Raw genomic sequence first — 121,896 nt, 5'->3', positions numbered from 1 at the left:
ACACTGGACGCAGGCCCAGGCCCCTGGAGCAAGACTGGTCATCCTTGTTCTGACCCAGGCCCAGGGGAGAAACTCGCCCAGGCCAAAGCACCAGCCTGCCCAAGCAGAGTCCTTCAGGACGGAGCAGGGCAGGAGCCCAGGGAGGGACGAGTGGTTAAGACAAGGCTCCCACGAGGGCAGGATGCGGCCGAGGCATATTCCTGGGTGGCCACAGGACCCCCAGTGCCCCAGTCCAGCACTGAGCAGTCCAGCAGGGAGCCTGCCCTGCTGCCCGCCTGCCTTGGGAGGCTCCAGTGTGGCTCCACAGCAGCGCGGTGGGCACAGATATGCAGGGGACAGTCAGTGCCCCTCAGGGCCAGCAGCTCCTGTGTGGGCCTTGGCTGGGGACACAGGAGCCTGGGCACAGGGGCCCCAGAGCGGGTGATCAGCTCAGCTCATAGCTGTACATGGTCATCAGCGAGGCCCGTGAGAAGCTGAGGCAGCCACAGGTGGGTCCCTGTGTCCTCGGCGGCATCGGCAGATGTCTGCCAGGATGTGTGTGTGCCTTTGTGACGTGAATGTGGGTGTGTGTGGTGAACATGCACACGCACACATTTACGTTCCACAGGGTGGACGCTCGTGTGTGGCCACGTGTGGTCATAGAGCTCCGCGATTTTTAAAGGCCTGGAGCTCGGTCTTCTGACATGCCTGGCTGAAGCCTGGGTCCACATGTGCCCTGCAGCCCAGCAACGCTGGTCAGGTGCTGATGGCCGGCGGCAGAGTCGGGCTGGGGCACGAGGAGGCCTGAGGTGCACGTCGCGCAGGGCAGAGCAGCTTGGAGCACGCGCTCCACGTCCTCTGGAACTGGGGGGTGTTAGCGTGCACGTTCTCAGTGCACAGCCATTAACACCCCGCGGTTCTAGAAAGGAGATCAGAAATGGAAAACAGGAGGACCAGGCATCAGGACAGCAGAGGGACAAGGACTGGAACCAGCTGACAAGGAACAGAAGATGGAGAAAGGTTGGCACGGGGCTGGAGGTGCTGGTCAGGATGGCAGTGCTGGTGCCGGTCGAGCGGAGAGCACAGGCCCAGCACTGGGCAGCAGCAGGCCAGACTACTGTGGCTGGGGCTGCCAGAGCCAGCTGCATCTCAGGCTGCATTGTGGGTGTGTCCAGATGGCCCTGCTGGAGCAGAGCAGGAGGCCCTGTCAAGGGATGCTTGTCTCCCTGGGGCCCAAGGAATGCACACAGGAAGCCCCTGCCCGCAGCGGGACCTGGGGTGCGGTCAGGCCTGGTCCTGTGGGGGAGCATGGCAAAGCCTGGCGGGTCCCTGGGTGATGTCGCTCAGGGAGTGAGGACTGGCGAGGGCCCTAGAGGCTCTGCTCCCTGTCCTTCCAGCTTCATGAGTCCTGTGCAGGTGGGGGTGTGGAAGAAGAGGGCCCAGAAGGTGGGGCTCAGGCGAGGACCACATGCAGCCGAGCCAGGTCCTGCCCCGAGGGTGCTCCACAGGCCGCTCTCCGCCCCCCCGTCGTTTCTGAGAGGGAGGAGGCAGGCGGGACCCCGCAGGAGTTCTCCTGAGGGTCAGAGGTCCTGGGGGCCTGGTGGGTTCACACAGGCCGGCTGGCTGCAGCAGCCCCACCCAGAGCCCTGGTTTCAGTGCGAGGTTCGGCCTTGGCCCTCGCGACTGCCAGTCGTTCATGGATCGTCACACGCGGACAGCACCTAGCAGCCGAGGGGACCACATGACCACGCTGCCGTCAGCAGGTGCTGTCTGTGCCAGTCTCCTTCAGACCCAGTGCCCCAGAGGAGGAGAGAGGGACCGCGTCAGGCCTGGTCCCGCTGGGCTCAGCAGGGCCACAGCAGGGCCCTTCCTGCCCAAACTGCCAGACTTTCCCCAGAACAGGGCGGGCTGGGAATTGCACCCTTCCCCTCAGGCCCTGCGTGGAGTCCTGCCCCCCACACGGAGGGTGGGGAGCCTCAGGGTCCTGACCAAGGCTCCTGTCCAGCCCTGCAGAGGGCAGCGCAGGGAGCCGGGCCTCTGTCTCCTGGAGCGGAGGAGGCTGAGGAGGAGCAGGCAGCAGGCTCTGCCACCCAGGTCCAAGGTGGCTCGGTCAGGGATGCTCACACATGGGCAGCCTGAGGCCCAGAGTCCCGCTGACCATTCAGCTCCCAGCCACGGGTTCTTCTGAGCAGCCCCCAGATCCCATCCCAAAGCTGAGCGGAGGCACCTGAGAGGGGCCTGGCCATGGTCCCCTGCCCTCTGGGGCGTCTGAGCCCTGCAGAGGCCTCCTTGCCTGTCCTGAGGAGCCCCTGGGAAGTCACAGAGATACCCGTGGGTCTCAGATGTGGGGAGCCTCACACAACACGGCAACTGAAGGCTTCAATCTGCTCTGAGCTCTAATAATTCCACAAATTCAGCATGGAAAAGTTCCATATTTAAAAACCTGAAGAGGTTCTTCTTTTAGGCTGAAATACTTTTTTGTGTGTCCTAGAGATGGAACACAACAGTGCTCTACTTCTGAGCTACCTCCAGCCATGTCCACTTTTCATTTTGAGACAGGGTCTCACTGGAACTTGGGATCCTCCTGCCTCAGTGCGGGGTCGTGGGTGCAGCCACAGTGCCCTACTACATCTGCCTGACCAGCTCCTGCCTGGGAACCCCTCCCTGGGGCAGGTTCTGTGCTCAGCAGCCCCCGGGGGCAGTCTGTCCCAGCCACTGTCCCATTCCAGCCTGCCCTGGCAGAGGGTCGAGAGCTTCCTCTGCCCTTGGAGCACTCCTGGTGGAATTTGCCTGGGCAGGTCCCTGGGCCTCTGCTCAGCAATGACAGGTGGGACCAACGGGGACAGGATGCCAAGGGAGCCCAACCTGCCCTGCAGCCGGGAAGTCACCAACCCTGGAGAAGGAGGGAGGCCCCAGGTCAGCCCCCGACACAGGAGGCCTGCAGAGGTGGTGCCCCTGGGCCAGTGGGTCCTGTGTCCAGAGAGGAGCCGAGACCTTCGACCACTCTGCTGGAAGCATGTGGTCACCGCCTTGGAAACTGTGCTTCCTGTCTCGGAGACAGCTCTGTGGGTCTGGCCTGCACTCCTGCCTCGAGCCTGCGCTCGGACTGCAAACGAAGACAGGCCCGGGGCGGCAGCAGCTAACACACAGACTCTCAGAGCAGGCTGCCTCCAGGCAGGACAGAGCAGCTGGACACACCCTCCCCCAGGAAGCCATCTATTGGACAGGAAGGGACAGTGACTGAGAGAGGGGAAGCATGTGGGGTGGGCCCTGGCCCCTGCCTCTCTCCCTGGCAATTTCCAAGCCCCAGTTCAGAGCCTGGAAGTCCCCAGAGCTGAGGGGCCAGGGAGCAGCGAGGACAGGACTCACACAGCAGCACCGAGAGCCTGTTGGAGCTCCCTCCAGCACCCAGCTGAACACAGGCTGCTCAGGCACAGGAGCTGGGAGAGGCCCATGGGACCTGTCAGAGCATCGGGCCCCAGGCACGGGTCAGCAGACGCTCCTCCAAGGGTGTCACTGCCGCGGGGACCCCCTCGGGGCAGCTCTGCTCCAGTCTGGCCCAGAACTCTCAGCCTAAGGCACAGAAAGACCAAGCCAGGTTTTTTAAAATACTGTTTTAGTTGTAGTTGGACACGATGCCTTTATTTTATTTATTTTTATGTGGTGTTGAGGGTCGAACCCAGGGCCTCACGTGTGCCGGACGAGTGCTCTACCACTGAGCCCCAGCCCAGCCCCAAGACCAAGCTGTTTTTAAACAACTGCATCACAGAGTGTTTCAGGAATATGGGGGTACAGAAAAATCCAACAATCAAAAAGGCATAAACGTCACAATTCATGATATCTGATCAGAAATATTAGGTGCGCAAAGACCCAGGAAAATCAGTCCCTTGAAACTGACCCAGGCCCGTCCCAGGGTGTGAATCCCGAGTGGCATCCCAGTCCTGCTCCCGGAACCTAACGGGGAGGAAGGTGCACCGGGATCACATCCAACCGCAGCACCCGGGGTGGCAAGCTCCCTGAACAGGTGACACTCAGTGTGTGCCCCGGCTGTCATGGTGAGACCGACAGACGGTGGGACAACTCAAGCTGCCACATATGTTTAAGTGGAGACCCTGAAGGAAAGAAGAAAGTAGGCAGGAAAAAAGTGGCCAAATGTGCCCGAGTGGGATGTGAACTGCCACCACACACATTTGAGAAGCTAAATCACCTCAAGCACAAAGCCATGGAGAATGACTTCACCGCACATCATGATCCAGTCACTCAGTGCTGGTGACAAGTGGAATTGTTGACACAGCCAGGGAGACAGGCAGAGAATGGACGGGAAAGGGACAAAGACTGGCTGATGGAGCCACCCAGAGGCAGTGACCCGAGGCCTCGGCAGACGGTAAGTGCTGTTATTTTCTGATAAGTGAGTTCAGGGTTCTGCAGAGGTCCCGTAAGGTAAGTTTGTCATGGTGCTGTTGAGATCTATCTTTGTGTCTTCGGTAGAGTACACCTGACCCACAGTGAGAACCTGTTCGTTCCCTCAGGCTCACACCACACAGCTCCCTTCAGCAGGCAGGTCTGTGTGGACCCCACTGCAGTGAGGTGATTGTTGGGGACTCAGATGTTACTTATCTAGGGTTGTGATCATCATGGTTTCCCTTAAGATAATGTTGCTGGCCCAAGACTCTGGGAGAAGGCGTGAGACCTCCCGTCCCTGTTACAACCAAGACGTCTGTGCTGTCCGCGACTCTCTGCGGATGCCTTGTTTCTTCTGGTTGTGTTAAGGTCTGGTCATCTTTGGTTCTGCTGTTCTTTTCTTTTATTTACGCAGCTTTTTGTGAATTGTGCATCCTATCGTTGTGTCTTTGGGTCTTTCGTTATTTCTGGGGTACCTCAATACAGGTGCCTCCAATTAGACAGGTCTTAGACTTCAGTCTGTCCTCACCTGTGACTTTTCCCCATCCATTCCATCCCTCAGCCCCTCTGCAGCCTTCTGATGTCTTCAGGTTACTTTCCAGTCTGATGATTCTCTCTTCAGCTCAATCTAACCTAATGCTTAATCTGTTAAGCTTAGTTTAACAAGTATTTTATTTACTTCTAAAAAGTCTATTTGGATCTTTTACTTATCCTCCTGATTATTGAAAACATTCTCCAGTTGCTTATTTTTTTGGGGGGAATTTTACTACTGAATATTCTTGTGTTTATAATTCCAAATCTGAGATTTCTGGGGATCTAAATCCATGTTTTGTTCTTTCTGATTTTCATTCGTGACAGCTATTTTCTTGAGGATCTATGAGAGCAAATTTAGCTGATCTTAAACTCTTAAGAATCTAGGTTCTTGATTCGGGTCACTTAATTTCACCTTATTTAAGTGGGGGCCCCGAGTTCCACTGTTCTGAGACCACGAGACTCTCTAGGATATAGGGGCCAGTCTGAGTCTTTCTTGCAGCTCTACCCCTGGCTTGTAGCTCTTGGCCCAGAAATTCCCCCATTGTACTGAACATGCATCCCTAAGCTCTTTTCTTTCTCCAAACTCTCAAGAGTCTCCTCACTTTCTAGGAACCCAAGGTACAATAAAAATACATCAGCAAGAGCTGATGGTTTTGTAGTCAGAGGGTCACCATATAGCTGTGTCCCTCAGCTCTTCATCTCAGTGAATAAATACTGATAAGAACAACTAACAAGAGGAAAAGTTTGTTTCAGGCTCATGGTTCCAGACATTCAGTCTGTGGTCAGCCGACTTCACTGGGCCCAAGGTGAGGTAGACGTGGCAGCAGAAGGGCATGGTGGAGGAAAGGTCTTGAGTTTGTGACAGCTACAGAGAAAGAGAGGGAGAAGGAGAGATCAGGAACAAGATAGAATCCTGAAGGTCACATCCCAGTGACCTTCCAACCATACCCCACCTGCCGATGGTTGCCATGCAGTGATTCATCAACATCATTAACCCGTCAAATGAATCAACCATTGATCAGGTTACAGTTCTCTTCATCTCATCATTCGCCTCTGAACACTCCTATATTAACTAGCACATGAGCTCTTGGGGGGACATTTCATAGCCAAACCAAAGCACCCCTTCTTTTGAATTTCAAATATATTATTCCATGTTTCAGACTCAGACGCCCCAGTAGGTCCCGGTCCTCAGCTGGGTGCTGGGCATGGAACCTGCCATTATTTCTGACGTTAGGTGGGGGCCCCGAGTTCCACTGTCTTCGTTTTCAGCCACCCAACTCTAAGTCTTCTCTGTGTGGGAAAACATCCTCATGAGCTAGGGTGCTGTAGAGGCCATCCCTTTTGGAAGCCAGAGGCTGGCCTTCTCCTGAGGGCTGCCTCAGAGGGTGGGTGGTCCCAGTCAGTGCCTTTGTGTGGGTTCTCATGGTCTCCTGCCACGAGGCTGGGCAGCAGCTGGCACCAGAGGCCAGAGGCACAGAGCTTGGGACTGGGAGGGAGCCGGTGGCCAAGGGAGTCTCCCCAGGAGGATGGCAAGGACGAGTGGGAGGGTGACGGGGAGCAGCAGCTGCAGTGGCCAGGCTCCAACCTGTGCTGGTCCTTTGGCCTCCAGAGGGTGAACAGGACCCTGATGCCCAGTGAACTGGCTGCTGGGGTGCAGGCCTCTAGGTGGCTGCCTGGGAGGACACTTTCCCAGCAGCCAGTGAATTGAAAACTGGCTGGAGGACTGAGTAAGAGAAGAGGAGGTGGGTGGGAGGGCCCACCGTGCAGACTGGGGGCGCCCGCCGGGTGGTGACGCCTGCCGCCACAGACACAGTGGCGGGCACAGAGAGGCTCCGGGGAAGCAGGGGCTGTCTGCAAGGGGCCGAGGTGCAGGCAGCAGGCAGCAGGCAGCAGGCAGCACGCAGCTCATGTGTGCAGAGCTGGCGCCTCCTGGGTGGTGGGCCTTCTGTGGGCGGAAACTGGGCACTGAGCAGTGAACACCCAGTGCAGGCTTCGGGCCCACCCTCTGCATGGCTGTGTGCCCAGGTGCCTGTGAGCCAAGCCAGGCTGGAAGGGGTTGGACCCAGTGGGCAAGGGGGCGCTGTGCTCCTAGCCTTGGAGTTTGGATATCCCCGGCCTCTCCACCCAGGGGATTAGCACCTTCCAAGACTGACTTCAGGTGTATTGCCATTGAAACTGTAATGATGTCTATAAAAACATCAGGAAGCACTTTCTAAGAGATGGAAGTTCTGGTCAGCATCACTGATGAAAGGTGTCAATGTCCAGTGCCTCCAGCCAGAGAGAGCAGTGGGCCAGTGGCCCAGAACTCTGCACCGACCAGGCACCAGGACCATGGGTCCCCTGGAGGAGGGAGGGGCTGGTCCTGCCTAAGTGAGCAGTGCCCAGGGCCAGCCACCACCTGCTCCTTAGCCCCTCTGTGTGTGGGGGAGAAGCCGCATTCCAGGCCGCGGGCTGAGCCAGGAGAAGAGAGGGGATCCTGTTATCCAGAAACCTGGGCTGTGTCCTCGGATGTCTGTGGTGCCTGAGGGAGCAGCGCAGACACCTGCCGGGCAGCCACAGCTCCCCCAGAGCAGCCACTGGAGGATTTAAAGCGAAGACCTTCCTCCTCTCTCGGTAGCTAGACTTTTAAAAAGTCTCGTCAGGTCGTTGACTGAACATAGACAGCAGAAGGGAAGCTTCAGTTTTAAATAATACACATTTCACAAAAATAGTTTGGAAAAGCCACAAATGGATGACTTTACCCTCAACGAGGAAAAATCCATAACCCCTGTGGAGTAGGAAAGTCTAATTTCAGGGGATGAATACTTGGAGCATCTAGTTATTGATTCAGTCAGCTTCTGCTGCTGTGACTAAAAGACCTGACAAGAACAATTTTAGAAGAGGAAAAATGTATCTGGTTCACAGTTTCAGAGGTCTCAGTCCACAGACAGCCAGCTCCATTCCTCAGGGCTCACGGTGCGGCAGAAGAGTGTGGTGGAGGGAGGGAGCTCACATGAGGATCAAGAAGCGGAGAGAGCCTCAGCCCAGCTCCCCAAATACATACCCCAGAGCCACACCCCCAATGACCCACCTGCTCCAGCCACACACACCCGCCTTCAGCGCCCCCCCATCAGGGAGGTGCTCATGGACTGGGTTCAGGCTCTCACAGCCCAGTCCTGTCACCTCTGAAGTTCTTGTATTGTCTCTCACATGAACACTGGGGTCACCACCTCCAAACCATAACGGTCACAACAAAAACCTACAAAGAAATGAGAAAATGTGGCCCATTCACAGAAGAAGAAGTCTTTGGCAAAAACCATCCGAGGGAGCTTGGGCACGTCACTTATTAGGCAGAGACATTAAATCATCTGTCTTCAATGTACTGGACAAACTAGAGGGGACCTCAGCACAGAAAATGCAGACAGTGGGCCTCAACAAGGGAGATCACCAACACGGGAGGAACCGCAGAGGTGCACCAACACGGGCTCCAGAACTAGGCCAGGAGGGGTGACATGGCACTCCCACCACAGGAGCCCCACGGCTCCGAGCAGGAGGCCAGCTGCCACCATCCTGTCTGCAGGGTGAGGGGGAAAGAATGAAGAGGACAGATCCTGAGGGACAGGGGACAGGGCGAGCACCAACCCACGCATCCCAGGAGTCACAGGCAGAAAAGAGGGAGAGAGGCAGAAAACGAACTCAAAGACATCCCCAGACCTGACCCCAGGTGGGAGTACACATGGCTCAGCGGCCCACAGGTTGGAGGGGGACGCACTCTGAGAGGTCCAGACCCAGGCCCCGTGGAGCTGTCCCGACCTCGGCCACGAGAGGATTTCTTTTTCTTTTTTCTTTTTTTTGTTCAAAGACTCTGATTTTATTTTGTGATCTGTGACAAACAGCCTCATTCTCAGTGCAGGTGGCCCCTCCTCCCCAGGGGACAACTTGGGGTGGGGCCCCCCATGAAGTCATGGCCTCCACAGGCCCTAGGGAGACCCACGCAGTTGGCCAAGACCCGGTGGGTGGGAGGCCGTGACTAGATGGGGTGGTGGTCAGGTCAGGTAGCTGAGAGCTGGAAAACCCTGTCCTTGGCCCTGCTCAGTTTTGGACGGCTGCGCCTGTGACGGAGAGGGGTGTGAGGTTCCCCCCACCGCACAGGACCCCTGGGCCAGGCCTGGCTTTGATTCCAGCAAGGGCTGGGCTGAGAGGGGAGCAGGAAACACGTGGGCGTTGCTACTGGTGCCCGCAGTCCCACACCGCGGGCAAACTGTTCCAGCAGGCCCCCGTGGCCCCAGAGGGACTGGGGCTGCTGCCCGAAGCCCCACTGGGCGGCTGTAGGCGGCCAAGAAGGCTGAAGGCACCTCCTGCAGCCACGTCTCCCGGGCACTCAGAGCGGCAAGCCTGGGTTTGGGGACTTGCAGTGGACTGCTACCCATCCTGAAGACGTTGTCAGGATGGTTTGAAGATGAGGAGTTGGAAGACTTGGCTTCAGCCAGCCCCGGGGGGGAAGGCAGGTGGTCCTCGGAGGGCTGTGGCCGGTTCCAGAGCACACTCTGCCGAGAGGACGAGTGAGTCTTCCTCCAAGCTGCCTGAGTCTGTGCTCCTGCCAGAATCAGCTCCGTGGCCTCAGGGGTGAAGCTCCCTGCGGCTCCTGGGGAGCTCTCGTGACTAGGGAGAAGTCCCTTCGTCTCCGCAGATGTCTTCCACAGTGGAGCCGCGTCCCGGGCAGGCAGACTCCTCCTCCTCTGGGTCTTCAGAGCAGAGAACCCCTCGGAGGTGATATGCTTCAAAAACTGAAGCAGCAGGAGAAAATCTCCTCTCCTCTGCTGAGCCGACCTACCAACATGTGCCCAAAGAGGAACCAGTCATAGGCCACAGTTAGGTAGAGGGTCTCAGCAGGCTTCAGAGACGTGTGGATGAGTCCATCAACCACGAGGAAAGGCTCAGGAGAGAGATGAAGAAGGGGGTCCCATCCCAGCCTGAGATACAGGGCACCAGCCGCCCGCTGTCGCCATCGCTGTTGACTATGGAGAGCAGCAATTTCAGGTAGTTTTGTGTCTGTTGCACCAGGTCCCCACTCTGATACAGGCTCCAGTCAATATTCAGAGGGTGAGTCAGGAATTCGGGGATGCTCAAGGGGGCATCGACGTAGTCCTGCTTCCAGTTAAATATGAGCCCTTCGTCCATGTGATCCCGATCCTGATATTCCTTGAAAAATTCACAGCCTGGATACGGGATGGAGAGGAGAGTGAAGTCGGCATAGCGCTGGGCTTTGTCCACCTTCTCAGAGGAGGCTACATTCATGCCAAATTCCACCTTCTTGTTCTCCACCATGAGATCACAGATGTACTTGACTGACAAGTACCCAAGTAACCTGATGTCATAGCCTCTGACCTTATGAAAAAGATGCATGTCCCCACTTCGAAGAGCACAATCCTCTTCTGTGACGTCCTCCACATCTGCCCAGGAATCATCTGCACCCCCTGAGAAAAAATAGTTGTAGCCAGAGCGTCCATAGAGCTCCCCGCATCCAGCCAGCGTGGCTGACCTGCAAATGTGCTTGCCTTTGAACTGGGCAGACGCACCGTCCTCTGCACCTGGCCATCTTGCTGTGGTTGATGAGGTCTTGCAGCTTGCTCATGGCACGGTGCTCTGAAACGTGTCTTTCTCCTTCTCAGAACTCTCATATTCCAGGAACACCATGTGCCGGGGATAGTGACCACAGATATCCCCATTCACATTTGGAATCACGCTGAAGCAGAAGTCTCGGCCAAACAGCTCCAGACATCTCTTCTCAATGCGCTCAGCCTTAGAGCTGCTCGTCCCTCTGCCGTCCTGGGCCCGGTACTGAGTCGGGGAGAACTCTTCTAGGGGCTCCTGAGGCGGCGGGTTGCCTGAAGAGGCTGAGGACCCTGCCGAGGCAGCAGCAGCGGCGGCGGCCCGAGCGCCTGCCATGGTCCAGCCCCACGTCCCCTCAATGTGCCTCAGCCCGGCCCATGGCATCTGGCGGCACCGACTGCTACTCTGGAACCTCGCGAACCGCCTCAGCCGCCGGCTTCTTCTTCCACTGGCAACGAGAGGATTTCTACAGCAGCAGGAGAGAGACAACTGGTCACAACCAAGAAACTGAACTGACTTCCCACAAAACCCAGCGCCTCAGCCCAAGGGGGGTCGTGAAGCCCGAAGGAAGGCAGAACGGGGGACAGCAGAACCAAAGCTCTGTCAGACAAGTGGACCCTCAGAATGGAGGGGAATCAAGACACTTTCCGATTCACAGAAGCTGAGGAAGTTCCTTCCCAGTGGACCTGCCCTAAAACAAGTCCAAGGAAGCCCTTCAGGCTCAAGGGGAGCTGGATGGGACTTGAATCCGAGAGGCAAAGACAGGGCAAGGGCCCAAGCCCAGGGCGCCCGCCCTGAGTGGCCTTCTCCGGGTGTGTGACTCTCCTACCTACGCGACTCAAAAGGGGACCGTGGGAAGCCCTGATCTCAGTGAGAAGCGTGATGGTGACAACCAGAGGAAGAAGGAAGATGAGAAGGTCCAGGGGGCACCCTCAGCTGGAGTTCCTGGGACTGGCTGTGACAGACGGAAGGTGCCAACCGTGTTCCCAAGGTGACCACTAACAGAACGATGAGAAGATACACAGAAAAGACAAGAGACGTCAAAATGGCATACTATAGACATTTAATATAAACAAAATAATTGAAAATATAATATATTAGGTACAAAAAGGCAGCAGTGGAGGAATTGAGGGGTAAAGTTACATAAGATAATCAGAAAAATGCTAAAATGCAGAATTAAGTCTTTTCTGGTTAGTAATTGCTTTAAATGTATATGGATTAATTAGTACTATTAAAATGAGATTGGTTTAAAAATACGGTCATTTAAAAAAAAACATATTTATTGTTTTGGTGTAGATAGAAACAACACAGTGCCTTTATTTTTATGTGGTGCTGAGGATCGAAACTGGGTCCCGCCCGTGCTAAGCGAGCGCTCTACCGCTGAGCCACAATCCCAGCCCCCAAAAATATGGTCCATTATATACTCTCTATAAGAAACTCTGTAGGGTTTGAAACTTGGAGTTTGAAAGAACAGAAAAAGGTTGCATACCAATCATAATCAAAAGAGAGCCAAAGTAGCTGTTTCACTGTCAAAAAATAGACTTTGTTGAAAAAAAAATTTAAGACACAAAGAAGGATATTGGTATTAATAAGAGTTTCAATCCAGCAAGAAGATATAAATATTCTACACTTCTAAAGACAGAGTCCCAAAGTAAATAGAGCAAATCCAGACAAAATTAAAGTGGGATATAGGCAGAGCTACAATAACCGTGGGAGACTTCAACATGCCCCTGTTAGGAAATGATGGGAAAATCAGACACGAATCAAAAAGAAAGAGAGGACTTGAACCCAGAAAACTAATCAGGACTCACAGACCCACACAGAACACCCACCCAACAATGGAGTACACCTTCTTCCTCTCCAGGACACACCCCATGTGAGCCCACAGTACTACAAAAATGTCTTCAGGAATTTCAAAAACTGACATGCAGAGTATTGTTTTCAATCACAGTGGGATAAAACTAAATATCACTAATAAAAGAAAACCAGGCGCTGGGCTGGGGCTCAGTAGCAGAGCACTGGCCTAGCACAGGTGAGGCACTGGGTTTGATCCTCAGCACCACATAAAAATAAATAAATAAAAATAAAGGTACTGAGTCCATCTATAACCAAAAATATCCAAAAAGAAAAAAACATATGATTCATATATATGGAAATTAGGCACAGTGAGTCAAACAGAAGTCACAAGAGCAGTAACGAGATCACACACCAGAATTTCTGGGAATCGGTGACAGTCGTGTGGAGAGGGAACTGGTGGCTGGCAGCACCTGAGCTGAGGAAGACCTGGAGTCAGTGCCCAACCGCACACTTTAAAAGGTAGAAAAGGAGAGCAAACCAAACTCAAGCCTAAAGGGACAGAACAACAAAGAGTACAGCAAGAAACGGAAAATGATAGGTGAGTCCAGCAAAGTCCAGCAAAGCCAAGAGCTGGGTGTCTGCAGATCCCACAGACCACAACAGGTCTGCCGGCTCGGAGCTGAGAGGAGACTCAACTCACCAGAGCCACAAGAAACCGAAGGGACTTCACTCCCAATTCTACAGGGAAAGGACCACAAGAGGGTAACCCGGCACAGCCACAAATTGTACCGTGTAGATTATTAGGGTTTCGGGTTGAGATGACAGGTGGCCCCAGAGAATGCACGAATGTTCAAGGGGAAATGATCAGATCACGAGACCCATAACCTGATGAGCAGACCTGGAACCTGGAACCGATACCCTGAAATGCTTAGATGACGAGAGCCATGGCCTGAGTGGTGCCTGGAGCCTTTAGAATGCACTAACTGGGTGGTCACTGTGGCAGGTGACCAGTGGCTGGGGGAGGTGGGTCACTGGGTGCCACTGGGTTTACATTTTGTTCCCAGGGAGTGTGCTCTCTCTGCTTCCTGACCCCCCAGTTCTGAACTGAGTTCTCCTGCCACATTTCTCTGCCATTATGATCTGCATCAGCTTCGCCCAGAGCTACGACTCAGCTGACATGGACTGAAGCCCTGAATCTGGGACCCAAAATAAGCTTTTCCTCCTCTAAGTTGTTGTTGTCAGATATTTGGCCACAGCAGAGAAAAGGCAACTAAACATAGACAAGATGAGAAAAACGCCGAAAAATACACAAATTACTAACATGACTCAAGAGGAAAATGTTAAAGATGCCATAACTTTCAGTTAAAAAGAGCAGGTGGACGACACTCATACACAAGCCCAGATACCCTGAATTATGGGAAGAAGAAGGTGACTACCAAGCCGGGTCTGCGGGTCAGCGATGAGTGCCTGAGCACACCTTTAGGACAAGAAAGCAGGGAGGAGGGGAGCAGGAAGCTGACCATCACCTAGAGTCTACAGGGAGGACGGTGAGTGCCTGAGCACACCTTTAGAACAGGGAAGCAGGGAGGAGGTAGAGCAGGAGGATTCCCATCTCACAGAGTCTACAGGGAGGACAGTGAGTGCCTGAGCACACCTTTAGAACAGGGAAGCAGGGAGGAGGTGGAGCAGGAGGATTCCCATCTCACAGAGTCTACAGGGAGGACGGTGAGTGCCTGAGCACACCTTTAGAACAGGGAAGCAGGGAGGAGGTGGAGCAGGAGGATTCCCATCTCACAGAGTCTACAGGGAGGACGGTGAGTGCCTGAGCACACCTTTAGAACAGGGAAGCAGGGAGGAGGTGGAGCAGGAGGATTCCCATCTCACAGAGTCTACAGGGAGGACGGTGAGTGCCTGAGCACACCTTTAGAACAGGGAAGCAGGGAGGAGGTGGAGCAGGAGGATTCCCATCTCACAGTGTCTACAGGGAGGACAGTGAGTACCTGAGCACACCTTTAGAACAGGGAAGCAGGGAGGCGGGGGAGCAGGAGGCTGACCATCACCCGAGTCTACAGGGAGGACGGTGAGTGCCTGAGCACACCTTTAGGACAGGGAATCAGGGAGGAGGGGAGCAGGAGGCTGACCATCACCCAGAGTCTACAGGGAGGACGGTGAGTGCCTGAGCACACCTTTAGAACAGGGAAGCAGGGAGGAGGTGGAGCAGGAAGCTGACCATCACCCAGAGTCTACAGGGAGGACGGTGAGTGCCTGAGCACACCTTTAGAACAGGGAAGCAGGGAGGAGGTAGAGCAGGAGGATTCCCATCTCACAGAGTCTACAGGGAGGACGGTGAGTGCCTGAGCACACCTTTAGGACAGGGAATCAGGGAGGAGGGGAGCAGGAGGCTGACCATCTTACAGAGTCTACAGGGAGGACGGTGAGTGCCTGAGCACACCTTTAGAACAGGGAAGCAGGGAGGAGGTGGAGCAGGAGGCTGACCATCACCCAGAGTCTACAGGGAGGACAGTGAGTGCCTGAGCACACCTTTAGGACAGGGAAGCAGGGAGGAGGGGAGCAGGAGGCTGACCATCTTACAGAGTCTACAGGGAGGACGGTGAGTGCCTGAGCACACCTTTAGGACAGGGAAGCCGGGAGGCGGGGGAGCAGGAGGATTCCCATCTCACAGAGTCTACAGGGAGGACGGTGAGTGCCTGAGCACACCTTTAGGACAGGGAAGCAGGGAGGAGGGGAGCAGGAGGCTGACCATTTTACAGAGTCTACAGGGAGGACGGTGAGTGCCTGAGCACACCTTTAGGACAGGGAAGCAGGGAGGAGGGGAGCGGGAGGCTGACCATCACCCAGAGTCTACAGGGAGGACGGTGAGTGCCTGAGCACACCTTTAGGACAGGGAAGCAGGGAGGAGGGGAGACGGGAGCAGAGATGCTTTGCTTGTGTACCTGGAGAGCAGGTCCCCATTTCAAGTCTGTAGTCTGTCTCAGTTAAGGCTGCCAAAGCTCCTGCCCAGGTCAAGGTGGAGTCAGGGCCAGGCGGATGGCAAAGGTGGGGATTAGCCTCCAGTGGAGCACATGTGTGCTGCTGGCTGGTTCCCCACACCTGCGCACCTGTGAAGGTAGAGGCTCTGCTCCCAGGACAGCAGGCACATGGGGGAGTGGACGTACTGGGAAGGCCCCAGCCAGGACCTAGGACAGGAAGAGGACCTGCTTATCAGACCTTAGGCCGAGGGGCGCAGGGTGAGCGATAGAGCAGGGACGGGTGGTGCAGAAAGGGCATCGACTGGAGAGAGCAGAAGCAGGCCCAGGTCTGTCGGGTGGGTTAAAGGAGGACTGCTGGGTTATCAGAGTGAAAGCAACAGGATTCACAGGACAGAGGCAGTCATATCCTACCTCACAGCCTGCACCCCAAAGAACCTTAGTTTAGCACTCAACTCTCACAATCAAAAATAGAAAACTTTTATAAAAGAGATTGGTGCTATATTTTGGATATTTGCACAGAAAGACTTACTGAGACCAAAAGGTGTTATCAATAAAATATGGAGAAACCTGACATCGAAACTCACAGCTCTGATTCATCAAATGGCACCTGAAATGAAAGAGTCGCGGTGTGTTCATCCCACTGACAGAGGATTTGTGTCAAGAACGTGTAATGAGCTCGCATGAGGGTTGCGGAGGAAGCTAGTGAGGGAGCGCTTGCCTAGCCTGCACAGGCCCTGGTTGATTTCCAGTCCTGCCATTAAAAAGGAGGAAGAACTCACAGGAATTAATAAGAAGAGCACAAGGAACCCAGAGGGAAATGGGCTAAGGACAGGAGCAACTGCCTCATGCAAGAGAAATCTCAGGTGGCAGATATGTGTGCAGCCTCACTATGGTGAGGGAAGTGCTGGAAGGGACCCCAGGGGGTACAAGTGTGGTGAGGGGAGAGACCCGGGGGTACAAGCTGACTAGACGTCCTACACATTGCCCCTGCCTCAGCCAACAGCTGGGTCGTCTCTTGGAGAAGACATTCCCATGCCCAGCCATTCAGCTGCCAGGAAGGGACCAAGGTACACACTGGCACATGCAGGAAAGGAGACAGAGGAGGTGCCGTCCACAGCAGGGGGAGGAATAAGTATGGCCTGGGACAAAACAGTCTCAGAAGAGAGTCAACGGACAGCAGGGACAGAGTGTGGGCAGATTCCGAACACTTCACCCACGAGGCATTTTCCATAATCTGCCAATGTACCCTGTGTGTCCGTCTCAAGAACACATGCAGAAGCCGAAGAAGCTAGAGCAAAGGGAGAGCCGGAGAAGGTGACCACAGTGGGCTGCCAGGTCTCAGACGGGACCTCAGAAGCCGGTGCAGACTGCACGTAGCCTGCCTCTGATCCAAGTGACCATGCTTCTTCAGAGGAAAGCATCCAAGATACTGGGTGCATTTGAGAAGCAGGCCATTCAGAGCTGAGCAAGGGGTCATCTCCAACTGAGCACCATAGTTAATGGGCATCTGTGCACCTGTAAGGCCAGATTCATGGGACCCCAATAGACCTCCAGGAGCCGAATCCGATGCAATCACACAAGAGTTTTTATTGCAGGCTCGAGCCTGGACTCACAACCGTTTCTGATGCAGCGGTCCCAGGGAGTGAGTCCCGGCCCTTAGTTCAGTGAGGATTTGTAGGTTTTGGGGGGATACTCTATGCTTCACAACATCACACAGCAAATCATGTCACACTGAGGGAAAATCAAACCACAACTCTTAACATTGATCAGCACATTCACTGGAGGGAACAAGTTGGGTAGGGGTGATTGGCGACTTCAAGAGGTGGATACATTTGAACTGATTGGTTTAAGCCACGAGGGGTGTACATGCTAAACTACACGGTTTCCTAACGTGTCATCAATCACCAAAACTATTGGGAGGATCACCTGGCATTTCAGATGTTCCCTGTCTCACTCTGATTGGTTGTTGCTATGGTCCGAAATTTGGTCTCAAGCATTCTTTGGTCTTGCATTGCTGAGTCAAGGCTATCTGGTCACTACAGGACAGGCCCTGCTCTGAGGTAGAGGCTGTTTTTTTAAAAAATGGAGTCACACCAGTTTCTCACCCCCACGGTCCACAGTCGCAGCAGGAGGAGCCGACACTCACTGGGCTTCATGGGGAGCCGGCAGAAGGTTCACAGTCCCCTCTGGTCCTCACACAGCCTACTTTGTGAAGCAGATAGTAACATCCCCTTATTTCCTGGAGGAGAGATGGGCTCATAGACGTGATGGAAACTTTATCAGGTCACAGATCAGCAATATCTCCAAACTAGTCTGGACCCGACGTCTGTGTGAGGCTGAAACCAGGAGCACTCTGCAGAGATCACTGGTCTCTAGCCCAAGAGCCGCAGCGCTGGAACCCCCGCCTCTGGAACCCGAGGGTCTGACCGGCCACATGACATGCAGTGTGAGGAGCAAGGCTCAGCAGTTTTCAACAGTACCCACTTGGTCAACAGGGTCCCAACTACTAGGTTACCCTAGAGACATTTCCTATGTCAAAAAAGGCTAATGTTGGCTTATTACCGGTTCCATCTAGATGATTCATGAGCTCCTATTGGTGTATCACTTTTCTTACAACCCTTTCATTAAACAAGTGAGCCAATTATCTCTGCTAAAGAAGACTGAATTGAGCGGGACAAGGTGGAGCCCACCTGTAATCCCAGCAACTCAGGAGGCTGAGGCAAGAGGATCACAAGTTCAAGACAAGCCTCACCAATTTATAAAGCAGGACCCTAAGCAACTTAGGGTGTCTCTGCCTCAAAAATTTAAAAACAGGATGCAGTGCAGTGGTAAAGTGCTTCTGGATTCAATTCCAAATACAAAAATGATTGGATTGAAAACTAAAAAGATTTCCAACAAAGAGAAATGTGAGACCTTTCCAAGACAGAATAGTTGACACCCATCAATATCATGTCACAGTTTTTTTATACCTTTGTTTTATTATTTATTTTTGTGTGGTGCTGAGGATCAAACCCAGTGCCTCACATGTGCAAGGCAAGTGCTCTGCCACTGAGCCACGTGTGGGAGAAATTGTTGGAGACTGAAACTGAGACCAGGAAAGGTGGGCCTGCAGGTGAGGTAGGGGACTAAGAATTTTTTCCCCCACCCCACGAGTGGAGCTCAGGAGAGATCCCTCAGTACCGTCCCCAGACGGGACAAGCCAGCACTGGGCACTGGAGATGCACTGACTGAAATCTCCAGACCAACAAGCATTGAGTGAAGAGCCTGGAGCCCACCTGAGCCCGACCCAGCCTCCGCCTGTGGACCACCTCTCACCCTAGCAGGCCGAGGGAACATCCCACTCCAGAAGACTCACCCAACACTGCTGAGAGAGAAGCGGGGAATATTTTGAACGCCAATGGAAAGAATTCAACTTTTCATTGAGATTTTTTTTCTTTTTTAAGTTCTTTTTCTCTGTTTAATTGTGACCATGATGATTCATAGACAGTTATACATTTTCATATTTTTTTTCATTTCCAGAATTTTTGAAGACAATTATTTTTCATGGATTGGTTTTTTGTTAACTATGATATTTGAGTAGTATATTTGAGTTTTGCATTCTTTTATTTTTAAAATTTTTACTTTATATAAATATTTTCCCCAACCTATTTTCCTTGCTAACAGCCGATCTCTATTGTGCTCTTTAATGTTCCGTTAATTTTTTATTTCTTTTTCTCTCCTTCTCCCTCATAATCATCACATCCTATATCACTTCTGTTCTCTCTGTGTCCACCATTTGAAATTGTAAACCCTTTTGAAAACTTGCTGTTTTTATTGTAGGCAGTAACTGATCATATCATTTCTGTTTATTTTGATGTTAGTATTGTAGACATCATAGTGAGAGCTATTTGTTTTAATGCTGTATATTGTTTGCATTGGTGGCTTAGTTGTTGTTGTTGTTGGTACTGGAGATTGAACTCAGGGACACTCAACCAATGAGCCACATCCCCAGACTTATTTTGTAATTTATTTAGAGAAAGGGTCTCATTGAGTTGCTTAGTGCCTCACATTTTGCTGAGGGTACCTTTGAACTTGTGATCCTCCTGCCTCAGCATCCTGAGCCACTGGGATTACAGGTGTGTGCCATGGCACCCAGTTTAGTTGTTGTTGTTTTGTCTCCCCCTAAACAGAGAGGTACTGGAAACCTTCAGGGACACTGCAAGTCCACAAGGTAGAAACTCTACTGCCTCAGATTCATACTGTTAGGTGGGTAGACACATAAAAAACATGAAAAATCAAGGGCACAACCAAGATACTCCAATAACAGGATCCATTGTCACCACAGTGGAAGAAATGTCAGAGAAGGAGTTTAGAATGTACATAGTTAAACTTATCTGCAAAGTAAAAGATGGTATAAAGAATAAAATTAGATTAAAAAATACAGGAAGTGAAAGATCACTTCAATAAGGAGACAGAGGGGCTGGGGTTGCGGCTCAATGGTAGAACAGGGTTCTAGTCTCAGCACCACATTTAAATAAATAAAATAGAGGTCCATTGACAACGAAAAAGATATTTTTTAAAAAGGCTGGGGATGTGGCTTGGTGGTTAAATGCCCTTGGGTTCAGTCCCTGATGCAAAAATAAATAAATAAATAAGGCAGAGATTCTGGGGAAAAAAGGCATAAATATTCAAAATGAAGGAAACAATTAAAAATTCAATAGAAAGCATCACCAGCAGACTAGACCACTTAGAAGAAAGAACCTCAGGCAATGAAGATAAAATACATGATCTTGAAATAGAGTTGCCCACAGGGAGAAGATGTTAAGAAACCATGAACAGAATTTCCAAGAATTATGGGATAACATGAAAAGACCAAATGTAAGATTTATCAGGATGGATGAAGGTGTGGAGATACAAACCAAAGGAATATATAATATTTTCAATAAAATAATATCAGAAAGTTTTCCAAATCTAAAATATGAAATGGAAAATCAAATACAAGAGGCTACAGGACCCCAAATGTACAAAATTACAACAGACCTACATCAAGACACATTGTAATGAAAATGCCTAGCGTACAGAATAAATACAGAGTTTTGAAGACTGAGAGAGAAAAATATCAAATTACATATAGGGGGAAAACAATCTGTATATCAACCGATTTCTCAACCAAGACCCTCAAAGCTAGGAGGACCTGGAATTACATATACCAAGCTGTGAAAGAAAACAGATGCTAGCCAAGAATCTTGTATCCAACAAAATTAAGCTTCATATTTGAAAATGAAATAAAAACTTTCCATGATTAAGCAAAAGTTAAAAGAATTTGCAACTAGAAAGCCTGCACTACAGAAGATCCTCAGCAAAATATTCCATGAGGAGGAAATTTTTTTTAAAAAGGGAAAATAAGGAAAGGGAAGAACTACACTAAAGGAAGAGTCAATCAAAGGAGAAACTAATTCAAATTATAAGCTAGAAATAAACCAAAATGACAGGGAACTCAAATCATATCTCAATAATAATCTTGAATGTTAACAGCCTAAACTCATCAATCAAAAGACATAGACTAGCAGACTGAACTAAAAAACAAGACTCAACAATCGGCTGTCTCCAAGAAACTCCTCTCATAGGCAAAGACATGAAGGTGAAAGAATGGGAAAAAACATATCACTCCCATGGATCTTGTCAACAAGCAGGGGTTTCTATCCTAATATCAGATAAAGCAGACTTCAAGCCAAAGTTAATCGGAAGGGAAAAAGAAGGACATTTCATACTGCTTAAGGGAAACATACATCAACAAGTCATAACCATCATAAATATGTAAGCTCTAGACAATGGAGCTTCTGCATACGTTAAGAAAACAACCTCTCAATTTCAAGAATCAAATGGACCACAAGACACTAATACTGGGTGACTTTAACACACCTCTCTCACCACTGGATATATCTTCTAAACAAAAATGGAACAAAGAAACTATAGAACTCAATAATATAATCAATAATTTAGACTTAACTGAAATATGTAGAATAGTTCATCCATGAATGATTGAATACACTTTCTTCTCAGCAACACACAGATCCTGCTCTAAAATATACCATATCTTATGTCTCGATGCAATCTTAGCAAATACAAAAAAATAGAGATAATACCCTGTATTTCATCGGATCATAATGGAATGAAATTAGAAATCAATAACAGAATAAGAAATAGAACCTACTCTAACACCTGGAGACTAAATAATACACTATTTAATGATGAATGGATACCAGAAAAAATCAGGGTTGAAATTTAAGAAAATACTTAGAGGTATGAGAATAGCAATACAACATACTGAAATATCTGGGACAGTATGAAGGCAGTGCTAAGAGGAAAGTTCATTCAATTGAGCTCATTCATTAAAATAATAAAAAGTCAACAAATAAATGTCCTAACATTACATCTCAAAGCCCTAGAAAAATAAGAACAAATCAACCCCCAAAGCATTAGAAGACAGGAAATAATTAAAACCAGAGCTGAAAGCAATGAAACTAACAAATGAAATAATCCAAAAAAATGACAAAACAAAAAGTTGATTGTTTGAAAAAAATAAATAAAATTTATAAACCCTTAGCCACACTAATGAAGAAAAAGAGAAAACTCCAATTACAAAATTCATGATGTAAAGGGAAATATACCATTAGACACTACTAAAATACAAAAGATAATCAGACATAGTTGTGAAAATGTATACTCCAATAAAACAGAAAATCTTGAGGACATCAGCAAATTTCTAGATACATGACCTACCTAAACTGAATGAGGAGGACACACATGATTTAAACAGATCAATTTCAAGCAATGAATTAGGACAAGCCTTAAAAAGCTTACCAACCAAGAAAAGCCCAGGATCCGACAGATTTTCAGCTGAGTCCTACAAGATTTCAAAGACGAATTAACACCAATACTTCTCAAATAGTTCCATGAAATAGAAAAGGAGGGAACCCTTCCAAACTCATTCTATGGAGCTAGTATCACCATGATAATAAAATCAATCAGAAACATCAAGTAAAGAAAACTTCAGACCAATATCCCTGATGAACATAGATGCAAAAATTCTCAATGAAATTCTGGCAAATCACATACAAAAATATTAAGAAGAAACTGCACCACCATCAAGTGAGGTTCATCCCAGGCATGCAAGGTTGGATCAACATATGGAAATCAACAGACGTCACATAGAATCCTATATCATACCAAAAAATGCTGAAAAAACATTTGACAAAATATAGCCCTGTCACATTCCCAGCGACAAGAACACTCAGTCCAGGGAACTGGGCCACGTGAAATAACCACACAAGGGACAGAGATACCTTTTTCTTTGGGGATCCTGTGACAGCTCTTCCGACCTTAAGCATCCTCAGAAAAGGGGAGAGAGAGAGAGAGAGAGAGAGAGAGAGAGAGAGAGAGAGAGAGAGAGAGAGAGAGAGAGCGCTGACCCCTTTTATTGAGGAGAAGCCATTCAACCTAGGCAAGGGGTCAGGTTTCAGGGGGCTGAGTCTAGCTTCCTGATGTCCACTGTCAGCAGGTTGACTGACATCTAGGAAGGCCACACCCAAGGGCAGAGCAAGAGAAGGGGACACACAAAGGGCGTTTCCATGGAACATTCTATCCCAAACAGGGCAAGGGGGTAATATCACAAAGGAACAGGTGAGCGTAGGTTGACCCATGGGGCTACAGGAAGACACGCCTATGCATGAAGACATATTCTGTGACATTTTGCCACATTCAAGATCGGGGCAGCCATCTAGGGCCACTTTGATGTGGCCAGATCACTTGGAAGTGACCGACAGAGCCTCAACCAATCAGAGAAGGAAAATGCTGGTCACATAGTGTGATGGCCTCCCACACAGCACCCTTCATGTTCAAAATACTGGAAAAACTAGGGATAATAAGAACATATCTCACACCGTCAAAGCTAGATATGCCAAGCCCGGCCAGCATCATTCTAAATGGAGAAAAATTGAAAGCCTTCCCTCTAAACCCTTGAGGAAGACAGGGATGCCCTCTTTCACCACTTCTATTCAACAGAGTCCTTTCTCTAGACAGAGCAATCAGACAGATGAAAGAAATTAAAGGGATATGAACAGGAAAAGATGAACTCAAACTATCACTATTTGCCCGTGACATGATGCTATATATACAAGATTCAAAAAAGTACACCAGAAAACTTCAGCAAAATATCAGGATATGAAATTAATACCCATAAATAAATCTCATTCCTATACATCAGTGATAAACCCACTGAAAGAGAAATTAGAAAAATTACCCCATTCACAACAGCCTCAAAAAAAAAAAATACTTGGGAATCAATCTAACAAAGGAGGGAAAAGACCTCTACGATGAAAACTACAGAACACTAAAGAAAGAATTGAAGAAGACCTAGAAGATGGACAGATCTCCATGCTCCTGGACAGGCAGAATTAACATTGTCCAAACGGCCACACTACCAAAAGCGTTATACAGATTAAATGCAATTCCTATTCAGATCCCACTGACATTCTTCATAGAAACAGAAAAGGCAATCATGAAATTCATTGGAAAAATAAGAGACCCACAATAACTAAAGCGATCCTTAGCAAGAAAAGTGAAGCAAGAGGCATCACAATTGCAGAGTTTAAATTATTCTACAGAGCTACAGTAACACAAATGGCCTGGTGGGGCTGGGGTTGTGGCCAGCGGTAGGTAGAGCACTCGCCTAGCACATGCAAGGCCCTGGTTTCGATCCTCAGCACCACCTAAAAATAAATAAATAAAATAAAGGTCCTGTGTCTAACTACAACTGAAAAAAAAATAAATATATTTTTTTAAATGGCATAGTACTGGCACCAAAACAGACAATGGTACAGACTCCAACCACGGCTCCTGATTACCTCATGGCTGTGCAGCACTGGGGACTTCCTGTGCAAAGGTACAGTCAAGATGGCCCAGTTGCTATGGTCACCCCGGCCCGAGGATGCTGCGTGCAAAGCGCAGAGCTGTATCAGGACCTTCAGCTCAGGCACCAGCTCTCCAGGACTGGCAATTCTGAGCATCACAAGATGACCCTAATGTCTCGACAGTCCTGCGCCCTTCAGATGGCCTGCTTTGCAGAAACTTTCCCACAAATAACCTTTTTATAAAAACACTTTTTTCATTGCAAATGGACACAATACCTTTATGTATTTTTATGTGAAGCTGAGGATGAAACCCAGTGCCTCTCATGTACCAGGCAAGCGCTCTGCCACTGAGCCACAACCCCAGCCCTGGCCCCAGCTTTCAGTCTCAATGTGTGTCTGCCTGCCTTTTCTTCATCCCCCATCGCCCCTCGCCGGTTTCTGAATTTGGCATGACTGTATGTGTTCCACACAGGAGGACACCTGTGGCTGCATCCACCCTCGGTGCTGAGTGGCATCAGGAAGGAAGGTGAGGGGTTGCACCTTACATACCACTGCTGTGCTTGATGTTCACGAGTGTGTGTTATGGATACAATTAAGAATCAGGCACTGGCCCCCCCCACCAAGTAAATGTCCGTCTGTGATCCAGGGCGACTGGGTGGGAAGAAGGGACCCAGCTGGGTGCTCTGACTCATGGTGGGGAGACCTGAAATGCTGGCACATATTTTAATCACTCTGGGCCTTGGGGCCTCCAGAAGGTGCTGGAGCAGTTCACAGAAACTCGTGTGTGGGTCTTCCCTCTGCCAGGCAAGAGAGTACCCTCCCTCACCTGTCCTCCCTCTCTGTCCCTGTCTCTGGGCTGCTGCCCCTTGGTCCCCCTCCCTGGCAAGGCCATGGCTCCACCCTCAGTAGAAGAACCTTCTCTGGTGGTGGCAGAGTCCCCCCATGAGCTGTGGCCGGCATGGCTCTGGATGGAGGGGTGCAGAGCAGGGCCGGGCTGCTGTGTGCAGGGCGCGTCCCTGAGGGACCAGAGCCAGTGCTCCCAGCCTGCTCAGCAGTGAGCTGGGGGGGGGGGGCCTGCGGGAGGGTGGAGGGGACTCTAGCTGAGATCAGGGGTGTGTGGGTGGGGGGGGTGCACTTGGCTGGGAGGTTCAAGTAAATGACTTTTCCTTTTTAATTTTAAATTGTATAAATGGCTCTAGATTACACTTTTGAGATTAGGGAGCAGGGATGCAATAAACATACTTAAAATATATGAAAATGACTCATGAAAACACCTTGTGAAGATATAAAGATGATGTGTTCCTTATATGCTGAGGGCAACACAGAGGCTAGCAGAGGGTGGACGAGGTGCCAGCCCTCGACGGTGGACGTGCCTCGTGGTACCCATCATGCTGTGGGACAAATGTGTCTCTGGCACAGCATACACGGTGCCATGTTCGATAAGGACAGAGTAGGCTGTTTAAAATGTGTGCTGGCTCTGGGTCGTGACTTTCCAATGGCCCACTGCCCGCCTTTGTGACTTGGAGAGCCAGAGTCACAAGCCCCCACTGGACCCCTGCTGCCTCCTTCTGTGGAGGGCCTGCTCTGCATTCCCTTGACTGACTCTGAACCCAGCACGAAGGGCGTCCCAAGGGCCTGAGGCTAGCCACAGACTGCCTGTGTCCACAGAGGGCAAGATGTCAGGTGGGAGAAGACAAAACACCACCGTCAGCTGCATGACTGGTCCAACATCAAATGAAACCACTTTACTTCCCATGATGTCCCCACGGAATTCGCCCTGATATGGACAAGACAAGGTAGTCTGCTGGTCACATAACAGAGCAGCCCCCAAAGCCAGGAGGATGGCCAGTGCCCTGTACGGGAATCAGCGTATCCAACTGCACCAGTGCCTGGGGTCAGCTGCACAGCCAGGTGGCCACTCCACAGGACGGTGGCTAAGGCCTGAGCTGCTCCCACAGAGCTGCAGGGTGCTCTGCTCCCAGTCCTGCGGGAAGGGCTTCCTGCTCACCCACAGGACCTCTCCAGCCCTGGTCCACCAACACCCTGGCACAGGTGTGCGCCATGCTGAAGGACAATGGGAAGCCGTCTGTACACCACGCAGGAGGCCCTTCAAAGGAAGGCCTTTGGGCCAAGCCCACGGCTCCAGACTCTACCAGCTACAGGCCCTGCCTGGAGCGCAGCTGCTGGTCCTCCAGGAGTGGACGGGTCAGGTCCTCACGACAGGTGGCCCCACAGCAGCAGGCGGCTGGGGCTGGCCGTGGGCATGGGCCGCAACCTGTCAGTCATTCACGTCACCACCACAGACCAGCATCAGCGTACCCAGCGCTGAGCTCTCATCTGGCCCCAGCTAGAGTGGCTCTGGGGTGAATCCACGGGGCCAGGCTTGTCCCACCTGGATGGACTTGGTCCTGCCTGATGACAGGGGAGACTCACAGGGGCCATTCCACGGAGGCAGTGAAAGGCTCCTCGGGCCATGAAGGACCCACGGGTCTGGGGCCAGAGTCCTGGCTGGAAGGTGCTGGGTGCCTCACCCCCAGCACCTCTCTGTGCAGGAGCCGCCTTCTCAGCAGCCATCCTGCGGGAGCTGCGGTCCATCCTCTGGGCTGAGGAACAGTGTGCCCAGGAGCCGAGGGAGGGCTGGCCGTGGAGGGAGCCTGGACCCTGGACCCGCGGAGCCTGCACTCTGCAGGTGCTGGTTGGTGTGTGACTCAGGGCTGGCAGGGCTCGTCGCTGGCTCTAGATACCTCCTCCTCCCATAAAAATGTCCTGTGGTGCCTCGGAAAGCCCCCGATGCCCTGGGCAAAGCCGTGAGTGCCACGCTGTGCGGGGCGGGCTGTGCTCCGTGCTCTCTGTGAGGGAGGCGGCCTGCCTGCAGCCACACTGTGCTCCTGCGGACCTGCTCCTGGAGGTGCGGCTGGCCCGCAGGAGTCCCCCTGGCATCTGCAGTCATGAGTTCTTGGATGGAGGTGCCCAGTCCGTGAGCTGCCGCTTCCCACCTCAGACCAGAGTCTCGGTGGGCGGAAGCCAGGGGACAGAGGCTTGTCACTGATGCAGGGAGTCGTTTCACCAGCACAGCTGGCGTCAACGGGGACTTCCCAGGCACCTGGGAACCTGGGCCCCGGATGCGCAGGCAGAAAGGTAGACCCCAGGCTCTTGCTGCCATGCAGGGTGGCCCAGGGTCACTTTTGATGGCCAAGTCCAGCATGGGGCAGCAGGACACCCCCACAGGCCACATGCTGCACACCACAGGCCACACTGCACCCCACAGGCCACATGCTGCACCCTACAGGCCACATGCTGCATTCCACAGATCAAGCTACACACCACAGACCACGCTGCACACCACAGACCACGCTGCACACCACAGACCACGCTGCACACCACAACCACGCTGTACACCACAGGCCACACACTGCACCCCACAGACCACGCTGCACACCACAGGCCACCTGCTGCACACCACAGGCCATACTGCACCCCACAGGCCACACACTGCACCCTACAGGCCACACACTGCACCCTATAGGCCACACGCTGCATTCCACAGATCAAGCTACACACCACAGACCACGCTGCACACCACAGATCACGCTGCACACCACAGGCCACACACTGCACCCCACAGACCACGCTGCACACCACAGGCCACCTGCTGCACACCACAGGCCATGCTGCATTCCACAGGCCACACTGCACTCCACAGACCACGCTGCATGCCACAGGCCACCTGCTGGACACCACAGGCCACACGCTGCACACCACAGGCCACACTGCACTCCACAAGCCACACTGTACCCCAAAGACCACGCTGCATCCACACACCACCTACTGTACCCCACAGGTCACATTGCATACCACATGCCACATGCTGCACCCCACAGACCACGCTGCATCCCACAGGCCACACGCTGCACCCTATAGGCCACACACTGCATTCCACAGATCACGCTACACACCACAGATCACGTTGCACCCCACAGGCCACGCTGCACACCACAGGCCACGCTGTATGCCACAGGCTACCTGTTGCACGCCACAGGCCACATGCTGTACTCCACAGGCCACGCTGTACCCCACAGACCACGCTGCACCCCACAGACCATGCCATACCCCACAGGCCATGCTGCACACCACACTACATATTATACTCCACAGGCCACACTGTACACCACACACTACCGGGTGCACCCCATAGGCCACACTTCACACCACAAGCCATATTACACACCACATACATTCTGCACACCACACACCATGATGCATGTGCACCAAGTGTCATGTTATACACCACCCGCCATGTTACTGAACACACTCCATAACACCCTGTATGCATGCTGCACACCGCATGCCGTAATATGTGTACACCATACACCATGTTCCACACCACACACGCCAGTTGGACACCACATTCCACACTCCATGTTACATTTGACATACCGTGTTACACACACCACATGCAATATTATACACACCCAGCACACGGACACACATACACACATTATATACCATGCACACGGCACATACACACCGTACACACCACACGCACCACAGACACACCACAGACTTCACAGTGATGCAGTCTCACACATGGAGACACACACCATTGTTTAACACCAGAGAGCATTGCACCAGAACCCTGCCCTGGCCTCGCTCCAGGGGAGCCGAGCCCCTGTCTGGGGGCTGACCCTTCCTTCAAAGCTCTGTGCCAGCTAGCCAGCTCACCTTGGTGAGGAGCTCTCTGCAGATGGACAGCAGCTCTGCAGATCAGAGTTGGCAGGAACATCTGTGCTCTGTGAGGAGGGGCAGGAAGGACAGACACACATCACACTGGGGAGGGAGCCCAGGACTGGCCCCTGAAGGCTGCAGTGTCCTGAAGCTCTGGCATGGACTGGTCTCAGCACCTGGAGGCCTCCTGGAGGTTATCAGGTGTCTCTGAGCTCACTGCTCATGGCACCAGCAGGAGGTGGCCAGGAGCACTGTGGCAAGATGGCCTCAGGAGGGCGGTGAGGTCAGCCTCAGGGGTTCACAGAGTGAGTTTTGACCTGGAAACAGGAGAGAGAGACAGTCAGTTGGAAGGTGCAGTGTGGGCAGGACTGTCTTCACGCAAAGAGCCTTGCATGCTTTAAAGGGTCGTGTCAAGGCCACAGTCACCATCTCTCTGCACAGCCAGTCCTCCTGGGTGCCGCCCTGCATCTTCCTGTGCTCTACTGGCCGACCACTGGCCACTCAGTACCAGAGCATGAACCCAGTAGTGTCCCTTCCTGCTGAAAATCTTTCAACGACATCAGAACTCCTCACTGGGCCCTCCAAATTCAACTTTAGCCTTCCTGATTCAGACCCTGGATCTCAACACTCACCTCTGCGCTGAGTGTTTCTGGATGGACGCTGGGAAGCCTCGCTGAGCCCGGTGCACTGGCTGCTCCGAGCCTCACCGTGGACGCCACTTTACTCCACAGGGGCCTCTACTCTACGACACTTGCTAAGACCACCTCCCAACACCTTTCTTTATTACTTCTTTGCCTTCAAAACACATTTCACAAACCTTTGTAATTATTGGGTATTTATTTCTTGATGGGACTTATCTATATAATTCCCATTTCCATTTCTAAGAACAGTGCCTCCTACATAGGCCACTCAAAAAGTGTGATTAAAAATTGCAATTGTATGTACTGCATGTCGGTGAGTGGTCATAAACTATGTGGCAGCAGAATGTAGCTCCCCTTCCCTAATCCTGGCCCATGATGTCACACCTGTGAATGGGTCACATTGGGCCTAACAGATGGAATTAAGGTTATTATTGATCAATGACCTTAATATAGGCAGTAGGATGGCATGAAATGTATTCTTCCAAATTTATGACCACTCAGGCTCTCGCAAAGTTTCCTGATTTGGAAACAGAGTGCTTAGGGAAGTAACCTGCTAAGGATGATCTTGAGATGAAATTAAACTCAGATCGAGGGGGACCTTACACCCCATGACTGACGTTCAGCACTGGGGAGGGAATTGGAGAGGACACGGAGATAACAATGAAGGTCAGACAACAGATTAGAGTGGACTTCCAAAAGTGATGGCATCCCAAGAGCCACCCAGCACTCAAGGAGGTGAGTGCAGACACTCTTCCACAGCTTCCCGAGGGCAGCAAGGATCTACTGATACCTTGTTAGACTTCTGGTCTCCAGGACCGAAACTCCTGCAGTTTTAAGCCACCAAGGTAGTAGAAACTGCTGTAGCATCCCTAGGAAAGTAATTGAGCAGGATTATATGAATTAGCTATGTAATAATTTGAATATTTACAGAGAAATGAGGAAGAGACTTGAGAGATTCAGAAGATGAGAAGAGATTCAGAAGACAGCCTGTCACTGCTGACTTCAGAATCAAGGAGGCAGCAGGGCTGGGGCTAGGGCTCAGTGGTAGTGCACTTGCCTGGCGTGTGTGAGGCACAGGGTGGGTTCTCAGCACGAAATATAAATAAATAAAAATAAAGGCCTGGGCTGGGGATGTGGCTCAAGTGGTAGCGTGCTCGCCTGGCATGTGCAAGGCACTGGGTTCGATCTTCAGCACCACATAAAAATAAAAATAAAGATATTGTGTCCACCTAAAACTAAAAAATAAATTTAAAAATAAAAAATAAAGGTCTATCAAGAACTAAAAAAGAACTATTTTTTAAAAATCAAGGAGGCAAGGAGAATAGCGTGAGAAAAAAGGAATTGTCTGCATCCTATAAGGGGTTAACAAGTGGAGCTCTGGCTGGGGTGTTCAGGACTCTGTTGAATAGAAGTGATGAAGGAGGGGCATCCTGTCTTTTCCAATTCTGAGAGAGAATGGTTTCATTTTTTCACCATGTATAATAATGTTGGGCTTCAGCTTGGCATAGATAGCTTTTACAATGTTGAGGTATGTTCCTACTGTCCCGAGTTTTTCTAGTGTTTTGAACATGATGTATTTTGTCAATTACTTTTTATTTTTCTGTTTATCTATTGGATGATCATATGATTCTTGTCTTTAAGTCTATTGATGTGATGAGTCACATTTATTGATTTCCATATGTTGAACCAACCTTGCATCCCTGAGATGAACCCCACTTGATCGTGGTGCACTATCTTTTTAATATGTTTTTGTATGCAAATTACCAGAATTTTATTCAGAATTTTTGCATCTATGTTCATCATGGATATTGGTCTGAAGTTTTCTGTCCTTGATACATCCTTGTTTGGTTTTGGTATCAGGGTGATACGAAAGAAATTAAAGGGATATGAACAGGAAAAGATGAACTCAAACTATCACTATTTGCCCGTGACATGATGCTATATATACAAGATTCAAAAAAGTACACCAGAAAACTTCAGCAAAATATCAGGATATGAAATTAATACCCATAAATAAATCTCATTCCTATACATCAGTGATAAACCCACTGAAAGAGAAATTAGAAAAACTATCCCATTCACAACAGCCTCAAAAAAAAAAATACTTGGGAATCAATCTAACAAAGGAGGGAAAAGACCTCTACGATGAAAACTACAGAACACTAAAGAAAGAATTGAAGAAGACCTAGAAGATGGACAGATCTCCATGCTCCTGGACAGGCAGAATTAACATTGTCCAAACGGCCACACTACCAAAAGCGTTATACAGATTAAATGCAATTCCTATTCAGATCCCACTGACATTCTTCATAGAAACAGAAAAGGCAATCATGAAATTCATTGGAAAAATAAGAGACCCACAATAACTAAAGCGATCCTTAGCAAGAAAAGTGAAGCAAGAGGCATCACAATTGCAGAGTTTAAATTATTCTACAGAGCTACAGTAACACAAATGGCCTGGTGGGGCTGGGGTTGTGGCCAGCGGTAGGTAGAGCACTCGCCTAGCACATGCAAGGCCCTGGTTTCGATCCTCAGCACCACCTAAAAATAAATAAATAAAATAAAGGTCCTGTGTCTAACTACAACTGAAAACAAAATAAATATATTTTTTTAAATGGCATAGTATTGGCACCAAAACAGACAATGATACAGAATAGAAGACACAGAAACAAACCCACATAAATACAGTTATCTCATACTTTAAAAAGGCACCAAAAACATTCACTGGAGAACACAGCATCTTCAACAAATGGTGCTGGAAAAACTGGAAATCCATATGTAGCAAAATGAAATCGAACCCCTATCTTTCACCTTGCACAAAACTCAACTCAAAGTGGATCAAAGACTTAGGCACTAGAACAGACAGCCTGCACCTAACAGAAGGAAAAGTAGGCCCAGATCCTCACCATGTTGGCTTAGGACCTGACTTCCTTAACAAGACTCCTAAAGTGCAAGAAATAAAAGTCAAGAATCAATAAATGGGATGGAATCAAACTAAAAAGCTTCTCCTCAGCAAAGGAAACAATCAATAATGTGGCGAGAAAGCCTAGAGAATAGGAGAAAACCTTTACACACACACCTCAGATAGAGCATTAATCTCCAGGATACATAGAGAATTTAAAACTTCACACAGACACAAACCAAAGAACCCAATCAGTAAATGGACAAAGGAACTGAACAGATACTTCACAGAAGAAGAAATACAATCAATCAACAAATACATAAAAATATGTTCAGTATCTCTAGCAGTCAGAGACATGCAAATCAAAACCACTCTGAGATCTCATCTCATTCCAGTTAGCATCACAATCATCAGGAATACAGGCAACAATAAATGTTGGCAAGGATGTGGGGGAAAGGTGCACTCATACGTTGCTGGTGGGACTGCAAATTGTTGCAACCACTCTGGAAAGGAGTATGGAGATTCCTCAGAAAATCTGGAATGGAACTACCACTTGACCCAGCTGTCCCAGTCCTCAGTTTATACCCAACGGACTTAAAATCAGCATATTACAGTGACACAGCTACATCCATGTTTATAGTAGTTAAATTCATGATATCCAAACCACGGAACCAACCTAGGTGCCCTTCAACAGATGAATGGACAAAGAAATTGTGGTGTATATATACACAATGGAATATTACCCAGCCTTTAAGAAGAATGAAATTACGGCATTGGCCAGTAATTGGATGGAACTGGAAAATACCATGCTATGGGAAATAAGCCAATCCCAGAAAAACAAAGCCTGAGTGTTTGCTCTAATATGTGGGTGCTAATTCAAAATGGGGTCACAGCTATAGAAGTATAGAGGTACTTTGGATTAGACAGAGGAGAGTGAAGGGAGGGGTGGGGGTATGAGGGTAGGAAGACAGTAGAATGAATTGGACATTATTACCCTATTTACCTATATGATGACGCGACTGGTGTGCTTCTACATCACGCACAACTGGAAGATTGAGAAGTTTTGTATGATATCATTTTTTGTAGGATATGTCAAAATGCATTCTACTGTCATGTATAACTAATTGGAACAACAACAACAAAATAAGTAAAGCTGCCCTACAACCTCCAATATGGAATGAAATTCTGGCAATATACCAATGTCTTGTGAGTTGTAGAATAAGTGATCCAGCTTCACTCCCTGGGATTTCTGACCCATGGGCACTGTGAGATGCCTAATGTCACCTATGCCATTGTGTTCGTGGTTGGTTGTTTTGTAATGGAAAACCAACTCAAGTCACGTAATGGACAGCAGCTGACTGGGAAGTATTCAAAATTAGACAAGAAGCATCTGCATACATATCATCAACTCCTTGTTTACACTGCCCTCAGATCTGGTCCAATTCTAGACGTCCAGTCCAGGTTATATTTCATAGATAAAGAGGCCAGAAGTAATACTCCCACTGAGCATTCCAACTACCACTGGAAAGACACAGTTAAATGAGCAGCACTTGTGGCTGACATACTTGTATTTCACAGGCACTCACTCTTGTCACTGCATAATGTCACGTGATTTAGACTTACACAGTGATCTTAGGACTTGAGGTGTGACGCGCTACGGCAGGGGTGGGCCAAGGACAGGTTGTGAGTGGCCAACTATGCTTTACCTGTCTGCATCCAAATCAGAGGTTGCCCAGAGCATTTCCCAAATTGAAAGAGGGCTGCTGGTATTTTGCTGCCCACCACAACATATCACAGTTTACACATCACTAGTGTTTTCAATCAACTTTAGACGATTTCCTGTTGGAGACACAGAGACTCTATGGAAAATGGAAAAAAAATCAACAAAAATAGAATATTTTAAAACCATTCATGTCTTTGGATTAGACAGGAAAAACTACAGAATAGAGGTATCAACAGTAGGCTAGTAAAGCACTGTGCAACATGATTTTATGAGAGAAAAAAATTCATTCATTGCACAGAAAAAGCCTGAGAATGGAAGACTTGTCAGCCACAGCCCTGTGGCAGTGGGCTGCAGGTGACTTTTCATTGGGGAATTTTGATTTTCAAGTTTCCCTTTGATTCGGTCATCATGAGAACGAAGCTGCAAGTCTGCAAGGTCATGACGAGTCTCCTCTCATCTCTGCCGAAGGCGGCAGACAAACGGCTCCTCGCGGGCACGCCACGCCGCACCCAGGGCGCCGCGAGCCCAGCTTCCAGGACCCCGCTGCCGCCGCCGGGAGACCGAGCACGACCTGCTGGTCCGCGGAAGACACCGCTCCTCTCCCACAGCGCACCCTCCCTGACTCAGCACCCCACCCGAGGCGGCGCGCGTCCCGGGCCCCGCGCACCAGGGCCCCGCGGGAGCACCTCCGCGCCGGCCCCCGACTGCGGGACGGGACACGCCCGCCCCCGACTGCGGGACACGCCCGCGGAGTTCCGGGGGAGGGGCGGGACTTCCGGCTAAGGCGTGGGGAGGGGCCGCTTGACTTCCGGCGGCGTCCTGCGGAGGGATACTAACTTCCGGGCAGGCCCGTTCTGCGTTCCGAGCCCCGTCGCCGGGAGCCCCGGGGCGGCTGGGGGAACCCCCGCGAGGCGGGCAGTGGCGGGAGCTCGGGCCCCCGCCCCAGGTCTCGAGGTCGGGGGGAGATGACGGAGACTGGTCGGGGAAAGTCGGCGCCTTGACAGACGTCTCGGAAAGTAGGAGAACCTGGGAGTGCGATCCGTGCGGAGGCCGGGAAGGAGCTCAGGGGGCCGGGGCGCTGCCGGCCTGGGTCCACGGGCAGGTCCGAGACGGCTTTGAGGTGGAAACGGGCGAGAGCAGAGTTACCGAGCAGGAGGACGCGGCCTGGGGCCTCGTCAGAAGGGACTTTAACAGACTTAGCCCGGAACCGTTCATGACCCCTTCGCTGCCAAGGCACCGCGCGCCCGTTCTTGAGATGAAAGAGTGGCCAGGCGTGGTGGCCTTGCCTCTCCTTCCGGCACTTGGGAAGGCCTAGGCAGGAGGTGCCCACAGGGAGAGTAAATACTAAAGTCTGGGAGAAACAGGTTTGAAAGTTCAGAATTAGAATTTATATCCCTCACATGCATCTGAGATCTAACAGCTGATGAGAAATACACAAAAGTGCCTCACTAAAAGTGGACAGAATATTTGAAAACCTAATTCACATTTAAAAAAATATTGTGCAATGATCAAAACAGGTAAAAAGGTGTACCTTACATATTAAGAGAAACACACACAGTGCAGTTCTTTGTTTTGTGTGGATAAAACTCAATATGCTTTTGGTGTTTGTGCTGAAAGGTGTGACGCGGTGGGTGAAACTACCAAATACTCTGACCTTTTTAGAAAGTAATCAGAAAGACTCTATGAAGATTGAAAATGCACAGGCCTGGGCTGGGTGGATCCTTGGCAGAGGGTGTGGATGTGCAAGGCCCTGGGTTTTGTCCCCTGCACTACAAAAATTAAGATGCACAGACCCTTTGACTTTTAGACAGCCTTCAGAAACCAAGCCACCAGAACTGACAATGTAGGTACGAAGACTTGTCTACAAACTCTTCTCCAAAGCCAAGCATAGCCATCATCTCAGTGTCCATCAAGAGAGAATGGGTGATTGAATCAAAATGTATTCATACCATGGAAGTGTAGATGTTCCTAATGAGAAAAAAAAAAATTTGTCCATAAGTAACTAGAAAGTTATCCATGTTATATTTTGGAGAAAACAAAAAAGGAAGGTACAGATGAATGCCTGTGTGTAATTTAATCTCTCAGTGTGAGTGACTATGTGTTCCACACAGGAGGACACCTGTGGCTGCATCCACCCTCGGTGCTGAGTGGCATCAGGAAGGAAGGTGAGGGGTTGCACCTTACATACCACTGCTGTGCTTGATGTTCACGTGTGTTATGGATACAATTAAGAATCAGGCACTGGGCCCCCCCCAAGTAAATGTCCGTCTGTGATCCAGGGCGACTGGGTGGGAAGAAGGGACCCAGCTGGGTGCTCTGACTCATGGTGGGGAGACCTGAAATGCTGGCACATGTTTTAATCACTCTGGGCCTTGGGGCCTCCAGAAGGTGCTGGAGCAGTTCACAGAAACTCGTGTGTGGGTCTTCCCTCTGCCAGGCAAGAGAGTACCCTCCCTCACCTGTCCTCCCTCTCTGTCCCTGTCTCTGGGCTGCTGCCCCTTGGTCCCCCTCCCTGGCAAGGCCATGGCTCCACCCTCAGTAGAAGAACCTTCTCTGGTGGTGGCAGAGTCCCCCCATGAGCTGTGGCCGGCATGGCTCTGGATGGAGGGGCGCAGAGCAGGGCCGGGCTGCTGTGTGCAGGGCGCGTCCCTGAGGGACCAGAGCCAGTGCTCCCAGCCTGCTCAGCAGTGGGGTTCCCCAGTGAGCTGGGGGGGGGCCTGCGGGAGGGTGGAGGGGACTCTAGCTGAGAGGTGGGGGCTGTGAGCAGGGGTGTGTGTGTGTGCATGCATGTGTGTTGTGTGTGTGTGTACTCGTCTGTGAGGATTTGAATGAGTTTATTTTATTTAAAATTATATTAATTCTAGATGAAATTTGTTTTTACAGGTTAGGAATGCCATATCCAAATACTTAAGTGTTTAAAACAGATGAAAACTGTTTTTAACATAGCTTTTTAAAATTATAAGCATAATACATACATACTTGTGCCCTGAGGGAAAGACATCAGGAAGCATGGAGCATATGACATACTCACTATTACAGACTGAGTCCTGCCTTGTGTGAAATGGTGTGTTGGAGTCTAACCCTCAGTATCCCAAATGTGCCCTTATTTGGAGACAGGGTGAACAGAGGTATCAGGATGGAATTAGGTCATTAGGGTTGGCCCTAATCCAGCATGACTGGTGGTCTATGAAAGACAGATTTGACACAGAGACATCACATACAGAGAGAAGATGGTGTGAAGAGACACAGGGAGAACAGGGCCCTGAGGAGCCTTGAGGTGCAGGGTCAGGGAAGCGTAGATGTTCTCTGGTGCAGCCTTCCCTCAGACCCTCAGAAGGAACCGCCCCGTGAAGGCTCGACTTTGAGCTTCCGGTCTCAGAGGTTGAGCCCTACCTACCCACTGCTTTAAGCCACACTGTGGGTGGTACTTTGTGACTGCAGCCTTAGCAACGTGATACATATTTTGATACAAGGAAATGGGTGGGGTGGGGACTGCTCTAACAACCACCTATAAACGTGGAAATGGCTTTGGAATTGGGTAATGGATAGAAGCTGGAAGAGCTGAGAACCATGGCAGATAAAGCCCAGGTTATCAAAAGACACTGTTGGTAAAACATGAAGGGAGGTCCCCGTGAGCCCTGACCCAGAAAGATCAGGCCTGCAGGGGAGGACACCTCAGCTGAGAGAGTGCCCAGCCTCAGGGACACAGTGGTGCTAGACCAGAGGGCAGATGGCTCTTTCTGGAAGGTCTGAAATGGGAGGAGATGAGGAGGCCACCAGAACCCCAGGACCCACCCAGAAAACGGGCCCACAGAGTCACCAGCTTGAACATGTTATCCATGAAGGAGCAAGAGGCGTGGCAGTGGGGGTAGACCGCGGGGACCTGTGGTGCCGTGTGAGTGAGCAGGTGTCTCTGTGGCAGCACAGAGCCCACAGGGAGGCTGCGGAGGACCTTCTGTGGTGAAGTGTTAGTGAGTAGCCGTTCCGGTCAGCTTCCCCGCACTGGACACATCTCATCGTGGGTGCGTGTCTCCATCTACCCTGACGTGTAGAGACCCCTTGCGTCTTGGGCTGTGGACTGACTCCAGTCAGCTCTGACTCACCCGTGTGTAGACGTAGAGGTGCTCGGGCCACTCTCCTTTTCCTATGAGGGGACATGAACATTCATAGGTGAGTTTTCGGCACTGAGACTCTGTCCCCACAGCCAGCTCCTCTCTTACTCGTTTGGGGAGGGCAGCAGAGCTGCCTGGGGAGGACTGCTCTTGGGGTGAGCACCCTCCCTCAACCCCGTTAGGAGAGCATGTATTTTCCTTCCCCTGGGTGGGAGCGGGCACTGGCGCTGGTTGAGTGATGGGTGTTTATGAAACCTGTCTTTATTCCATATCTTGCTCTGTGGCCCAGGCTGTCCTTGAACTCGTAAACTTCGTGCCCCAGCCTGACTGTGTGCCACCGTGTACCGCCATCTTGATGTATCTCGTGAAGAGAGCCGGCTGATTTTTGGGGGGTGTGCGCACTCCCCGGCCTCCCACTGGCCACGCTGACCTCAGGCTTCCCTCTGGTGCAGCCTTCCGTGGCGTGGGGCTCTGTCTCCAGCCTGCCGAGGCCATCCTGCAGCTTTCTGTGCTCATGTGCCATCCGTACCCCCTGGGTGAAGAACTTGTGATGATCATTAGCCCAACTGTCACCTGCGTCTTTTTTCTTAGACTCCAGCTCTGTAGTTCTTAGTGAGTCCTGGGTACGACATGTGATGTGGAAATACTTTGTGCATGTCTTCCGGGAATCAGATATTTTAATAAAGCCCGTTTGTCAGTTTTTCTCAGTAGACTTTGATTTTGGTGTTACATTGATGGAATTTTGCTGAACTCAAGGTCAGAAAGAATTTCATCTGTTTTCCTCTAGGAGTGTCACAGTTTAGCTGTGGAGTATAGCATGACTGTAGTGAGGGTGTGTGGGCGTGACGAGCGCGGTGACTTTTAACCGCAGGTATGCTCAGCTCTTCCAGGACCACTTGGCAAACTCATCCCTCTCCCACTTCCATTCCCTTGGTTTAGAGTGAGTTGAGTGGAACTGAGAGGTTGGGGTGGTCTTCCATCCTTTCCATGTGTCTGTCTTCCTGTCAGTGCCACATGGTTCCCATCTGCAATTCCCAGAGCACCATCCTGGTTGCCAGAGGCCGGGTCCTCAACTTCCACACATACGGTGGGACCGGCCGCCATTCTGCCAGACCTGGTTGCATGGTTCCAGGGAGGAGGTGACACAGGTTGCTGAGGGGATGGTGCCCATCTTGAGTTTAAAAGGCTGTCTTCTCTGCGCTCAGCTCGACAGCTCTGGCCGTCTTCCACCACGCAGCAGGCCCTTCAAAGGAAGGCTTTTGGGGGGCTCATGGCTACACCTGGAGTACAGCTGCTGGTCCTCCAGGAGTGGACGGGTCAGGTCCTCACGACAGGTGGCCCCACAGCAGCAGGCGGCTGGGGCTGGCCGTGGGCATGGGCCGCAACCTGTCAGTCATTCACGTCACCACCACAGACCAGCATCAGCGTACCCAGCGCTGAGCTCTCATCTGGCCCCAGCTAGAGTGGCTCTGGGGTGAATCCACGGGGCCAGGCTTGTCCCACCTGGATGGACTTGGTCCTGCCTGATGACAGGGGAGACTCACAGGGGCCATTCCACGGAGGCAGTGAAAGGCTCCTCGGGCCATGAAGGACCCACGGGTCTGGGGCCAGAGTCCTGGCTGGAAGGTGCTGGGTGCCTCACCCCCAGCACCTCTCTGTGCAGGAGCCGCCTTCTCAGCAGCCATCCTGCGGGAGCTGCGGTCCATCCTCTGGGCTGAGGAACAGTGTGCCCAGGAGCCGAGGGAGGGCTGGCCGTGGAGGGAGCCTGGACCCTGGACCCGCGGAGCCTGCACTCTGCAGGTGCTGGTTGGTGTGTGACTCAGGGCTGGCAGGGCTCGTCGCTGGCTCTAGATACCTCCTCCTCCCATAAAAATGTCCTGTGGTGCCTCGGAAAGCCCCCGATGCCCTGGGCAAAGCCGTGAGTGCCACGCTGTGCGGGGCGGGCTGTGCTCCGTGCTCTCTGTGAGGGAGGCGGCCTGCCTGCAGCCACACTGTGCTCCTGCGGACCTGCTCCTGGAGGTGCGGCTGGCCCGCAGGAGTCCCCCTGGCATCTGCAGTCATGAGTTCTTGGATGGAGGTGCCCAGTCCGTGAGCTGCCGCTTCCCACCTCAGACCAGAGTCTCGGTGGGCGGAAGCCAGGGGACAGAGGCTTGTCACTGATGCAGGGAGTCGTTTCACCAGCACAGCTGGCGTCAACGGGGACTTCCCAGGCACCTGGGAACCTGGGCCCCGGATACGCAGGCAGAAAGGTAGACCCCAGGCCCTTGCTGCCATGCAGGGTGGCCCGGAGTCACTTTTGATGGCCAAGTCCAGCATGGGGCAGCAGGACATGATGGAGCTCCCACTATCTGTGTCAGTAAATGGCAGGAAGGGCAACCAGAGGACACTTCTCAAGCCCACGGACACTGTGCTGAGGTCCCTTCCACAGAGTCAGCGAAGCCACTGGACCCTTCAGAAATCCCGGCTCCACCTGCTCAGCCACCACCAGGGACCCCTGGCAGCTGAGCTCCATGAAGAGCAAGGACATGTGGAAAGCAGTCGGCCTGCTGGCTTGTCACGTGAAGGGAGGCCCCACACGTGTGCTGCAGACCAGAAGCCACACGCTGCACCCCACAGGCCACTTGCTGCACCCCACAGGCCACACTGCACCCCATAGGCTACCTTCTGCACCCCACAGGCCATGCTGTACCCCACAGGCCACACTGGACCCCATAGGCCACCTACTGTACCCCACAGGCCACGCTGCACATCACAGGCCATAGTGCACCCTACACACCACTTGTTGTACCCCACAGGCCACGCTGCACACCACATGCCATATTACACCCCACATGCCACCTGCTGCACCCCACAAGTCACACTGCACCCCACATGCCACGCTGCACACCACATGCTATGTTACACCCCACAGGCCATGATACCTGTGCATCTCATGCCATATTACACACCACATGCATTCTGCACACCACACGCCATGATGCATACCACACTGCACTCCACACACACGCTGCACACCATTCACCATAATATGTACATACCCATGCCATGTACACCATAGCCATGTTACACAGAACACGTTACACACATGCCATGTTACATATTACACACTACACACATGCCACTCCATAGTAACACACCACAGAGCATATACCCTGCCACACTACTACTATACACTCACCAACCTAGAGGTGGGCAGAGGGGCACGGCCACTAGGTCCTGCCACACAGCAAACCTGGGTTTGCTCAGCCCTGGGTGGGGTGCCGCGGGCAGGCCTACCTTTGGACGCCCCTTCTCTTTGAGCAGAGTCAGCCCTTCCCGCCTCGTGGGCACTTGGTTCTGCTGGAAGCGGGCCTGCATCATGTACTCGAAGGTGCTCAAGTGCTTGGCCACTGCAAGGGGAGGGCAGAGTCACCTGCAGCAGTGCCCGGCACCCATCTGCACCTACAGTAGCCTCCAGGGTAGAGGACACCCCACCCTGCCCAGGGAGCAGCCCCCAAGGCCAGGACAGGGTACGGCTGGCTGTGCCGGCAGTGGGAGCCTTGCACCTCTCATGGGAGGGATGGACTTTCAGGGGCCTACTGCCCAAGTCTGGGCCCCAGCCTATCCAGCATGTTGTGGGATGTCAGCGAGGTCCTCTCCCTGCAGCTCGAGGGGCTGCTCCGGAACCCCCTGTGAGCCTGGTGGAGGCCAGAGGGCAGCTCAAGTAGGGCAGTGCCATGCCCACCTGGCGGGAGTGCCCGAGGGGTACACTGCTCACAGCAGATGCGGTCACATGGCCCCCACCTGCGCTTCATCCTGAGACCTGGGCTGTTGTGCCTGGGTGCTGAGGGAAGGCTGGGGCGGTGCCACCGGTCAAGGAGCGATGGGGCCACAACTCTGGGCCGCCTCAGCCTGCGCTTCCAGAGAGGGCCTGCCCATTCCTCTCCTGAAGCTCAACAGGCACAAGTGCAGGGGGCTTGCAGCTGCCCCGGGACATCGCCAGGCCACACGGAGCCCTGCCGCAGCCCAGGAGACAGAGGCCCTCCGGGAGGCCTCCTGTGCCCATGCTGTGCTGCCGGGGAAGTGCCTCCTGGCTCCGCCTGCTCTCCACACCTCCCTGGCCATGGAACCTGTGTCACAGGAGGAGCATCGAAACCTTGCTGGCTTCTCCTCCTGGGCTGCCCTGATGCCCTCCAAGGCTGACCGAGCGCCTGTGCAGCTCCGGGGTCGCACCTGGCCTGGTGAGCTCCACATGAGCATTGCCATCTGATGGCCGGAGTGGCAGGGTGTGTCACCCCCCCCCCCCGAGAACCCAAGGCAGAACCCTGTAGAGCAGATGAGCATTCTGCATGTCCTTCAGCACGTTCAAGTGCCAGCGGTCAGCTTGGGCAGTCTTGGACCTGTCCTTGGTCTCCTCCGGGTGTTCTTCCCCTTGTTTGCCTCCGTGGAGCCTCTGCATGGGCACTTGAGTGTCCACACACTCTGGGCACTGAGCTTCACCTGTCTGCTTCATGGCGGAGCCTGAGGGCCCCTGCCTCATGAGCTCCCACCTTGCGCTGGCCCTTGATGGGGGGCTGGGCCTGGAGGCCTGTGCCACAGCGAGGCTATTGCCAGGCCACCTGCCCTCTCTCCTGCCTTCCTGATGACCTGCTCTGATGAAGCCACACCCGTGTGTGACGTGCAGGCACACCGCAGCTACATTGTGCGCAGGGAAACCAGCCTGTCAGCCACGGGAACAGGAGGCTTGAGTGTGGCCATCCACACACATTGCCAGCTGGTCTGCAGGCCTCCGGGCCCAGAGCAGCTGACCAGCAGGGTCGTCCTGGCCAAGACACATCTCTGTGGCACAGCTGAATACCAGGGTCAGATTTCTTGGATGGACAGCATGAAGGTAAGTCCTGGTCAGTCCTGGAGGAGGGGACTGCCCCTTGCTGCTCTTTGCCCACAGTCCTCCATACCAGCAGGGGCGGAGAGGCCCTCGGTGCTCTTCCTGCCTCTGCCCACCTCCATGTGCTGGGATGCCCTGGGCACTCCTCTCAGGGGTGTTCCCAAGCCCTCGCCTGGCCTGGTGACCTGAGCACTGTCATCAAGGAGGGTCCAGGATTGAGGCAGTCAGAACAGGAACCTGGGGCCCCTGCCGACTCCCGCGGGAGTCCTGGAGCCCTCCAGGTGCAGGTGCTGCCCGTGCACGGGGCCTTCCTTGCAGACTGGGCCCATGTGGGTAGGCAGGCACTGCTCCTGAGGCTTGGGGACCAGGTCTGGGTCCTCCGCTGGCCTTGCTCCTCCTGTGGAAGCTGCTGATGCAGAGTGCCTTTGAGTGTCTGCAGCTGGTGGGGGCTGTGTGAAAGACCACTCCCTGCAGAGAAGAGAAGCAGCCAGCACGGAGGCCTCTGCTGGACTCCGGCCCCATGGAGTATCCTCACCTCGTCCAGCCGACATCTGTGGCCTCTGAGTCTGGGAGGGCAGGCACCTCGCGGAATTCAGGAGGGGCAGGGCCAGTGCCCGGAGCTGCAGAGGTTAGGTCTGTTGGGACGAGCAGATACTTGGGGGCACACACGGCCTGCGGCGGGCAGGAGATCCTAGGAATTCATGGGACCTGCTTCCCTGGCATGGAGGCACCCAGGGCTCCACATCCAGGCCCTGGAGAATCTTTGGCGGGTCCTTGAGTGCAGGAGGAAATTCAAGCTGCAGGGCCAGAGCCCCTGGGCTCCTCCTCAGCCTGACACCCACACCAGGCCATGTGACTGGGGAGTTCTCGCCCTAGGAGCCGGGTTGGCCTCTTGGACGTCTGGGATGCAGAAGCGAGAGGGTGTTGTACCAGGCTCTCAGGCTCCAGCCCAGGCCCCTTGCTGTGGGCTGGTGCTCTGGGCCTGGGTGTCTAATCTCGGCGTTCCCCTGGGAGGGGGCACAATGCTCTGCAGGTCCCTTTGGGCCCCTGGCTGTGTCCATACACAGCACCACTGGCTTTCAGTGGGCCACAGAAGTCCACCATGTTCCCGGGGTTCTGCTCCCCTACAGAGACCTCCTTCCTGCCACAAGCAGAATCCAGTGTCCCACAGTGCCCATCAGGCTGGGCCCACCACTCCAGAGGCATCCCCGGCTCTCACTGCCTGCCACAGGCGGCCTGATGCCTACTGGACGTGCCCAGCCCACCTCCCACCTTGGCTGGCACCATCCACACACTGTCTGCATCTCCAGGTCTTTATCCTCTCACCATGGCACAGGTGACCCCACACTTCCTCCACAGCAGTGCCCACTGTGCTGGCACACAGTGGCCTGATTCATGCTCACCATCACACAGCCACTGGGCACTTGGGGCTGTTATCCTGCAGGTGTAGAAAGGACTCCAGGCCTGTGAGGACCTCGGCATGCAGCCCCAGCCTCTGGCCCTACCTGGGGGTCTGGAGTGAGCGGTGTTGGTCAAGAGGGGAATAAATCCTGGGTGGGCAGACTCCAGGAAAGACTGCAGTCAACGAACCTGAAAGCACTCACACATAAGATGTTTCTGGATGGTCTAGAAAGGAGTGTGTCTTAGAAACCCTTCCCAAGGTGGCCCGGGGGACTGCCTTCCTCCAGAGATCTAGTTGCAGAGAACATGAGGTCCTCTGGAGGGCTCCATGTTGATAAGACAGCACATGTCCCTGGTGGACCTGCCCAGTCCAGAGGGGTCAAGGGTCACTCTCTTCCAGCAACACATACCTTCTGTGTACCCCACTGACCTGGCCATTCCCAGCCAAGGTTCTGAAAACAACACATTATGGCCCCCACAAGACGCAGTCAGAGGGTGACGTCGAGGGCAGGACCACAGTGCTCCATGCTTGGGGCGAGATGTGTTACCAGCCTTCTCCTGGGTTGGGACACTATGGGGCCACCTGTGGGGCCTCCCCTCTGCCAGGCACAGGAAGGGTGGCAGACACAACATGGTCAAGGTGAGGCCCAGAGCCTGGCCTGGCTCCACCTCAAAGCAGGCCTCTGTCAGAATGACACCCCCAAGCCCACTGCCCCGTCTGTCACTGCCCAGAGAACAGGAGGCTCCTGGTGGTAGCCTGGCAGACTGCGGGCGGTGCACGGCGGCCTGGCTCTGCACACCCAGGGTCCTCCGGCTGTGTTGCGGAGGGGCTGTCGGGCCAGCTCGGCCTCTCCTGGGTAGGGTGTCTGCCTGGGGCTTTTCCAGTCTCCTGCTCTTTTCCTGTCCTGCACTGGCGACAGTGCTGCTCCCCGACTCTGCACACGTCTGACTTGTCTTGACGCCTCGGCAGAATCCAGCCCTTCACAGGCCTGCTGAGCCTCCCTGGCCTCCTTCCTTCCTGTGACCCACCCTGTGCCCTGGCTCCTTTCTGGCAAGGCTGCCCAACGCACCACCTGCCTCAGGTCAGGGAAGGCGAGCGCCAGGGCCCTGTCAGGTACGTACTCAGGTACAGGTGGAAGACGAGCAGGTGCCCGAGCAGCACGAAGCTGGTGGAGCCCAGCAGCAGCACCACTGTGAGGATGAAGAAGACCACGGGGGTCTTCACCTGCACGGGGCACAGGGGCAGGAACAGCAGCCACTGGTTGGAAGACCTGACGTCTGTGGAGACAAGGGAGGCACCTGCAGCCGGCACCTGCTGACCGCCGCCCACCCAGTCCAGACAGGCCCCCAGGCTGCGCCCCATCCCTGCAGAGGGCCTGGGGATCTGCAGGTGAGGCTTAGGGAGGAGACAGCCACCTGTCCCCTAGTACTTCCCTTCCCACAGGCCCCGGAGCCCCTCTGTCCCTGGTCAACCTGGCAGGCCACAGCCCTGCCTGGGGGCATTTCCCAGGCAGGGCCTTCTGTGAAGGGCTGCCAATGCTCAGAACCACGCTGTTTCCAAACTCAGGTGTCAGAGAGTCCTCAAGGGCTGTGGGTACAGCTGGGCAGATTTGGATGCCCAAGGTGACCTTTACCCCATGATGTGTTCTAGGTCAGGACTGGACTCTTTCTAGACAGGTTCCAGCGTGTGCCATCTGACAGGGAAAGCCCCTTGCTGCCTCATGGACAGGTGGGGACACTTGATGCCAGCCCACTTGTGTCCAGCACTGGCATGATGAAGTCCAGTGTATGGGAGGCCATACCCCACGGAGACTTCTGGAACAACGAGCCAGGAGTTTGCCTCAGCCACGCACAAGGAGCCGCCTGGAGTGGCCCAAGGGCTCCCTGAGACACACCACACCCAGTGACCGGGCAGACCCACGGCCACGGCCCCTGCTCTTCCCCTCGCAGCTGCCTTGTGCCCCACAGGAGCAAGGCTGATCTGTGGTCTGGAGGACCTCTTTCCCCGGAGGAGAGAGCATCGTGGTGGTTCTGGTCTGTGGGTCAGCCACCAGGGGAGGCAGCTTTTGGAAGTCCTGGGCGGGGAATGGGGACACAGAGGCCGAAGGTCTTCCCTGGACCTCAAGGTTATTCCTGGAGGGTGTTCCCACACGGTGGCTCAGGAATGTTTCAGAACAAGCCACAAGCAGGTTCTGCCCCTCCTGCCATAGAGCTGGTGTTCCTGTGGTGCCTGGGGCTGAGATGGCCAGCCACGCTCTGGCCCCACCACAATGCTCCTGGTCAGTGTCCTGGGCTATTGTGACAATGACCACAAGCTGGTGCCCCCTCTATCGGGCCCACTTTGGAAGCAAGTCTGGAATCAGAGTGTGCCGAGCCACACTCCCCCAGGCTCCTGGGAGGTCCTGCTCTGCCCACTCTGGGGGCTCTGGCAGCCCTGGGTTGGTGGCCACTTGCTTCAGCCCCCACCTCCATCTCCTTCTCCACAGGGCCTGTGTGTGTCTCCTCTTCTGTCCCTCCAGGGCCTGATCCTGGGTTGGGGCGAGCTCCTCATGGGCAGACCTTGACCACGTCTGCCAACGCCTTCCTCTACATATGAGGTCAGGACGTGGGCATGTGTCAGAGGCCAGGCATGGCCTGCTCATCTCATTTGCTCCAGAGCAGACTTCTGCACCCAGCCTGGGCTGCCAGACCCACCCAGTCAAGTGTTGCCCCGGAGCCTGCAGCTCTGCCTCCCTGGCTGCTTCTGCTCCTGGCAAGACAGGCCCCTGCTGCTCTGCCCCTCGTGGCTCAGAGTCTGGCTGGCCTGGGCTCAGTGCTGATGGAGAGGTGCCGGAGGGCCGGGGCACATACCCACCCTGCCTGGACGCAAGGCCTCAGAGCAGCACGCCTGCCACCTGGGCCTGGGGACCTCACTGGCCAGAGTGTGGGTGCTGGGCTGCTGCTCAGCTAGGGAGAGCCTGGGGGAACGGGGGCACCCTCAGACTGAAGACTCCCCCAGGAAGAAGGCTGGGGCAGGGCTTGGCCCAGAGCCCAAAAGCCCGGGAGGCCTACCCTTGTACAGGGGGTCCATGCGGAGCTTGGTGGGGTTGACGAAGTTCTGGATGACAACGTACAGCAGGAGGACCATCAGGCAGAACAGCCCACACAGGGCTGAGGCCACAGAGGTGAAGAAGAACCTGAGGGAGGAGCAGGGACAGTGAGGCACCACCCCCAGGACCTAGCCAGAGCCGCAGGCCTCCCGCAGCCACGTCCGTCTGGAGCAGGCGCACCCAGATCCAGGCCGCCTGCCACTGGGCATTCCTCCATCCATCATGCCCTTGTTCTTTGGACCATCCTTTCAAGTCTGCAGGCTGACGTCACTGGCCGTTGTGACACTGGTCATGCCCCTTGCCCCCCACCTGAGCCTCTCTGTGTCCATCCTGTTGCCACGGACAGCAGAGCCCAAGGCCTTGTGGAACCTCACAGAGCTGCTGCCTTCCAGAGTGTGTCCTCCTCACTGCCCGTCCTGCAGGTGCTGTCCCTCTGTCCCTTCCTGCCTTGTGCCTTGGCTCATCCTCTGCAGGCAGTATGCAAGGCCACGTGCTGTTCCCTGGGCCAGGCGTATCCCCTCCCTCACTGCTGAGGCACAAGAGCATTTCCCAGAGCCCTGCACGTGTTCTGTCCACTTCAGGGGCCAGATGACATTCCAAGTGCCACTGTTCTCTTGCTTTCCTGGCCTCCAGGGGATGAAGGGACAAAGAAGTTTGTGCCAGCATGGGGCTGGTGCTGGCCCAGGCCCTTGCCTGCGTGACCTTGAGCTGGTGCTCACCACGGTGTCTTCTGAAGAGCAGACCCTCCCTAGGCCCATGTATCGGCCTTGCCCGAGGCCTCTGCTGTGCCAGGCTGCTCAGGCACCAAGGGGTGCAGCCCGCCTCTGCCCTTGCCGGGCAGCCCCCCTCAAGGGGTGCAGGTCAGGGCCTCTCAGGCCCATCCCACCACCTGGCTCCACCACTGCTGTAGTGCGGGCCACTCAGGGCCCACGTCTGGGCCTGGCATCACTGCACCCTGGTGCCTTGCAGGACAGCGGGACCTGAGCGCACAGCTCCTACTGTGGCCGGTGTGCTGCCACGCCGCAGGACTGACTAGAGCCTCGTCTCCTGCGTTAGTCCAGGGTGGCGGGCACCTGTTTCTTCCCAGTGACGGTCATAGACGGCTGAGCTGATATCCACCCTGGGCCCAGGCACAGCGGACTAAGCACGCCACGGACCCTCTGTCCAGTGACCCAGGGGCACCTCCATCCTGCACCTGGATGCTCATTTACCTGCTCCAGGTCTGGCCACTGCTCCTGGGGTTGAGGCCTGGGTGTGAAGAGGTGGGCAGGCCTAGGGAAGCAGGCAGGTCTAGGGGGCTCTCTGGTGACTAGCCTGTGGGCATGAGCTGACCCAGCAGGTCCAGGACGGCTCCACCAAACATGTTCCAGAACAGTGAGACTCAGGCCCTGTGCTCTACCCCGCCGGGGTCAGGGCTGTGGCCCTACAATGGCCCTTCTCCCCATGGTGCCCTAGGCCCACCCCCAGCCCCCGCCCACGTGCTGGCCTCCACCTGGTGATCCTCTGCCAGCCTCACCAGTAGTTCCTGCTCCCCACACAGTTGTTGAGCCATTTGCAGTGGTGGTCGAATCCAGAGACGCACTTGTTGCAGGAGCTGCAGTGCTTGGCTTTCTCGCTCCTGGAAGGGAAGCAGGAACCTGCTAGCCCAAGGGTGCAGACCCACAGGGTCAGGGCCCACCTCCTCAGGCCAGGCAGGGCTGGCCCAGGAGAGCTGGCCCCATGTGGTCTGGGAACTGGGTGTCCAGCAGGGAAGGGAGGCTGAGGCCTCCACCTGGAGTCAGGAAGGGCACTGGAGGCCTGTTGGGGATGGATCATTGCTGGACTCTGTGGCTGCAGAGTCGGAGGAGCCTACCCCAGGGGAAGATGGCTGCCCCTAGCAGCCCACGTACGCTGATCCCTGATTCCCAGCCGTGCTCAGCTGCCTGGCGAGTGCCTGGCAGAGGCCACACCTGCCACACGGTCCCAACCATGCCTTCTGAGCTGCCCCGCACCCCACACAGCCGTGCCATCTCCCGACACCGGTGCCCAGGGCCCTGAGACCTGGGACACTGACAGGCACAGCTGTGATGGCCACCCTCTTCCCCGGGGGCAGGGCTCATCTGGAAACCTGGGGAGGATGGGGAGGACAGCACTGAGTGAGGGGTGAGCCAGGCTTGAGCCCCCTCCAGGAGCCCCCGCCCTGCCTCTGGATGCAGGGACAACGGAACCTCAGCCCCACGGTGAGCTGTGAGGAATTAAATGCAGCCATCCAGGGACGGCACCCCAGGCCAGCCCAGCCCCAGCCCCAGCAGGATCAGCTACTGTCTCTGAGACCAACCCCAGGAGGCTGGGGCCTGGCAGGGCACTCACACAGTGACCTCACACAGGTGGCAGTACTGGTTCTGGATCACGTGTGCATGTTTGGACCGGTCGAAGGTCGGCACAGGCTGGGCATAGCTTTTAAGTCGCACATTGACTTCGGCCGGGTCAATGGTAACAGCAATCAGGTGGACCAACATGTGGAACAGGAACACGGCTCCCATCACCTGGGCTGTCAAGGAACACTCGGGCTGGCCTGGTCAGTGTGATGCAAGGTGTCCCTGCAGCATGGCTGGTGGCAGGGACAAAGGAGGGCCCTTTGGACTCCTTGGTCCAGCACTGCCTGCAGCCTGCACCTCTGGCAGGTCCGCAGAGCACACCCAGACCTCCAGGGGCTCGGCTGGGCTGCCACTGAGCCTGGGGCACACATGTCCCGAGGCCCGCGTGGGAGCCGGAGCCTCGCAGGGCTGGAGAAAAAAGCAGCCCCAGCTGCAGGCCCCCGGGGCCTCTCAGCAGTGCAAAGTGGGGCATGGCCCAGGGGACGTCTGCTTGCCAGAGGCCCTCCAGCCAGGCAGCCAGGACGAGGCGTCCAAAACCAGCCTCAGCTTAAGAGGAGGGGGCTGGGCCCCTGAGGACCCCTGGGACCCTCAGTTGGGCCCTCAGATCCTACCTCTTCTGGCCCAGGAAAGCAGACAGAGGGCTGTGGAGCACAGGGCTCCCATCTCCCTGCTCTGGCTCTGGTCCCTTCCCAGACGGAGGCATGGAGCCCCCAGGCACCTCCGGAGGGAGCAGGTGGGACCCTGTCACCCTTTGAGCCAGGCTTTGAGCCCAGGCCTGACTTTGCTGCAGGGACCTTCATAGCAGAAGCCTCTCCAGCTCCTCTTGGGGCTCAGGGTCTACGGCCTGGCCCATGGCCCTCAGCTCTATCACAGAGCCCCATGGGCTCCGGGGTAGGCTTTGTGCTGGGGACGCTTCCCACAGGGTTCTGAGAGCAGTGCCCCGTGGTGAGGACTAGGCGCAGAAGAAGCTGGTTCTGACCAACCCGCGGCAGGCCCAGTGCCGCTCTGTCCTGGAGCTGGGAAAGACTCTCACAGATGCCCCTGAGGAGGGCGGAGCAGAGCCAGCAAGACACCAAGAGGGTCAGGCAGCATGCCCACGAGGAGCTGGACAGCAGGGTGGGGAGATGATGAGTGCTGGCCAGGCCCAGGGAACATCCGGAGGAAAGAAAAGAGGTCCTGTCAGGCACACGGGTCCTGTCAGACTGTGTGACAGGCACAGAGGTCTTTCCCACACTACTCTGACCCCCCAGTGCTGGGGTGAGGCCAGCACCACCCTGCCCTGGGCAGAAGAGGCTGAGGCTGTGGCTCCCACAGGGTGAGGGGCAGCGGGGCAGCATGGTCAGTGGACCAGGGGCGGGGCTGGCTCTCCTTGAAGCTCTGACAGAGCACAGCCCAGCCTATCCCTGCAGGCCAAGCTGAGGGCAAGAGGTGCTACTGCAAGACCCTGGTGGGTGAGGGTCAGACAGGAAGTTGCACTACCTGGAGCTACAACAGTCCTCACCTATCTGGAAGCTGGTGAGCAGTTGGGGCCGGGCAGGGAAGGCAAGCAGGACAGGTCCCTGTCCCACACCCACTGCACGCTCCACCTCTCCAGACCCACAGCCTCATCTCTGTGAACACATGGGCCACTGCAGGAAACAGGAGGCTGGTCCCCTGAGCCTCCAGGTGGAGACACTCACACCCAGCCTGCAGGTGCTGTGGCCAGGGCCACCCTGACAGAGTCATCTGGGAGAGAAGGGGTCCCATTTCCACAGGGACCCGGGGCTGCCAGGACAGAAGCTGCCCCTGGACATGCCCTCTGGGCACGAAGCCTTTCATGGGAGGAGAGAGCTTGGGCTCAGTTCCCCGTCCTTGCAGGCCCTGCCTGCTCATCAACAGGCTTGAGCAGGTCCAGAAAAGCACATGGTCTGGGGTTGTCCTCTTGTGACATGAATGTCACCCACAGGACGGTGTTGGCGACCTTAATGAATTACACAGTGATTACGACGGCCTGGCTGGCTACTCTCAGCCACAAGCTGGGGAGGGGGGGGGGGGGCGGGGGGGGCGGGGGGGTGGAGCTGGGACAGGAAGCACCTCCAGGGCGCGGGGCCTGCCTCTGCTCCTGCCCTCCAGCCACCCCCCAGCAGCCTCAGGCTGAGTGGGGAGTAGAAGGGAAAGAGTGGGGACCCTCCCTCTCCTGCGCAGGGCCTCCCCTGCAGTTTCGGCCTGGAGCTGTGTGGGCGGCGCTGGAACATTCCCTAGCAACAATCTGTGTTTGGTAAACAAACAGCGGAAGGGAGCCAGCCCAGCACACACGCCCTTCGCCCTGGCCCCCTGGCCGCTGACCTCTCCTGTCCTGCTCTGCGCAGGAAGAGCAGCGTTCCCAGCGCTGGGTCACGTACTGTCCCCCTCCAGCAACCACAGTGGAGCTCTCAGGCTGGGGACAGGAAGCCCGAGCCCGCTGCCACCTTCACACTGCCCGCCACAACATGGGCTTTGCAGAGGTTTCTCCAGATTAAATACATCCCAACCCCTCCACATGGTGCCCCGAGCCAGCTGTGCAGCCCTGGGCCCTTCAGGTCAGCTGCCTGGAGCTCCTTCCAGAGCGGGCTGCCCCCTGCCGCTTGCCCTCTCAGAGTCCACCCACTGCTGCCCAGAGTCAACAACGCTGGCGCCCCCCTGTGGCCGCAGCACCACACCAAGCCCTGTGGCCGGAAAACTGGTTCTGAAGGCAACCAGGCCTGGACAGAAGGACAGGGACGCTGCAGGACAGAGACCTGAGCCGCCCAAGGTGGGGCCCAGGCTCCTTGAAGAAACAGAGAGGTGGGCTGCAGAGGCCCCTCCAGAGAGCTCAAGCCCCAGGGCCACAGCGGGACCGTGGGCCACCAAGGTGCACAGAGGAACCACAGGTTGAGGGTCGAGCCACATCCCACGTATGCTGAGCCCCGATTCCCAGCTCGTGAATGGGGCCTTGCACAGAAACAGGGTCTCAAGATGGTCAGAACAAGGGTTTTAGAGAAGCCCCGCAGGTCTTATAAGAAGGGGGGCAGGCCAGAGACAGACCCACAGGTGGCCAGGTGACCTGAGGACACAGGGAAAGGCCAGTGGAAACAGGGAGAGGCCAGGGCCTTGGGATGGGAGAGAGCTCAGCCCTCCTTCACTCTCCCGTCAGCCATCTGTAGCCAGAACGGAGGGACACGTCTGCTGCTGGTGTGCCTTGCAGAGCCATGGCTCTCGTGTGACTCTTGCAGAGCGGTGGCTCTCATGTGCATGGAGCTGGTAACACTGGAGGCAGAGGCCCAAGAGGCAGCACAGCTGTGAGGATTGGAGGCCCTCTTGCCAGGGTGTGAGCTGGCCGAGGTGGGCAGCCCCCAGGACTGCAACCAGAGGGGGCGGTGGGTACAGAGCGGCATACCCACCGTCCTAGGGCTGATTCTGTCTACTCTCCCTAAGAGCAGTGGTGTCCCCACTGAAAGTGCTGGCCCTGTGTGCATGGCTCACCACTACCCTGCTGCCTTCTGCAGAAGCCACTTGGCCTCCACCAGGCAGGCCACAGGTTGTGCAGCCAGCCTGGATGTCCAAAGACCCAGGGTCAGGGCAAGGCCAGCAGTGGCCAGCAGAAGGCAGGTGTACTGGACTCCAAAGACCAAGAGGCTCTGTGATCACACTCAAGCCCGAGCCCTGGCCAGATTCTGGGCTAAAAGCCCGGCAAAGGACACGGGGGGCTTGCAGAGATCTGAGATGGGCTTGGAGGGCCACGGGGCCACTGGCTGCTTCTCATCGCAGCGAGACACGGTTCTGTGGGGTGCTCATACCTGGGGTGTCCTGTGCAGAAGCAGGAAGGTGAGCTGGGGTGGTGACCATGGCATGGGAAGCATCCCCATGCTCAGCACGCACAGGAGACCCAGGAGGCCACACTGAGGGACATGGAGATCAACGGTGTGGTCTTGGGGTCCGTGGACCTCTGGGTGTGGGAGGCTCTAGGTTGAGGAGGCTGCCCAAGACAGGCTTTCAGGGTCTGGGGACTGGGGCAGAGGACCGGGGCGTCAGGCCACAGAGGACCTTCTCCAGGCCAAGACCAGAGTCTGGGGGATGCCACAGGAGGCAGGAGGGCACCAGGTTCTGCGGAGGGCACAGGGTTGTGGGGAGGGCCACCACCGAGAACTGAGATCAGTCGGCCCAAGGCTACGGTGCACTCTACGTCTGCAGAGCAGGACGCAGGCAGCCACACTTTCAGACCCTTCCTCAATGATGCCTGAGCCCCACACGCATGTCCAGGCGTGGTCAGGGTGCAGCTTCCTGGGGCCCCGTGCTGGTGACTTGGCAGGACCCAGGCCTCCATAAAGGGCTTCCCTGGGAAGTAGGTGCTGCTGCCCACCTCTCTGGGGTTCTGGGAGTGGGGATATGCAGCTGCTCACTCTGACCAGTCAGGACCACCCAGGCTGGCTCTGGGCAGCCTCTATTTCAAATAGAAGTTGAAATCACAAGAAGGACCAGAGGGACGTGCACTGTGACTTTCCTAGCACCTCTGGCTGGAATGCAGCCTCGGACCCTGGTAGGACTGACAGCCCCCTCACCTGCCCACTCCAGAAGTGCAGGTGGCGGGGCCTGGTGCTCAGGGAAACCGTGGCTGCAGAGGGCGTCCCAGACCCAAGGCAGAGTGCCAGGTCTGGGGCGGGCAGCATCTGAACTCGAAGGGGCGCGAAGGAGAGCCGAAGGCACTTGCCTGCCCACGCTTGTGTGCACTGCCTGTGTGAGCGCGTGTGCACTGTGTGTGCCAGCTCTGTGTGCTTATGGGGAAGCCGCAGCTTTAACAGGACACGTCCACCTGGGTGGCCCGAGGTCCCACCTTAAGATGTGGAAGGAGGGGCACAGCAGACCCGTGGCCCGCTGAAGAAAGGGCAGGCCTGGGACAGAAAGGAACGTCCCCACTCTGGTTCTACATGAGAGCCACAGAGGTGACAAGCCCTAGGACAGCGGACAAAGACAGGAAGGAGCGGCTCGTCACCACACGAGCAGGGGCCACCACGGGCCCAGGCTCTGAGCCTGTTCACCTGACAACTGAATGAGCTGCTGGAATTTCCTGAAGAATCCAGTGTGCCACCGCGGACAGAGGTGGAGCAGAAAGTCTGAAGAGCACGCCATCTATGACAGAAACCGCCAGGGAACACCCCAGGCCACCGAGCACCACTTAGCAACCACAGTCCCCAAGAGTGAATTCTCAGAACCCCCGGCGACATGGAGCAGGTGCACCAGAGGCGCTGTGTGGGCTTCCGCAGGACGAGCCACTCGCTGTGGAAAGAGAGCCCCGTTCAGCTGGATGGCAGCAGCCCTGGGCAAGACTGCCCCCCGCACAGGGAGGAGCCAGGCGCAGACCCAGGGCGGCCTCAGTGCGGGGAAGAGGCCCACTGCACACACTCTGTCTTGGAAGCAGGGCCCCCACAGTGGAAGCTTCTGGAAAGGACACCCAGAGGCAGAGCAGACCCGGTGAAGGGGAGCTGGGTCCTGGCCTGGCTGCATGCCCAGGTCCTGCCGCGCCTCCTCCCTGCCCACATTCCACACCCTGCGTCTCTCCCTTGCCAGACCTGCGTGGGCAGCCAAAGCAGGGGGCCGCCTGAGTCGATGGTGGCTCAGTGAGGGCTCTAGCACCCGGCCATCAGGTGTGTCCCCCAAGCAAGCCCATTCCGCCCCTAAGGTCTCAGTGAGGGGGGGCGCCTGGGGCTTCCTGCCAAATGCCATGGTCAGCGGCCTGACAGACCATTCCCATTCCGACACAGTGGCGAGGTCAGCCCAGAGATGGACACTCTCCACCTGGGCACAGCTAACAGGCCATCTGTGACTTAGCAGTGGCGGAGTCGCAGGTGTCTGACTCCACACACCAGAGCTAGCTATGAGGCAGAGCACTCGGCAGGACCGTAGAGACACCTGCCCGAGGTGCATGGTGGAGCTTCGGGGTCCTGAAGTCCCTTCCTGCTGGCCTTGCTGTCCTTGGGGGACGACCAGAGTGGGCCCCTCAGTGTCCTGGGGGAGCTGGCTGAGGCAGGCCCCACCCTCTCCTGTGCTCACCACTCAGTGTCCCCTGCCACCGCAGGCCAGTGGTCGCCTGCCAAGCCTGAGCGGGGGCTGCACAGGGAGCCCCTGCCCATGGTGGCACAGCGGTAGGGCAGCTGGCCTGGCCTGGGCAGGGGCAGAGCCACAGGCGGGCCTGCTGGGGGATGGGCTGCTCATCCCCCTGACAGCAGGCGGCCTGGGGAGCCCCACCAGGAGCAAGGATACAGCGTAGGCAGCGAGCTTCCAGTCCAGGGGCAGGAAGGGGATGAAGATCCCGAAGCTGGTGACACACATGACCAGGAAGATGGCCCAGCATACCGCCTGGAAGGAGTGCAGAGGGGGCGACCAGCCGTTCACCCTGGACAGGTGGTGCGGTGGGGTCTTCACAGAGCTGCCCAGGTTTTCAGGCACGACCTGCCTCTGGCTCTTACAACAGATGCCCATCTGCAAGACAGAGGGGGGCACCGGGGACTTAGGGTCCTAGCAAGGGCAGGTGAGCTGCAGCACCTCCCGCCATTCTCAGGGAGACCACTCGGACCAGGACTGCAAGTGGACACCCCGCATGGCCCAGGGTGACTTCAGCAGACTCTGGGGCCTGCGGGTGGGGAGGGGTCCAGCCCACAGGGGAAGCCGCCCCAGGTCACAGCCAGCATGCTCTGGGCACAGCCAAGGGTGCTCTATGAGCTGCCCCACTGGCCGGACCCTGGTCACCAGACACGATGGCAAGCTCTGGGGAAGCCCTAGTCCACGCTGCTCAGCCATGAACCCTGGGGCTCCTGGATGGACAGACAGGTCCATCAGAGGCCAGGAGAAGCCTGCCTCCTTGGTGAGCAGGGAGGGGCAGTCAGGAGCAAACAAGGTGGTGCTCCCTCAGACGTCCACTTGGGGGCTCTGCCAGACTCTAGGTCCCCCTCCTCAGGGACACTGAGCTCTGGGACACCACTCTGGAGCAGCCCTGGCAGCCATCAGGGAGGAGGGTGCCTGAGTGGCAGAAGGGACAGCAGGGTGGTCCACAGCTGCAAGGTGGCCTCGGGTCGCCTGGGTGCCGCCTCTGAGGGGCTCTGGGAAGCTGGCCACAACACAGCTGGGCAAAGCCCTTTGTGGCCTTGGGGAAGCCAAGTCTGCAGAGTGTGGCTGATGCTGAGTGTCACCTGGAGGTGACACTCTGCACTACATTCTGAGTGTGACCAGTGGACAGGGCCACAGGGCCAGCTTCATGGGAGACAGAGACAGGCAGGCAGGAGGCAAGAGCAGGCTGTGGGAGCCCAGAAGCAGCCCTGTGGCTGGAGACCCAGCCCCACCCACACGACAGGAAGAGGTAGGCAAGAGGGAATGATGGAAGAAGACAGCAGGCGGGTGTGGAGGACCACCACCCAGCGCACTGGGGTCTGCTGGCGTGCGACTTGCCTGGTGACCACTCAGGGCTGGGTGTGAGCCCTGGATCCACCCCAGCACTGGGAAAGGACTCACCACCCACAGCAGTTTCAGGACCGGAGCGTGGTCCCCACCCACACAGCCTGGCCACGTGGTAGAGCCAGTGGAGGGCAGGGCCTCTGAGCCGCTGCAGCCCTCCAGGCTACCAGAGTACGGGAGGGTTCTCCAGAACAAGGGTGCAGGGCCACAGGGTGCCCAGAGCCAGTCCCCACGTCCCTGCTCACAAGGTTCGATGCCCTTCCGCTAGTTTGGAATGTTTACAGGGGAATGTGGTTTTCTACTTCAAATTCATATTTCTTAGGAGGTCAGAAAGTTTAGAAAAGCCAGGACCAGCCCCAGGCTGGCCAGCAAGCAGAGCCTTCCTCTTCCCCCTCCAGAGAGGATGCATGCCCCCAGACAGAACCAGCTCAAAGGAAGCAGGACCCAGTGGAGAGTGCAGGCCAGTCAGGGCCAGCTGGCAGTCACCCCAGGTGCCTGGGCACGAGGCTGGGGACAGTTCCCATGAGCACATGTGGGCATTGAGGGACCACTCTACAGGGTGACCAGGGCAGTGCCCAGCATGTCCTTCTACCTCCACGGACCAGCCATCCAGGCCAGGGACTACCTCTGGGCCCAGATGCCAGGCATCGACCTCCTTAAGCCCAAAATGGGTCCTGCCACTCCAGGTCCCAGGTGACCCTCACCTGAAAGGTGGGGAGGAGAACCAGCAGGCCTTCCTGTCCCAGGGGTGAGAGCAGGTGCCCCTGCTGGCCCAGCACCCTGGAATGCGGGAGGCTGACAGGGCGCCAGGCAGCAGGGGAGCAGAGGAGGCCTCAGGGGCAGCAGCTGGCCCACCAGCCCCAGGGCTCCATGCTGATGCTGCTGGGCAGAACAGGCACACACTGACACTCTAACACACACAGCACACACCCCCTGCAACAGGACACACAATAACATACAGCACACACCCCCTGCAACAGGACACACAATAACACACAGCACACACCCCCTGCAACAGGACACACAATAACACACAGCACACACCCCCTGCAACACGACACACAAAAACACACAGCACACACCCCCTGCAACACGACACACAAAAACACACAGCACACACCCCCTGCAACACAACACACAATAACACACAGCACACACACCCCGCAACACGACACACAATAACACACAGCACACACCCCCTGCAACAGGACACACAATAACACACAGCACACACCCCCTGCAACAGGACACACAATAACACACAGCACACACCCCCTGCAACAGGACACACAAAAACACACAGCACACACCCCCTGCAACACGACACACAATAACACAAAGCACACACCCCCTGCAACAGGACACACAATAACACACAGCACACACCCCCTGCAACAGGACACACAATAACACACAGCACACACCCCCTGCAACAGGACACACAATAACACACAGCACACACCCCCTGTAACAGGACCCACAAAAACACACAGCACACACCCCCTGCAACAGGACACACAATAACACACAGCACACACCCCCTGCAACACGACACACAATAACACAAAGCACACACCCCCTGCAACACGACACACAAAAACACACAGCACACACCCCCTGCAACAGGACCCACAATAACACACAGCACACACCCCCTGCAACAGGACACACAATAACACACAGCACACACCCCCTGCAACAGGACACACAATAACACACAGCACACACCCCCTGCAACAGGACACACAATAACACACAGCACACACCCCCTGCAACACGACACACAAAAACACACAGCACACACCCCCTGCAACAGGACACACAATAACACACAGCACACACCCCCTGTAACAGGGTACACAAAAACACACAGCACACACCCCCTGCAACAGGACACACAATAACACACAGCACACACCCCCTGTAACAGGGTACACAAAAACACACAGCACACACCCCCTGCAACAGGACACACAATAACACACAGCACACACCCCCTGTAACAGGGTACACAAAAACACACAGCACACACCCCCTGCAACAGGACACACAATAACACACAGCACACACCCCCTGTAACAGGACCCACAAAAACACACAGCACACACCCCCTGCAACAGGACACACAATAACACACAGCACACACCCCCTGTAACAGGACACACAATAACACACAGCACACACCCCCTGCAACAGGACACACAATAACACACAGCACACACCCCCTGTAACAGGACACACAATAACACACAGCACACACCCCCTGCAACACGACACACAATAACACACAGCACACACCCCCTGTAACAGGACACACAATAACACACAGCACACACCCCCTGCAACATGACACACAAAAACACACAGCACACACCCCCTGCAACACGACACACAAAAACACACAGCACACACCCCCTGTAACAGGACACACAATAACACACAGCACACACCCCCTGTAACAGGGTACACAAAAACACACAGCACACACCTCCTGCAACACGACACACAAAAACACACAGCACACACCCCCTGCAACAGGACACACAATAGCACACAGCACACACCCCCTGCAACACGACACACAAAAACACACAGCACACACCCCCTGCAACAGGACACACAATAACACACAGCACACACCCCCTGTAACAGGACCCACAAAAACACACAGCACACACCCCCTGCAACACGACACACAATAACACACAGCACACACCCCCTGTAACAGGACACACAATAACACACAGCACACACCCCCTGCAACAGGACACACTATAACACACAGCACACACCCCCTGTAACAGGACACACAATAACACACAGCACACACCCCCTGCAACACGACACACAATAACACACAGCACACACCCCCTGTAACACGACACACAATAACACACAGCACACACCCCCTGTAACAGGACACACAATAACACAAAGCACACACCCCCTGCAACATGACACACAAAAACACACAGCACACACCCCCTGCAACACGACACACAAAAACACACAGCACACACCCCCTGTAACAGGACACACAATAACACACAGCACACACCCCCTGTAACAGGACCCACAAAAACACACAGCACACACCCCCTGCAACACGACACACAATAACACACAGCACACACCCCCTGTAACAGGACACACAATAACACACAGCACACACCCCCTGCAACAGGACACACTATAACACACAGCACACACCCCCTATAACAGGACACACAATAACACACAGCACACACCCCCTGCAACACGACACACAATAACACACAGCACACACCCCCTGTAACAGGACACACAATAACACAAAGCACACACCCCCTGCAACATGACACACAAAAACACACAGCACACACCCCCTGCAACACGACACACAAAAACACACAGCACACACCCCCTGTAACAGGACACACAATAACACACAGCACACACCCCCTGCAACAGGACACACAATAACACACAGCACACACCCCCTGTAACAGGACACACAATAACACACAGCACACACCCCCTGTAACAGGGTACACAAAAACACACAGCACACACCCCCTGCAACACGACACACAAAAACACACAGCACACACCCCCTGTAACAGGACACACAATAACACACAGCACACACCCCCTGCAACAGGACACACAATAACACACAGCACACACCCCCTGCAACAGGACACACAATAACACACAGCACACACCCCCTGCAACACGACACACAAAAACACACAGCACACACCCCCTGAAACAGGACACACAATAACACACAGCACACACCCCCTGTAACAGGACACACAATAACACACAGCACACACCCCCTGCAACACGACACACAAAAACACACAGCACACACCCCCTGAAACACGACACACAATAACACACAGCACACACCCCCTGTAACAGGACACACAATAACACACAGCACACACCCCCTGCAACAGGACACACAATAACACACAGCACACACCCCCTGTAACAGGACACACAATAACACACAGCACACACCCCCTGCAACAGGACACACAAAAACACACAGCACACACCCCCTGCAACACGACACACAAAAACACACAGCACACACCCCCTGTAACAGGACACACAATAACACACAGCACACACCCCCTGCAACACGACACACAAAAACACACAGCACACACCCCCTGCAACACGACACACAAAAACACACAGCACACACCCCCTGTAACAGGACACACAATAACACACAGCACACACCCCCTGTAACAGCACACACAATAACACACAGCACACACCCCCTGCAACAGGACACACAATAACACACAGCACACACCCCCTGCAACACGACACACAAAAACAAACAGCACACACCCCCTGTAACAGGACACACAATAACACACAGCACACACCCCCTGCAACACGACACACAAAAACACACAGCACACACCCCCTGCAACACGACACACAAAAACACACAGCACACACCCCCTGTAACAGGACACACAATAACACACAGCACACACCCCCTGTAACAGGACACACAATAACACACAGCACACACCCCCTGCAACAGGACCCACAAAAACACACAGCACACACCCCCTGCAACAGGACACACAATAACACAGAGCACACACCCCCTGCAACACGACACACAATAACACACAGCACACACCGCCTGTAACAGGACACACAATAACACAAAGCACACACCCCCTGCAACACGACACACAAAAACACACAGCACACACCCCCTGCAACACGACACACAAAAACACACAGCACACACCCCCTGTAACAGGACACACAATAACACACAGCACACACCCCCTGCAACAGGACACACAATAACACACAGCACACACCCCCTGTAACAGGACACACAATAACACACAGCACACACCCCCTGTAACAGGACACACAATAACACACAGCACACACCCCCTGCAACAGGACACACAATAACACACAGCACACACCCCCTGTAACAGGACACACAATAACACACAGCACACACCCCCTGCAACACGACACACAAAAACACACAGCACACACCCCCTGCAACACGACACACAAAAACACACAGCACACACCCCCTGTAACAGGACACACAATAACACACAGCACACACCCCCTGTAACAGGACACACAATAACACACAGCACACACCCCCTGCAACAGGACACACAATAACACACAGCACACACCCCCTGCAACACGACACACAAAAACACACAGCACACACCCCCTGTAACAGGACACACAATAACACACAGCACACACCCCCTGCAACACGACACACAAAAACACACAGCACACACCCCCTGCAACACGACACACAAAAACACACAGCACACACCCCCTGCAACAGGACACACAATAACACACAGCACATACCCCCTGTAACACAACACACAATAACACAAAGCACACACCCCCTGCAACACAACACACAATAACACACAGCACATACCCCCTGCAACACGCCACACAATAACACAAAGCACACACCCCCTGCAACACAACACACAATAACACAGTGTACACCCCCTGCAACACAACACACAATAACACACAGCACACACCCCCTGCAACACGACCCACAAAAACACGCAGCACACACCCCCTGCAACACAACACACAATAACACACAGCACACACACCCCGCAACACAACACACAATAACACACAACACACACCCCTGCAACACGACACACAATAACACACAGCGTACACCCCCTGCAACACGACCCACAATAACACACAGCACACACCCCCTGCAACACGCCACACAATAACACAAAGCACACACCCCCTGCAACAGGACACACAATAACACACAGCACACACCCCCTGCAACACGACCCACAAAAACACACAGCACACACCCCCTGCAACACGCCACACAATAACACAAAGCACACACCCCCTGCAACAGGACACACAATAACACACAGCACACACCCCCTGCAACACGCCACACAATAACACAAAGCACACACCCCCTGCAAAAGGACACACAATAACACACAGCACACACCCCCTGCAACACGACCCACAAAAACACACAGCACACACCCCCTGCAACACGCCACACAATAACACACAGCACATACCCCCTGCAACACACCACACAATAACATAAAGCACACACCCCCCTGCAACACAACACACAATAACACACAGCATACACCACCTGCAACACGCCACACAATAACACACAGCACACACCCCCTGCAACAGGACACACAATAACACACAGCACACACCCCCTGCAACACGACACACAATAACACACAGCACACACCCCCTGTAACACGACACACAATAACACACAGCACACACCCCTGCAACACGACACACAATAACACACAGCACACACCCCCTGCAACAGGACCCACAAAAACACACAGCACACACCCCCTGCAACATGACACACAATAACACACAGCACACACCCCCTGCAACAGGACACACAAAAACACAAAGCACACACCCTGAAACACGACACACAATACACAGCACCTGCAACACAACACACAATAACATACAGCACACACCCCCCACAATATGACACACAACACACACCACCTGCAACACAACACATAACACACAGCACACACCCCCTGCAACATGACACACAACGCACACCACCTGCAACACAACACACAAAAACACACAGCACACACACCCCGCAACACAACACACAATAACACACAGCACACACCCCCCGCAACAGAACACACAATAACACACAGCACACACCCCCTGCAACAGGACACACAATAACACACAGCACACACCCTGAAACACGACACACAATACAGAGCACCTGCAACACAACACACAATAACATACAGCACACACCACCTGCAACACTATACACAATAACACACAGCACACACCCCCCACAATATGACACACAACACACACCACCTGCAACACAACACATAACATACAACACACACCCCCTGTAACACGACACACAATAACACACAGCACACACTCCCTGCAACATGACACACAACACACACCACCTGCAACACGACACACAATAACACACAGAACACATCATCTGCAACATGACACACAGTACACACCACCTGCAACACGACATACAATAACACACAGCACCTGCAACACGACACACAATAACATACAGCACACACCACCTGCAACACGACACACAATAACACACAGCACATACCCTCTGCAACAGGACCCACAATAACACACAGCACACACCCCCCGCAACACGACACACAATAACACACAGCACACACACCCCGCAACACAACACACAATAACACACAGCACACACCCCTGCAACACGACACACAATAACACACAGCACACACCCCCCGCAACACGCCACACAATAACACACAGCACACACCCCCCGCAACACGACACACAATAACACACAACACACACCCCCCGCAACAGGACCCACAGTAACACACAGCACACACACCCCGCAACACGACACACAATAACACACAGCACCTGCAACACGACACACAATAACATACAGCACACACCACCTGCAACACGACACACAATAACACACAGAACACATCATCTGCAACACAACACACAATAACACACAGCGTACACCACCTGCAACACAGCACACACAGCACACACCCCCTGCAACACAACACGCAGCACAATCACATACACGGCACACAGAAGCACATCTGTCCCAGCTGCCTCATCTGCTTCCTGACGTGGCCGAAGCCACCCCGTCCCAGCCTCCTCTGCCCTCTGCCTCCTCTCCACAGCCCCTCCCAGGCAGGCCCTTCGGGGGGAGCTGGGCCCTCATTCCTTCATTCCACCAGGCTTGGAGGGGCTCCAGGAGGGGCGCCCAGCAGTGCCTCCTGACACTGGGGACCTCGACCTTGGGGGCAGGAGCCAGCACTGCTGGGGCTGGGGCGTGGGGCCCCTCTGTGGCCACTGTGGTTCAGGCCTCCTGGTCTTCCCTGGAGGCGGGATTCTGCTCCAGGGCTGGTGTCAGGTGCCCATGGTCCCACACTGCCATCACAACAGTGCAGCAGGGCCACGCCTGCTTCCCATTCCGTCACCCCTGTGAGCTGCCCTGGCGCTCCTGGTCCCTTCTGCACGGCCCCTGGCTTCCACCCACTGCCTGCCCTCCTGAGTGGCCCGTCCCCACCTGTGAGCCCTCCTTTCTTCCAGCAGCCCTGTGCCCACTCGCCCTCAGGAAGCTTGCAGGCCACGTCCTGCCCCAGAGACCCCTCTCCTGAGCCTCACCAGACAGAAAGCCCGCCAGCTCCGGGGGAACCACCACCTGCGATCGGCGCACGCTGCCTGCAGAACACAGATGAGTTCAGAGGGTGGCTGCCAGGCCCGGGGCTGAGAAGCCCAACTGCAGCAGAGTCCCCTCCAACTGCCGCCTCTGTCACACCAGGCTGAGCACCAAAGGCACACCTTGAACTCGGTGCTGGGAAGTGGAGGGCCTCCTGGTCCTCGTGGCAGCCACGGAACCCAGGTGCCTCACAAAGCCTCATCCCAGCAACAGCGGAAGCTACAGGCTGCAGACCCGGCTCAGTCCTGTCGGGGCTCCTCACAGGGGACGTGAGGCAGAGCTTGCCTGCCACTCACACTGACTGGGAAACTCTTGTCCCACTCCCTAATGACAAGCCACCAGCTTGCGGGCCTCTGACTCCAGGGTCAACAGCTCATGCTGGCCGAGGTTGGATCTTGTTGGCTGTTTGCTCCAGAAGCTGAGATACCCGCGCTGCCTGCAGAGTATTCCAGGCAGATGTGCCACCCTGACCGCCTGGCAGGCTGCCCCTCTGTGGTGGCCGTGCGTCTGGATGGCTGAGGCCGATTAAGCATGTGGACACTGCCTGGTTTGCTGGAGAAGGCCTGTGTTCTCCCAAGGGCCAGACACAGTGTCCTCTCCTCCTCCCTTGAGCCCATCTCTCAGACTCAGGCCTTAAACTCAGGAAATTCTCAGTTCCTATTTGTGGGTCCAACAACTATCTGAAGGCCCCTGTGTGGACCAGCTGCTGTGTCCCTGTGGAGCTGGACAGGAGGGCTGATGACTTCCCTTCATTCCCTTCCCAGTGACCCCTCAGGTGCCATCCAAGGAAGCCATCTGCAGCCAGGCCCACCTTGCCAGTCCAAGGCTCTGATTGTTGCCCAGAGCCCACACTGGGCAGAGTCCACCATCCGATAGGCAGCCGACCATGTCAGGGTATACGGGAGGCCGGTGACCAAGACCAGCAACTCGAAGTCACTGGCAGACAGGTGGAGGTGTGCTTGAAAGGAAGACAGAGGGGAGGCAGGCGTGGTAAGAAGTGGGTGGTCAGGGACCCCAGGCTCCCCAGAACTGGGGCCTCTGCTCTGGACGGCCCAGGAACATGGATAGCTCCCAGCTCCCACGGGTGCTGCTGGACCAGGGGGCAACAGCAGGTCTTTGCAGCCCAGAATGGCTCTGAGGGTGTCTTCTTCGCTGTGTTCACAGCCTGGCTGCAGGGTGGACGCGCCACAGGGCCAACCAACTCCTTCACCCATAATGAAAGCAAGCGCTTCCAGCTGTGGCCACCAGGTCACCCAGTGTCACTGACAACAGACTGCTCTCCCTGTTCTGAGTACGATGAGGTAGACCTGACACACCTGCACATACCCATACACCTGCTCACACATGCACACTCCTACACCTGGCACACCCACATGCACCCACACACACTCTGCATACACTCACATGCTCCCAACAGCACAACCCACAAACCTGCACAGATACACTTATGCCCACAGGTACCTGCACACACCCACACATGCCCACATGCACCCACGTGTACCTGCACGCAGTGCCCCACACTCCCTGTGGCACACACTTCCACACGTGCATACCCACCTGCATACCTGCTGCAGGCACTCCACACACACAATGGCACACCCTGCCCCGTAGCCAAGGGCAACTCTGCCTTTCCCAGGCTCCTGGGCTCCCGGGCTCCGGTAGGAGGCCTTCAGTAAATGCACAGCCAGGAGAGGGGGCTGCCTCCCCTCCCTGGATGGGGGCGCTGGCGCCCAGAGGGATGCAACAGCCAACCACAGATAGGCTCAGCCACACACCAGGAGATGGGGCACTGCCTCAGTTTACCCATCTGCAACAAATCCTCAGGGTCCCTTGGGGACCACGGATCCCAGAGTGGCTGGTGGCCCAGAGGCGCTGCACTGAGGCAGGGGTGAGGGCTGGTCCTGCACAGCAGGCCCTGCCCCATGGACCAGCAGTGTGGCCTTGGCCAGGGGTACAGCTGTGGGCTCTTGTGACTGGCAGCCAGTGGTCACTGCAGAGCCCCCATGGAGAACCAAGAGCAGGACTGGTGGCCACACCCAGGCTATGTGGGGAGAGGGGGCAGCACCTCCAGGCCTAGCCGGCTGGTCCGCAGTTTCTTTCAGAGATACACGGGTGTGGTGGCCGCTGCAACTCCTGCCCCTTGTCCTAGCCCTGATGAGCAGTGGCCACCTCAACAGCAGCCATGGAAGGCCCAGGGCCACAGCAAGGGGCTGGGCAGCACCAGCAGCCATGTAGCACCCTCCACAGCAGCTCCTCTGGGGCCCAGGAGCTGGCCATGGGCCCGTGTAAGCAGGAGGCAGAGGCAGGCAGGAACCCCATTCTGCGATCTGGGCTGCCCAGTCTGCCCTCTGACTGCAGCAGGGTCCCACCAGCCAGTTGGAGCTGGGCAGTGCCCGGGGTGCAGGCAAGGCCATGGCAAGGCATCCCTGACACCCCCAGACAGCTCACCATTCCTGGACACAGATGGGCCCAAGGGAGGAAGGGGCCACACAGGCCGTGAGCACATCTAGTGCCACAGATATGGCCTTTGACATGGTCAGCAGCAGGTCTACGCTGGGTTTCTGCTGCAGAAAGGGTGAGGGCTGCGTGCAGAAGGGTTGAGAGTGGACGGGGCACGGGGCTGTCTGGGGGCCACGCGCCCCACTCCATTGTGGCTCAGGTTGGGGCGCGAGGAGCTAGAGCACCAGTTCGGCCCAGGGGCCTCCAGACGCCAGCTGGGGCGCCCACCAGGGCCATGTCTGCCAAGCTGGAGGACTCCGGGCTGCACAGCAGGGATGCCCAGGGAGGGACCCTGCCCTGTGAGGTCACATCGTGCACCCCACAGGACACTGCTGTACAGTACAAGGTCTGGCCCGAGGGCTGAGGGGAGCGAGCAGGACTCCCACGGAGCCTGTGGATGCCATCCTGCCTTTGCTATGCCAACCCAGGGATGGGCTGGGGGCACAGGACAGGGACAGCCTGGGGGAAAGTGGCACTACTGAGGCCAGGACCACAGGCTGTGCTGCACTGCGTGGCTGTGGGCTGGGGTCTGCCCACAGGGAGGACATGCTGGCCCCTCCCACCCTCAGTCCAGTGGCACAGACCCTGCTTTCAGGGGGCCGTGGGGCCATGCATGTTCTGAACTCTGTGTGCTGCCCACAGGCCTCTCCAGCCGTAGCCCTACTCCCCAGGGCCTGGTGTCTTCTGTGCCCAGTCCCTGGAGCCGACGGAAGTCCCCAAGGGGGCAGGCCAGCAGAAGCGCCCACAGCCTAGCAGGGCAGAAACCGTCTCGCCCGGCATCTAAGAAGTCCTTTATTAGGCTGTGTACAGTACTCTGCAGACGCGACAGGCTCAGCAGAAGCTCAACTCCAGACGTCTCCCGGCTGACCTTCCTGCCCAGAGGACAGCTCGCCCTCTTCCAGGGACTGCGAGGCTCAGGTCTGGCGATCACATGGGAGGACCCGCTGCCTTGCCCAGCCAGCCCTGAGCAGCCCTCAGGGGCACAGGGAGTGGGCTTTGGTGGGCACAAACTGGCACCTGACACACGGCGGGGCAGGCCCCTCAACTCAGCGCTCTACCCCACACCTCAGCTCCTGTGGCGCTCAGGACTCGGGGCTGTGCCAGTGCTGCTGGGCCTCTGTGCCGCTGACGTGACAGCCCAGACGAGCATCCCCACCCCAGGCCACTGCCTGCACACAAGGGGACAAGGTCAAAGTCTCTGTCTCATGGCAGAAACCACAGACACAGGCAAAACTGGAGCAAAGGGCCTGGGACCACCGAGAGCTAGTTCTTCACGGACGCGGTGGGCTCTGGGGACTGCAGAAACTCGTAAGGGTCGTGGGTCACGTCCGGCTGCTCCCCAACGCTGAGGTGAGAAGGGCTCCCTGCAAGTGTGAGGGAGCACTGTGTCCACATGACACGGAAACCCACGCTGCCCACTGGCTCCCGGGCGCAGCCCAGCCGCAGCCTGATCACAAGGAGGACTTTCTCCAACGGCCCTGGCAAGCCGGCGTGCATCCTGCTCCCAGAATGCCCCGGCACTCCCTGGCAGCCAGGAGAGCAGTGCTGGGTGGGCGGCCGTCCACGGGGGACGTTGGCTCAGCACAGTGGGCCTGGGCTCTGCCCCCATCCCAGGAGGAGTGAGTCACAAGGGACAGCAGGATGTGCCTGAGCCAACCCCACGTGCCACTGCAGGGGTGCCCCGCCCAGATGCCACTGCACTCTGCCCAGCAGAAATGCCCCCTGGGTCCACCAGAACAGCCTAGCGCCTGACGGCAGAGGAACCCGCAGGGACAGCTGGACTAGGGCGCACAGCCAGGGGCCCCCATAGCACTGTGGCACCCGCTCAGCTGCACCCACTGAGGCCCTTGGGCACAGAGGCAGAGGCAGCCTGGGCCCCAGCCTGTGGCCTGGCCACCTACCCGGGGGGTGCGGCTCCCTCTCGGAGGCATTGGACAGGGAGCTGAGGTTGGAGGACGGCCGGGAGCCCCCTCGCTCGGCCTGCGCCTCATGCAGGTCCTGCAGCAGCTTCGTGGTCTCATCCAGGTGCAAGTGGCCATCATCGGGGTCCAGCTCCTTCTTCACCTTCCCTGTGGGGGAGAGAGCGGCATGCCCCGGGCTCAGCTGGGCCCACAGCCGGCCCACAGGAGAGGGCCCGGTCAGCTATGGGGGATGGGGAGCTCACAGTGGAGGGCGCCTAGCTGCAGGACGGGGATGGACAGAAGCTCCAGGACCCCTCAGGCCAAGCCCTGTTGGCCAGCCTACTGGGTGCTCAAACCCTGTGAAGAGCCTGGGCCACAACAAGGACATCTGGGTTGGGCTCCCACGTGAACCACAGAAAGCCAGCGGCCACACAGGGGCTGAAGAGGGCACCACCCAGCCAGGGAAGAAGTCCCCAGACCCGTCGCTGGGCGCACCAGCACCCCAAGCACATGTGTGATGACCTGCATCCCATGGCCGGGCCAGTCAAACCCTCGGAAGGGTGTGGCCAGTCAGGGGCCTCCACTGCCCTACACAAGCGAGGCTGGGGCCTCCCTCTGCCTGGAAAGGCTCCAAGGCCTCCAAACCACCTATGGCCACAGAACAAAGGCCACCCATCCGAGCTGTGTGCCCTGGCACTCAGTGGAGTAAACCCTGACACCCAAGAAACACCCAGACCCTGCCACGTATGCCCGGGGGACTCTGAGGGAAAGCAGGACGCTCCAGCAGGAGAGAGGGAAGGGACAGTGTCCCAGGAGGCAGGCATGGCCTCAGCGCACCCACAGCTCCTGCTGCAGGGGGAGAGGTGGCATCTGAAGTGGTGCCCAGGATAGCAGAGCCCACGTTCCACAGCCACTGGTCCAGCGACACGGAGGCACCCTCCTGTGAGCAGACGATCTGTCCCCCACGTGACCTGCACTGGCAACAGGGTGGGGCTCCGGCCAAGCAGCGCTGCCGCGGACACCAGCAGGGTCCTCCGGTCCGCTCCGCTGACTCGACCCCTGGAGCTGCAGCAGACTCCACGGTGGGGGCCCATCCTCTGCACTGACCACATCCCAGGCCCATCAGTAAGCCTGGGCTGTGCTGCTGGCTGGCTGGGCCCCCTCCTCGGGAGGCTCCAGAATTTGGGGCCAAGCACTCATGTCCCATCATGCCACATTGGGCAGGCACGCAAGAGGCCAAAGGGACGTGCCCAGCATGACTCACCCAGAGAGCTGAGCATGGACATGTCCAGAGAAGCCTCGGAATACGACTTCACTGACATGAAGTCCAGGACAGAGCCGCCGTCGCCCAACGGGTCCCCAGCCTGTGGAGAGGAGCAGCCTGAGGTACCCAGCACAGCCACACCCTTCCCAGGGCGCCAAGGGACAGCCCTGGCTCTGAAGCTGCCGTCGGGCGACACTGGGCTGCAGCACATAGGTGGACACACAAGTCCATGTCCAGGGACAAACTCAGACTGCCCAGTGCCTGCTGTCATTCAAAGCCAGTGACTTGTCACCTTCCAAGGACTCAGGCATGCTGGGGACGTGGGACCACATCCAAGGTCCCATGGCCATCCCACAGCCAAGCTCCCATCTCCCCCAGCAAGGGCCTCCTGGGGAGTCTGCACCAGCCCAGGGTGCTGTCAGCCCCTGCTGCCCAGCTGCTGCCCAGCTGCTGCCCTCACACCCAGGCCTATGGCCTCTTCAAGCTCCAGGGGACCCCAGGCCCAACCCACAGCAGATGGCCCGAGATCAAGTCTGCAGGAGCTGTCCTGCCAGCCAGTGGCAGGCTCTGCAGCAAGGGCCCATGGCCCCATTCCACAGGACAGGCCACTCAGGTGCCATGGCCCCTGCCCACCCTGAGGACAGCACCACAGGCCGGGAAGGAGAGAAGCCCCACAACTCACACTCCCTCAGAAAGAACCTGTTCCCAGAGACGCAGCAGGCGCTGTCCTGCAGCCCCCAGGGCCAGACCCAGCGCTGCCATGCAAAAGCTCGTCCAGCTCCATGTGCACTCGAGAAACCCACCTTTACTTCATCTGCAGGCCTCGGAGGCGCGCTTCTTCTCTGCAAAGGAACACAGGTGGACACCCGGTCTTCCAAGGCCATTCTCATGCAGGGCAACCTCTTTACATCACCACAAGCAAGAGCTGCACAGCCCTGGGAGCTCCCAGCCAACTTCATGACATCCCAGGGGAGACCAGGTCCCACAGGGCTCCTCAGCTGGCAGCAAAGGCAGCCACCACAGGCCCACACGCCTCTGCCAGCCGAACTCTGTAGCAGTGCTGGGTGGGGGGTGCCTGAAAGGTGGGGGACGCAGGGGCAGAGGGTCCCAAGGCCGTGCCTGCAGCCAAGGATGTTTAATATAAGCCAGGGGCAGCAGCACAAGCAGGCCAGATGGTTTACCCCAGATGCTGGGTGCCGAGGGGGGCATGTGCACAGGGCAGGCAGGGCCATGGGCCACGCATCTCCCACCACCTGCAGTCCTGTGCTCCGACAGGAGTGTTCCCTTGAAAGCATCCTAGCTTTGCACACGTTCCCCAAAACAGTCATTCAGAGTCTGTCCCCACGTCTGTTTCCAGGACGTCTCTGAGCCGACCCTGTCCCTCCCACCAGCCTCTCACCAAGCCGGCCCTGTCCTACCCACCTGCCTCTCACCGAGCCGGCCCTGTCCCTTCCACTGGCCCCTCAATGAGCCGACCCTGTTCTTCCCACCTGCCCCTCACTAGCGACCGTCCCAGGCCTTCCCCACACCCTGCAGTGCCTGCCAGGCATCCCATCACTCCGTTCTCACACCAATCACCCAGAAGAGCCACTGCTCTGCAGTCCAGTGCCACCCCAGGCCTCAGGAGTCATGTCCCCTCCGGCTGTGGCTTCCACCTGTAGCAGCACCACCTGCAGAGGGGCTGGCCTCCTGCCAGAGGGACCCTCAGCTGGAGGGCTGTGGCGCAGGGCTAGTGGAGTCCGAGGGACCTGCATGGCAGGTAAAGCTCCAGCACCCAGATGCCCTCTGTGCCCAGGGCACAGGTACATCCCAATGTCACCCAGGCCGCCAGAGTAGACCAGCAGTGCCACTCCACACCCAGACTAAGCTCCCAGCCAGCCACAAGCGCTGGCCTTCTGTCAAGATGAAAGCCAGCACTCCCCAGGAACATGACAGAAGCCACCAATGTGGTTGACAGGCACAGATGCCACACCATCTACTGCAGGACTTCTCGCAGCCACGGTACTCTCAGTGTGTTGGAGACATTTTTATTGGGGCTGGGTATATGTAGCTCAGTTGGTACAGTGCTTGCTTTGCATGCATAAGGCCCTGGATTCAATCCCCAGTACCACCAAAAAAAAAAAAAAAAACAAAAAACCTTTTAACGTGAGGTCCACACAAAATGACCCACAAGGACTGAGGTGGCTAGTGGTAGAGTGCTTGCCTAACCTGTTCCTGGGTATCCCCAGCCCTCAGGAGATAAGGTTCATAAGTGGAAGGCCTCTATGCCCCTGTCTGTTGTCAGAATTCTGGGTACGGCTGACCCAGGCCGACCTACACCCCGACTAGCCAGAGGTAACTTCCAGCAGCCACATGTGGCTGCAGACGGTCGCCCAGACTGTGGACACCTTGCATCCAGCCAACACGGCTGGACCCACAGGCCTGCACAGTGGCCGATGGGCCTCTTCCAGGAGCAGCCCCACGGCAGTGTGGTGGGCATTACCGGGGCGGCAGGAGACAGATGGGAAGGAGAATAGCTGGATTCGCGAGACCACGCGACCTCAGGAAACCTCGCGGCCTGCAGCAACCAGGGGTTTGCACAAGGCCCAAGAGCAGTTTGGTGAAGCTCCCTTCCCCCCAGCAAGGGCCTCCTGGGGAGTCTGCGCCAGCCCCCTGCTGCCCAGCTGCTGCCCTCACACCCAGGCCCATGGCAACTGGAAGCCATAGCAACAGAAACTAGTCAGAGCCCAACCAACCACACACTCACACAAGACCACAACATGCGGCGGTGGGGGGGGGGGCACTAGCAGCAGCTGAGCTGACACCAGGGCATCCAAGTCGTGCCGGGACCCAGGAAAGGCAAGAGGCACCAGCAGGAGGTGAGAGAGCAGGCGGTGTCACCTCACAGGCCGTGCGTGGCACACCCCCAGCAGGAGCCTGATGCAGGTGTAGCCCTGCAGCCAGAGGGCAGCAGTCCCGGAGCCCCGCCTCCTTTTTAAAAGGCATGTGCACCCTTGGCCTGGGGTAGCAGGAAGCTGGGGACGCTGCAGGGGCTGCAGCCTGAGACCCAGAGCCTGAAGAAAACACATCGGAACAAAACACAAAGCGGACCCCAGAGCTGGGATCCCGTCCCTCAGGAGGGACAGCGGTTCAAACACAAGGCAAAGGCCAGCCCTCCAGGCCAACCCAGAGGCCTCGCCTCGACAGGTGAGGACCACCAGACCCCAGGCTGCAGGAGCCCCACAGGCTGCTGCAAGAGGAGCTCAGGGCCCTGTCCAGGGCAGGACAGGAGCTCCAAAAGGGGGCCCACACAGCCAGTGTCCTCAGGAGACAACTCCTGGTCCACAGCACCCTGTCACCCAAGGACACAGCAGGGTGGACAAGTTTCTTCCCTGGGCCACGCCACACGCACAACCCACCTGCTTCAGCTGGAAGAGCACCCTCGAGTGGTCTCCTCCCGTGATCTGGTCCAGGAGGTCATCTACCATTCTCTTGCTATAGCTGCCAGCATCCTTCACAAACTCCTGCAGGCTAAAGGGGACCGTGTGAGACAGTGTGCTAAAGGCCCTGTCTACCCTCAAGGACTGCTGCCCACCAGAGTCCTCCAGATCAACCCAAGGGGCCTTGAAGGTGAAGATCACCAGGAGCAAACCAAGTCAGGGAATGGTAAACACATGACCGTCCCACACAGACTGGCCACCTCCACCCGCCTGGAGGAGGCCGTGCCTGCAGGGTGGGGCTAAAAGCACAGCAAGCCAGATGGCCACAGGGGAGGTGGTGAAGCATGTGGCAGTGCCCCAGCAGACTGGTCGCCCTGGAGAGGCTTCCCATACAGCGGTGAAGCAAGGCCCTGAGCACACAGCTCCTCAGTAGCCGCCCAGGTCACCTGCACACGGTTGTGACAGGTCCTCTCTGGTGATGACCTGCGGCAGGCTGGGGCACTGCTGAGAGCCAGAGGAGACTGCTGCCCCGCTCCCGTGGCCACTCCAAGGGCCAGCCTGGGCAGCCACGCCTACCTCAGCGCACACTGCACGCCCGTCTCGTCTCCGTAGGCCGAGTACAGCAGCTCTGCCTCATCCGACTTTAAGTCACCAAACACAGAGTTGTTCTGCATGGACAGCGCAGTGCTGGCGCTGGACAGGAACGTGACTAGAACGGGGACAGTGGGACATCAGAGCCAAGCCGCAGGCACCTCTGTTCCTGGTGGTAGCTGTCCCTGCTGGGCCAGCTCAACGCCACCAGGACGTCACCCACAGACACCAGTGCCCTCCTGCCATGTGGCCAAGAGAACGCCTCTGGACACGGAAGTCCCTGCAAGTGACAAGTGTACTGGAGGCAGGCGCCAGTGTCCCCCACACAGGCGTGAAGGGCAGGGACGGGGCACCGGGGCTGAGAAGGCGGTGCTCCCAGCCCAGGCTGTGCCGCCAGCAGAGGGACACGCGTGAGGCTGGGGGGCCCAGATGGGAATGGAGAGTTCTCCCGGGGTAGACTGGAGTTGAACCCATGGGCCCTGCTGATAGCACACTGACCACAGGAAGGGAAGGAGGACAGGGACGCATTCCGACCCCAGAAAGGGACAGAAAACAGAAGAAACCCTACAACCAGGGGGTACAGATCAGTGCTCAACGCACGCTCTGAAACAGGGCTGCACCTCAAGCCCGTAAGGAGAGGCCGAAGTGTGGCAGGGAGGACGGGGCGTGGCGGGGCTGCGGCCAGCCGGCACACCTTTGCTTCTTCTCTCGTCTTTGAAGCCCAGCGTCGTGAAGCCTGGGAGCAGCTTGCTGGAGAGCGAGCTCAGGTCCACAGGGTGCGTCTCCTCTTCTGCAGGAAGACGGGAGGTGTGGGTAGGCAGCCGGCAGCCGGCAGGCCCAGGCAGGAGGGCTGGCGGGCTGACCTGGGCTCTCGAGGCTGCTTCCCCGCTCCGCTTCTCGCCACCCCAAGGGCAACGGCATCAAGAGGTCTTGGCCTGGCCACCCAGGCTCCCCACAGCGTTCACGCAGGGCCAGAGCCCAGAGAAAGCCTCGCCCACCCTGCCCACAGCCAAGCAGCGGCAGCCGCCACAGCTTGCTGCCAGCTGCACGTCTGCTAGCCACCTCTCTCCCGCCACGCCAGGCTCGGAGCAGATCCCTGCACTCCCGACAGCCACCTATCCTGGCACTGTCTGACCTAGGTACCAATGGCCTCACCTGTTCTCTTAGAGAACACTGCGGTCACCCCAGCTAAGCATTAGAGGTTGGGGTGACATCCTGTACACATTGGAGAACACCAGTCAACCTGCTAACGTGGCTGGGCGAGGCAGTGCCACAAGGTGTGTGGGCACCTGGGCAGGCTGTGGGGAAGCCAAGCCAGCGTGGCCACATACCACCCTCCCCACGTGCTGCAGGTGCGTCCGGATCCCAGTGAATCAGGCCTGGGGCAGTCTCCCCTCCTGCCTGGGGATGCTTCCTGGGGCCAGAGCACCCGCCAGGCAGGGGCCCAGCCCTCTCACCTGCTGTGACCATCCCTGCTACTCTGTTGGAGCTCAGCAGGCCGGTGCCCAAGTCCCCACCATGAGGCTGACTGGCCTCCCTGCACACATGCGGCACCTAGGTACGTGCAGAGTAGGAAGCCTGGCAGCTGTGATGCTGACCCTTCACCAGCAGCATGGACATATGGCCCAGTGACATGGGCTTTGCATCACTGAGCCTGCACAGGGGGCAAAGGGCAAAGGTCAGGCAATTGAAAATCAGACCCTGGGTGGGACACCCACCATCAGCATCTGGCTCGGCTGCATTCACCACGCTGTAAAGCAGGCTTCCGTCTCCAAGCTTCTTCAGGTAGCCCATCTGCAAGGAAGCAGCACCTGAGCATGCCCTGGGACAGCACCCCACAATGGAGGGCAGCAGGAGCCAGGCTTTGCCACATGGTTAGAGAGTGAAGCGGCCTCTGGTGTGGGGTGGACGCAGAGCTTTTGGTGGAGAGCATGTCCGAGTTGAGGCCAACCCAGGTCCATGCAGATCCATCAGGAGCCCTGTGCCCACGCGTTTCCAGCTCTGCCAGAGGCCTCGCCCAGCACCTGGTGCCCAATCTGTGTGCAAACCCGCCTGCCCAGCAGAACTGAGCCTGGCCGCACAGCAATCCTGGCTCGGACGGAGCAGCCTGAGGTCCCTGGACCACCACCCAACACCATCACTTAGCTTCCTACTTCTGTCTGTCTGGTACTGGGACTGAACCCCGGGGCATCTATGTGAGATACACCCCAGCCCTTCTGTTTTTTGTTTGAGACAGGGTCTTGCCAAGTGGCTGGGGTTTCTCCAAGTTGCCCAGCTGGCCTTGAACTTGCCATCCTCCTGCCTCAGCTTCTCTGTCACTGGGGTTCCAGGCATGGGCCACACCCGGTGTGTTTAAGCTTCCTCGCGTGCCATCAGCGTGCACTCTCGAGAGTCCTCCCAGACCAGGCGATGGCAAGACTGGGAGCCAGGGGCGCAGGGCTCGGGGGCTGGGCAGCACGTGCTCAACCATGCGGACGCACTGGGCCACACACAGGCAGAACAGGGGCAGGAGCAGTGGAGCAAACAGCGCCGGAGCTACTGCCGCTGCACAGGCAGACCAGGGCAAGCGAGGAGCACCCTGTCGGGGACATTCGAACACTCCTTGCAAAGAGGCCTGGCCGGCGGGGAGGCTAGTAGGTAGGGCCCACACCAAGCAATGAGAAGACGGGCCGGGCACTACATGGTGAGGGGTACATCCTGGCTACTGGTGGCCCTGCCAATGGGCCACACTGGGGCCTTTCTGAGGAAATAAGGCCAGGAGGACCAAGGAGCTGGTGTGCCCTCTGACCTGGACTCTCCCAAGATAAAGGGCAGTGCTGCGCCTGAGTGGTCCCCTCGCAAGGCACTGTAGGGCTGTGGTGGTGTCCTCCTGACTCTGAGGGCCGTGCTGGTGACACACATGAATGCCTGGGCCAGGGGCCGGGGCACTACCTTGCCACCAGGGAGGAACCGGCTGATTCTGTCCCGGGCTTCATCGGCCGCGTGCTCCACCAGAGCCAGCACATGCTCCTCCGCCGTGCTGTCCGTCAGGCTGCAGGCATTCCCCTCAGGCTCGAACATGCAGCTGGAGGGCAGGGACACCGGGCGTCAGACTCTCCGCCTAGCATGCCCCACGCACAGGCTGGCAGCTTGTGGCGTGGGCCCCTTTAAGCCCCAGGCACCTCTCATGCTTCTACCCAAAGACAAGGCTCCTGTGGGAATTGGGGTGGGGGGGTGTCGTGTGCAGAGCACCTGCTCCCAGTCCAACTAAAGGAGCACTCCCCTTAAGCACAAGGAGAGAGGGACAGCATTCTCATCCAAGGCACCATGGGAGCCACAGACCATGAGCACCACGCATGGGCAGAGCTAGGTGTGGCTGTCAGCAGGTCTGGACCCAGAGCAGCGTAGCCAGGGTCCGGGGGCAGAGGACATCTGGCCGAATGGCTGAGAGGCCTGCCTCCTGCAGAGTTGAAGCAGATGCAGGGCCTCCCCCTGTGTAGGGCAGGGGTCTGAATGGCTAAGAGCTGCTTGCAGCAAGGGCAGGTCCTATGTGAGGGTGTCCCTCTCAGTCACTGCCACGACAGCACCCTGGAAACCCATCACGGGAAGGATGTCATCGAGAGCCACAGTGCAGGGCTCCACAGCACTGGGCTGACACTCAGGCAAGGCCTATGACACAACCTGACAAGGCCCCGCCTGAGATCTGGACGTTCGGAGACTTTCTGCAGGTCTGAGCCCTGAGCAGGAGGCCAGGCACCCACAAGGCAGCTGGTGTCCTGCAGGGAGACGACAGAAGGCACTGGAGCACACGGGTCTGCATTGGGAATCGCGCCCTCCGTCCTCTCAACCTCGTGACCCAGGCCACTAGAGGAGGTACGCAGGTACGCAGCACAGACACGCAGCCCTGGCCAGCTGGGTGTCCCCACTCTGTGCAACTTGGGTGTGTTCTGCATCTGTGGCTCAAAGCAGAGCCACGAGGTCACGGGCCAGATGTGCTGGTGAGGAAACAGCTCACAAGGGTTCCTGCGAGGCCTCAGCAGGTGCTGCCGCAGGGGACTGCACCGTGCCAGCCTCCATGCTCAGCCTCCTAAGACCAATTGCACTGTGAAACTCCAGGCCTGGGCACAAAGAGGAGGGCCCCCTGGAGGACCTCTAGTCAGCTGCAGCCTGCAGTGCCCACCTGCTTCCTGACCACCAGGCTGCCCTTTCCTCCAGTCCAGCATCTATTTAGCCACAGAGGCAGCACAGAGAGCCTGTCTTGTGGCAAGACAAAACTCTCCATGAGTGCTGGCTACCCAGAGCGGGCCACTGAGCCTCCCGTACGCAGGGACAGGCACAGCAGAGGCCGTCAGCAGGTGCTTGTCCAGGGGCTGCCCCAGGAGTGGCCAAGAAATATCACACCAACAGAACGGAAGGCACTTCAATGACCAGTCGGTGCATGTGTTGCAGGCCTGGCCAGAGGGCCCCATGCCACGCCTGGTCCAGCACAAGGCACCAGCCTCAACATGGCCTCCTGCCTCCCGTGCCCACCAGAGGCGGGCATTGCTGTGAGAGCAGGATGGTGAATAACAGCGTGTGCTAGGCAACCACAGCACACTACGGAAGTGACCCGAGGACCCTGGCCCACAGGCCGCTCTGAGACGAGGCCAAGGCCACCCATGCAAGGGCCCTCATCCTCCTCACGCTGCAGGCCAGCAGGGAAGGCCGTGCTGAGTCCGCCCAGTGCCTGGCAGGACCCGCAGGCTTGGAGCAGCTGCCTCCTTGCAGAAGCTCCTGCCAGTTTCCACCTGGCCACCTGCAGCCTCTCCTCTCTGGGGCCCGCCCCGGAGCCTCACCTGATGGCTTCTCTACTCGGCTTTTTGGACTTCTTGGCAGTTTCTACTTGTACAGGCACAGCCTCAGGAACGGGCTCCTCAACGGCCGCGTCCTCACTGCCCAAGAGAGCTGCCTGCTGAGAGAAATCCATGTCCTGCATAAACGACATGCTGCGCTTCAAAGCTAACAGCCGCTCCTAGAATCAGAAAGGACAGAGCAGCGGACTTTACCTCTCCCTCACAGCCACAGGGCCATGACGATGGGATGGGATGGTGGCCACCGCCTCACCTGGCCCACAGCTAGCTCCCAGCACAGCAGTGCCAGTGGGCACGGGCTCAGCACCAAGGGATGCAGCCCAGAGCCCATGGGGGAACAACCAGAGCCAACAAGCAGCCCCCACGGGCAGGGGACACTGCAGGCAGACCTGGGAGGCCCCTCGTCCTGTGGGACAGTGCCCTGCCAGGCACACCCACGGCAGCACTGCAGTCGGCCCAGCGCAGGACCTCCACCCCCAGCCCTCACAGCTACTCTGCGCAGGAGAGGGAGCCCAGCAGAGGCCGCCAGGCAGGGCGGCGGGCGAGGCGGATGAATGGGTGTCACTCGCCGTGCTTCTGTCACACGGAAGCCACAGTGTGGTCTGGCCCTCGGGCCGCCGTCGGAGGCCCCTTACTTTGCTCATCATCTTAAAGCCGGCATGGAGGATCTTCTTGGCCAACTTGTAGTACACGGTGTCAGGCCGGTTATAGGTCATCGCGTTGTCACACATCAGCTTAAAGTCTGCCTGGAGAGAGCAGCAGGTCAGAAGGCTCCTCAGGCTGGAGGTGCCATGTGAACAGGAGCCCGGGGAGGGCTGGGAACGAGTGGGGTCTAGTCCTCTCCACCCTGTGATCTGAACGGCAGTTTTCAAGAACTCAGAGCCATGCGCAGTTTTTCATGGGTCTGTGTTTTTTGAAGATTCCCCGTGAAAAGTAGGCACTGTTTCTGACTCCCTGGCGTGTTTGTGAGGGACACGGGCCACTGTCTCTGACCTCCCTGGGCACGACACGCGTGTCTGAGAGGGACACAGGCAGGTCCCCTGCTTCCCCCTCCAGCCCACCTCTCTCCAGCAGGGATATGGACCAAGACAGGACTTGGCAGCAATGTTAAGTTCTTTTGGGTAGAACTAAGGGACAAGGTGACAGTGGGCACCACGATTCCCCTGCCTCCAAGGTCTCTCCAAGCAGGGAACTTGGAATGCCATCTACAAGTTTCCTGAAACTATTAGGAAGATGTCCCCTGGTGAGGAGAGCCTCGCTGAGCAGCTCTCACCCAGAGATGCTGGCATGCCTGCCACCCCAGATCCCTGGGCACCTGCCTCCCACAGTGAGGGGCACTAGAGCCGTCCGCTAGCTGGCAACACGCCACCTGTGTCCTTGACAGCGCTCTGCCAGTGTCCCCAGGGAAGTGAGGCAGCGCAGCCACACACCTCCAGGCCAACGGCTCTGGAGGACACCTGGCGGAGTGCTGCCCCTCTGCCCTCAGCCAGCAACTCGCAGACCCCAGGCTGGGACCTGGGGAGGACCTGGGGAGCAGTGCTTCACGCCTGGCCCTGGCCTCGCTGGTCTCTCACAGGAAGCCCCTCCAACCACCTTTCCTGCACTGCTGTGGTAAGCGCCAAGCCAGCCCACTCTGCAGCTCTCCAGAGCCACCCCAGATGTAGCCCAGAGCAGTATGGCCTGTGTTCCTCCTGCCTCACCAGGGGCAAGCGCAAACTCACGCGGAGCCAAGAGCAGAGCGTCCAGGAGAAACAAGCATTCCCAGAATAACAAAACCAAACACACAGGACAGAAGTGGAGTCAAGGGGATCATGCTGCTCCCAATACCCACTGTGAGCCAGGCCACCCAGACACACTCCTCATACCTGTGGACAAGCCCTGTGTGACCAGCGCGATGACCTAAGGTCTCCGACTGCCCACAGCACACAGCTCAGCCTCCCCACTGCAGGGAAGGCCCACAGCCAACCCACTTCCTTCCTGCTGTCTGTGGACCCCCAGGACCCTGCCCACGGACACGTCCAGCTACGCTGAACCGAGGTGAGCGAGAGGTGTGCCAGACATTCACGGAGCTACAAGGTGTGCCAGAAAGCACGGACTTACCTTGAATTCTGTGACCGACTTGTACTCGTTGGCCACGATCTTGTCCTTCATCGTGCCGAAGTCCATTGGGTGTTTTATTATCATCGAATATCCAGGAGCGATTGCATCCGTGACAGGAAAAGCAAAAAACCCATGAGGGTCTTTTCTGAAAGCAAAGACGCCTTTAAAGAGGACAAACTTTAAACCTAGATTTCTAAGCCACACAAAGATCCTCGCGATCAGAAAACTTAAAACTGACCAGGTTGAACTTTGCTTCCCAAAGGTAGAGCCCACCCTGCGCCTTCAGGCTGTGACAGCCGCTGAAGCAGGACACACTCCTGCCTCAGTTCCCACCTCCAGGCGGCCAGCACCAGCCGTGCCTCTGGCCCAAGCCCCAGCCACCTCCGGGCTGCACTCTGGCCCCAGCCCTGCCCTCATCTCGCAGATCTTCCCACCCTGGCTGGACTGTGAGCCCCCTGGGAAGGCACACGACAGGGCAGGGGACACTGTGGACGGAAGACAGGGCTCACCTCTGCAGCTGGCGGAGGAAGTGCTCCAGGAGCTGCTGGATGGGCGTGCTCTCGGTCTCCGCTGCCCATCAGAAAGAAAGCAGAGACGAGCCACGTGAGGCTGGGCCCTCATCTCCCAGCACGTCAAGTCCAAGCAAGAACGTGCACACAGACCACTCAGACTCCGCGGCTCCTGTCGGCTTGCTGGGCGGGACGGGTGCCCACAGCACCCGTCTCAGACCCCTACCTCAGCAGCACAGACCTGCCACTCAGGCTGTTCCCAGCTCAGACTCAACTGGGCCTGGCGCATCCTGGGCAAGGGCCTGAAGCATGGGCCTGGACATGCCATACAAAGTTCTCCTGAGGACAACAGCGGTACCTACGGCTCTGGCTGTGATGCTCTTGAGCGAGCAGGGTGCACCACGTAGCACCCATTACTAACCCCGGCGGCACCCTGGGGCTGCGCTGGCTGCAGGCCCTCCCACAGGCAGTGACATCTCTCAGGCCCGCTGCTTCATGCCTACAGTCCCCCAACCTGGAGGAGGCCAAGGAAAAAGACCCCAAGACAGCCGTACAGGGGAGTCACAAGCTCTGCAGAACTGGCCTCTGGGCAGCCATACCACATGGCTCCTATTGGTCTGAAAAACCCAGCAGTAGCCTCCTTGTCATGTCCCTAATGTCCCACCCAGCTGCCGCAGTTTCCCAGCTGTCTGGGAAGCACAGGATGCCAACTTCTGTAGGACATCTGGGGATGCAGGTCCAAAGGAAAGACCATGAGCTGGGAACTCCAGCCAGACACCAGCCCTGGCACACAGCCCAGGGCAGGAGCTAACTGAAGACCACCCCAACCTCCTTCACTTCAGTTGCAGCCATCTGAAGGGAGTCTAGACCCACCTAGGTACTTTCTCCCAGGGGACCACCCACTTCCACTGACCTGCCCATGTCTAGAGTGAGATCAACTTGGGGTCGCTCACCTGGCACTGCTCCATTTGGAGCAACAAGGCAGATAAAAGCAAACTTTTAGACTCAAAATTGGCCAGATATTTCTGTGAAGGCCAGATAAAACAATCTAGGAGTGAGGTCATACACCTCAGGTCTCTGAGGCACCTGCCTTTTTCTTTTCGTGAGTGTTTAAAAGTGAATAACTCTTGCTTAGCTTGTGGGTTAAAGGGTTTTTAAAGGCCACAAGCAGATGAGGGTGGGAACCCTGGGTCCAGAGCACGCTCGCATTGGCCCAGGAGAGCACCAGCCTCTCCCAAGAGGCTCCCTGAACAGAGCCACCCATCTCTTGCCTGGCTGTGTCCGGCAAGCTCGCACCGGCCGATCTGGGGGTGGCTCCACCTCCACCTTCTTCCCAGGGTCGAAGTCATCTGCCTCTCCCTCTGTGTCACAGTGCTCCTTCTCCCTCTTGCGCTTCTTCTCCTCCTGTGAGGCAGGCAGAGTGACAGCTGCCTAAGCAGGAGACGCATGCCTCTGCCTCAGTCCAGGGGACACCCCTCCGAGACCCTGCTACAGAGCAGCCAGGGACCAGCCCCAGGTGCCCACAGCAAGCCACTGGCCTGTGGTCTGCAGCTCCTGCAGCCCCGCAGCAGTCCCAGCCATGACCCCACCTTCCGCTTTCTCCTCTCCTCGTCATCTGGATGCTTCTCCTTCTCTGACTTCTTCTTCTTTTTCTTCTTCTTCTCTCTGTGTCTCTCCCGCTCGTGATCTGACCGGTCCTCGTAGTAGCTGGAGTCATGGCCTGAGCCCGAGAGCTCGGTCACCTCGCTCCCGCCCACCTTGAGCACCAGCTTCAGAGGCTTCTCCAGTGGAGCATCTGCATAATCTGCACACAGGCCAGGGCCGCTGAGTACTGGCACGTGCAGAACCCACAGCCCCAGGGTAAGGCCGAGGAGCTGCCAGAACCCTGGGCAAAGGCAGCTTGGCAGAACTCCTCCCTCCACTGGAAGCCCATTACCATGCAGGGAAGGAACAAGGCCAGTTCCCTTACCAGCAGCCCCTCCCCTTGCTGCAGCTGTAGGTCACACCCTCACCAGTCAGAGGAGCTGCTGCTGGCAAAGGGAGGGGAAGGCAGGCAGGGAAAGGGCAGGAGAGGAGGTCCGCAGGCAAGGCAGCAAGGGTGCTCTAGGGCAGGTGACCCGGGACCAGCCAATTTCGGGGGACACCAACCTGGATCCCCCATCCTCAGCCTAAGTTCTTCTCCCATGCCCTCTCCCCAGAACCTGGGAACCCACTTAGGCCTCTCTGCCTGCCACCTAGCCCAGGACCTTAGGACCCTTCTCCACCCACTCCGGAACCCCCCCCACCTGCCCTGCCCAATCCTGTGACCCCTGCCCAGGTCCCCATTACACCCTCCCGGCCCAAGACCCCGAACCCTCTCTGCCCAGGCCTCCAGAGCCCAGCACCCTCCCCACCCAGGACCTCAGGCCCCTCCCCACCCCGGACCCCAGCATCTCCCTGTCCAGGCCCCCAGAGCCGCGGCACCCTCCCTACCCAGGCCCCTCCCCGCAGGACCCCAGGCCCCTCCCTGCCCAGGACCCCAGGCCCCTCCCTGCCCAGGACCCCAGGACCCCAGCACCCCAGGACCCCGCCGTCCAGACCCCCAGAGCCCCGGCACCCTCTCTACCCAGGCCCCTCCCTGCCCAGGACCCCAGGACCCCAGCACCCCGCCGTCCAGACCCCCAGAGCCCCGGCACCCTCTCTACCCAGGCCCCTCCCTGCCCAGGACCCCAGGACCCCAGCACCCCGCCGTCCAGACCCCCAGAGCCCCGGCACCCTCTCTACCCAGGCCCCTCCCTGCCCAGGACCCCAGCACCCCAGCACCCCGCCGTCCAGACCCCCAGAGCCCCGGCACCCTCTCTACCCAGGCCCCTCCCTGCCCAGGACCCCAGGACCCCAGCACCCCGCCGTCCAGACCCCAGAGCCCCGGCACCCTCTCTACCCAGGCCCCTCCCTGCCCAGGATCCCAGGACCCCAGCACCCCGCCGTCCAGACCCCCAGAGCCCCGGCACCCTCTCTACCCAGGCCCCTCCCTGCCCAGGACCCCAGGACCCCAGCACCCCAGGACCCCGCCGTCCAGACCCCCAGAGCCCCGGCACCCTCTCTACCCAGGCCCCTCCCTGCCCAGGACCCCAGGACCCCAGCACCCCGCCGTCCAGACCCCCAGAGCCCCGGCACCCTCTCTACCCAGGCCCCTCCCCGCAGGACCCCAGCACCCCAGCACCCCGCCGTCCAGACCCCCAGAGCCCCGGCACCCTCTCTACCCAGGCCCCTCCCTGCCCAGGACCCCAGGACCCCAGGACCCCAGCACCCCGCTGTCCAGACCCCCAGAGCCCCGGCACCCTCTCTACCCAGGCCCCTCCCTGCCCAGGACCCCAGGACCCCAGGACCCCGCCGTCCAGACCCCCAGAGCCCCGGCACCCTCTCTACCCAGGCCCCTCCCTGCCCAGGACCCCAGGACCCCAGCACCCCGCCGTCCAGACCCCAGAGCCCCACCCTCCCCGCCCAGGCCCCCGGCACCCTCGCCGCGCACCCTCGTAGGACGAGCGCCATTCAGCCTTGTGCTTCTTGTGTTTCTTGCCCATGACAGCGGCGGCGGCGGACCCGCGGGAGCGCGGCCGCCCGAGGCCCGGCCCGCGCCCGCCGGAAGTGGCTCCGGAAGTGGCTCCGCAGCCGCCGAGCGCTTCCGGGTCAGGAAGCTGTGCTCCGCGCGGCAGATTCGAAGCGGCGCAGGGAATGGACGAGGCGGTGGGCGACCTGAAGCAGGCGCTGCCCTGCGTGGCCGAGGCGCCCGCCGTGCACGTGGAGGTGCTGCAGCGCGGCGGCAGGTGTGCGGCCAGGGCGGGGGCCGGGACCCCGAGTACCTGCACGGGACTCCAGGGACAGGGGACCTCGGGAATGGGAGCCGGGACCCCAGTACCTGCAGGGTGACCCTGGGGCGGGAAGCCGAGACCTGCATTGGACTCCAGGGGTGGGGGACGTCAGGGACAGGGGCCGAAATCCTCCCTGTGCGGGGACTCCAGGGGCGCGGCTGGAACCCTTCAGTACCTGCATAGGACTCCAGTGGGCCAGGTACCAGGACCCCCAGTACCTGCACCCTACTACCTCCAGCAGGTTCCTCAGTGTGCTGGGGCAGTGCCCAGGCAGGGGCAGAGGCCAGGCTGCAGGAGAAGGGAAGCCTTGGGAGGACGTGGATGGTGGCATGGTGGCCTGAGGGGAGGACGTGGATGGTGGCATGGTGGCCTGAGGGGAGCCCGGAGCTGGCCGAGCACCTCAGCCACAGGTGTCAGGCTCTTGCTGTGCCAGAACAAGCAATGGCCACCCTGTGTAAGTGCTCACCCATTCTGGCCTTCCTCTGGCACTGTTAATCTTCAAGGTAACTGCATGGCAAGGCCTCCTGGTATCACCCCCTTTGTCCAGTTTGGAACTGAGGGTGGCTTCCTGAGGTCACATAGCTGCAGTGGAGCTGCAGGCTGGGGGTGGCCCTGGAGTTGATCCCCAGGCAGGCCACCCCCAGCCAGATCTTGACTAATGGCTTTTTTCTGAGCAGTCTGTTTTTGAAATTTTAAGAATGCCCTTGTGGCTCAGGTCTGTTGTGTGTTGTGTGTTTTCCCAGCACTGCAAAGAAAGAAGACATTAAGCTGAGCGTCCGGAAGCTGCTCAACAGGCACAACATCGTGTTTGGTGACTACACGTGGACCGAGTTTGATGAACCTTTTCTGACCAGAAATGTGCAGTCTGTGTCCATTGTTGACACAGAACTGAAGGCTAAAGACCCCCAGGTAACTTACTGGTCCACAGTGTCAGGAGCAGTTAACCCTCAGCCAGACACAGGATTGGTGTCATGAATATTTGTTGCTGTTGATAGCATTTCACTTGCTTATCTGTTGGTTCTGACTGTCTCTCCTGGAACCGGGTGCTGGGGCAAGACATGGCCTGGTGTCAGGAGGCTGTGGGTGCAGTGGGGCCCAGATGGGAATCCAGGCACTGGGATGCTGTACTGCAGGCTAGTGGGCTGTCCTGGTGAGCCTTGGGTTTAGGTGCTGGGTGAAGGCGTCAGGACCCCAGGAGGTGTAGAGGCTGTAGGCTGGGGGGGGGGGGCCTGCCTGTGGCAGCTCTTCCTGACATCCTGCTCGATAGCTGCCATACCCAGCATCTTACCAAGATCATATGGTCCCACATGTGTAAGCTTTTTGTGGGAGCGGTGCAAACTGGGCAGTCCTGTTATCAGTAAAAACCGGAAACACATCCCTAAGGAGACAGCCCTGCTCGGCACTGTGCAACTCTTGCCTTTGAAGAGGGCTTGGCACTAGAACTGTGTGCGTGACATGGACGTCCGCGCTCGGCTGCTAGACTGGTGTTAGTGGCTCAGCATCCTCATCCAATCCTGCGAGAAAGCATTCGACCTTTCCAAGCTGGAGGACAGTCAAGAGGAAACCTGATGGCAAGAGGACCGCAAGCCCCACGTGCGAGGGCTGAGCCTGGCCCGGCAAGTCCCAGAGTGCAGCTTCGCTGGGTTGAGACTCGAGCGCTTTCCTCAAGGAGCTTGTGTCACTTGGCAGTGATTAAAAAAAAAGAACAGCAAAGTTTCTTCTGAAGTCGATACATGACCCAGCCCAAAGGGGAGGAATGAATTTATCCTAGACCCGAAATAAGGCCACAGCTCTCCACCCACCCTGAGAAGGGGCTTTCATCACACTGTGCTGTTGACCGAGGACCTCGGCCTTCCTGTGTGTGGCCGGCCTCGGGACTGACCGGCTCTCCCCTCACAGCCCATTGACTTGAGTGCCTGTGCGGTCGCGCTCCACATCTTCCAGCTGAATGAAGACGGCCCCAGCAGCGAGAACCTGGAGGAGGAGACAGAAAATATCATCGCAGCAAACCACTGGGTGCTGCCTGCAGGTACAGGCCAGGGGGCTGGTGCTGAGGGGCCAGGGGCTGAGGGACCAGGTTGCAGGGTGGCCTGCGGGACTCGCTGAGCCAGTTCACTGAGGTCCGTTCATCAGTTTTGTAGGACTGTAGGAAATCTCATCTCCTTTGAAGTGCAGAGCGTGGCTCTGTGATGGCTTCGTGTTACTGCAACTAATACCTGAAACAGTGAACTTGCAAAAGACAGAGTGTGTTGGGCTCAGGTCTTGGGCTCAGGCCATGACAGTTGGCCCCTTACCTGGGGGCTGGGGTGCGGCAACATGCCACAGCTGGCAATGTGTGGCAGAGCAGCCGCTTGCTCCACGGCTAGCTAAAAAGTCAGCAGGAGACCCAGGGCCCACAGTCCCCTTCCCCAGCACACCTCCCTCTGGGCCCATGTCTTAAAGGCCCCGCCACCCCCTGGTGGCACCCAGCTGAGGACCAAGCCTTCAGCGTGGCCTTGAGGGATGTAGTCTGTTCGTGCTCCAGCAATTACACACAAGGAAGTGGCACTCCCCTCGTGTCTGCCTTGTCCTCAGGGCACCCTGTCCTGCTTTTCCCTGCCCAGCTGGTCTCCCCTCTGAGAGCTCCTTCTACCCTCTGCATGCTCTGCTGTGGACTCCAGAGGTGGAGCTCAGGGTTGGCTTCCCAGCGGCACCCTGTTTGTGGGGAGAGCGCACGTTAAAGAAGAGGGGGATGATAGCAAGACGGGGGACACGTTCTTCTCCTTCCAGTCACCTGGCAAAATCCATCTGACCGGCGCTTGTTTTGGATCTTTAACCCAAGAAAGGTTGGGCTTTGAAGGAAAGTGTGGACGCTGCCCTGGCCTGCTGGCACCCTGGCCTGCCCTGGGAGAAGGCCTGGAGGGCCCAGGGCTTGGGCCAGCCCGACAGGCCAGGTGGTCTTCCTAACTCCCGCTTGCTTCTGTCTCACAGCTGAGTTCCATGGGCTCTGGGACAGCCTGGTGTACGACGTGGAGGTCAAGTCGCACGTAAGTCACCTCCTTGGGGGAGGCGCGACTACCACCTGCAGTCCCTGAGCTTGAGAGGCACTGGGGCTCCTTGCTCCAGCACTGCCCTAAAAGCACAGAGCTGATCTCCAGGCAGCTCCCTGAGGAGGAGAGGGGAAGGAAGTGGCTGGAGGGGGGCAGGCGCAGCCCAGGGCCCGTGTGGTCTCCCAGGGGGCATGCTAGGGGTTCACCTGACCCTGCACATGCCTGTGGGCCCTGCCCATCACTGGAGGGAGGCCTGTTGGCTGGTGACCCTGCACAGTTTGTTTTCTGTGGCATTTTAAGTGACAGCCGGTGTTTGTGGGTAGCATGTACAGCCACGACCACCCTACCTCGGGGCTCCTCCTATCGGGAGAGCCACATGGCTGCTGCATGTTGGGAGTGGTGTCCAGCCAGGTGGCTGCTGTCCCAGCCCTTGCTTGGAAGCGGTTTGTGGGGAGCCTCATCTGCACCCTCTCGCACCAGCTCCTGGATTACGTGACGACGACCTTGCTGTTCTCAGACAAGAACGTGGACAGCAACCTCATCACCTGGAACCGCGTGGTGCTGCTGCACGGTAAGTCACGTCCACACCTGCTGGCAAGCAAGCCCCAGCCACCTCCCCACGCTGGTGTTCCTGCCCACCCCCATCCTGTCCTTGTCTGGTGGCTCCCAGCTCCCGTTCTTTATCTATTTTTATGTGGTACTTTGAACCCAGTGCCTCACACTGCGAGGCAAGTAAGTGCTCTGCCACTGAGCCCCAGCCCCAGCCTCCGTCCTTGGAGTATGATTGACCCTTTTTCCCCAGCTGACTACAGCTCGTGGGACAAGCCGCCTGGTCTCTCTCAGCGGTGTTCTGGGAGCTGCACGTAGTAGGCATAAACTAAAAGGCCGTGTGTGTAAGACATTTTGTCAGGTCTTAGGAGAACGCCTCGGGAGTTTGTTTTCTTCCCGACGTCCTAGGTAGAAGAGGACAAAGTGGCTGAGGCCAAGTCATGGTGAGGTGCAGGCTCGGTGCTCAGCCTCCTTGTGCCAGTGAAGACCGTGAGGCATCCACAGCCTCTGAGCACCCTTAACCAGCGGACAGCCATGCTGCCCTAGAGGGCCAGGGAGGCCAGTTGGCAGGCATCTCCAACAGGGCAGTAGTGGGCCTTCTGCCAGGTGCTACTTCGCAGGCTCTGTGGCAATGACAGACTGTGATGGGTGGGCAGACCTCCACCTCAAGCTTGGGTTGGTTTCCCGTCCCCCTCAGAGCTGCCTCTGCGTGGTGCAGGGGACAGGGGAAGAGCAGGTACTGGCCACGGTGTCATTCACATCGCCTGACACTGAGGACATGGACCTCTGGAGGGAGGGCTTGTTTGGGGCAGAGAGTGGCGCTGTTGGCACAGGGAGCAGAGGCCTGAGAAGGGTGTGCCTGGGTGTGGAGGGCACCCGTGGACCAGCCTGGCACAGAGGCGGCCCTCCACAGTGGAGCTGCTCACAGGCCTCATCGGGGACGCAGGTTCGCAGCAGCAGGGTGCCCTTGGCGTAACTGACCCCTGTTGTCATGAGCGACTTGTGCCCTGCTGGCTTAGGCGTCTGCTTGGCTGTTATAGGGCCTCCAGGAACTGGGAAGACGTCCCTGTGTAAGGCCCTGGCCCAGAAGCTCACCATCAGACTGTCGAGCAGGTAACCAGGCCTGGGGCCCAGCAGGCGCGGGGCCTGCGGGCGGGGTCTCCCGGGTGGGAACTTGCCACACTGGGCACTGGACCCAAGGCACTCCACCATTGCGCGGAGTGGCCGTGGGCGTGCCGTCCCCTGCCTCGGCCTCCCGAGCTGCTAGGTTACCGGCTTAGCTTCAACACCGGGCTTCAGACTTTATTTTCAATTTTGTCACGTGAGTAATAGGCTCCTCTCCTTCAGGGCGGTTCCTGCTCTGTGCCTAGCAGTCCTGCCCACCCACAGGCCGGCCAGGTGCTCTGGGCAGAGCCGTGGGGCTGGTACCCCTGCTCCGCAGTCCTGTTGACTTCTGTCTGTCCATTCTTTGCCAGAGACAGTGTCACAGTCCCTGGGACCCCTCCTCTTGGACTGCGTCAGCTGGGGTCTTCGCCCTGTTGGGAAGTGATACTTGTTCTTCTCACAGTCCCCTGCCCCCACCTGGCATCCTTGGCTGGGATGCCAAACACGGCGGTTGCTGTGCTGCAACTCTTTTGACCCCCGAGTATCTCTCCGGCTTCCTGTCCACTGGTGTTCCTCCCTGAAGAGCTCATCGGTGGCTTGTGTGCCTGTCCTGTGCTCTCTCTGTCCTGTTGCTCTCCTGGCCAGTGCACAACTTCTGCTCGCTGTCCTACCCACTGTGGGCATCAGCTCTGTGTCGGCACTGCAGCTGCCCTCTTCTGGTGGCCACGCTGCTGCTGCCCCCTGAACCCTGGGCTCCTAGCAGAATCCTCCAGACTTGGCTCCTTCCTCGTCACCAACCTTGTTCTGGTTTCTTCAGCTGCTTGTGACCGGGGCCAGCCTTGCAGAAGGAGCCAGTGCCGTGCTGTGTAGTGCCAGGTGTTGGGTCACTCTTCACAGCCCTTGAACTCGGTTCCCAGCTCACAGGCTCTCCTGCTCCCGTGCCTCTGTCCAGCAGGGACTGGGGACCCCACACCACTTTATGGGGATTTATGTCCTCGTCTCCTTCTCGGGAATTGTACCCTACAGCCTGCTTCCCACCTCTGACCCCTGACCGCTGATCCTTGTCCTTTGTCTCCTCAGCTCAGCAAGGTGCATGCTCTGTCTTAGTTCCTTCCAGGCCTGTGAGTGGGGGTACTTCCCATCCCTGTTCCCCAGGTCTCTGGGTCACCGCCCTCCACTCCTGCCAGGCGGCTGCTCTGGCCTCCTGTCCCTGCTCCCCAGGTCCCGGGCCACCCCCTCCACTCCTGCCAGGCGGCTGCTCTGGCCTCCTGTCCCTGTTCCCTGAGTCCTGAGGTCACCACCCTCCACTCCTGCCAGGGGGGCTGCTCTGGCCTCCTGTCCCTGTTCCCTGAGTCCTGAGGTCACCACCCTCCACTCCTGCCAGGGGGACTGCTCTGGCCTCCTGTCCCTGCTCCCCAGGTCCCTGGGTCACCACCCTCCACTCCTGCCAGGCGGCTGCTCTGGCCTCCTGTCCCTGCTCCCCAGGTCCCTGGGTTACCACCCTCCACTCCTGCCAGGGGGGCTGCTCTGGCCTCCTGTCCCTGCTCCCCAGGTCCCTGGGTCACCACCCTCCACTCCTGCCAGGGGGGCTGCTCTGGCCTCCTGTCCCTGCTCCCCAGGTCCCTGGGTCACCACCCTCCACTCCTGTCAGGCGGCTGCTCTGGCCTCCTGTCCCTGCTCCCCAGGTCCCGGGTCACCCCCTCCACTGCCAGCCAGGGGGGCTGCTCTGGCCTCCTGTCCCTGCTCCCCAGGTCCCTGGGTCACCCCCTCCACTCCTGCCAGGCGGCTGCTCTGGCCTCCCGTCCCTGTTCCCTGGGTCCTGAGGTCACCACCCTCCACTCCTGCCAGGGGGGCTGTGCTGGCCTCCTGTCCCTGTTCCTTGGGTCCTGAGGTCACCACCCTCCACTCCTGGCCAGGGGGGCTGCTCTGGCCTCCTGTCCCTGCTCCCCAGGTCCCTGGGTCACCACCCTCCACTCCTGCCAGGGGGGCTGCTCTGGCCTCCCGTCCCTGCTCCCCAGGTCCCTGGGTCACCCCCTCCACTCCTGCCAGGCGGCTGCTCTGGCCTCCCGTCCCTATTCCCTGGGTCCTGAGGTCACCACCCTCCACTCCTGCCAGGGGGGCTGTGCTGGCCTCCTGTCCCTGTTCCCTGGGTCCTGAGGTCACCACCCTCTACTCCTGGCCAGGCGGGCTGCGCTGGCCTTGTCTTTCTCGTGTTCGGCCTCCTTAGGCATTAGAGGCTGGTGGGTCGCACCTCTTCCTGTCAGGAGTGGCAGCTGGTTGTTTTCAGGGATTGAAACGGATCGGTGTTTTAAGAACCAAACTCCAAGGGCAGCTTCCTAAAGCAGAGAGGAGAGCCGCTGTAGGAAGCAGCTCCTCTGCTGGGGAGGCCAGGAAGCACGTGTGTGGCCCCTGAGCCATGCCTAAATGGCGGTGTCTTGACAGGCTTCCTGCACTCTGTGGTCAGAACGTGTCATGGCCAGCTTGTTGGGGACAGTCTGTTTTGTTAGGGTGACTTTGCTCTTCCTCGTACACAGGATAAGTGTCTGCTTCTCTTTACAGGGAGCCAGTGATACCCTTGGAAATAATTCTTCTGTGGACTTGGGGCAGGGAAGCCGGGGAGGGAGCTGGGGACTGCTGCCCGCTGCGGGCCAGGGGCTGAGTGTGTGCTGGCTGTCCCGCTGCCCCAAGGGACAGCCTCAGTGCGAGACAGTGGCCAGGTGTGGGTGGTGTGGTACGTGCCAGGCCTCCAGCATCCCTGGCCAGGGTCTGCTGGGAGGAGGACGGCCACACTGCTAGGGTGGGTGGGAGGACCAGTGTTGGACCAGCATTTGACCAGCCAGTCTCCCCACACTCCATCTGTTTGCTGTGTTGGTGGTGGTGGTTCTTTTTGAATGTGGAAATGTAAATTATGAGTAGTTTAAATTGAGAATTTTTAAAATGCTTTTAGTTGTGGATGAATATGAGACCTTGATTATGTTTGTTTAGTTATTTTTATGTGGTACGAGGATTACACACATGCTAGGCAAGCGCTCTGCTGCTGAGCCACAACCCCAGCCTCAAGAAATTTTACTATTTAATTCAGTGGTGTTATGGGAAGAAATTGCTCTGATTTGGAACCATTGATTGCACCTTGGTTACTCAGTACCAGAGCTGGGTCCCTAGTGCCTGCCAACTGCTGTGAAGCCCTGCTGAGCTGACTGGCCCTGCGGGCGGCCGGATTGAGCCTGCCGCTGGGCTAGTTCTGAAGTAGCTCTCCTCCGTCCTGCTGTCTTAGGTACCGGTATGGCCAGCTAATTGAAATAAACAGCCACAGCCTCTTCTCTAAGTGGTTTTCAGAAGTGAGTACTGACCGTCCTCTTTGTCTGGCTGTCTGTCCCACATGGTTGAGAAGCACAGTCCTCCAGGACAGTGGGGAGCAGGGCAGTGCCTGGTTGGAACAGGGCTGGGCGATAGGCCTGGCCACCCCCTGCCTGGTTGGAAGGTTGCGGAAATGCTTAGCATCTCTTGGGGACTGTGCCCCCTGCTGAGCAGCCCAGAGGGTGACCCTTAACTTTGAAGGGCCATGCCCAGGGCCCCTGGTCAGTATGGCTGGTGCAGAGTGTACCCTGGCCAGTGTGCATGCCAGCACCAAGGGCCTGTGCCCTGACTCATGGAGCAGTGGGGGGGGGGGGGGGGCTGGGCCCCTCCTACATAGGGGGGCTTTGGGAGGCACCATCAGGAGGCTGGGCTCTTGGGCTACTGGGGTGGGTGGTGCTGTGAGCACCTGTGGCTTGGGAGCTACAGGCGGTTCTCAGGGAGGTTGTGGTTGCAGAGTGGCAAGCTGGTGACCAGGATGTTCCAAAAGATCCAGGACCTGATTGACGACAAGGAGGCGCTGGTGTTCGTGCTGATTGACGAGGTAAGCTCTTGCAGGCAGCTGCCTCTCGCTGTTGCTGGCACAAGGCCTGCCCCGCCTGCTGGGCTGCCACCTCGGCCTGCCACCCGGGCCTGTGGTGCTGCAGGACTTCTCCCCAGCACACCCAGCCCTGGGCAGCCACCGCAGGCCTCTTCAGTCTCCACCCACTGTCGCAGTGTCCCTTGGCTGCCAAGAGATGCTAGGTGCCACCCTCCCAGCTGTCACTCTGTCCCTGCAGGTGGAGAGTCTCACAGCAGCACGCAGTGCCTGCAGGGCTGGTGCCGAGCCCTCGGATGCTATCCGCGTGGTCAACGCCCTCTTGACCCAGATCGATCAGATCAAAAGGTGATGCTGGGCCAGGCTGCACCATGAGCAGCCAGGGTGAAGTGACAGGGCTCTTGGCTCCTGTCACCGCTGGTCTCTTGGCCACAGAGGCACTCCGTGCCGAGTACTGGCCTTTTCCCACTTGGATTTACTTCATTTCGAATATTAAAAACACAAAACAAGGGGCTGGGGATGTGGCTCAAGCGGTAGCGCGCTCGCCTGGCATGCGTGCGGCCCGGGTTCGATCCTCAGCACCACATACCAACAAAGATGTTGTGTCCGCCGAGAACTAAAAGATAAAAATAAATAAATATTTAAAAAATTCTCTCTCTCTCTCTCTCCTCTCTCTCTCTCTCTCTCTCTTCTCTCTCTCTTTAAAAAAAAAAAACACAAAACAAAAGCTGGGGTGGGAAAGCTTGATGCTTTGGGGTGCAAAGCTGGCTGTGGCCTGCGTCTGGGGTGGAGCCAGCGCCAGGCCTGCCTGTCCTGAGTGCACCTGAGGGTGGGCGGGCCTCAGGGCAGGTGCCAGGGGCGCCTTAGACATGGCGGAAGGACGGTGCACAGAATGAGGTTCTCACTGAGTCAAGAGGGGCGAGAGGCGAGTCGGGAGTGCCTGGGAGAGTGTCCTGGGTGTCGGGCATCCAGAGATTGAGCTCAGTTTTGCAGCCCTGCAGGGTTGGCCAGATGCAGTGTGGCAGTCAGGAGGGCACTGGGTGACCATGGTCCTTGCCTCCCACCACAACAGGCATTCCAACGTGGTGATTCTGACCACCTCCAACATCACCGAGAAGATCGACGCAGCCTTTGTGGACAGGGCTGACATCAAGCAGTACATCGGGCCGCCCTCTGCTGCAGCCATCTTCAAGATCTACCTCTCCTGTCTGGAGGAGCTGATGAAGGTACCTGGGCTTCGTTCATGTCTTTACCTGACTAAATAGCTGGAGTTAACCAGTTTCAACCTAGAGGAGGGTGTTCGACAGCTTAACCCTCTTCTAAGTTAAAGGTATGGTTTTCTTCTGGCAGGTTGGGTTGTTGGTCTCAGTTACGGGTACTGACAGTACTTCTGTTCTTAGAACAGAGTGACCCTTGCTTTTTGTTACCAGAGGTGATAGTGGGCAGGAGGTTGGGAGTGGGCCACGGTCAGCTGCTGGGGCACCTGACTCCTGCCTGCACTATCGCTCTGAGTGACTGCCTCCCTGGTCTGACTTCCTTCTGTGAGAAGAAGGAAGAGTGCAGGTTTGACTCATAGTCACATGACTGCAGGTCACGGTCACACGTCATCTTCTCCACTGAGTGGCTCTTGGCTGTCCTGTATCCTGAGCTGCAAGAGTGTGTGCTGAGCCTTGAGCAGGGAGCCCAGTTGCCCCAGGCAAGCCAGCAGACTTGGCCCAGGGCTGGGTGTGCTGGGGCCTTGCCGCCCACTGGCAGGGCACAGTTTTCCCACCTGCAGCCCCTGCCAGACAGCACAGAGCCGGGGCCTTACTGTGCCCACCAGGAAGGGCACGGCCTCCCATGAATGTGGCAAGAGCTGTCCCAGCATGACCCCCTGAAGGTGCCCAGTCAGCACTGTCCTGGCATGGGTGCCCATCCTGCCTCTGTGTGGAGCGTGTGCTCTGAGGGCCGCTGCAAGAGTGTGTGTTCTGAGGAGAGGCTCTGGCTCGGCCTTACTGCAAGGGGCTCATCATACTTGGGCCCCAGGAGCAGGCTGGTGTCCTTGGGGCCTCTGGCCTCACCATGGGTCCCTGGCTGCTGTGCAGTGAGCCTAGGTGCTCTGATGTGGCTCAGAGGTCCCAACTTTCCCTGGGATTGAGAGCAGGGACATTTGGCCAGTCCTGAGGCCTGGGGAGTCCCTGGATGCCACTCCCTCGGGACTCCTGTGCCTCTGGCCAGCGCATTCATGGGAAGCAGAGCAGGCCAGGGTGCAGGACACCATGGGGATCCCAGGGAGGCCATTGAGCCTGAGGAGCCCTCCCAAGCCTGCAGGTGTGCAGGGAGGAGCTGTCTGCTGGTAATGGTCATGTGCCTGGGGCCGGTACAGCCGCTCAGCAGTATGACCTCCAGGCAGCCGTCCCAAGGTGAGCTCAGGTGCCACTGCTTGGGCTGTCCTTGGCTAAACGGGTCATGTCCAGAAACACGGGACCCTTCCTGGAAAGGAAGCCCTGGCTGTGGGCACTCTGCCCCTGTGGGTTTGGTATGTTTGTACAGCCAGGGGACAGGGCTGCAGCCCAGCACTGGTGTAGAGAGGGGCTCTCCTGGCCCAGCCCCAGGGGAAGGGCGTCACTGCTGCCTGAGGGCGCGGACACAGACTAGGGACCTGCTGGTGGCGAGGGCGTGGCCCAGGGAGTGTTGAGCAGCTGCTTCCTGTGCAGCTTCCCGTGAAGCTTGTTCTTTGGAGGCTGACCTGATTTGTATTTGGCCTTTGTTGGCCTTGCGCCCTGTGTAACTGTGTACCTCTGTCCCCAGTGCCAGATCATATACCCCCGCCAGCAGCTTCTGACTCTCCGAGAGCTAGAGATGATCGGCTTCATTGAAAACAACGTGTCCAAGTTGAGCCTCCTCCTGAGTGAAATTTCAAGGTGCAGATTGAGCTCAGTTTTGCAACCAAGAAAAATGCATTTGCTGAAGTAACTGGGGAGGTGGGGAGGGCTTGGAGGTGAGCTCTCCAGGCAGCAGAGGAAGACTTGTGTGTGCACATGGGTCAGGCATGCAGAGTGCAACCTCCTCCCAAAGGCTCTATGACACGTGAGCCCTGGGAGCAGCAGGCACTTCCACCTGAGCCCCCAGATGGCCCTTGGTGAGGGGCAGTGGAGCACAAGGCAGGACCTGGCAGGACGGTGGAGTGTGGTTGCAGGTGCAGAGGCCCGCCTCACCTGGGCTGCACAGAGGCCAGCGGTGGTGCTGGAAGGCAGGTTCCTGTGGGGAGGGCTTTGGAAGGCTCTGGTTGAGGGCTGACTGAAGGAGACTTACTGAAACAGGAACAGTTCAGACATTGCCACATGGCCTGGTCACTGGGGACTGGGCTGGCCCAGGCCTGCCTGCAGTGTGCCACTGCCCACTTGGAGCAGGACTGACAACAGGGCCTTGCACCCATGAGACCACGGTTGTGTTTTGAGGTCACCTCACCCGCTCCAGGCTCAGGTTTTGGAGTGCCGAGGGATAGTGGTCCTGAAGCCAAGCTCCTCTGAGCTGGACACCTCTGAGCCTGGTTGTTCTCACACAGGAAGAGCCAGGGCCTGAGTGGCCGGGTCTTGAGGAAGCTCCCTTTCCTGGCTCATGCACTATACATCCAGGTGAGTCCCAGGCCGCCCCTCCTGCCCTGTCCACCCCAGCGGGCAGCATCAATGTCTCCTGACTCTCTCCAGGTAGGGGAATGGGCCTGAGTCTTCAGTGTGGGTTGTCTGGAGCCCTTGGGAGCAGTGGCCATGGCGGGTCTGTTCATGCCGGCACACACACAGGCACAGCAGAGCCTGCGCAAGTCACGTCCACATCTGCCATGAGCACAAGCCGGTGCTGGGTCTGTTCAGCCCACTGGCTACTGAGCCCCCATTGCCATTGGGTGGGGTGGTTGCTGCCAGGTATCCGTAGCAGCGCATGGTACCACCCAGCACCCCGACTGTATGTCTTTCCAGGCCCCCACCGTCACCATCGAGGGCTTCCTCCAGGCGCTGTCTCTGGCGGTGGACAAGCAGTTTGAAGAGAAGAAGAAGCTCTCACCCTGTATTTGACCCTGGGTGGCATGTCTGTCTCAGCTGCCCTCTGGAACCCACTAACCTACCGGGGTGCACAGACCAGAGCTCGGGCACAGGTGCCTCCTCAGAGCCAGGACCTGTTCTCGTCATCTAAATGCGTGTCAGAGGCAAGCAGCCTGTTCTCTTCGTTGTTTTTAGAAGATAGTTCAAATTCCGTTGGCCTCTTTGTAAAGAACTGTCTCAATGTGTCTGTTTCCATCCTGTCTGGCCAGTCAGACGCAGGGTGCTCACCAGAGCTGTTGAGAGAAGGGAAGTGGAGCAGGCCTGACCCTAAGCCAGCAGAGGTGGGAGGGCCCAGCCACCTTCCAACCTGAGTGATTTAACGGGACAAGAAAACTGTTCCCATGTAGCAGAAGTTGGGAAGGAGATTCCAGGCAGGAAGCCTTGCGTGGCCAGGCGCTGCCTGTTGGAGGGCACCGTGCAAATGCTCCTGGCCAAGCACCCTACCCCGGCTGAGCCTGCTGGTGCAGGGCGGCAGGTGAGGTCCTGCAGGTTGGCTTGCTCCGTGGCGACGGGAAGCAAGAGGGCGGGTAATGGAGTGCTCCGTGAAAGCTTGTCTTGCTCCTATCTTGGGCCAGAATGTTGACGTGGCGTCTGCCTAGAAAGCAGGTGTTACCTGTTATCGTGGAATTTCTGCTGTCAGAAGCTTTCTTGTTTGATTCCCATGTCTCCAGCACTGAGTCGTACTGAGGCTTGCTCAGGTGCCCCTTGCAGTCCCACCTGCCTTCGCCGAGGGCCTCGCAAGGCAGTGCTGGCCAGCAGCAGCAACACTTGCTTCAGGAGCCTGTTGCAGGTGGAGGCGCTGGGTTTGGAGCGAGCACCGAGGCTTGACGCCCGCAGATTCTAGTCTCCGCCTTCTGCTGGGCCTTGACTCCTGGAGCCACCCTCTCTGGGAAAGCTGAGCCCAGCCCTGGTCCCCGACACCCATGGGAGGCCACAGGCAGTGGGCAGGGCAGTAAGAGGTCTTTCCACCCTGAGTGGCCAACAGCCATTCTCCAGGAGGCCCTGGAGTCCAGTGGGCAAGGTGACCGTTGTGCCCACATTCTTGTGAGAAAGGGTCTTAGCATTCTAAGACAGCTGGAGCAGGAAGGTAAAGCACCCCTCTGCAGTGGACGCAGGTGTGTGTCCAGGAGACAAGTGTCGTCAGCAGGGGGCTTCACCCCACAGTGACCTCACTGCGAGGCTGTGAGGGCAGGCTCCATCCTCTGGAGTGCTCAGCTGACTTCCAACAGCCACTTGGGGCCTATGGGCCCTGCTAGGCTCTTGGGGCCTGTTCCAAGCTTTAGGGTGGTCAGGGAAGCCCTTCTGGGGAGCTGGTTTGGTGCAGTCCCAGAGGGGACCCTGTGTGTCTCCGGCCCGCCCTCCACGTTCACAGAGCCATTTGCTCTGGTGGCTGTGGGCCGTTCTGTGGGATTCCAGCTGGGCTCCTTCCCTGGTGTCTTCTCAGTGGGCTCGGCCCTGTGCCCGTCTGCAGGCTCTGTGAGCTCCCCACTCCCCCAAGCTGCACCCCAGGCTCCAGCCCCCATCCTGCTGGTCTCTGACCTCTGCCTCCCCCAGGTGGAGACCGCTGGCTGAGCACGGCTCCCTCACGGCCCACTTAGCCTCGTGGGACTTCCTGGCTGCCACTCTGGGGTGGCAGTCCTGTGACTGCAGCAGTGTCTTCAAGGCCTTCTGCCTCTGCCTGGCCTTCCAGCTCCTGTCAGGGAGGTCAGCACGCACTCTCGCCAGCAGGCCCCTGGCCGAGTTCCCTCCACGCTGCCCATCAGCAGCCCCCGGGCTCCAGCTTCCTCTGGGTGGGGGGTGCTCAGGCTCCTCACTTGAGCTGAGGGGCCAAGCCTCAGGCACCAAGCAGAGGCCTGAGGAGAGCAATGTCAGTCCAGCGACTGGGCCTGAGTGAGGCAGCGCAGCACGGAGGAGGAAAGCAGCTCAGGGCTTGGACCCCAGAGTCATGCCCAGCCACACCCCCTGCCTCAGTCACGCACGCGCACACACACACACACCCTCCCCAGCAGGGGATTAATGCACTGACTGGTTACAGCTCTCAGCCCCCACCTCACTTCTGAACTTCCATTCTTGGTCCTCACTGAGTGTTTATGGACACCTCCTGTTTAACCTAAGGGTCAGCACGTGAAGGCCACAGCCAGGGGCTGTGCAGACCTGCCCCAGCATGCCTGGTTCCCCCAGACAGCCTGAGTCCAGGAGGTTCCTGGACACAGCTGCGTGGTCATCTGCAGGTGCTTCCACACCAAGCTGAGTGGAGGGGCTTCTGGGTCACAAAGCCAAACCTCTTGCAGTCTGTTTAACACACACCTGGACCCAGGCTCCATGATCCCTGGCTGTGAGTGGCTGCCCCAGGGCCAGGGGCTCACGCTGTGGGGCAGGGACCCCCCCTCCCAGCCACTCAGAGGTGTCGGGGTGGCCCTGTACAGGCTGCTCCGGTGCTTATGGCCCCACCAGCTCTGCTTTTCTGAGTACTGCGGCTGGGCTGGGTGGGTGACTAGGGAGGGGCCACCTCTTGTCCTCTGCTGTCAGGGTCCAGGTTAGTACAGAGGCTCTCTGTCCCAGGTCCTGTGCCTCAGCCTGTGCACATTGACTCCTGCAGAGCCTCTGTGCTGGGGTCCTCCGTGCGGTGCTGCCCTGACCCTCCCTTGCTAGCCGTGCACATGGGTGGGGTGGTGCACACCAGGGTTCTGTCCCCATGCAGGCACCTTCAAGACCAGGGGGGTGGACCAGCAGACGTCCTGGGAGTCCCTTGTGCCCACGGGCTGCTGCTCATTGCCATGGTAATGGAAGGCACAGAGGTCTGGCTCCTGGTAGGAAGGTGACCAGTTCCAACAGATGGGCAACCTAGGGTCTCGGGGTGGTTGCTCCTTTATTGCAGGGCCAGAAGGAAACCTCTGGAAGTGACTCCAGTGCCTGCGCAGACAAGAAGGCGTACAGATGCCTGGGTGAAGCCTGCTGTCTGCATGCTGTGGGGCACACTTTCTTGTGTGACTGCAGATGTCCCTGGTCCCTTGCTCCCCGCCCCTCCACTTCCCACCAGTTAGTCTCTGTCCTGTTTGTGCACCATGGGACACCAAGGCTCGTGGCCCACATCTCTCCCTCTTCTGTGGTGACTGGTTGCAGTGGCGAGGATGCGTCCTCTGACCCCTGGACCGGAGTTGCTGAGAACACCTGGCCCTTGTCATGCCCCCGACAGAGAGTGGCCTGGATGATACCCCTGCTGTTCCAGAGGTAGCTAACGCAGCTGTGGGGGTGTGGGGCAGGATGAGGGACCGAGGGCATGATGTGGAGAGCCTTGCATGGCTGGCCCAGGACCTGTGCATGGCTTGTGAGCCAGAGTACACTTGCACCAGGACTTCAATGGCTGAGACCAGGCCCAGCCAGGGGCTTGATGGGGCCAGCCCCTATCCAGACCCATTCATACCTGGACAGAACACAACACCTATGGGCAAGGTCAGCAGTACTTCCCAGAGAGTAGATGCACTGGACAAAAGGTCCCGAGGCCCCCAAGGGAATGAGAGGGTCCTAGGGCCCTGGGGTTAGGACAGGGTGAGAGAGGGGTGCTGCATGTTGCAGGACTCAGCTGGGGTGGGTGAGGACCTTGGGTCTGCAGCTGAGGTGCCTAACATCCATGGGCCAGGATGGAGGGTGGGAGACGTGGGGACTGAGGGCAGGGAGAGGCTGGGACACCAGGGTCTCAAGGCAGAGTGGAGCAGCCATCAGAGCCCAGGCCCTGCAGGTTGAGGACCACCAGAGACCACCCCTTTCCCGAAAGTGCATTCTGGGATCTGAGCTGGTAGTGTGGGTCTGCCTCAGGCCACCAGAGTGCAGCCCCATCCCATGGGCAGGACAGGCCCTGAGCAGCTGGGGCCCCATGAGCCCCTTGTGCAGAGGCTGTTCAGCCCCTCCCCACAGCTGTGTGCCTCTTAGGGGAGGGCTGGGTCCTGGAGAAACCAAAGGAGACAGGCCTGGGCACCACAGCCACCCAGCCCCCTCAGCAGGGACCTGGGCTCCTCCCTGGCTGGCATGGGCACTTTCTGGCCATGCTGGGTAGGGCACTAACATGGCTCAGAGGTTCAAGGATGGCATTGGGAAGAGGAGTCCTGGAGTTGGCTGTCTGACGCCTGTCCCCAGCAGAGCCCTCCTCTGGAAGGTGACTGGCTCAGGAGACTCGTGGACTGGGGACACCCTCAGGCAGCAGCTGTGAAGGGGAGCAGGAGCCCCTCCTCAGCCATGACAACCTCTGGTGCTGCCAGGGCCCCAGGACACCTGGGGGAGGGTGCAGTGACTCAACAAGCTCCTAGTGCCCGGCAGCAGTGAGCCAGCACCACCCAGGGAGCTGTGGCTGAGCATGGAGACCACAAGGGCTTCCTGGCCATGCCAGGCATGGAGGTGCAGGGCAGGGTTGTCCGGATGGAGTCCACAGTTCCCATGGCAGCGTCCCGCTCTGCAGGGCTGGGCCCCTCCAGCCAGAAGCATGTGGTGAGCCCAGCTGCCCCTTGAAGGCTACTCTGGTGTAGCACAGGAGGCAGAGCTGTGGCTCCCCAGGGATGGCAGCGACCCAACACTGGGGTCACCAGTCCCAATTCGGCAGCAAGCACCTCCAGCCCCTGGAGCTCCACTCCTCCCCCACCACACCCCTGCCACCAGCCCAGCCCCAGGCCACACCAACCTGCTGAGGGGTGCTGGTGCCAGCTGCTCCCTCGGGTAGGGTCACCATGTCCCCAGAGGGATGGCGCTGGGAATAACCAGTCTTGGGCAGAGTCAGTCTACTATCGGCTCAGAACAAGCCTGGGAATTTGGAGGAGACTGGGAGCTCAGGGCCATCCGTGCAGACATCAGTCATGCCGTGTCTTCTCCCCTGCAAGATGAAGGGCACCAGTTTACACAGCGTGAGAAGTAAGTGCCGCGTCACAGGCAGGGCCACCAGCACCCTTGGGAGCTTGGCAGTGGGTGTGGGCACAGAGGCAGTGGAAGGGTTAGGGCTGAGAAACTCAGCCCAGCTCCCATTCTTCCTGTGGAGAACTCCAGGCTGCAGGAAGTGGCCAGGAGGAGATTCCAGGCCACCGTGCAATGAGACCTCCTTGGTGACCAAGGTGCCAGCCAATGTGGGGGCTCAAGCATGACTCATGCTTAAGGAGCAGCACAAGAAACAGGCACTGGGTCTGGAGGAGAGACCAGGAGCAGGGAGGACCAGCCAGCCCTTGTCATGCTGACTCTGGACTGTGGGCTGGAGGCACAGGTGCTGGGAATGTTGACAGACTCCTGCCTCCAGGGTAGGTCCTCCCTCTGGGGACAGGCTACAGCCTGGTGTGAGCAGAGCCACTATCCTCTGCAGTCGGAGTCCTTCCAAAGGGTGGGCCGGCTCCACAGGAGGACAGGTGGAGCAGGGTAAGGGGCAGTGCTCCTGCTGGTTGGCTGCTCTGGCGAGACTTGCTTTCTGTCCCGTACACTCAGGGACATCCCACGTCTGTGACTGGGTCTGCTGTGAAGCAGGAGTGTCTGTGGCGTGTCCTGTGCCGCTGGGCGCTTTCCCCTCCACAGAGGGGAAAGGGGGCTTCCAGGCACGCAGGGGAGCAGACAGCACACAAGTCGCTCCCTCCATTGCCGAGCCCTGGGAAGGAAACTGGGGACAGGAGCAGGAAGCCACTTTAATCAAGCCCTGGGCTGGGTGCTGTTGTGTTGGGCAGAAGCAGAAGCCTGCAGGGCCGGGGGCCCACAGGCAGGCCAGGTCCCGTCTCTGCCTGCAGCTCTTAACAGGGTTCTGCACTCTGCTGAGATGAATGACCTCTAGTGTTTCATTTTTGGAGAACAATCACCACATGTTCTCTACAGTCATTATTTGGCTTGAATTTTGGAATGAAAGGAAAGTACTACCTGATACTGAAATTGGCCATGCGGAGAGAAACCGACTGTGGGGCACTGAAGAGAGGCAGGACTTCCAGCAGAGAGCAAGGCCTGGACACGGGGTGGCTGTTCTCCCTCAAGTCAGCCTCTGGTCAGGCCTCTGTGCTCTTCAGGCTCCCCCTGGAAGCCTGGAGAGCCACCAGTTGACACAGCGTGAGAGGGAAGTGCCATTCCTGGGACTTCAACTTCCAGCGGACAACAAGCTGTCAGCAGAGTGATGGGAGGCTTGTCTAACTGTGTGTGAGTACCAGACAGACCTCACGTCCCCTGGCAGGAACGGAGCTAAGCCTGGGTACACGCTCAAATCCTTTAGTCACTGCGACCTTTGGACACCAGGTGTCCTGAGCACAGAGTCTGCCAGGCCCTCTGCTGAAGACAGAGGGTCGAGGTGTCAGGCACAGTCTTATGGGGCCCAGACCCCAGACCCACCTTGCCTGGACCTCCACAGGCCAGGCCAACGCCCTGTCCTGCACTCTGCAAGGCGCCTCTTCTAACAGAAGGCCTGCCTCTGCAGCCTCCTCACCACGCAGGCCGAGGGGACCTGAGGGTGCCTGGCCCAGCGCTCACTCAGGGCCTGGTGGTGAGGCCGGCCACAGCCCTGCCAGGTCGACTTCCCTCCTGAGTGACCTCTTGGCCCATGGTGGTGGAGTGGTCCTGCCAGCAGCACGTCCAGGGGCTGGTGGGGCTGAGAGGGTGGCCCGGGGCAGCACTGGCAGCAGGTGCGAGGATAAGGGCTGTCAGTGTCCTCCAGGACCTCACAGTACCCGTGAAACCCTACCACAGGTCTCGAACCGAGTAGCTGGAAGGTGCTTCCTGAGTCCTGTCCCTGGGGGAGCCTCCAGAGTCCCTCCCATTCCCATGGACCCTCGGGGCAGAATGGCGCCTCTGCGGTCCACTTGGCTATGTCTCCCGCCTCCCCCACCAGCCGTGCTTCCTGCAGCTGCTCGGGTTCTGCCTGGGTCTCTGGACTACCTGAGGCTGCTCCTGGTCCCCTTCTCAGCTCCTCCTGCCCCGGTCTTCCCCTGGCCCTGCAGGCTCTTCACAGGGTCTCTGCCTCACTCCCAGGCCTCACACCTAGGGATGCCATCTGCACTCACACCTGAGTCTCGGGGCTTCGAGCGTCCTGGACCAGGGCTGCTCCTCCCTGCCCGAGGACTGTCCCTGTGGCAGTGCCTTCCTCTCCCAGGCTCTGGGCGCAGCGGCGTCCTCCCCATCTGCTGGAGGTCCACGCCCCCTGCCAGTCCATCTTGGTTTTCTCCAATTCTGAAAACGTGTCAGTTGCTGGTTTTGTGTCTGTTTCCATTTTCGCCTGTTTTTCGGTCCCCTGTGGCCCCTGTGTGGGTGCTGACCCCGACCCCCAGGCCCTTGCCTTCCTCTGGCTGCACAGTGGCATGCAGAACACCCTCTGTACCCCTCGCCCAGCAGTGCGAGCCCAGGTGCTGGGGAATCATGGCCTCTCACCTCTGCCCTGCTGCAGTGTCCCCCTGGACCCTCTCTGTCCACTTGTCCTTTCTACTTTCTTCAGAGGCTATGCTGGAGGCACACTTTGGGGCGTGGTGCATGAGGATGTCTTTACTTCGCCTCCCCTGGATGGTGTTCCACTGCCTGCTGCCCATAGGGCTGAGGAAACTGCACCCACCCCTCGTCGCCTGCTGCCCCTGCCTCTCCCATGCTGCTAGCCGCTCTCCAGCCAGGGTGGTCTGCCATCATCCAGGGAGGAGTCACTGCCCTTCTGGTGGAGACTCGTCTGCTGGGCATGCAGCTGGCAGCCTCGCCCCATCTGGGGGCACTGGGCGCCAGCTCCGGGCTCATCACCTTCTGGGGCTCTGTCTGGACATCACCCTCTTGTCCCTGAGTGCCACTCTCAGGCTGCCCTCTCCAGCCCCAGGCCAGGACCCTTCCGGCCTGCCAGCTCTTGGGTCCAGCCTGGAACCACGCCCCGCGACTGGTCCTCAGTGGCTCGTGGCTGTGTTTCCAGAACACTGTTTCTTTGTGGGGTCCTCCGGCTCCGCACCGTGCTCGAGCACTTGCCATCTGAAGTGCATGAACCACACCTGCTCTTCCCGCCCACACCTGCAACCTTGCACACGCTCCATCTCCTGACATCTTAGGGGTCTGCTGCCCACCACTACCGTCCCACGCGTGTCCCTTCTGACCTTACTTGGGGAGAGGCACGGATGTGGTGTGTTCCTGTGTTGGGGCAATGAGGCTTTGGCAGCTTGTGACCCAGAATGTCCTCTGACCCTGGGATGGGGTGTGCCCCAGGGTCTTAGGTCTCATCTCTGTTATCTGCCTCTGGGTGGCGCCAAGTCTCCACATCAGGCGCTCACTTCAGGGGACCTGCAGCCACGGGGAACTGCCACCCAGAGTAGGGGTCACATCCCAGGCCACTCTAGGGCCAGCAGAGGGTGCTTTAGCATTCGGCTCTCGGTCTCCCCTCTTCCCTTTCCACCGATGTCCTCCATCTGTACATTAGGTGGACGTGCGCTTCAAGGCTTCAGAACTTTTTGCTTCTTTCTATCTTGTTCTATCTTTCCCCTCATATATCTCTGGGAGTGCATAAATTTTTAAATATTCAATATTTCTTAGTGTATTATCCTCATTTTTATACTTCCCAAACTCTCTCTAATCCAGACAGCAGGAGCCTCACAAAGCATTTGTCTGCCATATTTCAAGAATCTTTAATGCTCTTTCTTTAAATAAAAAAATAAACTTTCTGAAGTACAAGACATAACAAAAGAAAGCACAAAAATCCTCAGTCAACGGCTTTGCTGACCTCACAGCCACCCCTGCAGTGACCAGCCCCACAGTGGACATGGCCTTCAGGTCACTGTCTTGTGAGTCTAGGCCTCTGGAGCAAATGCTGTCCCAGTCCTTGCTCTGTCCTCCTGCCTCCCGCTCTCTTGACCCCACTCCTGAAGTCTGCGTACCATCTTCCAGTTCGGCGTCTCACTCCTGGTCTCAGCTCTGATCTTGTCCAGGCTGCCATGTGCATACACCCCTCCCAAACCTGCCCAACCGCTGTCCACAACACAAGACAAGTGCACACAGCCCAGGAAGAAACCAAGGAGACATTCTTGAGAAGAAACCCCCCAAAATGTCAACATGGAGAAAAACTAATCAGGAAAAGAAGGCAAGAAGCCCCTGACACTTGGGACCCGTGGGGTCAGTAGTGAAAGCCTTCCCAATGGGAACGAAGATCTCCCGGCCTGAGACGGAGCTCACAGAAACCTCTCTGAGAATCAGGCTGCTGCTGCGGGCAGCAACAGCCCTGGTCACCAAGGAGAAGCAGGAGCCTGCTGCGCGGCAGGGTAACTGGCCTGACACCCTTTGGCCAGCCGCAGGGCAAGGGCAGATGAGAGCCCCCAGGAGCCGGGGTCCCCATGACAGCTACTATGCCCACCAGAGAGCCTAGCGGAGGACAGAGGGAGCACTGGTCATCCACCCCAAGTTGCTCCAGTTCCCTCCTTCAATGAGCCCCATCGCATCACCTGCTCCCCCACCTCCTTCCCATGGTGCCTTTCCTCCTCCCCTGCTCATCCTGCTCCCCCTGCACCTCCTCCCCCTGCTCCCCCTGCACCTCCTCCCCCTGCTCCCCCTGCACCTCCTCCCCCTGCTCCCCCTGCACCTCCTCCCCCTGCTCCCCCTGCACCTCCTCCCCCTGCTCCCCCTGCACCACCTCCCCCTGCTCCCCCTGCACCTCCTCCCCCTGCTCCCCCTGCACCTCCTCCCCCTGCTCCCCCTGCACCTCCTCCCCCTGCTCCCCCTGCACCTCCTCCCCCTGCTCCCCCTGCACCACCTCCCCCTGCTCCCCCTGCACCTCCTCCCCCTGCTCCCCCTGCACCTCCTCCCCCTGCTCCCCCTGCACCTCCTCCCCCTGCTCCTCCTGCACCTTCTCCCCCTGCTCCTCCTGCACCTCCTCCCCCTGCTCCTCCTCCACCTCCTCCTCCTGCTCCCTCTGCACCTCCTCCTCCTGCTCCTCCTGCACCTTCTCCCCCTGCTCCTCCTCCACCTCCTCCTCCTGCACCTCCTTCCCCCTCACCTACTCTACCTTCTCCCCTCCTCTGCTCCTCCTACACCTCCTTCTCCTCCTGCTCGGGCTCCTCCTGCCCCTGCTTCTCCTTCCCCTCCTCCATCTGCACCTTCTTCTCCTTCTTCCCCTGATCCCACTGCTCCTCCTGCCCTTGCTTTCCCTGCTTCTCCCACAACTCCCTCCCCTGCTTCTCTTCCTCCTCCCTTCTCTCCTGCTCCTCCTCCCGCATCTCCTCCACCTCCTCCCCCTCCTCCTCCTGCACCTCCCCCCACCTACTCTACCTTCTCCCCCTGCTCCTCCTGCATCTCTCCCCCGCCCCCGCTCCTCCTCCCCCGCTCCTCCTGCTCCTCCTTTCCCTGCTCCTCCTGCACCTTCCCCTCTGGACCTACCCCCTGCTCCCCCTGCTCCCCTTGCTCCCCCTGCTCCTCCTGCACCTCTTCCCTCCCCTTCCCTCCTTCCACCCAGCTCCTCCTCCCCCTCCTCTGAGGAGCCAAGTCTTTTCACAAAGTCTTTCCTCTGCTCTCCCACTGCAGTGTCACCCTGCAAGCCCATGGCTTTCTTCCCTCCAGGGGTGGTGGACTTGAGGATTCTGGTCTTATGATTTTGGGCAGATGCATTTACACTCAGAAGCAGGTTCCAAGAGGTCAAAAAAGTCGACTTGAAGTAAGTTCTTAGGAAAATGTGGTATTGGGACTGTGCAGGGCTGGGAGTCTGCCTGGCAGTCTTGCAGCTACTGGAACTGCAAGGCGGCCACAGGTGATCTGAGGGTTCCAACAGACAGCTTCCAGCATGGGGCACCATCCCTCCCCTTCACTGCAGCATGTCGGTGGTGGTGAGGTCATGCGTTGTCCATCGAGTCCATCAACAAGATGGTCCTTGCTATGGCCCACGATTTTGCAAGTGAGAGACAGGAACAGGTGCCAAGATGGAGACAGAGGGTGGGTGCTGAGGCTGGAGCTCACCCTGAGAACTGCCTGGCCGCATCAGAGTGGGCTGCAGAGGTGGCCGCAGCAGGCAGGGGCTGCAGCTGCCCTTTACTCTCAGTTTGCCAGGAGCGTCCTGTAAATCATGTTTCGGGGGTACTGGGGCTGAACCCCTGCTGGGAAAGAACTCCACCTCCAAGCCACATCCACTACCTGTGCCATGTTTGAAAACCAGAAAGGAATGCTAAGTTTTTACCCATGTCTTTTTTTTGGGTGGGGGTACTGGAGATTGAACCCAGGAGCTCTTAACCACTGAGACACATCCCTAGCCCTTTTATATTTTTCATTTTGAGACAGAGTCTCACTAAGTAACTGAGGGCCCCACAAAGTTGCTGAGGCTGGCTTTGAACTCGTGATCCTCCTGCCTCAGCCTCCTGAGTCCACGTCTTTATTTAGCAACTAATAACATCTTTTAAAGCCTATTAACATGGTGGGTTATACTAGTTGACTTTCAAATATTGAAATAACTTTCATTCCCAAGATAAACCCTACTAGGCTATGGTATACATATATATGTTAATATTATATATATTATATTCCTGCATTAAATTTGATATGATTTTGTTGAGGACTCTTGTGTCTACATTAATATGTGTGGTAGTTTTCTGTCCTTGTAAAGTCATGTCTTGGTATTCCGGTAGTGTTAGCTGAATATGATTTGCAAGACATTCCCTCTTTCTGTAACAGCCTGTGCTAATTCGGCCTTGATTCTTCACAACTTCAGTAGAGGTGGCCAACGAGACCATGGCTCCGAAGATTTTAAACCCAAGCTCCATCTTGAGTGGTCGCAGTGTTGCTCAGGTTGTGTTTTGCTCCTGAGGTGGGTGGTGGAAAACTGCAGGTTCCTGGGACTTTGAGTGACTGGGGACAGCGGGCTGTCTGCAGGCTCTCCCCCCCCCCCCCCCGCACCTGGCAGCCCCACAGCTCCCCCTCTCCTCATGCCACACTGGCCATTCGTATCCTTTCTTTCCTTTCCACTTGACGGAGGGCTGGTGGCTCTCCATTTCCCTTCAAGTCCACTCTCTTCTGTTTTGCTGGCTTGCTTAGGCTGGTTTCTTTTTCTTCCTCACCTAATTTTTTGAAGGAGAGTCTGGATTCTGGCTTCAGAGCTTCACTCTTTTCTAACATGGATGCCCACTGCCACCGTCCCTTCTGCACACTCTCCTGGGGTCCCACGGGTTCTGGTGTGTTTTACGGTCACTTCACTCAGTTCAGAGCTCCCTAGCACTCCCTGTGGGACTCCCTGGGGGCCTTCCTCCTTGGCACAGCTTGCTGAGCAGGGGGCCCTTTGATTCTGAGCATTTGGAGGTTGGCCAGCTGCTTTTCTGTTGCTCATCTCTGGTCTGGTTCCAGGGACCCGAGAGCTCACCTGGGTAGTACATCACCCTGCGTCTGTGAGGTTCTCCTGCAACCCAGGATGTGGTCTGTCCTGTAAATGCCAACTAGATGCAGTCACTAGATGATGCTTGGTTCTCTAGACATTGGCTGATTTTCTTTTACTCCTTCTACCAGTGTTTGAGGGCAGAGAACAGAAGTGCCCCTGTAACTGCGGCTTGTCCATTGTTCCTTTCAGACCTGTCCACCTCTGCCTTGTGCATTTTGAGACTCTTGTTTAGGGTTATAATTTTGCAGATTTATTTTTCTTCTCTCTTTTTAAATGTTTTTATCTGTGCATTTCAGTCATACACATTGGGGGTCCATGCTGACAAAAGCATACGCATACTGCATGTGACATAATTTGCTCCACTTCAGACCCCAGTGCTTCCTGTTCCCTCCCCTCCCTCCCCTCCCTCCCCCATTCACTTGACCCCCTTCCTCTACTGATCATCCTTCGGTTTATTGTTTTAAACTGGTTCATTATAATTATATGGCTTCTTTTCCAGGAAACCAGGCTGAGTCACAAGGGAGAGAAGGGGGCTGTGATCTGGTCAGGGCCACTCACAAAGCCTACCCTCCATATCACGCCTGCAGCCTCCCTTTCCCGGGCTGCTCCCCAAGTCCCTGCTCTCCAAGTGAACCTGAGTTGACTCACTGCTCCTGCTCCCAGCCCTTCAGCCACGCCTCCCCCTAGGGCCACGCCCTCCCATAGAGCCAGGCCTTCCCATAGAGCCACGCCTCCCCATAGGGCCACGCCTTCCCATAGAGCCACGCCTCCCCATAGAGCCACGCCTTCCCATAGAGCCACGCCTCCCCATAGGGCCACGCCTTCCCATAGGGCCCCGACTCCCCATAGAGCCACGCCTCCCCATAGAGCCACGCCTTCCCATAGGGCCACGCCTCCCCATAGGACCACGCCTTTCCATAGGGCTACACCTTCCCATAGGGCCAGGCCTTCCCATAGAGCCACGCCTCCCCATAGGGCCAGGCCTCCCCACAGGGCCACGCCTCCCCATAGGGCCAGGCCTCCCCATAGGGCCACGCCTTCCCATAGGGCCAGGCCTCCCCACAGGGCCACGCCTCCCCATAGGGCCAGGCCTCCCCACAGGGCCACGCCTCCCCATAGGGCCAGGCCTCCCCATAGGGCCACGCCTTCCCATAGGGCCACAGCTACCTCCAGTGCTCTGCCTCTCCTAGGGCCACCCTTCCACTATGACCACACCTACCTCTCGGGCTCTGCCTCCCCTTGGGCCACGCCTTCCCCCAGGGCTACCACTGGAGGTCGCTGCTGGTTCATCCCAGGGGGAAATGAGTGAGGCTCTGTTAACCCTGGGCCACAGTGTCTAGATGGTGGGAGTGCAGACCCCACCTCTGTAGAGGACCCAAGGCCAGGGCCTGTGAGGTGAAACGAGGGTCCAGATGGGCCCTCCCATGGCTGGGTGAGACTGGGCGTCCACACAGGCCCGTCCTCACCTTCACCTTAGCCCTCCTGTCTGCAGAGACCCAGACTATGCCCAGCAGCCCACGTGGACCAGCCTCCAACCAGTTGTCCCGGCTGCCCTCCCCCACTTGGAGTGAGGGGACAAGAGGAGGGGCCTGGAGTCGCAGTCCCCACCTCCCAGGAAGTCACTGCCTCTGCTGCAGACCCTGGCAGGTGCCTGCAAGGCCTCAGGCCTCCACTGGCTGGGGTTGGGACACGCTTCGCGGGAGGAGGAGCCTAGGAGGGCCCCTCTGCTCCCCCCCAGGCCTGGAAGCAGTTTCTCCCTCTGTTCAGGACGCAGCAGCTGTGAGGACAGGGGCTGACTGATGTAACTGCCCTGCACTTCCCTGAGGTACACCCTGTTTGACACACCCAGAGGCTGGGGCCAGCAGCCCATTGGGTCCCAGATGGGCCTGAGAACCCCGGGCCACCCCTGGCACGTTCACAGACATGTGACCCGAGGCCAGGCCCCAGAACACATCTGCACTCAGCAGAGGCCTGGGGACCTCAGGCACAGACCACTGCCTGAACACCTGCCCAGGACCTCGGGTCCTGCAGGTGCCCACAGCCCTGCTGGAGTCATGCGTCCTGCTGAGAGCTATGAAGCCAGTGGGTCAGGCAGCTGGACAATCTTCCCCCATCCCCCAGGACCCAAAGGGCTTTGAGTGTGGGGCAGTGACCATTACCTCGAGGTGCTGTGGGCATCTGGATTGCCAGCCTGTGGTGCAGCCCAGAGTGTCCCTGCCAGGACTTCAGGCATGTGGACCCCAGATCCTGGGCTGAGTCTCGGGCCAGCCTCTCCTTACCTGGTGGCCTTGGGCTAGGCCCTGCCTCAGTTTCCCTCTCTGTGACATGCAGTGGCAAGTCCTTTCTGGGGCCTTTGTGAGATTGATTTAGTCACTGATTCAGGGCTCCAGAGCACCCAGCACTCCATGGGCACCCCGAGGATCCCGGGTGCGCCTGCCTGGCCTGCTGCAGTAGCACTCTGCCTGTCACGTGCCACACTGGGAACACCGGGGGCACCCAGAGCCGTGTCGCTCAGATGAAAACCTGGACACTTTCTTCCCTGGCCAAGGTGGAGGCGAGGTTATCCGCCCTCCTTGCTTCTTGGGGATCCAATGGGGCCACCCTGATTCCTCTCTCAGATGAACACAGGTGGAAGACTCAAGGCTTGAGTCACCAGGATCCCTGGAGCTACAGGTCACCCGCCCAGGCCCCGTCAGGTCCTTGGCAGCCCAGCTGAGGCAGGGAGAGGAAGGAGGGTCCCAGTGGAGGCTCAGACGTGCAGGATGAATCTTCTCAGCATTGACTGAACCACGCACAGCTGGGTGGGTGTCCAGAGCTCAGGGGAGCCATTGTCCGGGGGTGGGCTTTTGGCCCCTCTGCATCAGCCCCATGTGGCAGATTGTGACCACAAACTATCTGGGAAGATCAGGGTCCCCATTCCACTGTTCATCAACCCTGATGGAACCACGAGTCTCAGCAGGGATGGCTACCAGGTGGCCTCCCTGGCTAACAGCCTCGGGCCACTGGGCCCCGTCAGGACCTGCACTCTGTGGGCCCTCTGCTCAGAAGAGCCAGCACATCTGCATGGGCAATGCAGCGCTCAGGCCTGGGCCAGCTCTGCCGTCCAGCCAGCCTGCGGTCAACAGTAGAGCAGCCACCCAGGCAGGCCCTGGCCAGACTTTGAGCAGACTTCAGGCTGGGTCAGTTCCTTGGATGAGCCAAGATCCAACGACCTTGGGGCAGGCAGGGTCCACTGACCACCAGGCTTGTCCCTGGCATCGGCACCCACCCAGCATGGTTAACTAGCCTTCTGGCTGACGGATCTGCCAGGAGACAGAGAAGGAAGCAGGCCCCCGGCCATGTCCAGCAGGTGCCTCAGTGCCCACTGAGTGCCCTGCTCCTCCACGGGAACACTGACGGGTGGAAGCAGGGGTTCTCTCCCCCGGCTCTGGAGACCAGAATCCAGCATCTGGTGGCCCCAGGTCATGTGCCCTCCGGCCTCCTCCAGCTTGGAGGCTCTGTTGCCTCTGGCCTTGTGGCTGTCCCACCCCTGCTCTGCTCCATCTTCACGGTGGTCCTCCCTGTCGGTCTGTCTCTGTGGGTCACTTAAGGACTGTTGTCATTGGATTTAGGGCCCAGCTGGGTCACTCAGGATGATCCCCTTGAGATCCTAATAACCTCTGAAAGAACCTTGCAATTCATTCACACTCCCAGTCGTGGTGGTCAGGAGGCGGGCACATGTCTGGGGGTACTCCGTGGTCAGGTGACTCCCCCAGGAGGTCCCTTCACTCAGTCCCCAGGCTGGCCCCCAGGTCCAGACCTCCTCCAGACTCGTGCCCACTGCACCCCAGGCCCTCCTCCTCCCAGAGTCCACCAGGGTTGTCCTGGAACTTCCAAAGTGGGAGAGGAAAACCAGGGCTGCTCACGGGTAGCCAGTCAGGAGGGTGGACGTGCCGCACACAGGCTTCTGTGGCCAGAAGGCCTCTGGTCCCTCCTGCTGGGCACCTCCTGGCCGAGGCCTCCTGTGCTCACCATGGTTTGGGGCCTGCCTCCCGGCCTGTGGGCTCTCCCATTGCATCTCAGAGCCACCTGGTGTGGGCTGTCCTCGGAGATCCCAGGCAGAGGAGGGTGCTGCCTCCTCACCTCCCTTTGGCCCGGATCCCCTGTGCCTGTCTGACTCCCTGTCCAGGAGCCCCTTGTCCTTGTGCCCCATAGGCATGCGAAGCCCCTCTGAGGCTGGAAAGAAGACAGGTCCCGGGCACCTCAACTGTTTCCTCCATCGAGGCCCCTCCCACTCTTCCTCCCTCCCCTCCCACTGGCTCCCTTCCTGCTTCCACACATCTGACCTCTGTGCCTGAAGCTCACGGCCTCATCCCCCCCCCACCGTCTCCAATGCATTTTTTAAATAAAGTTGCTTGGTTTTTAGTTGTAAATGGACACAATACCTCTATTTTGTTTATTTATTTTTATGTGGTGTTTAGGATTGAACCCAGGGCCACACACATGGGAGGCAAGCGCTCTACTGCTGAGCCCCCGCCCCAGCCCCTCCTGTGCACTTTTAATCTTTCTTTAGGTTTTCAATCCACAGGGGTCTTCACCTGCGGGGGAGGGGAAGCACCCGAGTTCCCCTAACAGGAGAAGAGCGCTCTTGGGGCCAGTGCGTCTGCAGGACACCCTGGATGGCCACCTGCCTGTGTGCCTGGCTGCTTGCTCTGTTCTTCCCTGGGTGCCTGTCTGCACAGCTCCGCTGTCACCACCCAGGTGAGCTCTCGGGTCCCCGGAACCAGACCAGAGATGAGCAACAGAAAAGCAGCTGGCCAACCTCCAAATGCTCAGAATCAAAGGGCCCTGCTCAACAAGCTGTGCCAAGGAGGAAGGCCCCCAGGGAGTCCCACAGGAAGTGAAGTGACGGCACAACACACCAGAACCCGGACCCCAGGAGAGTGTGCGGAAGGGACGGTGGCAGTGGGTGTCCACGTTAGAAAAGAGTGAAGCTCTGAAGCCAGAATCCAGACTCTCCTCCAAGGGGAAATGCGGGGAGGGACAGATGGCGCAGAGGACAGGGTGGGAGAGGCCACCCACCTGCTCTGACTGTACCAGCAGCAGGACCCCGAGTCCCACCCCACGTGGAGCTGGGGGCCACCAGGGCAGAAGCTGCCAGGGCTGCGACCACGGGGCGCCAGGCAGGAGGCCCAGCCAAGAGCAGGGCCTCAGCTGGCTTTCCCTCCCAGGACCACCTGTAGCCCGCACAGGGGCATCTCAACTGTGGCCACACCTTCCTCAAGTTCTCCCCAAGCCAGGGGGACCACAGCCATGGGGCTGCGGTTCTTGGAAGGCTTTCCAATCACGGGGGCCAAGCCGAGGCCAGAGGGGGCCTGAGCCGCTTGGCCAGTGCCCTCTTGTTGGGCCATTTTAATTAAAGACTGGAAAGAAGATAACAGACCCCAGAGTTCCCTGGTCAGACAATGGGGACAAGCTGCCCGATCCTACAGTGGGTGCCCTGGAGCTGACCTTGTCATGGGGCCAAAGTCCCCCGGAAAGTCACAGCCTGGGCACCTCGGGGTTAGCCGGGAGAGTGGCTCTCCTCCAGACACCTCTGGGCTTACCCTCACCTCCAGCCGGGCTCTTGGGAGTCTGCACAGGGTGCCCCCCTGTTCCCCCAACCCCCGTCTGTCCCCGCCTGCACGCGCCTGGCTGTCTGACTCGGGCTTTGCTGGCCTGCTCCCTGTGGCCAACACGGACCTGGCTTTGAGATCAAACAGCTGTTTGGGCTCTGGTCCCATTTTACGGGGCTGTAGTGAGGGTCTCAGATGACATTAGGTCACCTGGGATTGCTCCTCTGACTAAGGCAGGACTGCATCCTGGTTCCTGCCCACCAGACCCCTCCAGGGCTGCCCAGCTCTGGCAGGTCTGTGGAGGCTGACCACTGACACTTGGCCACATTCCTGTGGCACCTCTGAGCCTCTGAACGGGGTCTTGCCACCTCCAGGCTGTCTGCCAGCCCCGCCTCCTGAAGTGCGGCCAGCAGGGGTTGTGTCCAGACCCCTGTGGCAGGCAGGCTCAGCCACACCTCCTGTGGCGGAGGGGCAGCTGCTGTGGACATGTTGGCATACAGGGCAGGGGCATCTCCAGAGCTGGGTGCTTGTCCCCACCCTCCATTGACAGCCTGACCACCTGGACTCCAGGGTCTTCCTGGACCCTGCTTCCCTCAGGCCTTGGCCTCCGGGAGACAGTGGCTTCTTTGGGCCCTAACTCGCTCTGCCTGAGTGTGGCCTCACCATCCCCTTGTTAAATAAGTGAACGACGTGGCAGCAGCTGCTTCCTCTCACCAATCCCAGAGGCCTCTCTTTCCCAAGTCCTCCTCGGGGCCCTCCTGGGCTAGCACCAGTGTCCTCTCCCCTCCTCCTGCTGGGACATTCACATACTGTAGGAGAGCAGGGCCCTGGCTCAGTGGCATGGTGGACCCTGATGACCAGCAGGCCACACAGAGCCCAGGCAGCTCTGAGAGGAGCCACACCAGCAGGAGGACACTGGCCACCGCTACCCCACGGGGAGAGGCTGTGGGTGACCCCAGACACAAGGCACTACACTCCTCAGCAACACGGACCGCAGGCTCAGCAGGTGGGCTGCAGCTGTCTGAGGTGCCCTCCCCTCCTGCCTGTCTCACTGGGGTCCTGATGTGTCCACTGTGGCCCCTGCCTCCTTTTAGCAAAACCTGGAAGAGATGTCCAGGCTCCCTGGAGAGAACAGAGAAGACCTGGCGCAGGGGCTCAGGAGGCACAGGGTCCCGCCATTCCCCCCTACAAACACAGGCACCAGGACTTTTGGAAGGATGCCCAGGTGCCTGCAGCTCTGGGCCCAACCCCAAAGGAGGCCTTTCCAGAGACAGCGGCTCCTGGCCAGTGTGTCCCAAGGAAGGCTGGCTAGGGGGACATGAGGATCTAGTTATGTGCTGCGGCCAGAACAAAGCATTTCCCTTCCACGGAGCTGGAAGCGGAGCTAGGCACAGCACCAATTTCTCCTAATAAAACAGGGCCACCAGTCTGTCTCCCTCAAGCCCCGTGTGGGGAGGGGCGGAACACAAGTTCCTCATCCCATCCCCATCCCATTGCCATCCCATCCTCATCCACATTCCCAGCCTATCCTCATCCCCATTGCCATCACCATTCCCATCCCATCCTCATCCTCGTCCCCACCCCATCAACATCCCCTCCCAATACTCATCCCCAAAACCATTCCTATCCCATTCTCATCCTCATCCTCATCCTTATCCCCATCCCCATCCCATCCTCATCTTCATCTCATCCACTACCTCTTCCCATCCCCATCCCCATCCTCATTCCCTCCTCATCCTCATCCCCATCCCCATCCCCATCCTCATCTTCATCCCATCCTCCTTGCCATCCCCATCCCCAACCCCATCCTCATCCCCTTCCTCATCCCCATCCCCATAGTCATCCTCATCCCCATCCCCCATCCCTTCCTCATCCCCATCCCCTCCCCTCCTCATCCCCTTCCTCATCCCCATCCTTATCTTCATCCCCTCCTCATTGCCATCCCCATCCCCATCCTCATCCCCTTCCTCATCCCCATCCCCATAGTCATCCTCATCCCCATCCCCCATCCCTTCCTCATCCCCATCCTCATCCCATTCCCATCCTCATCCTCATCCCCATCCTCATCCTCATCCCCATCCTCATCCTCATCCCCATTCCCATAGTCATCCCCATCCTCATCCTCATCCCCATCCTCATCCTCATCCCCATTCCCATAGTCATCCCCATCCTCATCCTCATCCCCATCCTTATCCCATTCCCATCCTCATCCCCATCCTCATCCTCATCCCCATGCTCATCCTCATCCCCATTCCCATAGTCATCCCCATCCTCATCCCCATCCCCATCCTCATCCCATTCCCATCCTCATCCCATCCTCATCCTCATCCCCATCCTCATCCTCATCCCCATTCCCATAGTCATCCCCATCCTCATCCTCGTCCCCATCCTCATCCCATTCCCATCCTCATCCCCATCTTCATCCTCATCCCCATCCTCATCCTCATCCCCATCCTCATCCTCATCCCCATTCCCATAGTCATCCCCATCCTCATCCTCATCCCCATCCTCATCCCCATCCTCATCTTCATCCCATCCTCATTGCCATCCCCATCCCCATCCCCATCCTCATCTCCATCTCATCCCCATCCCATCATATCCCATAGTCATCCCCATCCTCATCCCATTCCCATCCTCATCCCATTCCCATCCTATTCCCATCCTCATCCCCATCCTCATCCCCATCCTCATCTTCATCCCATCCTCATTGCCATCCCCATCCCCATCCCCATCCTCATCTCCATCTCATCCCCATCCCATCATATCCCATAGTCATCCCCATCCTCATCCCATTCCCATCCTCATCCCATTCCCATCCTCATCCCCATCCTCATCTTCATCCCATCCTCATTGCCATCCTCATCCCCATCCTCATCCTCATCTCCATCTCATCCCCATCCCATCATATCCCATAGTCATCCCCATCCTCATCCCATTCCCATCCTCATCCCATTCCCATCCTCATCCCCATCCTCATCCTCATCCCCATCCTCATCCTCATCCCCATCCTCATCCCATTCCCTTCCTCATCCCCATCCTCATCCTCATCCCCATCCTCATCCTCATCCCCATTCCCATAGTCATCCCCATCCCCATCCTATTCCCATCCTCATTCCATTCCCATCCTCATCCCATTCCCATCCTCATCCCCATCCTCATCCTCATCCCCATCCTCATCCTCATTTCCATTCCCATCCTCATCCCCATCCTCATCCCCATCCTCATCCTCATCCCCATCCTCATCCTCATTTCCATTCCCATCCTCATCCCCATCCTCATCCTCATCCCCATCCTCATCCTCATCTCCATCCTCATCCCCATCCTCATCCCCATCCCCATCCTCATCCTCATCCTCATCCTCATCCCCATCCTCATTCCCATCCTCATCCCCATCCTCATCCTCATCCCCATCCTCATCCTCATCCCCATCCTCATCCTCATTTCCATTCCCATCCTCATCCCCATCCTCATCCTCATCCCCATCCTCATCCTCATCCCCATCCTCATCCCCATCCTCATCCCCATCCCCATCCTCATCCTCATCCTCATCCTCATCCTCATCCCCATCCTCATTCCCATCCTCATCCCCATCCCCATCCCCATCCCCATCCTCATCCCCATCCTCATCCTCATCCCCATCCTCATCCCCATCCTCATCTTCATCCCATCCTCATTGCCATCCCCATCCTCATCCCCATCCTCATCTCCATCTCATCCCCATCCCAACATATCCCATAGTCATCCCCATCCTCATCCCATTCCCATCCTCATCCTCATCCTCATCCGCATCCGCATCCCCATCCCCATCCCCATCCCATCCCATCCTATCATATGTCATCCTCATCCTCATCTTCATCTCATCCCCATCCTCATCCCATTGCCATCCTCATCCTCATCCTCATCCGCATCCCCATCCCCATCCCCATCCCATACCATCCCATCCTATCATATGTCATCCTCATCCTCATCTTCATCTCATCCCCATCCTCATCCCATTGCCATCCTCATCCTCATCCTCATCCGCATCCCCATCCCCATCCCCATCCCATACCATCCCATCCTATCATATGTCATCCTCATCCTCATCGCCATCCTCATCCCATTCCCATCCTCATCCCCATCCTCATCCCATTCCCATCCTCACCCCCATCCTCATCCCCATCCTCATCTTCATCCCATCCTCATCCCCATCCCATCCTCATCCTCATCCTCATCCCCATCCTCATCCTCATCCCCATCCTCATTCCCATCCCCATCCCCATCCTCATCCCATTCCCATCCTCACCCCCATCCTCACCCCCATCCTCATCCCCATCCTCATCTTCATCCCATCCTCATCCCCATCCCCATCTCATCCTATCCCATCCTGTCATATGTCATCCTCATCCCCATCTTCATCTCATCCTCATCCTCATCCTCATCCTCATCCTCATCCCCATCCTCATTCCCATCCCCATCCCCATCCTCATCCCATTCCCATCCTCACCCCCATCCTCACCCCCATCCTCATCCCCATCCTCATCTTCATCCCATCCTCATCCCCATCCCCATCCCATCCTATCCCATCCTGTCATATGTCATCCTCATCCCCATCTTCATCTCATCCCCATCCTCATCCCATTGCCATCCT

General features: G+C 57.3%; 2 protein-coding genes and 1 pseudogene across 6 annotated transcripts; 1 reads left to right on the top strand and 2 right to left on the bottom strand.

Annotated features, from left to right (window-relative positions):
- Positions 1 to 8,220: 8,220 nt before the first annotated feature.
- On the bottom strand, positions 8,221 to 68,912 carry LOC308642177 (phosphatidylinositol-3,5-bisphosphate 3-phosphatase MTMR14-like; annotated as a pseudogene). The gene is made up of 9 exons (XR_014024381.1): positions 68,833 to 68,912; positions 56,257 to 56,475; positions 49,994 to 50,169; positions 49,161 to 49,262; positions 47,607 to 47,731; positions 45,678 to 45,833; positions 41,564 to 41,676; positions 38,279 to 38,319; positions 8,221 to 10,972 (listed from the first exon to the last, which is right to left on the bottom strand). The product of XR_014024381.1 is annotated as a phosphatidylinositol-3,5-bisphosphate 3-phosphatase MTMR14-like (transcript).
- A 112-nt stretch (positions 68,913 to 69,024) lies between these two features.
- Positions 69,025 to 86,494, bottom strand: BRD9 (bromodomain containing 9). Of its 4 annotated transcripts, none has more exons than XM_081280902.1 (16): positions 86,373 to 86,494; positions 84,451 to 84,665; positions 84,133 to 84,265; positions 82,862 to 82,922; positions 82,353 to 82,497; positions 80,888 to 80,998; positions 80,238 to 80,413; positions 78,355 to 78,487; positions 77,142 to 77,217; positions 76,118 to 76,213; positions 75,409 to 75,541; positions 74,812 to 74,923; positions 72,217 to 72,255; positions 71,414 to 71,513; positions 70,150 to 70,317; positions 69,025 to 69,612 (listed from the first exon to the last, which is right to left on the bottom strand). In XM_081280902.1, the coding sequence occupies exons 1-16, from the start codon at positions 86,422 to 86,424 to the stop codon at positions 69,512 to 69,514; spliced, it is 1,851 nt and encodes a 616-aa protein (XP_081137028.1). In that variant the 5' UTR covers positions 86,425 to 86,494; the 3' UTR covers positions 69,025 to 69,511. The 4 variants fall into 4 exon arrangements, with proteins under 4 accessions (XP_081137028.1, XP_081137029.1, XP_081137030.1 ...); XM_081280903.1 differs by having other exon boundaries at positions 80,238 to 80,353; XM_081280904.1 differs by having other exon boundaries at positions 80,238 to 80,350.
- Positions 86,495 to 86,533: 39 nt separating this feature from the next.
- TRIP13 (thyroid hormone receptor interactor 13) lies at positions 86,534 to 100,005 on the top strand. Its single transcript, XM_081305320.1, has 13 exons — positions 86,534 to 86,667; positions 87,456 to 87,621; positions 88,612 to 88,741; positions 89,683 to 89,738; positions 90,222 to 90,312; positions 91,331 to 91,403; positions 94,669 to 94,732; positions 95,206 to 95,292; positions 95,528 to 95,634; positions 96,359 to 96,512; positions 98,077 to 98,189; positions 98,834 to 98,903; positions 99,243 to 100,005. Exons 1-13 carry the CDS (start codon positions 86,576 to 86,578, stop codon positions 99,336 to 99,338), a joined length of 1,299 nt encoding a protein of 432 aa, XP_081161446.1. The 5' UTR covers positions 86,534 to 86,575; the 3' UTR covers positions 99,339 to 100,005.
- Positions 100,006 to 121,896: the final 21,891 nt, after the last annotated feature.

This window comes from Spermophilus citellus (assembly GCF_964194105.1).
Source record: "Spermophilus citellus genome assembly, chromosome: 1".
Taxonomy (NCBI): domain Eukaryota; kingdom Metazoa; phylum Chordata; class Mammalia; order Rodentia; family Sciuridae; genus Spermophilus; species Spermophilus citellus.
The sequence above is the reverse complement of the archived record's forward strand: the minus strand, read 5'-3'. Positions and strand labels throughout refer to the sequence as shown.

What these genes read in the sequence shown, in the direction of transcription:
- BRD9 (XM_081280902.1), bottom strand. Translation starts at nt 86,424, where the DNA reads ATGGGCAAGAAACACAAGAAGCACAAGGCTGAATGGCGCTCGTCCTAC. An exon ending in GCTTTAAGATGATGAGCAAA is followed by an intron (nt 80,414 to 80,887) that starts GTAAGGGGCCTC and finishes TTCTGATTCTAG; the next exon opens with GAGCGGCTGTTAGCTTTGAA. An exon ending in AGCCGAGCCAGATGCTGATG is followed by an intron (nt 76,214 to 77,141) that starts GTGGGTGTCCCA and finishes GTCTTCCTGCAG; the next exon opens with AAGAGGAGACGCACCCTGTG.
- TRIP13 (XM_081305320.1), top strand. Translation starts at nt 86,576, where the DNA reads ATGGACGAGGCGGTGGGCGACCTGAAGCAGGCGCTGCCCTGCGTGGCC. An exon ending in TCTCTAAGTGGTTTTCAGAA is followed by an intron (nt 94,733 to 95,205) that starts GTGAGTACTGAC and finishes TTGTGGTTGCAG; the next exon opens with AGTGGCAAGCTGGTGACCAG. An exon ending in CAGATCGATCAGATCAAAAG is followed by an intron (nt 95,635 to 96,358) that starts GTGATGCTGGGC and finishes CCACCACAACAG; the next exon opens with GCATTCCAACGTGGTGATTC.